Source organism: Podarcis liolepis, assembly GCF_965112155.1.
Source record: "Podarcis liolepis genome assembly, chromosome: 6".
Taxonomy (NCBI): Eukaryota; Metazoa; Chordata; class Lepidosauria; order Squamata; family Lacertidae; genus Podarcis; species Podarcis liolepis.
In genome coordinates, this window is record NC_139559.1 from 87,303,002 (window position 1) to 87,410,297 (window position 107,296).

A 107,296-nucleotide genomic window follows, 5' to 3' on the forward strand; every position below is an offset into this window, starting at 1 on the left:
GCCGGAGCCCGATTTCTGTTCTTATCCTGAAGCAAAGTTCTTAACCTGAAGCACTATTTCTGGGTTAGTGGAGTGTGTAACCTGAAGCGTATGTAACCTGAAGCGTATGTAACCCAAGGTACCACTGTATGTTTTCCCATAGCATGCAGTCCCATAGGCATCACACTCCCTGCCCATAGTAGTGACAACTGACCCTTCATTAATGTAACCTTACAATTATGAGCTCCCCAACTGAATTTCAGAGTGAGGGAATCTTGCTTCTCTCTAGCATCTTGCCTCTAACAGTAGAGTCTAACACTTTGAAACCTTCAAGCCTCCCGGTCCATTCACCTGCAGCTCCCTTTCCCATCCACAAAAGCCTAAGCCCATCTTGTCGCCAGGTATATTTTTTCTTGTTACCCCCAAGACAGAACTAATGCAGACGAATATGTCATTTAACAGCTGTGGAGTGTAGTGAACTGAAACCTCCGGTTCATGGCTTCTTGAACTGCTCTCACGCTTCTGGGAATTTTTCCTGGAATTCAACCTGCAAGTTTGCTTGTGCCGAAGGGTTTGCTCTGAGAGGGTCCAGTGAGCTCCAGTGCGGTGCCTATGGAGAATGGGATGGACAAAAACCAGAGTGTGAAGGTACTATCTCATTTGGGCCATTGCCTTTGTCTGCATTACAGGATTATTTTTTTTCTTATTTCCGGTGTCCCAGTGACATGCAAACTAACCCTAAGTTTCAACTGTCTCTTACAGCAGTGAAATGCGAGGTGGTACATCAGCCTGAAAGGGGCTTTGTGAACTGCTCCCACCTGGACACACATCCAAGCTACAATTCAGTCTGCGAATTTAGTTGTGAGGAGGGCTACACCTTGAGAGGATCATCCAAAATTCAATGCACATCCAAGGGACACTGGTCAGACCCAATTCCTGTTTGTGAAGGTGAGACTTAAGCCCATCTCAGCACATTTCCAAATCAGTTTGCAGATACTTTGAAATAAAAAGCCCTCAGGAAAATTCGTCAGCATTGTAGTATGCATATCTCCTAACGTACACATTTTTGTGTACAATTTTGCACAATATATACAAGAACTAATACAGTGGTACCTCGGGTTACATACGCTTCAGGTTACAGACTCCGCTAACCCAGAAATATTACCTCGGGTTAAGAACTTTGCTTCAGGATGAGAACAGAAATCGTGCAGCAGCAGCAGGAGGAGGCCCCATTAGCTAAAGTGGTGCTTCAGGTTAAGAACAGTTTCAGGTTAAGAACAGACCTCCAGAACGAATTAAGTTCTTAACCCAAGGTACCACGGTATATGCAAGAGCCAATAAATGCACAGATATTTTCACTAATATATGTTTTTATCAATTTTTTTTGATAGGAGAATTGAATCACAAAATATAGAGGAGGGGAAATTTTGAAGGATAGCTTTGTTTCAGTTTGTGTCTTGTTTTGGGAAATGCAAATGATGTAGGATTGCATTTAAATCAGAACCAAATCAAATTTCTCCCCTGTCTGTAGTAGAGTTGTATCTCAGGCCTATTATTTATTTTGCTATATTGATAGTCTGCTCTTTAATTATATTCCAAGTAGGTAGTTCATACAAGTAGCAAGATGAGCAGGCGATTCTCTTTCTAGACTACACTACTTTAGTTTGCTGTTACATGAAAAATAGATCAATGTTCACAGAAACTTGCAGTTTACTAAACTTGAGTGGAATCTGCACACATACAAAAAATGCTGTGAAAATGTTTTTTTATAAAAAACATTTTGGAAAATGTATTGAATTTGCCATAGCTCACTGTCACCATCTAGTGACACATTTGTATATTGCACTTTAAAACCCACTTAAAACGTTTTATTCGCAGCTGTATAGCTGAGTCCTTAGGTTAATATCTGCATCATTGTATTTCAGCAATACAGTGTGAAATACTGACACCCCCTGAGAATGGCTTCTTGAATTGTTCGGACCCTGAGAGACATTTTGTCTACGGCACAATTTGCGAGGTCAGCTGTGCAGAGGGATGGGTGCTGAATGGTCCCCACAGACTCCATTGCCTGGCTGCAGGAAACTGGACGTCAAGTCTTCCCACATGTGGAGGTATCCACTCATCTCATTGCTATCCTTTCTTGTAGTGCCAGCGGTGTAGAAGAGACCTTTGAGTGATCTTGAAAATCAGGGTGGGAAAAGGAAGCATTTTTAGAAACACATAATGGAGGGTCTAGGGACGCTCCTTTACCCTTTACCTTTTAATGGAGGGTCTCTTATGATGCAGCTCTCTGAAGATGGTTGGATAGGGGAAACGCTTATATGAATTATGGGAGATAAGGAACCAGTCATAAACAGGAGTTTATCCATGAGGGGGAATCCTGGTAACATGGTCCCAGGCAAAGCGCTGCTATGGAGGAACCAAGGAGAGATTACAGAGGAACAGAAGTGCTGATTTGAAGCTTCCTGTGCTATAAGCTCTGACAGCTATAAAGTATTACAAGAATAGTGATTTACTACTGATTTCATTCTCCTTTTTCCAACTTCAGCTCCTTCAGCATCTTCAAGAAACATGACAATTGCAGCCACAGTCACTTCGGCCTCGTTGTTTTCAATAGGATCGTTCCTTATTTGGCTCATGAAGCGTTTTCGGAGGAAAGGTGAGATATTTCCCTCATCTGTTTGTTACCAAGCTACACCTAGGACTCAAGTGCACAGTTTTAAATGCGTAGCAAAGTGCAATGTGTGACACCAGATGGCGACAGTGAGCTATGGCAAATTCAATATCGTTTTCAAAACGATTTTTTTTAAAGCACTTTCACAGTGTTTTTTTTGTGTGTGTGTAGATTCCACCCTAGTTGCACTTAAAGGGTTGAGGCAGAAATACGGAGTATCATAGAATCACAAAACGGTAAAGTTGGAAAAGACCCTGAAGGTCATCTAGTTCAACCCCCCCCCCATGCAAGAATCTCAACTAAAGGCATTAACACTTACCTAAATCAGAGGTTGCGGGTCTCTCCTATGACACCCATGAAAGGTCTCAGTAAATATCCCCTCAATAATACACACTGCACAAGAGGCAGTTTGCTCTTTCTGCTCAGTACTTGTTTGCACTCACTTAGGCATCCTAGTATTAAACACTCTTCCTTAAATTTGCCCACATTTCATGGGATACCAGTAATAGTAATTTATTATTTGTACCCCGCCCACCTAGCTGGATTTCCCAGGAGTGGATACCCTCCATTCTTTTCTGCACAGAGGAGAGGTGCAAAAAGTGTGATGTAAGCAATGTGATGGCAGGTGTAGGGACCAGTTTTCCCCATTGATGGGGGTGGGGCAGGCCTGCATAATATTGTCGTCCTCTCTGTTTTTGTGACTGGTGCCTTACAGCACTTTTTCAGAATTCCACATGTGTTCACTGACCCAAAAAGTCTGGCTATTAAGTAGTGGACACAAAATTCCACATATAGAAATAGTGTGTAAAAGAGTGCAAGAGGCCAGGTCAAATGTGTCCATCTTAGTACAGCTAAGAAAGTGGAATATTAGCAAAATAACGTGGAGGCAGCTCCTGGGAATGTGGAAACGTTTCCTTAGGTACTTGTGCATAGAATTGCAGCCTTGGTGTCCAAATACTAATACTTCCTCTTCTTCTTTTGCAGCGAAGAAATTTTCTCCTGCCAGGTACGTTGCGTTTCAAAACTTATGTGGAAAATTCAAAGTAATATTTTGTTGACATAGCACTGTTTTATGGCAGACTGATTTATTAATACATGCATTTTTAATTTGTGTTTCGCAGCAGTTGCTACAGCGTGAATTCTGAAGCTACTTTTGGTCACCTGATTTAATTCACTCAGGTAAGCCATGAGAAAGTTCATTTGGAAAAGACATATAAAGCTGAGAGCAAGGGTCTTTTTATTTTTTATTTTAAATCTTTTTTTATTGATTTTTAAGTGTTTACAGATTGGTCACTAATTTAAGCAAATTAAATTAAGACAAATTTAACATTTTTCCAAATCTGACTTCTCGCACACCTTCCTAGATGTGTCAACGGTTATCCTGAGTGCTGCATCATATTCCCCAATTAATTCTAGTTTAACTTCAAACACTACAGATAACCTTACATTACAATATACTTGCTTTTTTGACTTAATTCCTTTTCAGACAACTATCCAATCAATTCCTGCACATGTATTAAATTAACATTTCCAGTTTCAACAAGTGAGGTCACTTATCAGATTGTCAATCCCTACTAAATCATTGATTAATATTAATGAACATAGAATAAAACTTCCTCTCCAGCCCTCTGTGTGTTTAGAAATATAGCAATCTTCTTATTGCTCAGCTCCTTTGCCCAACATCGGATGTAGTCTGTATTCTCTCTCTCTCTCTCTCTCTCTCTCTCTCTCTCTCTCTCTCTCTCTCTCAGATAGGAACCCCAAGGTAGATCATCTCACTCAGTATATTTTCCCACCAGTGACATCATAGCAACCAGCCCCCATGATATCCAGGGATGCTAACCACATTCTCCTAGATGATTCAAGTTCTTGTTTCAGCCTCTTCCCCTGATCCGAGCCCCTTGGCCACAGATGTATTTGTAATAAGAATTTGTGGTTGCGATCCTTATCCACACTTATTTGGGAGCAAGCGCCACTGAATTTCAGTGGGACGGAAAGGTGTAAATATGCATAGGATTGTATAGTGTACAAGGTTTTTCCTGAATGCACCTCTTTTAAATTGCAAACATTGTTATTTTTGTAGGATTTCAAGCTGTCTTCTCTGGAGTATGGGAGGAAGGAGAATGAAGAATGGCCTCAGGCGTCAGAAGTTCTTGTGTTTTATCAATCAGAACAGCCTGAGCTAAACATTTGCTTTCTGCAAGAGAATATGGCAGTGCCAGTGTCCATCAGGCTTCTCAGAGCATGGACAAAGATCAAACATGGTGCCTCTGGTGGAGAGATCTGTCATCCTGGAACTGAAGAGAAGGTACCACAGTAACCCGAGAAAAATCTTCCTGCTACACCAAAGCCATCCACCACCTACTGGACATCTCTATTGATGAAGCTGCGTCGGATGAGGAAAAGCACTGAATAGTCAGTGTGGAAGATATTTGAACAGCTAGTTCCCTTTCATTTCAATGAGTCTAGCAGGGAGAAATTTCTGGATAATTACTCACATTTCATGGGATAAAATAATTATTTGTATAATGCTTAGAGTTCAAATGCAGTAGTGGAAAAGTTCACATTCCCATTCTTAACTTTTAAATGCATATGTTGAAATCCTCACCCAGAATTTTGCATTTTATTGCCATACAAAATAGTTGATCTATGCCAAAGTCCAAATATATATATATGAAAAGACGACTGTTTTGATTTTAAATTCTGCTTGGAGATGGGTTTTAGATTTGCACCTTTGAAAAGGAAACATTTTGTTTCACATCCTAAAAGTGTTTTTTGAAACCCAGACTTCAAGTTCTTATAGTCACAGATATTTGCCGAAAAATAAATGTGGATGAGTTTCACCTCTTCCTCCTGGTGTGGAAGATATTATTTTGTTTTAAGTGTGCTCTATTTATTTATTTATATTTATTAAACTTATTAGTTGCTTGTAGCCTGAAGATCTCCAAGTGACTTACAGCAATATTTATATATATATAAAATCTAGCTAGCACTGAAATTAATTTTAGGATAGTAGCACCTGTTTAATTTCTTAAATGCTGACTTTGAAACATTTATCAAAGCTACCGTAAACTTAATTCAGTTATAACAATGTAGATTTTTTTCCTTTTTGGCTGCTATGTTTTACAGAGCGTTTTCACTATCTTTGTGAAAGCAAAAGTGTAATTAAATCCAAGGCGTTAGAAATTTTTCATCCCTATGGGATTTAGTACTGTAATTTCAATTATATTGATTATATTTATTGCTTGGGCATTTTATTTCAGGACAAAAAAAAAGATCATCTACAGAAAAAAGTAGTAGAATTAATTATATTTACTAAAAATCCTCCTAATAAATAGCAAAGCTAAAAACTGCTGAAACAAATGGAAGCATATTTTCCTTATTGTGGCTTATATCCACGATTTTACTTAATTTGTTCCCATTCAATATTGTTTACATAGTTTAGATTCTTGTATATCAGGCCAACAGCACAAAGGGTGCAGACGGTTACATCCATCCCCAGAAATTCTGTCATTTCTTAATTCTGAATTTTCCTTTGAAGAGTTAAGTTACATATTTTAAATTAGGGGGGGTTGGGGGGGGATGTTTCAATACTATCAAATACAGTTAAAAGGCACTGCTAATTTCTGAAAGTGATGCCCATGTCCTGTCCTGGGCTTGCCTGATCTTATTTTCCTCTATAAACATTCCATTATATTCAGTCGTTCAGAATGAATATATCAGTCGCATCTAAGGAATACTTTAAACTACCTTATAACAGCACCTGCATAAAGCTCTCTACTAGAAATGATACCCTGTTATATATGAAGTACAAAAATATGCAAAATCTGAGTACCTGAAATGTAGAGACTGAAAATTTAACAGTTATTTGGTATATGTTCAGACAATTGGGATATAATTTCAGTAGCCTGTTGATGGGTAGCTTCCAGTAAGATCCCTGGCAGTAACCCTAAGCATGTTTCCCTTAAAATCAATGACACAATGTACTGTATTTCCTAGTAAACATGGTTAAATCTAGCTTCCTGGGCATCCAAATCTTTTAAATCCTGATCTAAGTATAGACCATGAATGAATGAGTGAGATTAATGTTTACCCCTTCAAACAGTGGTGTGGGGTTTCCTTATATTTCAAATCCCCCCTAGAAGCACACAAATAGTTTAAATCTAAAACATGATAAAATATGGTATGTATTTAATTTAGTCAAAGTTATGTATTTAATTTGGCCGTTGCCAGAAGTTTATTGTGCTTTTTTGTTTACGTGCATTCCCAATAAAACAGTTCTGAATTCAAAGCCTGTTGAAACTTTGCATTATTGAGTCTGAACTCACAACTTTCGGCTGCCTGGATTATGATCTTGTTTTGCTCATCTGCCACAAGGGCGCAGTTCGCAGAGGGAGTGCTCTTCTGCCACCACAGAGCTTCCATGGAATGAAACTCTTGCAGAGATTGTTCCCTTGACATATTAAGAGTGAGAAAACACAGTGACCGGCAGATGGTGCCATTTGCACAGGACTCCGTGTCTGACGGATGGAGAGGGTGCTTCAGTCATGGTAGAGCTGAACACCCCAAATTCTCTCTTTTTTTAAAAAAAATAATTTTTATTGAATGATTTTATGCTACGAAACACATTACAACCATACTACCAAACATTCCATACAAAACACACATATGTACAGACACACACACACAAAATGAAAATAATGAAAGTAAATATTTCCCCCCTTTTATCTTACAAAATATTTTCTTCAATTTTGACTTCCTGTCAAGTCCCTTCGCATATGTTTTATCTTACAATCGAATGCACACAAAACAATAAACCTTTCTATATAACTTTTCCAATACATTCTGAAAACATAATAAATCCTTAATTGTTACCCACCTCCTTTTACTTCCTTTGTCACTCGAATGCTAGCACGGAGTCAAAACTATTATTGTATTTTTGAACATAATCTTCTATAAGCATCCCATTTTTCCGCAAATTTTTGCTTGAGTTTCCTCTGAGTTTGCTAGTCAACTGAGCCATTTCCACCAATTCCTGTAATTTGATTTGCCCATCTCTTAAAAGCACCTTACCATGCTCACAGTCCTAGGAGTGAATTACTTCCTTTTTTTTTTTTTTGGCTAAAGAGCTGCCTTCACTTTTTTTGGGGGGGGGGGGTAAATAATTTTTATTAATTTTCAGTTCCAAAAATCTAATATGTGCATATTATATTAACACCAAATAGCAATAACAGTTCAAATACAAATCAGTTACATAGCCAACTATAAATTTTCTGTGGCTTCCCACGTGCTGTACTTCAAGGTCTTATTCCCTTTCATTCTGCCTCTAGGTCTAGACCATTGCTCAAACCAAATAAAATCCATTCTTGATAAAAACCCTTATACCACAGCTACAATGATTAACTTCAATTCACATTAACACATATACAGTGGTACCTCAGGTTAAGTACTTAATTCGTTCTGGAGGTCTGTTCTTAACCTGAAACTGTTCTTAACCTGAAGCACCACTTTAGCTAATGGGGCCTCCCGCTGCTGCTGTGCCGCCGGAGCACAATTTCTGTTCTGAAGCAAAGTTCTTAACCTGAAGCATTATTTTTGGGTTAGTGGAGTCTGTAACCTGAAGCGTCTGTAACTTGAAGCGTATGTAACCTGAGGTACCACTGTAGTAATTTGCAAATTCGCAAGTGAAGTTCTTCCTGTGTGAGGTTTTAATTTCCATCAATTGTTCCTTTAACTCTTTATCAAATATTATGTCCATATTAGTTATTCCTGATCCCTTTGTGCCTTTTGGCTTTGTTGACTCAAAGTTACTCTGGAGAGATCTCTCTCTTTGTTCTCAACTCTTCTGATTGCAGCTGAAAAATTCCACCTTCGCTCTTGACTGTGCACCAGAGTCACACACAGGCCAGCAGCCCCTTCCTCAGTTGATCCACACACGTCAGGTATGAAAGGGTATCATTGTCGTCTCTGATCATCAAATGACTGACCTGATGGCCAGGGAGGGAAGTTCATATCAGAGCATTGCCAAAATTGGCAGGGTCTTAACAGGGAGTAAGGACGCAGGTGACGCTGTGGGTTAAACCACAGATCCTAGGACTTGCCAATCAGAAGGTTGGCGGTTTGAATCCCCGCGACGGGGTGAGCTCCCGTTGCTCAGTCCCAGCTCCTTCCTAGCAGTTCGAAGTGCAAGTAGATAAATAGGTACCACTCCAGCAGGAAGGTAAACGGCATTTCCGTGCACTGCTCTGGTTCGCCAGAAGCAGCTTAGTCATGCTGGCCACATGACCCGGAAGCTGTACGCTGGCTCCCTCTGCCAATAAAGCGAGATGAGTGCCGCAACCCCAGAGTCGGTCACGACTGGACCTAATGGTCAGGGGTCCCTTTACCTTTATAACAGGGAGTAGGACGAGGGGGGGATGCTTGGGTGGTTGGATCAGGCTCCCAAAGTAGGGATTCACCACTCCTGAGGCAGAAGCAAGTCCCCCCCCCAAAAAAAAATGGCTTAAGCATGGCAATATTGGTAAAGGTCTTGGAAAAAATGCACTTTGAACCATGGGGAGCCTTCTTTGAGAGGATACCACCCGCCGAACGGAAAACCCTGTATTGTTTAAATGGAAGCTAAGGTAAAGGTAGAGGGACGCGGGTGGCGCTGTGGGTTAAACCACAGAGCCTAGGATTTGTGGATCAGAAGGTCAGTGGTTCGAATCCCCGCGACGGGGTGAGCTCCCGTTGCTCAGTTTCTGCTCCTGCCAATCTCGCAGTTCGAAAGCATGTCCAAGTGCAAGTAGATAAATAGGTACCGCTCTGGTGAGAAGGTAAACGGCATTTCCGTGTGCTGCTCTCAGAAGCGGCTTAGTCATGCTGGCCACATGACCCGGAAGCTGTACGCCGGCTCCCTCGGCCAGTAAAGCGAGATGAGCGCCGCAACCCCAGTCTCAGCCACAACTGGACGTAATGGTCAGGGGTCCCTTTACCTTTAAGGTAAAGGTAAAGCTATAATGCCACAAATCAGAATGCCTGGTTGTTTTTAAAACAGTGGTGGCAGCAACACCAAAAGCAAGCTCCCCCCTCTTGAAGAATTAGTGCTTCAGATGGGGAGGAATACCCTCCCTTTGTGAAACATCTGCAGTTGAAACAGTGCAGGGGACTGTGGGCCTAGGGCAAGAGGTTCTGCGCTAGAAAGTTACTTAGCTGAAGGGCCGGCCCACCCATGAGGCAAGGTGAGGCGACTGCCTCAGGTGGCAGGATCCACAGAGCAGCAGACCACAATGCAGATCTGTATTGCCCGACCTGTTCCTGCTGTAGATCATCACTCACCCCTTCTTCCCCGGCAGGGAAGAGAGGTGGCCTTTTGTGGTTTGCCTCAGGTGCCCAAATGTCTTGGGCTGGACCTGCTTAGCTGATACTTAGCACTCCTTGAATTCCTGCCTATACAAAGCCAGAGGACTCAAAAAATCCTTTGTAAGAAGTTGCAGATTTTATTTATTTACCGTATTTTTCGCTCTATAAGACGCACCAGACCACAAGACGCACCTAGTTTTTGGAGAAGGAAAACAAGAAAAAAATATATTCTGAATCTCAGAAGCCAGAACAGCAAGAGGGATCGCTGCGCAGTGAAAGCAGCAATCCTTCTTGCTGTTCTGGCTTCTGGGATAGCTGTGCAGCCTGCATTCGCTCCATAAGATGCACACACATTTGCCCTTACTTTTTAGGAGGGAAAAAGTGAGTCTTATAGAGCAAAAAATAAGGGTAATTTTATATCAAAGTTTGTTGTTTGTATGGTTGTCTTTTAATGTTATATCTTGCCTTTCCTTCTAAAGGAGCCCAAAGTGACAAACAAGAAAAGATAGAAAAGGCATGGGCAAACTCGACCCTCCAGATGTTTTGGGACTACAATTCCCATCATCCCTGACCACTGGTCCTGTTAGCTAGGGATGATGGGAGTTGTAGTCCTAAAACATCTGACGGGCCGAGTTTGCCTATGCCTGAGATAGAACAATAAAAACATTAGAAACAGCTTTAAAAAACAGAAATTCCTTGAAATAATTCTAATACAGATGGGGACAGGGGGAGATCTCATCTTAATCAGCTTGTCCCAAGAACATGATTAAACGCAGGCATGGAAAATAACACCTGGCTCCACACAAAACGATTGTCTGCCTCTACGCCTCCTTAAAGGTCCACGAAATAAACCGCTTTGTAAACACTGTGAAACCTCAAGGTATTACTGGTGTGCTATTCCATCCTGATGGGGCTTTCTGCTTAAAATAGGGAGGCAGACAGGGAGCCAAGGCAGGGGGCAAAGGTGGTCACAGCATGTCTAATGGGAGCACCATAACAAGGACTGACCTCTGGGTCAGAGATCTAAGTAGGTAATGCTTATGACTTAGTGATTATCGACTAAAGAGTAAGCAATAAATGGCCATTCCCCACCACCCCACCCTCAGGCAGGATGGAGCCCCCAGAGGATGATCAGATGGAACATGTTAATCCCCCCTGGTTCCCTGAGGTGCCCTGTAGATTAGCCCTACATGCCCGATGAAAAATCCCCACTGAATCTGTTCTCAAGACTAAAGTCCCTCCAGAGCTTACAGTTCCTTGTCTCTTCATCAATTTTACGAATTATTCGAATACCGAAAGCTCCGTGGACAATACGGAGGAGATAACAGGATGGATGGGAGTCCGTCCATTTTTGCGTTTGAAGGCAGAATCCGAACTTTTGGTGCATCAAAAGGATGCGAAGAGAGACTTCTGGAGACGGCAAAGAGCGATACCAAACATCATTCGAAGCAAAAGGTAAATTGTTTTGCAGCAGCACAAATCATGGTTGCAATTTCATTTGCCCCACACACTCTGAAAACTGAGGTTTTGCTGTATATTATAAAATGTTTGGCTAGGCGAGGAGAATCTTGCCGTTATATGCTTTACTAGTCCATTTTCCAACTCTGTATTTAATAGTTAAGATAATTAAAACAGCGTGACTCAATCCCCAAGATTGTATAGTGGCGTAATAATCCACTGAAGCAATGAATGTCTAGACTGTCTATAGCTTGCCAGATTAAAAGGTGGCAACCCTACATGAGCTACCCATCAGCTTTGTTGCCAGTGCTGCTACTTTTATGTCTCCACAGCTGTAGAAACATCTGGCGGAGAAGAGGAAAAGAGCAAGGCAGAAGCTTTATGCTGCACTGCTGAGAAAAACGACCTCACTGACATGTCTCTGTATATGAGATCGGCGGTGCCATTTTAACAAACCTTGCATGCGCAGGTGCCAAGTTTTCTGATCATTATAATAATTTCACAAACGTCTGAGTATAAGAGTGGTTATTTCCTGTAAATAGTTACAGCCGACCTTTCCTCTGTGTAGATACCAGGGCAGTGTACAATGCAAAAGAGGGGCTGGGCTCAGGCAACTTTTTAACAGTTGTCTAGAAGAGGGACTTTCCGTTGGCAAAGCTTTCTGCAAGTTATACCTGCTGAAATTCCCTCTTCATTCCCTCTTCTGCAAGGTATGGAAATCAGTCCAACTAGAAAAACCAACATATAAACTGAGAGCCTCTAGAGGTCAAAAAAGTAAGGACAAATTTCTTTCTGTTTGGCATGATTTTATTGTTTAGATCAATAATGGAGAACAGAACCATTCTCTCCCTCTCTCTCTCTCTCTCTCTCCCTGCCCAATAAATGGCTGGGGATGATACAACAAATAGGAATATATATTTTTAATATATATTTTGTATTTTTATTTTTTTTGCAGAAGGCCTTCTCGGTAGTGGCACCCGCCCTGTGGAATGCCCTCCCATCAGATGTTAAGGAAATAAACAACTACCTGACTTTTAGAAGACATCTGAAGGCAACCCTGTATTCGGAAACTTTTAATGTCTAATGTTTGACAATTTTTTATGTGCTGTAAGCTGCCCAGAGTGACTGGGGAAACCCAGGCAGATGGGTGGGGTATAAATAATAAAATTATTATTATTATTATTATTATTATTATTATTATTATTATTATTATTATTACTATTATTATTTCACAAACTAAGGTTTACTAGAAATGCAGCTCACCCCACTGGAAAATAAGCTCATTTTTTTTATATAGACTTGTTATCAGGAGCACCAACTGCTGGGGACCCAACTCTTTTGCCCCCCTCCCCAATTTTTTTTTTTGGGGGGGCACTCCCCAATGTTCTAAAAAATCAGGGCCAAGCATGGAGCGCTTCAGTGGCTGGCTCCTCCTCCTCCTGGGAATGAGGGGAATGCGCGCGCGCACACACACACACACACACCATGAACCATGTTCTCTTTGTGGTTCTGTCATCACATGGAAGCCCGGCTTACGTGATTTCCCCATTCCTTATTTGGAGGGAGAGAGATCATTCCAACCAGGCCTTGATGTGGTCAGCTTCCAGAGTCATTCCAGGTTTAATGACCAACATGCCTTCTGGTGAGACCCTTCCTCTACCAGTGGGCTTACTTGGTTGCAGTGGTAGTGCTGTAAGTGGAGATGCGGGTGGTGCTGTGGTCGAAACCACTGAGCCCCTTGGGCTTGCTGATCGGAAGGTTGGCGGTTCGAATCCCGGCGATGGAATGAGCTCCTGTTGCTCTTTCCCAGCTCCTGCCAACCTGGCAGTACAAAAGCACACCAGTGCAAGTAGATAAATAGCTACCGCTGCAGCGGGAAGGTAAATGGCGTTTCTGTGCACTCTGGTTTCCGTCACGGTGTCCCGTTGCACCAGAAGCGGTTTAGTCATGCTGACCACATGACCCGGAAAGCTGTCTGTAGACAAACACTGGCTCCCTCGACCTGAAAGTGAGAAGAGCGCCGCAACCCCATAGTTGTCTTTGACTGGACTTAATCGTCCAGGGGTCCTTTACCTTGACCCTTTTTGTGCTTTAAGTGGGGGCTGTGTGTAGCCTTCTTTTGGATAGTCCACAATATCCCAGAGTGATGCTAGTTGAGGGGACTGTGGGAATTTTAAAGGGTGTCCCTATCCAGTTGCCTTGTGTTGCTTGGAATGGTGCGCCAGGAAAACGTGGGGTGGGCCTTGCTGCCCCCCAAAGGGTACCTGGTACTGGAGCCAGCTCATGCTAGGAATTCTGTTCATACCTGACATGAGCTGGATGGCGAAGAGCGGAGGTTTGCCCTATTCCACCATGCTATCCTCCCCTTTTTCTGCCCCAGCTGAACGTGTGAGCCAGGCTTAATTTTCCACCCTCCCCATATTCTTTCGGCATGGCGTAGAGAAGAGCCAGTGCTCTTTGACAGGTGTCGCACGGCGTGCTTGAGAGGTGAGCATGCACTGCTTGATGCTCTGACCTCTGCAAGCCGTGAGTGACATTAACTGGGAGGCATGTTTGCCCTTTCACACAGCCAGTCACCTGCAAGCAGAAGATGAGATTTCTGCAATGCTTTCTCACATAGCCCAGAATGTATTTTGGTTATCGTGACCTAGTAAGCAATTTGCCTTTCTCCTTCCTGATGCCCCTGCAGTGGGAATTCCCATTGCATCTACAGTGGTACCTCGGGTTAAGAACTTAATTCGTTCTGGAGGTCCGTTCTTAACCTGAAACCGTTCTTAACCTGAGGTACCACTTTAGCTAATGGGGCCTCCCGCTACCACCGCGCCACTGCCACGCGATTTCTGTTCTCATCCTGAAGCAAAGTTCTTAACCCGAGGTACTATTTCTGGGTTAGCTGCGTCTGTAACCTGAAGCGTCTGTAAGCTGAAGTGTCTGTAACCCGAGGTACCACTGTATATCTATGCTACTAACTGTCAGTGCCTTTCTTGCTGGGTAAATCGGGTCCTCCCTTAAAGAGGGCACGTATTGCGGTGAGACCTGGAAAACCGACACCCTGTGTTGTGGGTGGGTACGATTGGTCAGCCACAACACCCGATTGGTAGGTCCCTCGTAGCTGGGATCAATCTGGCCAATGGGATGCAGTCCAAATGGGTCAAGGGACCTATTTATGCCCATGCACGTGACCCAGAGCTTCCTCTTTCAGCGCGTGCATTCACAACACCCGCCCACCTCTCCCTACTTTTTAGGCTTTGTGCTTGACCTTGCTATGCCGTCGTGTGTTGTCTGTCGTTGGGACAGGGGCACGGCAGGAATTTTCCCCACTTGGCTGATTGGCTGTTGCCATTTGGGTTTTGTCTGCTGCGTAGCACGTCGTCACAACTTGTAAGGTTGCAGATAGGCTCTGGCTCAGGTGATAGGGATGGGAGAACGCTCTCGCCATCCCTATGTGAAGGGTATTACGTTAAAGGAATCCAGGGACTCGATGGTTTGGTCAACCCCTGTGAGGGGGTTGTACCCGTGCCTGAGTCCAGGCGGACATTTGGGTGGTGGAGTTGGCCCATTCCCGGCTTTCCGCTTATCCAGGTGTTCCCCCTTGGCTGACCTATGCTGGTGCCCTGGGTCAGCGCTACCTGTATGGCAGGGAGCTAGTCAAACCAGAGCCTATGCAACAAGTCACTTTCTGTAATCAATAAAGTTGTGGCCTAAATTCTGCCAAAAACCAAAACCAAAATTTGAGTCAAGTGTGAATTTATTTAGGGGGGAGGTTTCTGGGTCTGAACACGCAAATGGGGAGCTGCCTGTTCTTTTTCCTCGTGGGACACGAGCTGGGATTAGGAAATCTGGGTACTAGAAACTGGTGCGCTGCCTCCACCTGAGGGCCCCTGCACTGGGAGTTAACAGTATATTAAAAGGGAACCCCAGAACCTTTGGCTACCAATTCTTGCTTTTTCCTAGTGTGCCCCTTTACAATGTGCCTTCAATACACATTGGCTGAGATGGCCAAGTTCGTAAATTATGCAAAATTCATCAGGAAGGTGAACAAGAAAGCTGGGGTCCCTTTCCAATCTGGATGAATAAGTGTACACACACACAAGAATCTGAACTGATGGTGATGCAACGCAAAGGATCTTGAGATCATTGTGGGTCTAGAAAAATAGGGGTGTGAAATATACTCAGAGTTGCAAAGTGATTTCATGCTCTTTATTCAGCTCATAGTGGTGAGGAGGAATGAATGAAAGTCCCCTCACAGTATCTGCTTTATATACATTATTTACACAATGGGCTGCACATGATTGGCTAATTCCAGAATTCTACTGTAAGCCAATCAGGTTGTGGATTCACTTCTATCTGGAGCAGGATTGGGTGGTTCCTGCCAACCAATCATACTGCTGCATTGTTCTAGGACCAATCAGACTGCTGCATTCTGAATCCTATTGTTCTAGGACCAATCGGACTGCTGCATTCTGAATCCTATTGTTCTAGGACCAATCAGACTGCTGCATTCTGAATCCTATTGTTCTAGGACCAATCAGACTGCTGCATTCTGAATCCTATTCAACTCAGTTCATAACACCGTGGTTGTCTTTTGCTGCCCAACTTCCCAAGGGTCTAAGTCCATGATTGGTCAGAGATGAATGGATGGAGGCAGGATGCAGTGAAAGCAAGGCAGATCTTTATTTTTCTGTTGCAACAGAGTTCCCTCCCCTCCTTGCAAGGAGGCAAAAGAGACCCAGAACCAAGAAGAAACATCTCTTTGTAGGGTTGTCATTTTGGCATAGAGAAGAAGAACACCCCCTCTACAAACTGTCAGAAATTGCCTCACACGTAAGGTGGGATTACTGTGGCTCAGGCAGGCCAAGGTGTGATATTCCTGAGGATTTAATAATAATAATAATAATAATAATAATAATAATAATAATAATATCTTTATTGTCATTGCCCCCCTTCGGGGACAACGAAATTACTTGACTGCTCCATAAAAACACTAATTAAACAATACAGTATAATACAGCAAGGGAGGTTAGATGACTTTCAAAGTCCGGGCTTCCCATTCAGGGCCGAGATCGCTCTGGAGAAGAAGCTGTTCTTAAGACGGCTCATTCTTGTCTTCATCGTCCTGTATCTCCGTCCCGACGGCAGGAGCTCGAAGAGACAGTGACCAGGATGCGATGGATCTTTTACTATGTCCAGTGCCTTCCTATGGCACCTTGTGGCATAAATCTACTCTAAGGTGGAGAGTGGGCAGCCAACAATGCTCTCTGCTGCCTTAACAACCCTGCACAACCCCATCCTGTCCTGGGTAGTACAGCTTCCGTACCACACACATAAGCCATAAGTGAGCACGCTCTCAATGGCACAGTGATAGAAGGCAAGCAGCAGTTTCTGCGGAAGATGTTTTTTCCTTAGTATTCTCAAAAAGTACAGTCTCTGCTGCGCCTTCTTCACAAGCCCCCTTTAGCAAGTTTCACTTAGTTCCAGACACAGTTTACACAGAACATTAGCATTTGATAAGACAATTGGGATGCCACCAGACATCCCTCAATGCAGAGCATCTGAGCAAACAATGACAATACCAAGATATTGTCAAAGATATAGGAGAGGAATCCCTTCAGGAACTCCCCCTGACTACTAACTGCCTACGTGTTGTCAGGCAAGGGAGATTAAGGAGACAGAGGAAATATTGAGAGTCTTTAGGAGAGCCAAGAGGGCTTTTGGGTTGCTCTCCTGTACTACAGTGGACGCTCGGGTTGAGAACGTGATCTGTGCGGGAGGCACGTTCGCAACCTGCAGCGTTTGCAACTCGCAGCGCTGCGTCTGCGCATGCATGGGTTGCGATTTGGCGCTTCTGCGCATGCGTGACTGCTGAAACCTAGAAGTAACCCGTTCCGGTACTTCTGGGTTTTGGCGTGTCTGTAACCCAAAAAAACGCAATGAAGCGTCTGTAACCCGAGGTATGGCTGTATTTCAGACATGTGGTTTACATACTTACGTATGTGTGCAATTATCTTGTGTACAATTATCTCACCTTGTGCAATTATCAAGATTGATTCTATATTTGAGACCTTAGAATTCCTATAACGGTAGCTTCATGGAAACGTTAACCCTGCGTGCCACAGCAGTGAAACAGCAAATCCATTGCCAGGGAATAAAAAAGGAAGAGGAATAAAAAAGAAAACTGGTTTGCCACAGTCGCAGGGAACAGGTTCCTGGGCCAGATGGATCTTTAGTCTTTTCCAGCAAGATCCTTCTTCTCTTCTTACAACAAGGAAATAGAGAAGCCTGAAGAATCGGTCAGCTGGAGATATAGGTATATAGAAAACAAATTGCCCAAGAGTAGCCATGCTACAGATTCCACTTGTTAAAAGATTCACACATCTTGCTGGCCACATTACCTGCGGGAAGAGTGTCTTGTTCCTGCAGCCTTGGTTGGTTCCCACTTGGAGCATTTAAATGCACAGCCACCATTTCCAGGAGGACCTAGTCATCCTATAGTATTTCCAAACAATGGGTGGAATAGCAGTGGTCTCTTCTGAGAAACAAAACCACTGCCCCCGTTTTCACCAGCTCTTTGCTGCGTTTTCCCAGAGCGGGATTCGCGTTTTGATGAGAAGTTACTGGATGTTCAAGTCCTTTGGTTCCCATAGCAACCCATTTCCTCCCTGCTCCTCCACCCTCCGTCCTGCAGAATTGACCTTTTGGAATGTGCTGCTTTCAAACTCTCCCATCTCAGATGAAAACATCGGGGGTTTTTTCCTCTGAAACCAGAGCTACTTGACATATGAATGCTTTTAACAGTGCAGCTCCAATTGCCGCTCCGTAGAAGAGAAACTATTAGAGAGAGACGGCAAGGACGAAGCAAAACCACCGCAGGCTTGGCTAGGAAATGATGATTACTAAGAACGGAGGGAGCTTGTTATTATGGCTGGGGGTCTCTCTGGTTTCATAATAAAGTTCTGAACCAGGCAGGTTTCTGCTCTCCAAAGGATACTCCGTGTATATAGCTCATTCATTCACAGACTAATATATAAGCTCCAACCAGCGTTGCCATCTCCTCCAGAACAAGGTTGTGTCAGGTTTGTTTTGGTTTTGTTACATAAGGAAATGAAGCAAATAGTGGAGTTTGGACACCAGCAGCCAAAGCTTCTCCAACAGCATTTGCACAAGATATTAGACTTGGTTTTTCCAGAGATCGGTTTATTGGCTCTCTGAAGAATCTAGTGGCTCTCTGAAAAATCCAGTGGCTATTTATTTCAGAGGTAGAAGCAGAGGCGGCTTGCCCCGTCTTACCACTTGGGGTGAAAGGGAATTGCCATCTCCTGCCCCCCCCTACGCTACTGATCTCAGTCTCCGCTCTGCTCAGTCGCCTCTTGTTTAGTGTGGAACTCACTGCCGATTGAGATTAAACACTGTACTCTTTCGGTGCCTGCTAAAAACATAATACAGTGGTGCCTCGCAAGACGAAATTAATCCGTTCCGCGAGTCTCTTCGTCTTGCGGTTTTTTCGTCTTGCGAAGCACGGCTATTAGCGGCTTAGCGGCTACAGGTATAAACTCGTTCCCGCAACTGCAAGCCTCGACCCATAGGGAGCATCTGGCCATTGCATAAGCCTCGTCCGGCCTCTTAAGCAGTCCCTCCTGACGCGCTTACATAACACAAGCCCCGACCGCCGCCATCCCAGTGACCCCAGAAGTTAAGATCTGCAGCAAGCACCCCGCACCTCCGATCCCAGCCAAAGCGTCCCCGGACACCTGTCCCGCCGCGCCTTTGCGCAGTGCTCTGCAGAGCGGAGCGATGAGCCCGGCCAATCCCAGGCAGGGCAAGCGGCGACGAAGGCGGAGAGAGCGAGGCCCAGAGGGAGGAGTCTCCAGCAATGCCATCGACGGCCCCGCCGCAGCTCCGGGTCCTGGAGCCCTCCAGCTGCCGACTGCCTTTATTTTGCTGCAGGAGCCTCGTCTGCACCGGGATCCTCGCGCGCTCTCTCCGTCTCTCCATGCCTTTTAGGTGAATGGCGTGCTTGGGCTGACTTTGGACGACCCACAGCGGGGCTTCCCTCGGCCGCGCGACCAGAGCTCGCCTTTGCGGTCACTTTGAGAAAAAGGAAAAAAAACTCGCAAGCAGTTTCGTCTTGCGAAGCAAGCCCATAGGGAAAATCATCTTGCGAAGCAACGCAAAAACTGAAAAACCCTTTCGTCTTGCGTGTTTTTCATTTTGCGAGGCATTCGTCTTGCGGGGCACCACTGTAATAATAATAATAATAATAATTTATTTATACCCCGCCCATCTGGCTGAGTTTCCCCAGCCACTCTGGGCGGCTTCCAATCAAGTGTTAAAAACAATACAGCATTAAAATTTAAAAAAATTCCCTAAACAGGGCTGCCTTCAAATATCTACTAAAAGTCAGATAGCTGTTTATTTCCTTGACATCTGATGGGAGGGTGTTCCACAGGGCGGGCGCCACTACCAAGAAGGCCCTCTGCCTTGTTCCCTGTAACCTCACTTCTTGCAGCGAATGAACTGCCAGAAGGCCCTCAGCGCTGGATCTCAGTGTCCGGGCTGAACGTTGGGGGTTGAGATGCTCCTTCAGGTATACAGGACTGAGGCCTGTATTTAGACAAGCCTACTTGGGTGCTTGGAAACTTGAAATAATTTTAATCTGCTTTAGTATTTTAACTTAAAATAGTAATAAATAAATAAATAGTCACTGTAACAATAATTTTATTTATTTTTTAAACCCAACCCAGGAAATGAAACATAGTTTTAGGGAATATCATAGAGGCTGAATCTTCACATGTATAAAAAAGGTATAAAAATATATGTTTTTTGTTGTTTTTTAATAAACCGTTTAAAAATACATATGGAATTTACCAGTAGCTCACCAGCGCCATCTAGTGTCACATTTGTATGATGCACTTAAAACGTGACATTTGCAGCTGTATAGGTGAGTCATGGGACGTGGGTGGCGCTGTGGGTTAAACCACAGAGCCTAGGACTTGCTGATCAGAAGGTTGGCAGTTCGAATCCCTGCAATGGGGTGAGCTCCCATTGCTCAGTCCCTGCTCCTGCCAACCTAGCAGTTCGAAAGCACGTCAAAGTGCAAGTAGATAAATAGGTACCGCTCTGGCGGGAAGGTAAATGGCATTTCCGTGCACTGCTCTGGTTCGCCAGAAGCAGCTTAGTTATGCTGGCCACATGACCTGGAAGCTGTACGTCGGCTCCCTTGGCCAGTAAAGCAAGATGAGCGCCGCAACCCCAGAGTCGTCCACAACTGGACCTAATGGTCAGGGGTCCCTTTACCTTTACCTAGGTGAGTCCAGAGATTCTAATTAATTCTTTGCCAAAATAATAATATATGTTACATAGGAGATACTGTGTTTGTCAGACGCTGTCTTTCTTGTGCTAGTGTCGAGAGAGGGAGAGAGAAAGAAAGACCCCAAAGCAGGTATATCCACAAACTATTCCAGGCAGGTCAAGGTCTGAAAGATAAATTTGTAACTTGGATGAGACTGCTGGGATGTGTAAACATGCCATCATACTCTTTGCCCTTCCGCCAGCGTTGTCTGTCAGAGTTGTTTTGGTCCAACACAACTTTAAAGAAGGAGTAGATTGAAGATGGAGACACAGCAGCAATACACCTGGATGAGCCACTCCACGAGGGTAGATCGGTTTCCTTGTTTCTGTAAGTTCTTCTCGCAGTCTTTAAGTTTATGAAAGGTTATGATTACTTCCCCTTTGTGCTGAAGCTTTTGGCAGAGAGATATGCGTTTGCAAGGTGACTCAGGGAAAAGGTAGCTGCTTATGAAAGCAGTCAGAATTAATTCATGGGGGAATTTCTTTCTCTTTCTTTTTATTGAATTTTGCTTCTTACATACATCCATGAGAAAAAAACAGCCCAATATTCGAACCACAAATAACGATAAGCAAAAACATAAAACACGTATTAACTAAATGTTTTTTCCTCTGCCAATTACCAATAATTGATATTCTAACTTATCAATCATTATTGTTCCATCCTTTTGAGATGACTTCCACCCACCTCAATGTGTGTCATACTTTTCCGTAATTAACTGCCTTCTTTAGATGTTTCTCATTTCTTGGTACTATATGATTTAATTATAGTAACTGTTTTGTATTTTGCAAAAATCAGTCAAAGCATAATAAAGGTTTTACTTGCGAACAATGTTTTTTAAAGTAGATTTTATAACACTCCCATTCCTTACTGAACTTTTGGTTTGTTTGATTCCTAATTAATTATGTCATTTTAGCAAGCTCAATGTATTCAAATAATTTTATCTGCCACTCTTCCTTTGTTGGAATCTCCTCTCCCTTCCATTTTCTGCCAAGAAGTATTCTTTTTATTTTATTTTATTTTATTTTACTGTATTTTATTTTATTTATTTATTTACGTTCTTATGTTACATCGGTAAAGATTATAATATTGCATTGCAATGCTTATTATCATATAATTTTCAACATGTATACAAAATTTATGTATAAAGTTTATATACCTAAAGATAACAAGGAAAAAAAACCAAGGACAAAAAAATCTATTCCAAAGTCATGTCTGTACCAACACGTTGGACTTCCTGTCTGTCCTGTTGTATATTCATTTTTTACAATTGAATGTACTCTTATTATTGTATATTTCTTTACATTTTGTCTAATACATTCCTCTAAGTATTCTTGCCACTGTTGTGGCATATAAAAATATCCTTCTTTTATTGCTTGGGATATCTGGTGCTAGTAAACCCAAGAGAAATGCATCTGGCTTTTTAACAAATGTTTGTTTAAACTTTTTTTTAAAAAAAATCTTCATAGATACTATCCCAAAAGTTTCTGATTTTCTTACATTCCCACCACTTATGCAATATTGTCATGGGGGGGGGATTTCAATCAAATGTTCCCAGTTTGAATTTGTTTGCAAAAAAAATCTAATCCTCCTAATTTGATTTTGTACCAACTGTTTGTTGGATTTAGTAATAGCAGGTGGGAAATAGGATATGAAAGTTCCAAGTTTGGCCATCTGATCTGTACAAGTTTTGCTTTAGGGTAAGTCATCAACAAGAATGGAAAATTAGGTTTTCAAAAAAGTACCTCTCAAAACGTAAACGGAAAAGTGTCAACTTTCCCCAAAACTGAAATACCGCATTTTCCCGTCTATAAGATGCCCCCATGTACAAGACTCAGTTTAGGAGGACTCAGATTTAAGAAAATGGGGGAAAGACACTATCTGTGTATAAGACGCACCCTAATTTTTGACATTATTTTTAGGGGGGGAACCCCCTAAAACGACTAAACAACAACAAACAGGTCTGCCTTCAGATGTCTTCTAAAAGTTAGATAGTTGTTTATTTCTTTGACACCTGGTGGGAGGGTGTTCCACAGGGAGGGCGCCACAACCGAGAAGGCCCTCTGCCTGGTTCCCTGTAACTTCGCTTCTCGCGGTGAGGGAACCACCAGAAGGCCCTTGGAGCTGGACCTCAGTGCCCGGGCAGAACGATGGGGTGGAGATGCTTTTTTAGGTATACTGGGCTGAGGCCGTTTAGGGCTTTAAAGGTCAGCACCAACACTTTGAATTGTGCTCAGAAATGTACTGGGAGCCAATGTAGGTCTTCCAGGACCGGTGTTATGTGGTCTCGGCGACCGCTCCCAGTCACCAGTCTAGCTGCCGCATTCTGGATTAGTTGCAGTTTCCGGGTCACCTTCAAAGGTAGCCCCACGTAGAGCACATTGCAGTAGTCTAAGACCCATACTGATGGCAAAGGTGGCAAAGTGAGCTTCAACCCAAATTTATGGGGGAAAGCATGAAGACTGGTGCTGTTTTAGGGTAATGGCATGTGTTGTTGTTGTTATTGTTTAGTTGTTTAGTCGTGTCCGACTCTTTGTGACCCCATGGACCAGAGCACGCCAGGCACTTCTGTCTTCCACTGCCTCCCGCAGTTTGGTCAAACTCATGCTGGTAGCTTCGCGAACACTATCCAACCATCTCGTCCTCGGTTGGCCCCTTCTCCTTGTGCCCTCCATCTTTCCCAACATCAGGGTCTTTTCCAGGGAGTCTTCTCTTCTCATGAGGTGGCCAAAGTATTGGAGCCTCAGCTTCAGGATCTGTCCTTCCAGTGAGCACTCAGGGCTGATTTTCGTCAGAATGGAGAGGTTTGATCTTCTTGCAGTCCATGGGACTCTCAAGAGTCTCCTCCAGCACCATAATTCAAAAGCATCAATTCTTCGGCGATCAGCTTTCTTTATAGTCCAGCTTTCACTTCCATACATAATGGCATGTAGACAAATGCAATTTAAATGGGAACGCCAACAGCTGCAGAAACACAGTATGCTCCAGTGTGGCTAAGCTCCATAGCACTGGGGATCTGTGTAGATGAAAAGTCATAGAGTGCTCAGCTTGACCATTTTTATATGCTGGTCCACACAGTTGCTAAGTGTGAGACCATCCCAGCCCGTAATGTTGTCCTGCCACGACCAGATTCTCACCCTGTGTTTATGGAGCATGTTGCTGTTCTTTAAGCTGCTGTTTGGGCAAAGCCTAAAAAACACTACATAGCCCAAACGAACAACAGAGAGTTAACCTGACATTTAGGTCTAGAGCACAAATCCCCCTTTGTCAATAAAACCGTGTCTTTTCAAGACTGACTTTTATCAGATAACCTTTCCCCATAATTTTAAGTTGTGCTCACTTCACCATCTGCAGGTCTAAAGATTGGTTTAACTCATGGGTAGGCAAACTAAGGCCCGGGGGCCGGATCCAGCCCAATTGCCTTCTAAATCCGGCCCGTGAATCAGCATGTTTTTACATGAGTGGAATGTGTCCTTTTATTCAAAATGCATCTCTGGGTTATTTATGGGGCATAGGAATTCATTCATTTTTTTTCTTTTCAAAATATAGTCTGGCCCCCCATAATTTCTGAGGGACAGTGGATTGGCCCCCTGCTGAAAAAGTTTGCTGACCCCTGGTTTAACTGGTATATATTTATTTGTGTTTCTGTGAGGTGTGGGGGTTTTTTGTTTTGTTTTTAACTGCTGAAGATGGAGTGGAATTGGATATACCCTGTTGAGACTGACAGAGATGCCTTGTTTATTGTCCGAGTGCCCAGTCATGTTTAAAAACACTGCAGGGACAAAACCAAACTAAGTGGCTTAACCAAGAGATGAGAAGGAACATAGATCAGATGTGCTCCTGAGGAAATGGAGCATCCAAGGTTCTTTAAAGTAAAGGGATCCCTGGACATTAGGTCCAGTCATGGCTGACTCTGGGGTTGTGGCGCTCATTTCGCTCTATGGGCCGAGGGAGCCGGTATTTGTCCGCAGACAGCTTCCGGGTCATGTGGCCAGCATGACCAAGCCGCTTCTGGGAACCAGAACAGTGCACGGAAACACCGTTTACCTTCCCGCCGGAGCAGTACCTATTTATCTACTTGCACTTTGACGTGCTTTCGAACTGCTAGGTTGGCAGGAGTGAGGTTCTTTACAGGTGTGCTAAAGGAGGAAAGGAGACTGCAGAGATGCTGAATGAAGTCTTTGTAACTGGATCACTGGAAGCAGGCTCTGTGTGATCCATCTGCTCAGGCCAGGCATGTTCTGGAGGAGGTTGTCATAGAGGACCAGGTTCGTAGTTTGGTGGCGCTCATTGATCTTTGCCGCTCAAGGCTTATACAATCTCTGTGGCGTAGAATATCTTCTATCAGTTTTTCATCTGTTTGTTATCTTAGCTGGCTCCCAGTCCATTTCTGTGCCCAGTTCAAAGTGCTGGTTCTGACCTTTAATGCCCTTTACAACTTGGGCCCTCTGATGTATCTGATCAAACACATTTTCTCTCCTGTACCTCCCTGACCCTTGAGGCTGTCATCTGACAATCTTCTCTGAGTGCCCCTGCCAAGTGGGGTACAAATCATGAGAGAAGGGGCCTTTTCAGTAGTGGCCCCTCCATTGTTGAATGTTCGCCTATGAAAGACCCATCTGACACCATGGGGAAAGATGATGGCAAGTTCAACTTGGAAGGAAGGAAGGAAGGAAGGAAGGAAGGAAGGAAGGAAGGAAGGAAGGGGCTAAGATGGCAGACATTTCAATCCATCAATCCCTGGAAATGTTGGCTTCAAACCATTCCAGAGATAATTATTAATGATCTCATGGATCCCCCAATTAAAAAGGTAAAGGGACCTCTGACCATTAGGTCCAGTTGTGGCCGACTCTGGGGTTGCGGCGCTCATCTCGCTTTATTGGCCGAGGGAGCCGGAGTACTATGACTCTAATAGCAGCCACACAGGGATCGTGAAAAGGTAAATGATAAAAAGAAAATATTATCTCCCCAATTATACAACTATATTTTAATCAAAAAATTTCAAGAAGGCCATTTTGCCTGCAGCTTGATGTTCTCTCTGTAAACGGTGCATCTCCAGCAGCAGCTAAAGAGTTAAATCCAGATTCAAATGGCCAGATAAATCAATATGACTGCCATGCAAAAATTAATTAACACAGAGACAATTGTGTAAATTCCTTCCAGTAACAAACTGTTAAATAAATGAAGCTATTTCTGAATCTAGATTAACTCTCCTACCACCATCCATGATTTTATCATCCAGGAAAACTGTCCACAAAGGAAACTGTAGTTAATAAATCTTTGCTTAGGAAGCAACTAAGGGGATGAGTGGGTGCAAAGGTCCAAATGCTGATTTTAAATAGCTCTTAAATCCAGCTCTTTCTTAGTACTTGTTCTCTGCTGTGCTTGGCATTTAGCTTTCTTTCTGAACGACAACCGGGTGCATGGCTGATTTAGCTCTGTTCTGCCACTTCTCTTCTTCCCGATTATCCATTCATCTCTTCCTTCACTTCTAATTACAGTATACTGCTGCATTTGTTCCCCCTCCTTTTGTTGCTCTTGTTAGTTTAGCTGGGCAATGTAGTTCAGCAAATTGTTAAACCCATCCATGAGGCCACAGCGCAGGGCATATGCGCAGAAGCTGGTGAGCTGTGGACACACTGGCTGAAATCAGACCATAGTGTTCGAAGCTGTGCGGCACAGTACAGCCATTGTGGCTTCGGTGGGTACAACTCTGTTGTCGTTGTTGTCCCACTGTCATCTCTGGTCAGGCAGGTTTATGCAATCCTCCCAAAGCCTGTGGATTGTTGCTTGGTCCAATTCAGTGCTATAGAGGGGGTTTCTGCAAGAAAAGTGCCAAGGCACTTTTGTATAACAGTGGTTTCACTGTTATACAGTGGTTTCGCTCCTTTCTCCTGGGCCGTGTTCAGAAAGTGGTGGTGGGGGATGAGTGTTCAGACCCTTGGGCCCTCACTTGTGGGGTGCCTCAGGGTTCCGTCCTCTCCCCCATGCTTTTTAACATCTATATGAAGCCGCTGGGAGAGATCATCAGGGGGTTTGGGCTGGGTGTCCATCAATATGCAGATGATACCCAGCTCTACCTCTCTTTCAAATCAGAACCAGTGAAGGTGGTGAAGGTCCTGTGTGAGTGCCTGGAGGCGGTTGGAGGATGGATGGCGGCTAATGGATTGAAGTTGAATCCTGACAAGACAGAAGTACTGTTTTTGGGGGATAGGGGGCGGGCAGGTGTGGGGGGTTACCTGGTCCTGAATAGGGTAACTGTGCCCCTGAAGGACCAGGTGCACAGCCCGGGAGTCATTTTGGACTCACAGCTGTCCATGGAGGCGCAGGTCAATTCTGTATCCAGGGCAGCTGTCTACCAACTCCACCTGGTACGCAGGCTGAGACCCTACCTGCCCGCAGACTGTCTCACCAGAGTGGTGCATGCTCTGGTTATCTCCCGCTTGGACTACTGCAATGCGCTCTACGTGGGGCTACATTTGAAGGTGACTCGGAAACTACAGCTAATCCAGAATGCGGCAGCTAGACTGGTGACTGGGGGCAGCCGCCGAGACCACATAACACCGGTCTTGAAAGACCTACATTGGCTCCCAGTACGTTTCCGAGCACAATTCAAAGTGCTAGTGTTGACCTTGAAAGCCTTAAACGGCCTCGGCCCAGTATACCTGAAGGAGCGTCTCCACACCCATCGTTCTGCCCGGACGCTGAGGTCCAGCGCCGAGGGCCTTCTGGCGGTTCCCTCATTGCGAGAAGCAAAGCTACAGGGAACCAGGCAGAGGGCCTTTTCGGTAGTGGCGCCCGCCCTGTGGAACGCCCTCCCATCAGATGTCAAAACGATAAACAACTACCTGACATTCAGAAGACATCTTAAGGCAGCCCTGTTCAGGGAAGTTTTTAATGTATGATATTTTAGTGTTTTTTTGGTTTCTATGGAAGCCGCCCAGAGTGGCTGGGGAAACCCAGCCAGATGGGCGGGGTACAAATAATAAATTATTATTATTATTATTATAAGGCAAAAGAAAGAGAGAAAGAAAGAAAGAAAGAAAGAAAGAAAGAAAGAAAGGAAGGAAGGAAGGAAGGAAGGAAGGAAGGAAGGAAGGAAGGAAGGAAGGAAGGTTCTCGATTGGACATGAACCTGCCTAGAAATGCAGAGGGAAGGCAAATGTGGATGAGCGCTCCAAGTTGGTTCAAAGTCTTTGCTCTGCCTTGTTTCCTGCTGTGGAAGGTCATCCTACTTCAGCTAGCATTTTGTGAACGTTGGCTAAGTTTGTATAAAACAGGAGTCTCTTAGATTTGTGCCTTGCTGAAAGCACCTGTAGCAAATCCAACCAGAGCCTGCATAAGAGACACGAGAGTTCACATGAGGTTTCGCTGTCTTTCTTTGGTGACCTTTCTCGGTGACATTCTGAGTTGTTCTTGAAGCCCAGGCAGGATGGCTGAGTGCTGCTTCTGCAGCAAAAGAGGCCAGCTCCCTTTTCTTTGCGTAACAGAGGGTGATATGATGGCAGTGTCATTTCTGCCAATAACCATCTCCACAGATGTCTCTAATGCTGGCCACTTCCTTACCTGTGTGTCTTCATTCAGTCACGGTCCAACTCACAGCCACTTGCATATTGATTGCAGCAATTGACCTTTCCTTACTTATTGCTCCCTGCAGAAACTGGAAGAATGGGCACTCAACAGAAATATCTCTCCGTTATTTTCTATTAGGAGAAGAGTATAAAAATGATCTGGAATCACCGGCCCCGTTCAGATATAACAGCAAACAATGGTGAATGAGCTGCAGGCATCGGACTTCCCTTACCCCAACCCAAATAATAAGAGACCAATGAGACTGGTTTTGGGTCAAAAAAGGCCACAACTTTATTGAATACAGATGAAAGAGGTTTAGCTTGGGTATGGGACAATCGAAATACTTCCAGCCCGCCCACTGGAAGTGATGCGTGGTCAATGCAGATGGGGGTTCCTAATGTTGGGATACTGGCGGGAAGATGGGGGCATCAGGCAGGCCCCCAGCTGGCTCCAGCCCCCAGCCGGCAGCCAGTCTCCCTTGCAACAGCATAAAACAGCGACGCGAGCCTCAGATACGTTTAGAGACCCTTGCACGCTCTGTCAGCAGAGTGTGTAAATCTTCTCACAGCAGAAGAGGTGGACAGAGAAATGTGTAAGCATAATGTACAACATTTACTCAGAATAGTTCAGGAACAGAGGAAAACATGTCTGCTTCCCTTTGTCTCCAGCAAAACAGCAACAGCACAAAAGCTATATACAAACGGAAGTTCCCAGCAAGTGCTGGAAGTAAACAGGCATGTGACGCACAACAGTCATGCCTGCTCCTTTTTTAAGGTGGACCGGAACTATATCCTAACACCTAAGACTTACATCAAATAATAGGGTGACCCCTGCAGGGACCACCGTCTGGGGGAGTGCCTTTGGCCCTGGCCCCCCAGGGCACACGGACATGGCCACTGGGACATGGGATACCCCAGAGTTTGGAGGGGCAGGCGGAGACTACAATCTCCCCTCCATCCAAAACAAAGGATTGCCCCAATGCCCAATCAGTTGTGAGGGTTGCTATGAGGTAGGCAAAACCAGGGGCTCACAGTGCCACTTAGCCCAGTGGGCAAATTCCTACCTGGCTCCCTTAAAGAATGGCGACCACCGTAGCCACAGCAAAGTCATTGCTTAAGTCAAAGCTTAAACACAGCAAAGTCACTGCTTAAGTCAAAGCTTAAACCAAGGGTGGGTGGGCAGGGGAAAAAACCTGGCGAAGGAACAAACAGGTAGTGCCCCAGGTGTGGGCTGCTTAAATGGGCAAGGGGTGAATCCAAGGGAAGCCAAGTTCCCAGCTTGCATCCCCATTAGCCAAAGCTGGGTGCAGGCCAGGATCCAGCTCCTCATAGATGGAGGGGGCTTAAGCCCCCACCGCCTATCAGGAAGGGCACCGCTGTTCCAGTTCCCTCAGCGGGGCCCCAGTGAAGCCTTTGCCATCCTACAATGCCATGGCACCAAAAGGGGTGAGCGGACTTGGGCTTAAATCCTTCCCAGTTCCTCTCCTCTTGGGTATACTAGAGCAGGGTATCAGAAGCACCCACTTCCAGTTTTTAAGCTAACCACAGTTGTCAAGCCATAGTTTGCAAAGCTATTTCAAAGAGAGTTTCTGATTCTAGTTTGCCCGTAAATTGGAAACCATGGTTTGTCAGTCCAAATACCACGCTGAACCATAGCTGACCTTGGTGTGACATCTGAACTGAGCCACTAGTGCACATATTATGATCAAATCTGCAAACAATCTAGAAAATAACTCCCCCAAATCCTATTAAATGGAAGAGCACCAAAGTTCCAATACGATGTTGGCCAACTTCAGGTTTATGCATTTGCCTTCTAGGATGCGGGTGGCGCTGTGGTCTAAACCAGTGTTTCCCAACCACTGTTCCGCGGCACACTAGTGTGCCGCGAGATGTTGCCTGGTGTGCCGCGGGAAAAATTAAAAAATTTGAAAGATTTTTTTTTAAGTCAAATTTTCGATTGGGGCGCCGTCACTAGATGACCCCTGGGGTTCCCTCCCTCCCTCCCGCTCTGCGCCTCCCTCCTCCTCCTCCCCCTCCGGGGAGGCCCTTCCTGGCTCTCGGCCAAGGCTTGGCGGCTGCCACTCACTCACTCGCTCACCCACCCGTCCCTCCATCCCTGCACCCAGCCTCTCCCCCTCCGTCCCCGGCGCGGGGGCTGCCGGGATCCATAGTCCCCTCACCCTTGGGCTCCGCGCCCGCGCGGGGTGCGCAAACTACGTTTCCCAGCGTGGCCTGGCGGGCCGGGCGTTTTGTTTGAAGCGCTCTTCTCCCGGCCATGGAATGAGCGCAGCGGCAGTGGCCGGGCGGGCAGGGGCTCTTCCGCGCAGACCCCGCGCAGCCTGCCTGTGCCCCCGCAGAGATCGGGCGGCAGGATGGAGCCCGGGGATCCCCGCGGAGGCGGAGGCTGCCCCCCAGGTAGGGCTGCGTCGGGGGTTTTTTATTTTTGCAATGCTGCATCCGCGCCGGAGGGGACGCATCGGACCGCGGGGAGACCCCTTGGCGGGCGTGCAAGGCAATGCATGCGTGCAGGCATTGCATGGAGTGCAGTGCAATGCAATGGCAACGCGGCGCCCTGCATGCATGCATGCAACTTCCACCGGCGCTCCGGACTTGGCAGATGAGGGGGGTCCCCAGTGGGTGGCAGAGAGAGCCGGGAGGGCGAAGGGGAGCCGGGGGGAGCAGCGCTGCTCCCCGAGCCGAGCCCGGGGGGAAACTTTGGCGTCGTTGCGCCGGGTGTTGGAAGCGGAGGCTGGTGGGGGCCCCTCACCTGCAAAACCTGGTCGCCTCTCATATATTTCGTGCATTGCATTCATCGCCCGCTTTCTCCTCCAAGGAGCTCCCGGGGGCGCGCGTGGTTCTCCCCGTGTTATCCTCGCAACAACAGCCCTGCGAGGTGGGTCAGGCGAGTTGCCCAAGGGAGCACCCAGGGATTGTCCTGGCCAGGTGGGGTGATTTGAACCCTGCTCTCTGCCCGGTCTTCGTCCTCATTTAGCCCGCACATGTGCATGACTGTGCATGACTGAGGTTTCCCCCCCTCGTCTTGGCTATGGTGTGAGTCTGTGCTGTTAATTAATGGGGTTCTGCCTTCGGAGAAGATGAGCCAGCTCTCAAGGAGGTGATTATGTAATTTGCTAGCAATTCATGTCCCTCCCGGCGTGACGCTGCGCGCTGACGTCACGGGGCTGTAATGGTGGTGTGCTTCGAGATTTTTTTCATGAAACAAGTGTGCCTTTGCCCAAAAAAGGTTGGGAAACACTGGTCTAAACCACAGAGCCTAGGGCTTGCCGATCAGAAGGTCGGCGGTTCGAATCCCCGCGACGGGGTGAGCTCCCATTGTTCGGTCCCAACTCCTGCCCACCTAGCAGTTTGAAAGCACGTCAAGTGCAAGTAGATAAATAGGTACTTCTCCGGCGGGAAGGTAAATTGTGTTTCCGTGCGCTGCTCTGGTTTGCTAGAAGCAGCTTAGTCATGCTGGCCACATGACCCGGAAGTCGTCTGCGGACAAACGCTGGCTCCCTCGGCCTATAGAGCGAGATGAGTGCTGCAACCCCAGAGTCGTCCGCGACTGGACCTAATGGTCAGGGGTCCCTTTACCTTTACTTGAGTGGGTGGTCATGGACCAGTTCCAGGTGTTCTAGGAAGAAACTGATTTTTGATCTATTTCAGTTGTGGTTTAGGCCTGGTTTTGGTAAGGAAACTGCTTCGGTTACCCTGTATGATGACCCCTGTCGGGAGAAATGGGTCCCAGCTAATTCTCCTCAACTTCTCAGTGGCTTTTGAGACCATTGAACATGGTATCCTTTTGGAGCAGCTGTCCAAGTTGGGTGTGGGTGGCACTGCTTTGCAGTGATTTTGGTCCTAACTGGATGGTTGTTCCCAGAGGGAGTGTTTTTCAGGCCTGTGGAGCTTTCATTGTGGGTTCAATTCTATCCCCTGTGCTGTTTGACATCTACATGAAATCACCGAGTGGGGTCCTACCTGGAGGGGTGTTTCCAGAGGGTGATGCTTGGAGAGTACTATTCAACCCCGTGGAGCCTTCACTGTCTAATTTTATCTCCTATGACACACTTTTTTAGATATGCATCATTTCATGACGCAGTAATTCAGTTTTACTAGCAAACCGGAGGTTAAACTGACTGCTTTCCAGGAAGTGCAGGGAGCGTTTGCACAACACAGTTACGCACTGCAGCCAACACACTAACATGTCGCAACACACAGTTTCAGAAAGCTCTGCCCTAGGTTTGTTTAGCATCTACATGAAACCACTGAGTGTGGTTTTCTGGAGGTTTGGAGCAGTTTGTCAGGAATATGCTGATGACACGCAGCTCTGCTTCTCCTTTACACCTTCAGGTGAGGTAATGAATGAGCTGCCCTGTTGTCATGCTTGCGTAATGGACTGGATGAGAGCCAACAAACTGAAGCTCAATCCGGTTAAGACTGAGGCGCTGTTAGTGGTTGAATGGATGAGAGGTTGTCTGCTCTCCCCAAGCCTCACTCTCTTGACACTTCCCTGCAAGTAGGACTGGAACCAGTGCAAAGTGGTGCCACCCACACCCAACTTGGACTGCATTTTCTGAAGGATACTGTTATGAGAATCTTAAGGTCTCAGATATAGAATAAATATTCATAAATGCACATCTATCTAAATACATAAACAGTGTGTCTGAGTATGGAAGAGCAAACCTGAAGCCATTTTGACTCTCTCAGTGACCTCAAATATTCCTCTGCAGTAAGTGAGGCAAATGGGGAAAGCCTTCCCATTGTCCTTTTGCTTACAAATCCTGTCATAAGGGCATCTTTGTGTAGGAATAGGGTGAGCCTGTGATCTGGATTCAGGAACTAAAATATTAACCATCACCAAAGAATGGCCAGGCTGCCCAGGTAATGCAACCAGTAGCCATTATCAGGTATCCTGGCAGACAGGGTTTCTGCTGTAGACCTGCCTCCTATGCTGTATGTATGATGACTTTGGGGTGGTCTTTGGCTAAGGGGGTTGGGCAATGTCCAAAGTCTTTAAAGGTCCCTGCACACTTTTGTTCAGGGTCTCTCCCTCCTTCAAGGAGGGGAGGGAACTCTCTTGCAACCGGAAATGGAAGATCTGCCTTGCTTTCCACCGGATCCTGCCTCTATCCATTCTTCTCTGACCCATCATGGACTTAGGGGACTCAGAGCCCCATGGAGAGTTGGGCAGCCAAAGCCAAACCCCAATTTTTACATCAGTACCATGGTTGATGGCATCAAAAGCCACTGAGAGGTCAAGGAGAATGAATAGGGACACATTTCCCCTGTCTCTCTGTACAGCCGTTTAGAACAGTTTATGGCAGCTCCATGGTTGAACATTGTCCAAAACCTTGCTCTGGCCTTGATACGTATCTGGCCAAAGGACCTTGCCTTTTACGCCTGGGTTGTGATATTTCCCATGCCCATGCCTGGAAGAGGTTCACCCAACCCTTGACCCCCTCTGAAAGCCAGGAAGTGGAGGCCTTTCCCCCCCCCCAGTTGGCTATTTTCTCCTCTTCTTCCACCCACCCCCCTCTTCCCAGGGAAAGTTTGCCACACGCTTTTCCATTACATGCCTGTTCATGACCTTTCCGCTCCAACAAGAAAGAGTTAGCGAAGCACATAGGCTCCGATTCTTCTGCTAGCACAAAAGATGGGATTGTTGGCAGCCCTGTGGCACAGAAAACATCTAATTGACTCAACTTTCCCTGCTTGGGCTCTGAATGTGTTTTCTGCTCGAGGGTATATCTCAGCATTATAGTGGCCCTCTATGAGGATGGGAAAATGCCTTGTTCTGTCACAGGCTAGGGCTATGTCCATGTGCAGGGCAATCTCTGGAATAGCTCGGATCATTTTCGGAACAAGCGCCCCTCACACGGGGCTGGAGAGCAAAACAGTGGGTGGGTGAAGGGAACGACAAGCCTGGCACGAAGGACTGTGTGATGAGTCAGAGAAAACCAAGACGGCCACTACCTTTCCTCAGTGCATGAGTCAAAAGAATGGAAAGGGAGGCACACCAGTCTCCCGAAAGAGCTTTCAGATGTCAAGGAGATAAAGAATTACACAAGTTTTAGAAGACATCTGAAGGCAGCCCTGTATCGGGAAGTTTTTATTGCTTGATACATATTTTTTATGTTTTTAGATGCAATGTGGGTGGCTGGGGAGACCTGGCCAGATGGACAGGGTATAAATGGTACTATTATTATTATTATTATTTCAGATAAATTTGGGGTGAATGGTGAAAAGGGGGACCCAGACTACCTATCCTTTCACCTCACATTGCTACCTGCATTTTGTGACAATGACAGCAATGTCCCTCTAGACCAGGGGTCGGCAAATTGTTTTAGCCACAGGCTGGTCCACTGTCCCTCAGACCTTGTGGCGGGCCGGAGAAGGGGCACCGGGGGGGGGGGGGAGCTGGAAGAAGAGGCAAGGGGGGGCAAGTAGCCCTAAACTACTGAAGGTAATGGGGCCCTTTATATGTCCAGATGTCCTTTGTCAACAACAAATTGCCGCTGTTTTTTGTGTTAAATATATGCTGCAGGGCTATATGGTAATTTATGGACCTAATAGGTACCGTATATAGGGGGACGCAGGTGGCGCTGTGGTCCAAACCACTGATCCTAGGGCTTGCCGATCAGAAGGTCGGCGGTTCAAATCCCCGCAACAGGGTGAGCTCCCATTGTTCGGTCCCTGCTCCTGCCCACTAGCAGTTCAAAAGCACGTCAAAGTGCAAGTAGATAAATACTTCCTGCTCCAGCGGGAAGGTAAACGGCGTTTCCATGCGCTGCTCTGGTTCGCCAGAAGCGGCTTAGTCATGCTGGCCACATGACTCGGAAGCTGTATGTCAGCTCCCTCAGCCAATAGAGTGAGATGAGCGCCGAAACCCCAGAGTTGGTCACGACTGGACCCAATGGTCAGGGGTCCCTTTACCTTTAATAGGTATATGAAGCCATTTGCACCCTATATATACAGTGGTGCCCCGCAAGACGAATGCCTCGCAAGACGAAAAACTCGCTAGACGAAAGAGTTTTCCGTTTTTTGAGGCGTTCCGCAAGACGAATTTCCCCATGGGCTTGCTTTGCAAGACGAAACGTCTTGCGAGTTCTTGCGAGTTTGTTTCCTTTTTCTTAAAGCCGCTAAGCCGCTAATAGCTGTGCTTCGCCAAACGAAAAAACCGCAAGACGAAGAGACTCGCGGAATGGATTAATTTCGTCTTGTGAGGCACCACTGTATATAGAAATGAGCAAACCAGTGATATTTTAGGGAGCAGTCTAGCAGGCGGGGCCCATTACTTACATCACAGGAGCCTACATAACACAAAACACTGTTGCTGTATGTAGCTTTTGTTTTATTTGTTTTTTATCTTATATTTTGGAAATGTACACCCAGTTGTTTTTTCCCTTTACATTTTTTCGGGGCCCCCAAGAGAGTGGGGCCCTAGGCTATAGTTTGTTTAGCTTATGCGTAAATCTGGCACTGGATATACTGGTCCCGAACCATTTAAGGCTTTACAGGTAGCAAGCAACAAATTTCCAAGCAAACTGGTAACCAATGCCTATTGAACAATATTAAAATCTAGATTTTAAATTTAGCATTTAAAGGCAGTGTCTTACCATCTTCTGCTTGAAGTTTGTGTGTCTCTGTGTGTATAATTTTCAGTAAAGATTTTCTTTGGTTACAAAAGTATGTGCATTGTCTCTTTTTCATTCTCTCTTTTTGATATGCTCAGCCAGGCTGCCAGCAGAACAGGACCATTGGATAGCTCTGCCTGTTGACTTGTGCGGTCCGTGTATAATAGAAAGAAGAAAAATCATATACAGTGGAACCTCGGTTGTCGAACGCTTTGGAAGCCAAACAATTTGGAACCCAAACGGCAACAACCTGGAAGACAATGCCTCTGTTTTCGAACACGCCTCAGAAGTCAAATGGCTTCCGAGACGTGTTTCTCCATTTCTAAAAAGGAATATGCCAACCAACAATTGCACCTCGGTTGTCAAAAGTTTCGGAAGTCGAACTGTCTTCCGGAACGGATTACATTCGACAGCCGAAGTCCCACTGTATGTATCATCTGGATTCTGTGTTATTAGGTTTTGTAATAAATATATAGGGACTTGGGTGGTGCTGTGGATTAAACCACAAAGGCTAGGACTTGCCGATCCGAAGGTCAGCGGTTCGAATCCCCGCGACGGGGTGAGCTCCCGTTGCTCGGTCCCTGCTCTTGCCAACCTAGCAGTTCGAAAGCACGTCAAAGTGCAAGTAGATAAATAGGTACCGCTCCGGCGGGAAGGTAAACGGCGTTTCCGTGCACTGCTCTGGTTCGTCAGAAGCGGCTTAGTCATGCTGGCCACATGACCCGGAAGCTGTACTTGGCAAATAAAGCGAGATGAGCACCGCAACCCCAGAGTCAGCCATGACTTGACCTAATGGTCAGGGGTCCCTTTACTTTAATGAATATACAGTGGCACCTTGGGTTACATACGCTTCAGGTTACATACGCTTCAGGTTACAGACTCCACTAACCCAGAAATAGTACCTCGGGTTAAGAACTTTGCTTCAGGATGAGAACAGAAATCACGCAGCGGCAACGGGAGGCCCCATTAGCTAAAGTGGTGCTTCAGGTTAAGAACAGTTTCAGGTTAAGAATGGACCTCCGGAACGAATTAAGTACTTAACCTGAGGTACCTCTGTAATAGTAAGATAACTATAAGGACAGCAGGGAGACTGTAGACTACAATTTTTTAAAAAATTATGAAGGAAAAAGGTATCTTTTCCAGTTGTTTCAAATACCTGTGGAGCTTCTAGTAAAAAGTTGGCTAGCACAGATAAACCTTGCAGTTGTGGCTTCTGAGTCGGTGTCCGAAATAGCCTTATAGCACCACCTGTGTCATTTATCATGGAGATAATTTGCCGGGAATAATAGGCAGCTGCACACACACAATGGGGCAAATCTGCTGGAGGTTCTTAGGCAGGTATAAGACGACTCAGTGACACAACTCATTAGCGCCCTGAGGATTCATTAGGGAGTTAGTATTCTAACCAAAGGTCCCCTAAGGTTTAAAGAACCTCTGAATTATCCGGCTGTCTTCCTTGCTGGAATGGTGCATTTTGCAAGGTAGGAATTTCCCTACATCTTCGTGGAATCTTGCTTTGTTGATGTGCTTGTAGAAAGGAAGGGACTTTGCTCTGAACGGTGACGGGGAGTCAAGCAGATATTATTTTCTGAAAGCAGGATGTGCTTCAGCAGATGGGGACTCTGGGGGAAGTGGACTCCTCCGTTTACAGGTAGTCTCAGGATGCCCTTGGTTTAACATGCAGCACTTGGTAATTGAATTAGCTCCTGGGGTTTCTGGTGCTAATTTCATTAATGGGTTTCAGGCAGGTATCTCTTTAACACCCATGTCCTAAACACATTCAATAGAAGGAAGTAGGCTTCCTGGAAATCAAACTCGGAAGCACAAATAAACGCCAGACCCTGCTTGCTACTGCAGCAGGTCCTGTGGCATACAGGCATCTAGAATATCTCTGCTCTTTTCTGTAGGTTCCAGGATATATTTATTTAACGCATTCCCCCCCCCCTTCCACAAACCTAGGACTTGGAATGAGTGATATAGGGCGTCTACTGTATTATCGGCTTAAAACGCAGCTAGGTCGTTCTTTTCCTCAATTCTGATGGAAGCTGTTTTTGAGAGAGATGTATCAGAATACAGTACAGGCAGCAAGCGATTTGCATGGGGGTTACCTTCCGGACCCCTGCACAAATTGGCGGGGTGCATGTAAGGCCCCTTTCCACTCCCACTCTTGCCCGATTCCACCACTTTTGTGACATTTTTTGGTGACGTTTTCAGGTCACGTCTGGGTTCCACGTGATGGTTGTGTGTGTGGTTCTGCATATATCAGATGTGCCTTATGCGGTTGCTGCTTGTATTTCATAAGAAATGACAGGATAGAAACAGGATAGCTATGGATTGTGGCTAACCTGAAAGACCTTCATTGGTTCCCAGTACATTTCTGAGCACAAGTCAAAGTGTTGGTGCTGACCTTTAAAGCCCTAAATGGCCTTGGCCCAGTACAGTGGTACCTCAGGTTACAGACGCTTCAGGTTACTCCGCTAACCCAGAAATAGTACCTTGGGTTAAGAACTTTGCTTCAGGATGAGAACTAAAATCATGCGGTGGTGGCACGGTGGCAGCAGGAGGCCCCATTAGCTAAAGTGGTACCTCAGGTTAAGAACAGTTTCAGGTTAAGAACGGACCTCCAGAACGAATTAAGTTCTTAACCCGAGGTACCACTGTATAGCTGAAGGAGTGTCTCCACCCCACTGAGGTTCAGCTCCGAGGGTCTTCTGGCAGTTCCCTCACTGTGAGAAGTGAGGTTACAGGGAACCAGGCACAGGGCCTTCTCAGTAGTGGTGCCCGTCCTGTGGAACGCCCTCCCATCCGATTTCAAGGAAATAAACAACTTTCTGGCTTTTAGAGGACATCTGAAGGCAGCCCTGTTTAGGGAAGCTTTTAATTTTTGATGTTTTACTGAGCTTTTAATATTCTGTTGGGAGCCGCCCAGAGTGGGCAGGGTATAAACAACAACAACAACAACAACAACAACAACACATCCCAAACAGTGGTGGGCATTCACTAGATATGAAGTAAATGGGAGTGTTAGAGGCATTCTCTACAACCGCAAATAACATCTACTTGACCCATTTTCCTCATTGGACTCTTACTCTGCATACTAGATTTGAAATCTGTGTTCCAGATTTCCTCTAGATCTCTTACTCCTCACTGGGAGACCTCTGGGGCTTCATGATGTCCACCAAGCCGCCTCTATTACTTTGAGTTATTGCCGGTTCCTAGCTGCCATGCATTTATGCTCAGACACTGAAAAGCAGTGTGAAGGCAGGACAGTGGTCCATGGTGGCAGATCAGATGGGGGCGATGGAAGAAGTGGGCTCTCAAAGCTGTAGTTTTGACAACTCTGTAGAAGTTATTTATGATTTGCTAATCATTTTAGAATATGGTCAAGGAACGCATCTGAAATGCAAAGAGCCTGGTGCCCTGGACTGGCTGGTGGAAGGCACCAGCTGGGGAACGCCCAAAGGAGGAAGGGAAGATTGACCAAACCCAAAAAGGGCTCATTCATGGTTTCTCATCATCCTGGAAAAAAGTGACAAGTGGGGTGCTGCAGGGTTCTGTCCTGGGCCCATTGTTGGATGAAGGAATTGGATGAAGGAATTGAGGGGATGCTCATCAAATTTGCAGATGACGCCAAACTGGGAGCTGTAGCTAATGTTGCAGAAGACAGAATCAGGATTCAAGATGACCTTAATGGATTGAAGAACTGGGCCAAAACTAACAAAATGAATTTCAGTAGGGACTGTTGTAAGGTTTTGCACTTGGGCAGGAAGAACCAGATGCACAAATATAAGATGGGGGACACCTGGCTTACTAGCAGTACACGTGAAAAGGATATTTGGGTCTTAGTGAACCAGAAGCTTAACAGCAAAAAAGGTAATATTATCCTAGGCTGCCTCAATAGAACCTGAGTCATACCTCAGGTTCCAGACGCTTCAGGTCGCGTTTTTTAAGGGTTATGGACCGCCGAAACCCGGGTTACTTCCGGGTTTCGGTGGTTGCTCATGCACAGAAGTGCCAAATTGCGCTTTGTGCATGCGCAGAAGCGCCAACTCACAACCCGTGCATACACGCCACTGTGGGTTGCGGATGCTGTGGGTTGCGAACGTGCATCCCGTACGGATCACGTTCGCAACCCGAGCATCCGCTGTATAGTTCCCAACCAATGTTAGTAACAGAACTTGGTCAGACCATATCTGGATCATGGGTTCAGTTCTGGGTGCCACAATTTAAGGAGGATATTGACAAGCTGGAACATGTGCAGAGAAGGGCGACCAAGATGATCAAAGGTCTGGAAACCAAGCCTTATGGGGAACAGTTGAGGGAGTTGGGCATATTTAGCCTGGAAAAGAAGAGACTGAGAGGAGATCTGATAGCCATCTTCAGATATCTTAAGGGCTGCCACATGGAAGATGGAGCAAGCTTGTTTTCTCCTGCTATGGAGGGTAGGACCTGAACGGTTTCAAGTTACAAGAAAGGAGATTTCAAGTAAACATCAGGAAGAACTTTCAGCCAGTAAGAGCTGTTGGATAGTGGAATGGTCTCGCTTGGAAGGTGGTAGACTCTCCTTCCTTGAGGTTTTTAAGCAGAGGTTGGACGGCCATCTGTCATGGATGCTTTAGTTGAGATTCCTGCGTTGCAGGGGGTTGGACTAGATGGCCCTCAGGGTCCCTTCCAACCCTACAGCTCTATGATTCTGTTCTATGAGATAATGTACAAAAGGCGTCATATTTGTTAAAATGTGAATATTGGACAATATTGCATACAGAGATGTGTAAGCACTAAAATGCTGGTTAACTTTTCAGGCTGACAACAAAGAGCAAACTGAGGCAGAAATGGGGCAAACTGAATGGAAAAGTGAGAAATGGAGAGAAACCGAAAGCGACAGATTTATCCATCCCAGTGGAGAGATAGGGAGAGGGAGAGGGCATATCTGTCAAGCGTCCCTTATTTAGCGGGACAGTCCCTTGTCCCAGTGCCATGTCCCACTGCTGTCCCTTATTGATGATGTCCCTTAAATAAGCTACTGAAGGTAATGGGGCCCTTTCTATGTCCAGCTGTCCTTTGTCAACAACAAATTGTTGCTGTTTTTTGTGTGTTGAATATATGATATATGGTACTTTATGGCCCTAATAGGTATCTAAAGCTATTTGCACGCAACAAAATATGTATTTTATCAAAGTAATTGTTGATCCCTTATTTTGGCTGCTGATCCTTTATTTTCGAGTCTGCTGGTCCCTATTTTCAAATCTGTAAGCTATGGGGGGGGGGAGAGAGAGAGAGAGAGAGAGAATTAATAGAAATAGATTCTTCATTGGACATAGAAGCCCGCAAATTGTGGACCTAGTTCATTTTAGGTGACCAGTTTTTAGTCAGGTGAATAAAACTGAATGGCTTTGACTTCAAATGTAATAAGTGCCTGATTTCTGCAGCGTTTGTGATGTCGTGGAGTTGGAGTAACTTAATGGAGAGGAGTGTGTTGAATAATTATCAATCATATTTGATCTGGTGCAGCCAGCCTTTCTGGATGGAGAGCAAATCCGAACGCCTTAAAGAGGCTGATGTGTCAAGGAAGTAAGTGGATTACACTGGGCTTCCTTTTTGTTTTTTTTTTAATGAATCTAGGTTAGCATCTGCTTAGTGCCCTGCACACTCACACACAGAGCGAACAGGACATTGTTGATCTAGGTTGGACTGCCCAATTTATATAAGCTCTATGCAGCTGACCCCTCCCCTCCCCCCCAATAAATTCAGCAAACAAGTGATGAGGAAGTAGGAAGATGCAGCCGTGCATTTGGTACTCGGGCATAGGCAAACTCGGTCCTTCGGGTGTTTTGGGACTACAGTTCCCATCATCCCTGACCACTGGTCCTGTTAGCTAGGGATGATGGGAGTTGTAGTCCCAAAAAACATCTGGAGGGCCGAGTTTGCCTATAATAAATAATAATAATAAATTTTTATTTATACCCCGCCCTCCCCGGTTCAGAAACCGGGCTCGGGGCGGTTAACAACAAATTTAAAACACTGAATTGTAATACAACATAAAAGCAGCATAAAATACAGTATAAAAACACGAATAACAATAAAATTCAAAGTTCAAAAATCAGTTTGGGGGAAATCCATCCAATAAATATTAGATGATCACCAGGGCTAGCTGGCTGAATTAGTCCTACTTGGGCCAATGAGGAGGCCAGGGGAGAATTAGATGTGAGGTCTCAGAGTGGGCAATCTTCCTAAAAAGGGAGGGGGAGGGAAGAGAAGGGAAATAAAAGATCAGGCAGAATTCAAATTAAAGGCCAGGCGGAATAGCTCTGTCTTACAGGCCCGACGGAAAGAGGTTAAATCCTGAAGGGCCCTAGTCTCATGGGACAGATCATTCCACCAAATTGGAGCCATCACTGAAAAGGCCCTGGCCCTGGTGGAGGGTAGTCTGACTTCCTTAGGGCCTGGGACCTCTAAACTAGAAGAAGAAGAAGAAGAGTTTGGATTTGATATCCCGCTTTATCACTACCCTAAGGAGTCTCAAAGCGGCTAACATTCTCCTTTCCCTTCCTCCCCCACAACAAACACTCTGTAAGGTGAGTGGGGCTGAGAGACTTCAAAGAAGTGTGACTGGCCCAAGGTCACCCAGCAGCTGCATGTGGAGGAGCGGAGACGCGAACCCGGTTCCCTAGATTACGAGACTACCGCTCTTAACCACTACACCACACTGGCTCTCAACTATGGTTATTCATGGACCTTAAGGTCCTCTGCAGGGTATACCAGGAGAGGCGGTCCCGTAAATACGAGGGCCTTAAGCCACAAAGGGCTTTAAAGGTCAAAACCAGCACCTTGAACCTGACCCTATACCCCACCGGGAGTCAGTGCAAGTGGTAAAGCACTGGGTGAATATGTTCCCATGGCAGGGACCCCGTGAGGAGCCTCGCTGCAGCATTCTGCACCTGCTGGAGTTTGTGGGACAGTTTCAAGGGCAGTCCCGCGTAGAGTGAATTACAGTAGTCAAGCCTGGAGGTGAGCGTCACATGGCTCACTGTGGCCAGATTGGGGCGGAAAAGGTAAGGGACCAACTGCTTAATGTGGTGAAGATGGGAAAACGTTGCCTTAGTTGTTGCTGCAACCTGCGCCTCCACGGAAAGGGAGGCGTCAAGGATTACACCCAAACTCTTAACGGAAGGCAATGGCACTAATTGGGCCCCCGCAAGAGAAGTGAGTTGGTCCCTCATCCCCATGCCATCCCAAACCAGCCAGAAGACCTGTCTTTGAAGGATTAAGTTTCAATTGGCTCCCACGAAACCATCCAGCCACAGCTTCCAAGCATCTGGTCAGTGTGTTCGGGGGCAAGTTGGCGTGGCCATCCATCAGCAGACAGAGCTGAGTGTCATCAGCATATTGGTGACAACCCAGCCCAAAGCTCCGGATAATCTGGGCAAGGGGGCGCATAAAGATGTTAAAAAGCATCAGGGAGAGAATTGTGCCCTGCGGCACTCCACACACCAAGGAGTGGCGCGATGACATCTCCCTCCCTAGCGCCACCCTCTGTCCCCGACCAGAGATAAAAGAGCACAGCCATTTACGGGCTGTGCCCTGTATCCCCACATCGGTGAGGCTATACGTACAGTGGTACCTCAGGTTAAGTACTTAATTTGTTCCAGAGGTCCGTACTTAACCTGAAACTGTACTTAACCTGAAGCACCACTTTAGCTAATGGGGCCTCCTGCTGCTGCCGTGCCACCGGAGCACAATTTCTGTTCTCATCCTGAAGCAAAGTTCTTAATCTGAAGCACTATTTCTGGGTTAGCGGAGTCTGTAACCTGAAGCGTATGTAACCTGAGGTACCACTGTATATGCATGCAGAGTTCTTGTGAGCACAGACCTTGGTTAGACACTCTACATATTTAGAGTCTGCAGGTCAAGGAATAAAATCTCTTGTCAGCAAGAGGCAAGCTGTTTTTCTTGACAGCCCATCCCCTTTGCAGCACCACACTCCCAAAGAGGTGAACCGAAAGAGCATTCGAATCATGCAATACTGTTGGGCTTCGGCTTGTGCTCTTGGTTCCACCTCCTCCAGGCTCTGTGCCTGTCTAAATTGCACCCACTCACTGCCCGCCCAAACACTGTCCCTCAGGTCCTGTACTAAAGTCCTTGTCTAATGGTCTTAACACCTGGAAACCCAATTGGATGAATACGGGTCACATGCTGCAGAGCACTCGCACAGTTAAATTAAGGGTGAAATGTAAAAAGTCCAAATTCTCACCAGGTGTCCTTTAAAAAAATAGTCATAAGAAACGCATGAAGCAATGCCTTATTGATGCCGAAATGATTTTGGGGAGTCTATATGCTTATAGGTCAAAAGAGCGGTTTCATCCATTTTCTCTCTCCTTTTCCTGTTCTCTCTCTCTCTCTCTCTCTCTCTCTCTCTCTCTCTCCTTCTCTCTCACGGACTACTGTAAGATATAGCATAGGTAAAGGGACCCCTGACCATTAGGTCCAGTTGTGGCCGACTCTGGGGTTCCGGCGCTCATCTCGCCGAGGGAATGTGGCCAGCATGACTAAGCTGCTTCTGGCGAACCAGAGCAGCACACGCAAACACTGTTTACCTTCCCGCCAGAGTGGTACCTATTTATCTACTTGCACTTTGACATGCTTTCGAACTGCTAGGTTGGCAGGAGCTGGGACCGAGCAATGGGAGCTCATCCCATTGTGGGCATTCGAACTGCCAACCTTCTGATCGGCAAGTCCTAGGCTCTGTGGTTTAACCCACAGCGCCACCCGCGTCCCAAGATATAGCATAGTTTATGCCAATTTACAACTGACAGTCAAGCAAGATGGGATGGCTGTGCCAGGTTTATGAGATTATAATGAATAATTTGTTTTGACACAAATAAGTAAATGGGAAGACGATGACCATAGGAAACTGATGTTCACTGGTCCATCTAGTTCAGCACTGGCTATGCTCACTGGGTGAGCATAAAACCACTGAGCCTCTTGGGCTTGCCGATCAGAAGGTTGGCGGTTCGAATCCCCACAATGGGGTTAGCTCCCGTTCAGTGCCAGATTTACACATAAGCTAAACAAGCTATATCTTAGGGCCCCACTCTCTTGGAGGCCCCCTAAAAAATTTAAAGGAAAAAAACACCTGGATGTACATTTCCAAAATATAAGCTAAAAAACAAATAAAACAAAACCTACATATAGCAACAGTGTTTTGTGTTGTGTAGGCTCCTATGATGTAAGTAATGGGCCCTGCCTGGTAGCCTGCTCCCTAAAATATCACTGGTTTGCTCAACAAACAGTGACAATTTGTTGTTGACAAAGGACCCCATTACCTTCAGTAGCTTAGGGCCTCATCAAACCTAAATCCGGCCCTGCTCCTGTTGCTCTGTCCCAGCTCCTGACAACCTAGCAGTTCAAAAGCACGCCAGTGCAAGTAGATAAATAGGTACCACTGTGGCGGGAAGGTAAACAGCGTTTCCATGCTCTCTGGTTTCCGTCATGGTGTTTTTGTTGTGCCGGAAGCGGTTTAGTCCTGCTGGCCACATGACCCGGAAAGCTGTCTGTGGACAAACGCCACTCCCTTGACCTGAAAGTGAGATGCGTGTCGCTGCCCCATAGTCACCTTTGACTGGACTTAACCGTCCAGGAGTCCTTTACCTTTTACCTTAAATGAGAGACTTTAACAGGGATTGAACCTGCAACCTTTCACTTGCAAAGCCTGTGCACTACCTGCCCCTACCATCGTTTTAAAGAAAAAGGGCCCTTAGCTCCAACGATTGATGCTGGAAGGGACATATGAAAGCAGGTAGCAACGGGATATAGGTATTTCCCTAATTTTGATCCTATATGAAAATTGTGAGACGCACCCTATTTTTAAAGCACAATCTGCTCCCATAAAGAATCTTGGCAACTGTAGTTTATCCACCGAGCTACAATTCCCAGCACCCTTTCCAGGTTCTTGGGTATGGGTGGGTGTGCTTTAAATGTAAGGCGTATATGCAGACTTTAGTTGGAAATATATATCTTTGATTTGGGATACAATGTTTGGAGGATATGAATGATAATGGCACTATCTTGGCAACTTTTAAGTTTTGGCAGATGGGGTTCTTTCTTATATCAGGAAATATTACATTACTTGCAAGTTTTTCTTATATTGTTTGCTTATTTCAACAATTTATTCAACACTTAACTTAGTTTCTAAGTGGCTTACAATGAGGTTACAAAAGAGATAGGAAAGATAAAATCAGTCAAAGATGTAAGTTTGATATGCATAAAGTGCCGTGCTTGAATGCACTGTACAGTGGTGCCCCGCAAGACAAATGCCTCGCAATACGAAAAACTCGCTAGACGAAAGGGTTATTCGTTTTTTGAGCTGCTTCGCAAGACGATTTTCCCGGAAACGTCTTGCAAGTTTGTTTCCTTTTTCTTAACACCGTTAATACAGTTGCGACTTGACTTCGAGGAGCAACTCATAGAACGCGGTGTGGTAGCCTTTTTTGAGGTTTTTTAAGACTTTGGTGATTTTTGAAGCTTTTCCAAAACTTTCCCGACACCGTGCTTCGTAAGACGAAAAAAATCGCAAGACGACAAAACTCGCGGAACGAAGTAATTTCGTCTTGCGTGGCACCACTGTATTTTAAAAACGCTTTGCAGAGAGGTTTGCATTGTCACTGGGATCCTGAGGGATCTCTCACATCAGGAAGGTGAAACCTGAGAACTCAGCGCCTTTGTCAGTCAATTGAGCTCAGCTCAGTGCTTTATCAAGCAAGTTGCTTAGGATCTCTGTCTGGTACCAGAGAGAGAAAACAATACTGAACTGTATTAAGGACTAAAAAGAAGCCTGGACTGCATTGGTTGATTGTTTAAGAGCAATGTGCTACTTTGTATTCTGGAACATTTATTTGCAACCTGTATACCTGAAGGAGCGTCTCCACCCCCATCGTTCAGCCCGGACACTGAGGTCCAGCGCCGAGGGCCTTCTGGCGGTTCCCTCATTGCGAGAAGCGAAGCTACAGGGAACCAGGCAGAGGGCCTTTTCGGTGGTGGCGCCCGCCCTGTGGAATGCCCTCCCATCAGATGTCAAGGTGATGGACAACTACCTGACATTCAGAAGACATCTTAAGGCGGCCCTTTTCAGGGAAGCTTTTAATGTATGATATTTTAGTGTTTTTTGGTTTCTGTGGAAGCCGCCCAGAGTGGCTGGGGAAACCCAGCCAGATGGGCGGGGTACAAATAATAAATTATTATTATTATTATTATTATTTTAAGACTGTTTCCAGCAAGGCTTTGAAACTCATTCTTGTGGTGGGGAGGAAATCACATCTACTTTGCACAAGGTCTAGATAAGCAACTGTAACAATCTGCAATCCTATCCTACACCAAAATTGTTAAGGGACCAGTACATCAATCCAAGAACTTTGAACTTGGCCTGGTGGCAGTAGGGACCTACTGATATCAAAATGTGGACTGCACAGTTTTGGAGACTCCATCAGCGTCTGTTGTTGCAGGACATTTCGAAGCTACTTCTCCCACTTTCAATTATTATAAATTTCTGATTGGTGGTAGCATGAAACCTCTAGGGAAGAATATAGAGGTTTGGAATAAGGACTTTAATAAGGTCATTCATCCTAATCAATGGGGGTAAATATTACTGCTGTTGATGAAAGTCTTGATATAAGACTGCAATGAATTTAGTTTGAAATTATTCACAGAGTTTATTGGAGGACTCAGAAATGCATACAGTTGAAATTACTACAGCTGAAATTGGAAGTATGTTTTTGGATTATTAGACAATTTCTTGCTTATTTTGGCAAAAAAGTGCCTTTCCCCCCCTTTTTTTAGACGTTTCTAAATGTCATTATTTATTTTATCTTTGTTATAGTGTATCATTAATAATAATTTGTCTTTGTGACATGTTTAGGTTTTTTTTTTTTAAAAAAAGGTTTTATCTCAATAGGGTTTATTGTGGGAGGGCTTGAGATGAAGTAAAGGTAAAGGTAAAGGTAAAGGGACCCCTGACCATTAGGTCCAGTCATGGCTGACTTTGAGGTTGCAGCGCTCATCTCACTTTACTGGCCAAGGGAGCCGGCGTACAGCTTCCGGGTCATGTGGCCAGCATGACTAAGCCACTTCTGGCGAACCAGAGCAGCGCACAGAAACACCATTTAACTTCCTGCCGGAGTGGTACCTATTTATCTACTTGCACTTTGACATGCTTTTGAACTGCTAGGTTGGCAGGAGCAGGGACTGAGCAACGGGAGCTCACCCAGTCGTGGGGATTTGAACCGCAGACCTTCTGATCGGCAAGCCCTAGGCTCAGTGGTCTAACCCACAGCGCCACCTGTGTCCCTAAATTGCCTAGATGTTAGCCAGAATATATTGCTTGATATATAACCATTTGAACGTTATTTCTGTAAACTTGTTATTAACTTGTTCTGTACACTTGTAACTCTCCAACTATTTGACTTCACCCCTGAAGGCGTTACTCTTCCGTGGTCTCCCAAAACAGATGGATGTCAACCAACCAGACAATAGCATTGTTAATAGAAAAAAAAAAGTTAGGAGGAAGATAAGGGAAGGAGCCAATGGGTGAGCTAGCCAGGAGTCAGAGAGGTTATGTTCTGTCCTTTCACCTGGGACATTTGCAAGGAATAAGCATGTGATCGCCCTGGTCTTCAGTAGCAGTCAGGTCAACTGACTCAGAAGAGGAGGGATCAGAGTGCTGGTGGTTTCTCTTGTCCTACAGGATAACTGGGCAAGTCCTTTTTTTCACAGCATGAGAGATGACATCATTTGTTGAAGCAATATTTGTTTGCTGTTGTAACCTTTAGATGATGGAGGACAAGTTTGGCGTGACAAATGATCCTTGTGTTATGCTTTTGAAGCAACAGGTTAGGGTATGGCACCTACATTTCTTGACCCATGATTTCATCAGTTCCTTATCCCCCCAGTCCTCTCCTGCCTCCCATGGGGCAAAACCGTAGCCCTAGAGCAGGGGTCAGCAAACTTTTTCAGCAGGGGGCCAGTCCACTGTCTGTCAGACCATGTTGTGGGCCAGACTATATTTTGAAAAAATAAAATGAACAAATTCCTATGCCCCACAAATAACCCAGAGATGCATTTTAAATAGAAGCACACTTTCTACTCATGTCAAAATACCAGGCAGGCCCCACAAATAACCCAGAGATGCATTTTAAATAAAAGGACACATTCTACTCATGTAGAAACACGCTGGTTCCTGGACCGTCGATGGGCCTAATTTAGAAGGTGATTGGGCCGGATCCGCCCCCAGAGCCTTAGTTTGCCTACCCATGGTGTTCAAACTTTTTTTCAAAGAGGGCCAGATTTGATGAAGTGAAGGGCTGTGAGGGCTGACCAAAGTTGTTGAGCTTTTTTAAGGGTTGAAGTTGTTGAAGGTTTTTTTTAGGATTTTACCCCAAGAAATAAACTGCCACAGGGGTCAGATTAAACCGACCAGCTGGCCAGATTAGGCCCCCAGAATGGGCTTTGCCTGCCCTTGAGGAGGAGCCAGATAATCAAAGAACAACCATCACATTCTGCCCTGGTGCCTGAGAAGCATAGGTAGAGAACTCCTGGCTGAGAACTTCGATGTTACTGACATCTCTGCCACATGGCGGAAGGTAACTTTCTAAATGCAAAAGTTTTTAAATCGCTTCAAGCATAGCTCATTAATACTACAAATATTTACAATACATCAGCCAGCAGGCTTACTGATTTCTAAACATTAGCAGCTAATATTGTACTCTTTGCAGGGACGCGGGTGGCGCTGTGGGTTAAACCTCAGGGCTTAGGGCTTACTGATCAGAAGGTTGGCTATTTGAATCCCCGCGACGGGGTGAGCTCCCGTTGCTCGGTCCCTGCTCCTGCCAGCCTAGCAGTTCGAAAGCATGTCAAAGGGCAAGTAGATAAATAGGTACCGCTCCGGCAGGAAGGTAAACGGTGTTTCCGTGCGCATCTTAGTGATGCTGGCCACATGACCCCGAAGCTGTCTGTGGACAAACGCCAGCTCCCTTGGCCAGTAAAGCGAGATAAGCGCCGCAACCCCAGAGTCGGTCACAACTGGACCTAATGGTCAGGGGTCCCTTTACCTTTATCGTACTCTTTCTTTAGCTGAAAATGAGCTGCATTTCCATTTTACCCAATTCAAAATAGTAACATAAATACATGAACAACTGGCTAATAAAATCCATTTTCCTTGTTTGCATTCTACAAAATTTTAGATTTCCGTGTAACACTTTTTAATGTAAATGCACAGAAGCACTTTAATCCCCACTTTTTTATATATATGGACAGGATTCCTGCACTTTTAACACCTGAACAGTATATTAACACCTCCAACAGGTATGCCTTTTCCCAAAAATGGAGATGGCACAGGAGAGAATTCTCTTGTTCAATTTGTGCCTTTCAGGCATGTGTTAAGGACATAGGAAAACATGCCAAAATAAAGGCAGCAGCCATAGGTGGAACTCACACAATGCATTACATCAAGAAAAGTTTGGTTTAATCATAACTGGTAAATATTGCCAATTTTGTATGACAGTTGTTCTCTGACATCAACACAGAAACAGCTGCCTGTAAGTGTAGCCATATGTCGCCCCCTCAATTAATTACTCCACACAGCATTGATTTTTTTTATTAGTACATACTTCAAATAATACCCTCACCCTCCCCTTCCCCATTTAATTCCCCCAGCTTTTGATTTGTGACCTATACCAGTGCTGTGATGCATTGATTGGTCTTGTCGCTGATGGATTAAGCTACCAATATAACACACTGCAAGTTTGCAGAGAACACACACACACACACACACACACACACACACACAGAAGCCCTGCCCATAACAGAATGGAAAAGGAACAGCAGCTGAAAACTGCCTGATTCTTCCAGCCACTGTCTTCAGGGTAAGCAGAGCTTCTCTACACGATTTCTTCTCCTCTTGAGGAGGCAGCAAGCCTGGAATCGCCGGAGAGAGTTTCAGGTTTGCTAAGCAAAACGGAACACTTTAAGGATCTTGGAGGCACCCTTTGCCATTGCAATGAAGAGATGAACTGAAGATTAAAGATGTACGGGAATTATCCACACTTCATTAAGTTTCCCACAGGCTTTGGGAGTAAGTATTTCACGAATGGTTTCAGATTTCTGGTTTTGGATGCAAATAGCAATTGATCAACCTAGGCACAGGGGGGGAAATGCAGAAGTGGCGGGAGGAGGAGCAGAAGAGAAGAGAATTAAATTTATGCATTGTTAAATCAGAAGCTGCTTTCTCACTGGGAAGGCAATGCCTTCCTAGAGGGTGGGGTGTTTCTGTGGGGTTTCTTTAAAGTTTGACGAGAGCTTTTGGCTTGTATATGGTGAGTTTGTTATGCAAATAGTCAGTGTGATAGAGTGATGTTGCAGCATCTTACAGTGATTTTACCAAATACTTGCTTGTCAGAAACAGGTGAATGAAAGCCATCTCTTAGCTTCTTTCGTGCTAAACAAATTCAGACCTGGGGGGTGGGCACCCGCAAGAACCACATGGAAATAGTGAACCAGTGTACTGCCTCAGATTGTATACGGGAGCCCTCAAAAACTTATCTTCGCAAAGAAAACTAGCATGTGGCCAGAGAAGGGCAAAAAGCCTAGTTTTCTATGTACAGAGTTGCTGTTGTTGTTAAATGGAGCAGCCCGTAATCTTGCGAACGCCAAACCTGCAGCCTGGCTGGCCGAAGGACACATTTATCCCCTTATTGAGGACTAGACCCGAGACTTTGGGCAAAGTAAGAGAGCATACCATGGATTTGTTGCCTTTAGATTTAGTGAGGTAAGTAAAGGTGCTATATTTGTATGTGACCTACTTGCCACAGGAAGTACATAGTGGAGCACTAAATATAATATGGAGAGAGAGAGACAGAAAAGCTCCAAAGTATTTTTGGACTGAGAGCATCCAAGTCCTGTGTTTGGATGCTGCCCAGTCTTCTTTCTATGGGCTTACTCAGACAATAGGAGAGATGTGGGCTTGCATAATAATAATAATAATAATAATAATAATAATAATAATAATAATAATAATTTATTATTTATACCCCGCCCATCTGGCTGGGCTTCCCCAGCCATTCTGGGCAGCTTCCAAAAAAATATTAAAATACTGAGATACATCAAACATTAAAAGCTTCTCTAAACAGGGCTGCCTTCAGATGTCTTCTAAAAGTCTGGTAGTTGTTCTTCTCTTTGACATCTGGTGGGAGGGTGTTCCATAGGGAGGGTGCCACTACCGAGAAGGCCCTCTGCCTGGTTCCCTGTAACTTGGCTTCTCGCAGTGAGGGAACCGCCAGAAGGCCCTCGGAGCTGGACCTCAGTGTCCGGGTAGAACGATGGGGGTGGAGACACTCCTTCAGGTATACTGGACCGAGGCCGTTTAGGGCTTTAAAGGTCAGCACCAACACTTTGAATTGTGCTCGGAAACATACTGGGAGCCAATGTAGGTCTTTCAAGACTGGTGTTATATGGTCTTGGCGGCCACTCCCAGTCACCAGTCTAGCTGCCGCGTTCTGGATTAGTTGTAGTTTCCGGGTCACCTTCAAAGGTAGCCCGACGTAGAGCGCATTGCAGTAGTCCAAGCCATCTCCACCATGTGTCTCTGCCTCTCTTTCCTCTTAAAATGCGATCAAACTTACTAGGCAATATCCAGCTAACATGTTCTGTCGTGCATAGGTTTGTATCCGATTCGTTCTGTCCGTGCGAGGATTCCTGCATGAGCAACAGAACTTTCCCACCTCTCACATCCCCTTGCACTCCCAAAATATGCTCCGAAGGGTTGTGGGAAACCCCAGAACAGATTTAGGTGGTGTGCAGGGAGAGGGAAAAGGGTTTGACTACACAAATTGAAATCCTTGCACTGACAGTGTTACTTAGCACTGCCTTGGATACAGCCCAATGCATGGCAAGAAGTCATTGTGCCGTGTGTTTCCCCCAGTCAACAAATGAGGCGACAAAGCACAGAGATGTCACATACTGCTCATTGCATTTACATTTGGGTTTTATGGGGACCAGGGGGCAGAGAGGCCTGGAGCAGTGGCAGGAGTGCCTTTCAAGGGATCCTTAAGCAGCTTAGTAAGGTGACTTTTGGCTCATCTCCATCCTGTCCTGGGGCCGTGATGATGTCCCCATTGAGAATGCTAATGACCTGCCTCAGATGGCTGTTTGGGGGAGCATGTGCTTCATAAAATGTTAGATACTCAGTGCTTTTCTTCCAGAAAAAAACTGTTCTGGCACTGCATACCAAGCAGAGGGCCTTCTCGGTAGTGGCACCCGCCCTGTGGAACATCCTCCCACCAGATGTCAAGGAAATAAACAAGTACAGTCATACCTCGGGTTACAGACGCTTCAGGTTGTGCATTTTTGGGTTGCGAACCGTGCCGAACCCGGAAGTACTGGAACAGGTTACAGTGGTACCTCGGGTTAAGTACTTAATTCGTTCCGGAGGTCCGTACGTAACCTGAAACTGTTCTTAACCTGAAGCACCACTTTAGCTAATGGGACCTCCTGCTTGCCGCTGCACGATTTCTGTTCTCATCCTGAAGCAAAGTTCTTAACCTGAAGCACTATTTCTGGGTTAGCGGAGTCTGTAACCTGAAGTGTATGTAACCTGAAGCATATGAAACCTGAGGTACCACTGTACTTCCGGGTTTCGACACTCACGCATGCGCAGAAGCGCTAAATCGCACTTTGCACATGCACAGAAGCACTGGATCGTGATCCGCGCATGCGCAGACGAGGCGCTGCGGGTTGTGAACGTGCCTCCCGCACGGATCACGTTCACAACCTGAGCGTCCACTGTATCTGACTTTTAGAAGACATCTGAAGGCAGCCCTGTTTAGGGAAGTTTTGAATGTTTGATGTTTTATTGTGTTTTTAATATCCTGTTGGAAACCACCCAGAGTGGCTGGGGAGGCCCGGCCAGATGGGTGGGGTATACTGTAAGTAATAAATTACTATTACTATTACTATTACTATTACTATTACTACCATTGAGTACCTCCAGGGAAAAAACCACTGTAAGATACTCATTAAATGGCTGTTCTCAGTTAACAGGAGTTGGGGATATTGTGCGAGGCACAGAGAAGGCAGAGTTATTGGAATCAGTACTGCAGGTGATGGCAGAGTCAGGCAAGAGATTTCAGCAGAAATATTCTATCCTGAAGTTCACCCATATTATTGGCTGTGGGGTGATAATGGGGGGGGGGGTTAATCTGATCATGGGATGGCTAAAAGTTAAAAGAGGTAGAATAACCTAAAAGTTAAAAGAGGGCCAGCAACTGTTCAGTAGTAATTCCGTGCCCCCACACCACTAAAAAAATACATTTGTGTATCCCGTGATATTGGTCTAATAGAGCTGCCAACTTTTTCTCCTTGTCCGGGTTTCCTGTAATGTTAGCAGTTGCAGGAAATTCTGCATGTAAAACTCCTCTTGGCATGTAAATACAGTGAGAGGGGAAAGCTTCCTTTGCTAAATTCCTGCTTCTCGTTCAGTTTTGAAATGCATGGGTGCCCTGCTTGAAAGAGAGCGGATAAGTTGCATGCAATGTTTGGTTCTGGCTGGGTGAAACCCACCTGCCACTATGTCTTTGGAAATGAAATTAAAATATGGGTCATTTGACACTCAAATAGTCTGGTGATTGGGAGTTTTGGAAATAAATGTCTGGTAGTTTCAGATAGCTGCTGGCTGTTTGGCCGTAACAACAACAACAACAACAACAACAACAACAACAATTTATACCCTGCCCTCCCCAGCCAAGACCAGGCTCAGGGCGGCTAACAACCAATAAAAAACAAGTTGATTGAAATACAACTTAAAAAACAAGATTAAAATACAACATTAAAACATTAAAAAACATTAATTCATTCATTCAGTTATATTGGCATGGAGGCAGGTAGTATGCCAAGCTATAACTCCTGCCCTGTCCCTCCTCTTTTCATCACCTTCCTCCACGTTTGACTACAGCCATTGTGCCCTGTCCTTCTGGGTACAATAGATGCACATTCCCTAATTCTTTTTACACATGTGGGCATGTTTGTTAGAGGCACAGAAGTGCTGGACGGAGCATTCATCTATCTGCTTAAATGCAAATAAAACATTTTGCAAGGCTGCTTGCTCCCAATGTTACTCTGGGACATGCATTGCGATTGACAAAGGGCCATGCTCCCTGTTGCTCGTGCAATGCTTCAGGATTTCATCAAGGTCTTCCCTCGGCTGCAAAAAGTTGCTGCCGTTGACCCTGGGAAATAAGTCCCATCGACTCCGCCGTGTCTTTGTACTGTTCCTGTACTCTTATCAGCAGAACGGCACACGCAGAGATTCAACAGGTAAAGCTTTTCTGTGCCTAAAACGGCAGGAAAAGCTACGCTTGCTGAATTTCTGTGTGTCAGGTTTCTGTTCAAGGCACAAGAACAGGACCAGTACATAGAACTTGCTGGTTCTAAAACTGGTTAGCTTGCATCCAGTTAGGTCCCATTAGGTCCAGTCATGACCAACTCTGGGGTTGCGATGCTCATCTCGCTTTATTTGCCGAGGGAGCCGGCGTACAGCTTCCGGGTCATGTGGCCAGCATGACTAAGCCGCTTCTGGCGAACCAGAGCAGCGCACAGAAACACCGTTTACCTTCCCGCCGGAGTGATACCTATTTATCTACTTGCACTTTGACATGCTTTCGAACTGCTAGGTTGGCAGGAGCAGGGACCGAGCAACAGGAGATCACCCCGTTGTGGGGATTCAAACCGCCAACCTTCAGATCGGCAAGCCCTAGCCTCTGTGGCTTAACCCACAGCGCCACCCACATCCTACCAAGGTTGCGGTTAGGCATTGGTTAATTTTTGGTTGGTGGAGGGGATGTGGTTGGCTGTGCCTGCCCCTCCAATGCTGCTGCTGCAAGGATATTCCATTAAAAGAATCCAGGGGCTCACCATGCTTTTGTCTAAACCCCTGGCAAGGGGCTAGGGCCACGCAAGAGCCCATGGGAGCATTTGGGGAGAGGGGAGAGCCTGACACCCAGCTTTATTCTCTCCCCAAAATTGTTTACCCTTACTGACTTCCACACAGGTGTGGTTGTCAGTTCTGTTCCTACCTCCAAGTGGGAACAGATAGTCGCTAACCAATGCCTAAGCAACCACTCACACACTGTAATTCAATAAAGTTGTGGCCCAAATTATGCCAAAAACAAAAACAAAAATGATGTGTGAACCGTGTTTTTATTCAGGGGTGTCTTGGGGGTCCTTGACACACAAGTGGAGGTTTTGCCAAGTGATGTCCTTATTTTTATCTGCTAAATGTCAGAATCGGAGCTATAAACCCATCTATAAAAGTGTGAAGACTGACAAAAAGAGTTGGGAGGGAGGGAGACACAGTAAGGAATATTTGCACATAAGAAGAGGAAGAGCAGGTTATGAAGGCTATCACAGCCTCTCCAGGCATATGTAAGGCTGATAAATTACTCCGGTTTGTCATAGTCCACAATTGCCTCAATTTTTATCCAAGCTTCGATGTTTCAACTACACATCACATGCAAGAGTGTGTAAGGAAAGCCCAGTGACCCATTTATTTGCTGCAAAGCAGCGTTGGGAAGGGACAATTTGGAGAGGGAAAGCAAGGGGCAGGGCGATCGCTTAACTCTTCCAGCCCACCACTTCTTTCTTCATAACTAGCAAACTACTTGAATCATAACATGCAAATTATACTGACCCGATTTGGGGAACAGAAAAAGCCAGCTCATTCACAGGCTGCCACTGCTTATGCTCTGAAAGCATCCTCCGAGTCCCACATTTCTTTCGGTTTCATTGGGAACGGCGGTGGGTCTTTCTACCATCACACAGATGGAGTTTGGGCTTCATTTCAGACCTACCCATTGGCTTCAGTTTAGACTATGGGCAAGCAACCTAAGGGGATGCGGGTGGCGCTGTGGGTTAAACCACAGAGCCTAAGACTTGCTGATCAGAAGGTCGGTGGTTCGAATCCCCGCCACGTTGCTCGGTCCCTGCTCCTGCCACCTAGCAGTTCGAAAGCACGTCAAAGTGCAAGTAGATAAATAGGTACCGCTCCGCCGGGAAGGTAAACAGTGTTTCCGTGCACTGCTCTGGTTCTCCAGAAGCAGCTTAGTCATGCTGGCCACATGACCTGGAAGCTATACGCCTGGAGCGGCCAATAAAGCGAGGTGAGTGCCGCAACCCGACTGGACCTAATGGTCAGGGGTCCCTTTACCCTTAACCTTTAACCGCAACCTTACAAGTTGTGACGATTTCCTATACAGTAGGCAAAAACCAAATGGCACCAGCCAATCCGCCAAATGGACAAAATTCCTACCAGGCCCCTGCCCCAAAAGCAGACAATCCCACGACAGGAATAGCAAGGTCAGTGCGAACAAACCCTAAATAAAGGGAGGGTGGGCAGGTAATCTGATGTGCGCAGCGAAAAGAGGAAGCTCAACGCTGCACACAGGGAACATATATAGCACTCCCATCAATCAAATAAAATTGCAACAATAAATTTTCCCCAGCAACAATTGAAGGTGTCCAATCAAATTCGTGGCCATCCATACTAACCCGCCCGGCAACAGGGGATGTCATGGTTGCTCCCACCGCAACACGTGCTTTCCATGAAGGAGAACCCGCTTTGTTTACGTGTTGCTGAAGGCTCTCTACTGCTTGGTAGTACGCTGTGTTCATCATTTAACCTGCTCTCCACTTTTGTTTGGGGCAGGACTTGGTTGAGGGGGCAGGACTTTTGTTGGGGGGGGGCAGAACCGATGTGATTGGCCAGTTATTTAAGTACAGTGGTACCTCGGTTCTCGGACATCTCCGTTGACGAACGTTTTGGAACCCAAACGCCAAAATGCTTCCATTTTCGAACGCTCCTCGGAAGTCAGACGGCTTCCGCTGCGTGTTTTTCAATTTTCTCAGTTGATTTTGTAGACTGCCCTTTGCTCCTTGGTTTTCGAACGTTTTGGAAGTTGTTTCAAATGAAAGTAGCCCAGCCTATCTCACACTGCCACAGGTATAACCAAGCTGCCATCCTGACTTGGGTGCTGTTTATTTAACCAACCCTTTTTTATTCTATAACAACCTGTGTGTAAAAACAAATAAACAGCAACCTGTATGTTCTTTTATTCCAAGCTCTGGTCTATTGCCTTTACTTGGGTGCTAATTACCCAGTTACTCCCACATATATGCAGGATTTAGGTTTGATAAGGCCGTAAGTCATGACTGGACCTAATGGTCAGGGGTCCCTTTACCTTTCCCTTTAAGCTACTGAAGGTAATGTTTATATGTCCAGCTGTCCTTTGTCAGCAACAAATTGTCACTGTTTACTGTGTTGAATATGGTAATTTATGGACCTAACAGGTATCTAAAGCCATTTGCACATAACAAATAGGAGCCTACACAACACAAAACACTATTGCTGTATGTATGTTTTATTTTATTTGTTTTTTTATCTTATATTTTGGAAATGTACAACCAGTTTTTTTTCCTTTAATTTTTTTGGGGGCGCCCAAGAGAGTGGGGCCCTAAGCTATAGCTTGTTTAGCTTATATGTAAATCCAGCACTGTATGTGTGGAATCTCCGTGTGATACCCTTTAGGTAAAGGTAAAGGGACCCCTGACCATTAGGTCCAGTCATGGCCGACTCTGGGGTTGCGGTGCTCATCTCGCTTTATTGGCCGAGGGAGCCAGTGTACAGCTTCCGGGTCATGTGGCCAGCATGACTAAGCCACTGCTAGCGAACCAGAGCAGCGCACAGAAACGCTGTTTACCTTCCCGCCGGAATAAACCTATTTATCTACTTGCACTTTGACGTGCTTTCGAACTGCTAGGTTGGCAGGAGCAGGGACCGAGCAACCGGAGCTCACCCCGTCGCGGGGATTGGAACTGCCGACCTTCTGATCGGCAAGTCCTAGGCTCTGTGGTTTAACCCACAGCACCACCCGCGTCCCTGTGATACCCTTTGACTCTGAGCTAAATATATTATTACATGCATCTGTACAGTGGAATGCATGTGCGTGTTTGCGTGCAACTTGTGATTAAGGGTGTGCAACAGCACACTGCTGAGATCAAGGCTCTCTAGAGCCCATTAGAAAGCATTGTTAGGCACAAATGAGAATTTAAAAGTTTGTCCCCAAGACAGGAAGTGCAACAAATCTGGATTTAGTGGGAGAAACTCTCCCTCTTTTTGCGCTGATGCAGTGCACCAGGAACCGGATTCATCTGTCACGTTGCATTACTTGACAGGTACTGAGAATGTGATAGCCCATTTTTAAATGTCATGTGTGCTGGAGCCTTCTGCAAAGACTGGATTTCAGTTCCTCTGGGCCGCTGCTGTGGATTCTGAAGTCGGCTTCTGTTCACTCTCAGGATAACAACATCATTATCTGCCAAGGAAACATTCCAAAAGAATTGTTATTTAATAGAAAGGTCTTTCTCTACACATTGCAGTAACTGCAAGGAGCACGTTGACATTGCAAGACATGCAGTTAAATGGGTCATATAGTCACATTACAGTCTCTTTTCTTTTGAGAACTATAGGTCTTTGAAGTGGGGTTGGTGAGCTCCAACATAATTTTCACTGATGATTACTATCCCACTCCTGGAACAATGGTTCCCAAGAGAAGTGTAATAGTTAAATATTCTGACCAGGCAATTGGTCAGCACCTGAACCTTCCACTGCCTTGACTGCTACAACTATTTTCATTGGGTTGATTGATCGCCATTAAACTTGGTGCACTTCCTCCGCAGATTACTTTGCTGTTGGGTGCAGGCTCAATCTGCCTTCCCACCACTACACTTGTACTAGCATGATAAGGGATGCCAGTGGTGCTGTGGTCTAAATCACTGAGCATCTTGGGCTTGCTGATTGGAAGGTCAGCGGTTCGAATCCCCGCAATGGAGTGAGCTCTCGTTGCTCTGTCCCAGCTCCTGCCAACCTAGCAGTTCGAAAGCACGCCAGTGCAAGTAGATGAATAGGTACCACTGTGGCAGGAAGGTAAATGATGTTTCTGTGTGCTCTGGTTTCCATCATGGTGTCCCATTCCACTAGAAGTGGTTTAGTCATGCTGGCCACATGACCCAGAAAGCTGTCTGTTTACAAACATCAGCTCCCTTGGTGAAAGCGAGATGAGCGCTGCAACCCCATAGTCGCCTTTGACTGGACTTAACCATCCAGGGGTCCTGACAGTTAAGTCCAGTCGCGAACAACTCTGGGGTTGCAGTGTTTATCTCGCTTTACTGGCCAATGGAGCCGGCATTTGTCCGCAGGCAGTTTTTCTGGGTCATGTGGCCAGCATGACTAAGCCCCTTCTGGCGAAACCAGAGCAGTGCACAGAAATGCCGTTTACCTTCCCGCCGGAGTGGTACCTATTTATCTACCTGTACTTGACGTGCTTTTGAACTGCTAGGTGGGCAGGAGCTGGGAGCGAGCAACGGGATTCCTGGGTCTGATAGGTGTTAGAATTTAATCAATTTTTAGAGTGTTAATAAGGCTGCCAGACACTGGATTTAGCAAATCATTAAAATACCGGCCAAACTGGCTTCACGTGTTCAGGAACTCGCCTGGGAGGGCAGCCATTAATCAAAGGCAAAGGAAAGCTAATGGGCCATCAGGCAAGACTCTGTGCTCCCCACTCCACTTTAGGTCGATTAGCAGAGAAAAAGCTGATTGGAGAGTTTAGGGTTTGCTATTGGGGATGCTGTGAGCTGGAGGAAAACAGCTGCAGTCTGTGAAACTCGGCAAGCTGGAGGGAGTCCAAGCCATGACTGGTGCCTTTGTGGCTCCAAGACTGCTGTGGCTAGGGGGAAAAGAAGAACACATTGGGATGTCAATGCTGTAAGCTCCTCCATCACAGGCTCAGGCTTCATAGTGTTTGTTGTTGTTTAGTCGTTCAGTCGTGTCCGACTCTTCATGACCCCATGGACCAGAGCACGCCAGGCACTCCTGTCTTCCACTGCCTCCTGCAGTTTGGTCAAACTCATGCTGGTAGCTTCGAGAACACTGTCCAACCATCTTGTCCTCTGTCGTCCCCTTCTCCTTGTGCCCTCCATGTCTCCCAACATCAGGGTCTTTTCCAGGGAGTCTTCTCTTCTCATGAGGTGGCCAAAGTATTGGAGCCTCAGCTTCACAATCTGTCCTTCCAGTATCCTCATAGCTGTTCTTAAAAGGAGGGGAGGGGAGCTAGGCATATTAAATACAATTACCCATCTAGCATATTGTCTAGTTTGGTCTGCAGAGGAGAAGTTGCTCAGCAGAAAGGTCAGGACTTGCTCTCTGTAGCTGCCGCGAAGTTGCCGCGACGGCACGCCAGCCCGATTTGCCTCTCCCCCTCCCTCTCCCCCACAACTTCAATATTTATTTATTGCAAAGACGGTTCCTGTGACAGTGTTTGTTATTTTACCTGAAGTCACAGTCAAATCTGATTCAAAGGGAAGATGCACAATAAAAGATAACAAAAGGTCAGCTTCTTGAATAACGTTGAAGACATTTGTCAGAGTCAATGGAGTCCGGATTCTCCTGCGATCAACCCATTTCAGGTTTAATTCTGTGCACGGAATGGAAAAGGTCCTCGTCTGTCTGTCTTTCTCCCTTGGAATCAGCTCTCCCACTAGGCATGGAATGGCAAAGGAATCGAACCACAATGGCCTTTCAGAGAGCCCTGTTATTTTCACCATTTGGGCTGTTATATGAAGCATGCGCATCGGAAATATGCTTCTTTGAGGGCCCTGCAAACTTCACTCGGTGCCCTTTAACTTGGTGACTCCAATTAAGATGCCTGTTTCAAACCTTTGAAGCCATAGGCATCATTGAGATTGAGATTGAATTGGGGGGCAGAGGTGGACAGAACCCATTCCTCTCTTATTGTTTTCTAGCTGACAATCATCCCCTCTAGTTTGCAGATATCTGGCAACAGTGAACGATAGAAAACTGATCAAATCCTCCTTATCTGAAAATTCTGAAAAAGATTCTGAAAAAGAATCTAGATTTCAACAAGAAATCTTAAATAATGAAGTGAAAATTTTATCTAAAATGTATAAAATATTGTTGGAATGGAATACTGTGGACGAAGAGGTTAAGTCTGTAATGATTAGTTGGGCTAGAGATTTCGGATATAATATTGAATTTGAGAAATGGACTAAATTATGGAAGGATGGGTTAAAGTTTACAGCTTGTACAACGATTAAGGAAAATGTTATGAAGATGTTATATAGATGGTATATAACACCAGTAAAACTGGGTACAGTGGTGCCCCGCAAGACGAATGCCTCGCAAGACGAAAAACTCGCTACACGAAAGGGTTTTGCGGTTTTTGAGCTGCTTCGCAAGACGAATTTCCCTATGGGCTTCGCAAGACAAATTTCCCTATGGGCTTGCTTCGCAAGATGAAAACGTCTTGTGTTTTTTGCAAGTTTGTTTCCTTTTTCTTAACACCGTTAATACAGTTGCGACTTGACTTCGAGGAGCAACTCATAGAACACGGTGTGGTAGCCTTTTTTGAGGTTTTTGGTGATTTTTGAAGCTTTTCCAAAACTTTCCCTACACCGTGCTTCGCAAGACGAAAAATTCGCTAGACGAAGAAACTCGCGGAATGAATTAATTTCGTCTTGCGAGGCACCACTGTAAAATGTATAAAGTGTGTAATAAATGTTGGAAGTGTAAGGAGACAGAAGGAACATTTTACCATATGTGGTGGGAATGTAAGAAGGTAAAAAGCTTCTGGGAGATGATCTATAATGAGTTAAAGAAAATGTTGAAATATACTTTTGTTAAAAAACCAGAAGCTCTCTTGTTGGGAATACTGGATAATGAAATTAGTAAAAAAGATGTGAAATTAGTTTTGTATGCAGTAACAGCAGCTAGAATTTTGCTGGCACAGAAATGGAAACAGGAAGAGATGCCCACGAAAGAAGAATGGAGGATGAAACTGATGGAATACGCAGAAATGGACAGATTGATGGGGAGAATTAGGAACCAACGTGACCAGAGATTCTCCGAGGACTGGAAGAAATTTACAGAGTATATAAAAAATTTCTGTGATGAGCAAATAACTTTCGTTGGCTTTCAAGAAGCTCTGTGAAATTACCGTTAGAAATATTGTTTAAAAAATATGATGTGATTAAGAGTATTTGAGTGCAATATAATATTGGGAAATGTGAGAAGAGGATAAAAAAATAAATGGAAAATTATCAGACAAGCTGAGGGAAGTTCTGGAAAAAAGGGTTTAAGTTAAAAATGGATGTTTAATTTGGTAAAAATGTGGTGTTTTTTTTGATGGAAAATCTAATTAAAAAAATTTATAAGCAAAATCCTCCTTATCTGATAAACCTGTTTAACGGTGGCTGGTTTTTAGGGGTAGAAAATAACATTATCTTCACGATGAGCCATTGTGCACAAATCACTCGTGAGGGTACACGCACCACAAGAAGCTCATCTTAAAAACAAAAACTAAAGTGACTTCTGCATGGCAACTATTTTGTACAGTCCTTGCAAAGTTTCTTTTTGGGGGGGCGGAGAGAAGGAAGGGCTTGTCCAGACTTACCTTTCCTTTGCACTTTCTAGCCATAAAGGTAAAGGCTACGGGACCCCTGACGGTTAGATCCAGTTGTGGCCGACTCTGGGTTTGCGGTGCTCATCTCGCATTATTGGCCAAGGGAGCCGGCGTACAGCTTCCGGGTCATGTGGCCAGCATGACTAAGCCGCTTCTGGTGAACCAGAGCAGCACACGGAAATGCTGTTTACCTTCCCTCTGGAGCGGTACCTATTTAACACTTTGACATGCTTTTGAACTGCTAGGTTGGCAGGAGCTGGGACCGAGCAAAGGGAGCTCACCCCGTCACGGGGATTCGAACCGCTGACCTTCTGATCGGCAAGTCCTAGGCTCTGTGGTTTAACCCACAGCGCCACCCGCATCCCCTTTCCAGGCATAGTCCGCACTTAAAGCTCAGTGTCCGAGCACTTTTTTTTTTGCTCCAGAGCTTTCCCTGTGAAAACTCGCTCTTTAAAGCTGAATCGGAGCAAATGGGAACTCCCTAGAAAACCTGAATTGCTGTTTGCTGTGCTTCCGATTTAAAGAGCAGGTTTACGTGGGGAAAGCTCTGCGGTGAGAAAGAGAGATAGAGCACTTGGACATGGAGCTTTAAAGAGCAGGTGTGTGCCTGGAAAGAGCGGGGGGGGGGGGAAGAAAAAGGACAGAGAGACAACTGGAAGAGTTTGTAGTTTTGAATTCAGACACACAGAAAGAATGGTAAAAGTTATGCGTTTAAGCTGTAGTTGGGTGAAAGCTGGCATGTAGTTGCTGCTGTTTGGGAATCTGTTGCAAAATTAGTAGTTTCGCTGCCTGCTGTAGGATTACGTTTGCGTGGACAGGCAAAGACCCCCCAAGTGGAATAATGACTCAAAAAAAAAACGTGTTATGGTATTAAAACTTGGCCACAACTTTATTAAAGCTTCAGATGTAGGAAGACCTTGGCTCAGGCATTGGGCGTTTATCCCTCCCAGTCCCCGGCCAGGGATCTGGGGAACATCAGGCTTATCCAGAATGTGTAGGGATTGGGCTGGCTCTGGAGAATGTCTGTTCAAGCAGAGAGCCTGCCCCCCATTTCGCCGCCATCGCAGGGGAGAGCAATGACAACCTCCAGGCGTATGGCCAATGCCTCCCCTCAAAACAACCCCTTTAGCGGGGAACCCTGGGATCGCTGTTGCAGGGAGGGCGTGGGTCACTGCTTCACGCCCCCTCCAATTTAGAGAAGATAGACTAAAGGGTTCCAACCAAGGCCTGAAACCCCCAAAGTTGTGACGTTTTGCTATGGGGAAGGCAAAACCTGCCAATGCAGGAAAATTCCTTTCCGGCCCTTCAAACAGCAACCACAACATAGCAGCACCTGCGTACCTGTGGAGAAGAGGTTAACCTGCAAAAGAAGGCTTAACTGAGGGAGGGCAGGGTGGGAAAAGCTCTGAAGCCGACTGAGAAGAACCCCCAGGTAAGTTCCACCCACTATTGTGTGGGCAGGGCGGTCCCTCCCCTTACCTGGCCAACTCTCTCCTGGCAACGCCTCCCCAGCTGGGATTGGTTAACTGGCAGAGGTAGGTGGCTACCTCCAGGTGTCTGGCGGGGGGGGGGGTGAATCCAGGCTGTACTGCCGGGAGCTGCATGGGATGGGGGGGGGCTGCACGTGACCACGCAAAAGGCACCCCCCATTTGATGTGGGGAGTGGTCATTACCTCCAAGTGCTCTGCATTTACCTTTTTGTCGCCCGCCTTCATGGAGTCTCTCTTTTCATTTCAGATTCTCCAGTTCACAGCAATTCTGCCCCTGCAAATCTGGGATCGGGCCTTCCCACAGGGAATTCCTTAGATGGCACGTCCAACTACCTTGAGTCTCCCCTCAGTGCTTCAAGGACTCTCTCGTCGCCTATGAGCTCAGCAGCATCTGTGAATACAATGAGCTCTCCGTACAGAGTGCTCACGTCCTCTATGGGATCGCATTCCGTTCCTTTGTCTTCACCAGCGGGTGTGAATTTTGCTGCACACGCTAGCCCCCAGGTCGGTATCATCCGATATTCTTCTTTTATGCAGTTTGGTATGCCGTATGTTAGGCCCAGTTCTCAATTATTTCTGGAATTCTTTGCATGTAGCAGGAGGTTTTTCTGAAATAGATGAATAAAGCAGTTGACGTCCCTGTTGTGTTTCAGACAGACAGGTATTCTGCCCCAGATATTCCAGAACCTTTCTGCTATGTTCTAGCATGACTAGAGACTTGGAAATAAAAGCTAAAGAAGTTCAGCTAGCGCAAGGAGTGCACCATGTAAATCTCTTCTAGAGACTCAGGGGAAAAGCTGGAACAAATTTAGAGGTTGTTTGGTGAAAGGAGAGGAAAGAGAAGTTCCAACGGACAACTAAAACTCCTTGCATAATAATAATTTATACCCCGCCCATCTGGCTGGGTTTCCCCAGCCACTCTGGATGGATCCCAACAGAATATTACAAACATGATAAAACATCAAACATTAAAAACTTCCCTAAACAGGGTTGTCTTCAGATGTCTTCTAAAAGTCAGGTAGTTGTTTATTTCCTTGACATCTGATGGGAGGGCTTTCCAAGAGAGCGGGTGCTACCACCGAGAAGGCCCTCTGCCAGGTTTCCTGTAACCTCGCTTCTTGCAGTGAGGGAACCGTCAGAAGGCCCTCGGCGCTGGACCTCAGTGCTGAATGATGGGGGTGGAGACGCTCCTTCAGGTATACAGTACCGAGGCTGTTTAGGGCTTTAAAGGTCAGCACCAACACTTTGAATTGTGCTCGGAAACGTACTGGGAGCCTATGTAGGTCTTTCAGGACCAGTGTTATATGGTCTTGGCGGCCACTCCCATTCCTGCAAGGAACTGTTTGGTTGGATGCCTTCCTAAGAGATTTGATTCCCCCTCTCAACATCGTTTTGCAGCCCCTACTCAACTTAATCTCTGTGTATGGTGCACCCTTTGCAAACCTGGTGCAAACCCTTCAGCCCTAGCCAGCACACTTGGAGGCAGAGGAGCTGCACGCCACAAATGTACATGGGCAGTGAGGGTTCGGCGCACAGCAAAACAATTCATTGCAGGTCTCCTGAAGCATTTATTTATAAGGCCGTGACAGATTATGCTGCCTTCTTGCTAACCACAGATGTAGCAAATCCAAACCCAGCCTTGGAAATTTTGTTCTCTCCTATTGCAACCGTTCTCTGTCCTCCGCGAAGCAAATTCCACCCCCCTTAAGCCAAGATTAAGCAGTTTGCTGTTGGCTGTGAGTCCTGTAAGAACAACTTCCCCATCTCTCAATCTGGCAACTGGCCTTTTCTACCTGGCCTGGAAGGACTGGGACCCAACTGGTTCCTGTTATAAAAGGTGTTGTTGCTGCTGCTTAATATGGGCTTTGCACAAGGGTGGTCTGAAGGAGTATTAAAATCTTTGCCTCCCCAGGTGAGAAAGGGAAAAAGTGCCTACCTGCCTTTCAACAGGCCTCCATGATATATCCCAAGTGTTGACTGAATTATTAGAGCTCATCCACACTTCCACTTGTCCCAGGGCCAGAGAGCTTTCCCTGGGAAAACCTGCCCTTTCTCACTGAATCAGAGCAAACAACGATATGCAGAAAACCAGATGGATGTTTGCTGCAATTCAGCAGTGAAGAGTGATTTTTCCCTTGGAAAAAGCCGCTGGAACAAGCAGAAGTGTGAACAAGCCCTCGTTCTCACGTTCTTTCGTGGTTTGCGACGTGAGATTTAGAAGAGGTGTTCAAATGTTGCTTTTGCTGCCCCGGTATCACCTGGCTGGGGCAGATCATCTGGTAAAATGTGAACAACCCCCCCCCCTCCAAACCCTTTTGCAAAACATGGACTCTGAACAGGGGCTGCGGTTCCAAGCTGTCGTGCTGAGTAGCTCGAAGGAGTGCGGTTCACTTGCTTTCCTGCTAATGGGATGAGGCAGCTGGTCTTTGGGGATTAGCAAGCAGTCAGCTAATGGATTTGGGTTCAAGCAGCTGTCCCAAGTATCATACATCACTGAGCTTAATGTGCAGGAACCAAACTCCAAAGACTTTTAAGGAGACGCCGGTTCCCCCTACCCTGTACTTTGGCTGGGGAATATGGGAGGGGAAGGTGCTAGACCTGCTTACCAAATTCTGCTTTTGTTTTTGAAGGAAGCCCTGCCCGAATTATGTGGCCCTTATCCCCCCAACTTGCAAGTGGGTGGCAAGATTGCAGGCCTACTCTCATAGCGTGGAGATGCTGTTCCAGAAGTCCCTGGAGCTAAGAGGGTGGTCGGCTGGGTTTTCGCATTTGCTTTTACAACTCAGAGCGCTTGGAGACAATATTTGCTCTTCTTCTTCCTCCTCCTCCTCCCCCCGAAACAATGAACTGCTTCCCAGAAATTGTGCAGCAAGAGGGCAGCAACCCAAACTCCACAAAAATTGACCGGGTTTCAGCGCTAGCCAAGTGAGCATTTCCTTAAGGCAATGCTCAGAAGCATAGCTGCCAACTGTCCCTTATTTGGTGGGAAAATCCCTTATCCCAGCGCCGTGTCACGCTGCTGTCCCTTATTGATGACGTCCCTTAAATTTCCTAGGTTTCAAAGGAAGCAGCTGCTCTCCCTCCCTCCCTGCCAACCAGGGAGGAGGGAGGCTCTAACTGTGTTGCTTGGCTGCGTTGCTCACCCAATAAGGAGTCTAAGAACGACTGGGGGTTGGAGCTTGCATGCCTTGTGCCAATCAAATCGGCTGCATTGCCTGGGGACTCGCCTTTGCTCAGCGCTTCCCAGAAGAGAGGCGACAGTGGTTTTCCTTGCTGCATCCCCTTTGCTGGGTTGCTGTGCTGTGGGAACCACCGCTTGAGGCTTTGTTTGGCTGCTGGCTGGGCTTTCTGCCTTTGGCTCGGAGGGGCTCAGAAGTTGAACCTACCAGTGCTCTGAAAATCCCTTATTTTGGCTGCTGATCCCTTATTTTTGAGGCTGCTGGTCCCTTGTTTTCATATCTGTAAGTTGACAGCTATGCTCAGAAGGTTAAAGTGCCCCACGGCACTGAGCTGCCTCAAGTAGAAGGGTGATCCTTCACTGGCTGCCGATTCTGTATCCTGCTCTGGAAGCTGGAATGGGTGGTGGACTCGTGAAGCAACTGCTGGTCACTAGAGTGCTCCTGGTAAGAAGCTGTGGTGCAAAAAACCCCCACAACTTCTGACTGTTGTTGCTCTTCAGCGTGATCTGTCTCTGATTCCCCCCCCCTCCAAACAACAGCACTTAATGAGTGCAATTGCATTGTCCAAAGACAATGGCAACACGCTCTATGTGGGACTACCTTTGAAGGTGACCTGGAAACTACAACTAACCCAGAATGCGGCAGCTAGACTGGTGACTGGGAGCGGCCGCCGAGACCACATCACACCGGTCTTGAAAGACCTACATTGGCTCCCAGGGCATTTCTGAGCACAATTCAAAGTGTTGGTGCTGACCTTGAAAGCCCTAAATGGCCTCGGCCAAGTATACCTGAAGGAACGTCTCCACCCCCATCATTCAGCCCAGACACTGAGGTCCAGCGCCGAGGGACTTCTGGAGATTCAGTACCTTGGATTTGTGCCTGAAAGCAAACTCTGGTAACTAGTGTGGTGGGGTACATTCATTGAGGTCCAGCGCCGAGGGCCTTCTGGCAGTTCCTTCACTGTGAGAAGTGAGGTTACAGGGAACCAGGCAGAGGGCCTTCTTGGTAGTGGCACCCGCCCTGTGGAACATCTTCCCATCACACGTCAAGGAAATAAACAACTATCTGACTTTGAAAAGACATCTGAAGGCAGCCTTGTTTAGGGAAGTTTATAATGTTTGATGTTTTATTGTGTTTTTAATATTCTGTTGGGGGCCGCCCAGAGTGGTTGGGGAAACCCAGCCAGATGGGCGGGGTATAAATAATAAATTATTATTATTATATTATTATATTCATTGTACTGAGTTTGGCTGCAGCACAGCATAGTGGTGTCAGTCTCCCAAAGCTCATTGCCATCACTGGGGCTTCTGAGCAAGCTCTCTCTGGCCTTTTAATGTGCCACCTTGAAAACACATTTAAATATTCCATACCAAATATGCCACAATAATTATTTTTCAAATAATAATTAACTACATTGCAAAATTGTTGTCATTTTATTTTGCTGCCCAGGCTGTGTCCAGACTTCCTATTTTGTGGGGTGTTTTTTTTTAAAAAAAATTATTCAGCTGCCCATTACCTAGAGAACTTTAGCTATTTAGTAACTACCTAATAAACACAGCCAATAAGTACATCCTGATTATGCTACTGTTCTCACCCGCCTTTCTCCCCAAAGAAGAGCTTATGTCTTATATGCACCAATGATTTCTGCTTCCCTAAATAATAAACAAGAAGGCCACCCCTGGAATGTGATCTCCTTTGGTTTCCAGAAATTAAACAGTACAGTAAACTGCATGAATTCATGTAATAACCCGCCCCGCCCCCACTTTATAGAAGAAGAAGAAGAAGAGCTTGGATTTGATATCCTGCTTTATCACTACCCTAGGGAGTCTCAAAGCAGCTAACATTCTCCTTTCCCTTCCTCCCCCACAACAAACACTCTGTGAGGTGAGTGAGGCTGAGAGACTTCAAAGAAGTGTGACTGGCCCAAGGTCACCCAGCAGCTGCATGTGGAGGAGCGGGGAATCGAACCCGGTTCACCAGATTACGAGACTACCGCTCTTAACCACTACACCACACTGGCTCTTCTGTAGAAGAGGTGAAGCTGTTTTTCTTGGGATTGTGGCTGTGTGCTGAAGTCCAGATAAAAATAAGGGCCACACAACTGCCAAGGAATGAAATGTTAAAACCTCTATCTGGCTGCTAGCCAAGCTATCAACATAACAAGTCGTTTGCCCCCCGCAGCTCTCCCACCATCCCTTCCAGCAATAGGAAATGGAAAATGGAAGAGTGGAAAGAACTCTTAAGAAAATGAAACTCACTGCTGCTTGGGAGACAATGGGAGAATATGCCTTGCGGGGGTGGGGTGAAATCAAATGTACAGGAAATGATTTTATTTTATTTTAGAATTGGTGTTGAGATGCTAGATCTTTTCCAAAGGGTCAATAAAAGTTTCTTGATGAGCTGCTGCATGCTTGGATGTAGGTTTTGATATTTTAAAAAATACATAAAAACACCAAAATGTACCTTATTGCTGTCCTTTGTTCTTGAGAGGTATGTGTGTAAGTCTACAAGAGTAGATTATAGAGCTGAAATAATATTAGGAAACCAGTTGATGGCGCTTGCCCCAAACCAGCAAAGTGCAACAGTTTTGGCTAGACTTCTTGACTTCCCTTCTACTGGTGCTTTTCAGTTAAAAACCCCACATCCCCCTTTTCTGAGCCCAAAGGAATACACTAGTAAAAATGGGATATGCGCCATTTAGAGACATTCATGGTCATTCATTTGAGTGCTGAAAACTTTCAGATTGAGCATTCTGGAGCTGACCAAAGTGTCTAGAAGCCTTGGGAACTTCCTTTGGCTTATTTGCTCTGAACTAATGGTTTTCATACCTTGATCATTGTTGTTCTCTTTCGTGCTTCACGGCCTATGGATTGATTAATGGGTTAATTGGTGCGTGAAGGATCTTGCAGTAAAGCAGTAGATTGATCTTAATACCACTTCCAGCAGTATAATTGGATATCAGTCAGGAGCTTTTCTAAAGTTGCATCTGGCCCCAGTATGGAAACTTGTTAGGTTGGAGCAGTTCCAGGGAATGACGGGGTTCCTTGTAAGCATGTCAAAAGTTCTCTCAATTCTTGTCCGAAGTGAAACCTCTGAGGTTCAGCAAAACTACCAAGGAATTCCAGTGGATGTGTTCGGACATTTCACATTAAAGATATTTTGCAGGAGGCTTCAGCAGACCCCTATAGGAAGCAGGTGTATGAGTTTTTGAACATCACATGGTTATTATACATTACTAAGTATTTGAATGACCAAATTCTGTACTGGCGTATACATACAAAATCAAACATAGAAGGCTGGTGCTTTTATTACCATATTTAAAGGATGCACAAATCAAGAACACAGCGACTAGCACACATAGCAAATGAAGAAGTATAATTGGAAAGTGTGCAGAAATGTCAGAAGTACCGGTAAAGCAAATACAATCAGCAGAAGAAACACAACCTTACAAAGAGATAATTGCAAAGGTGCATAGGGGGTGTGTAGAGGGATGCGGGTGGGATGCGGGTGGATTAAACCACAGAGCCTAGGACTTGCTGATCTGAAGGTGTGCAGTTTGGTCCGTGCTCCTGCCAACCTAGCTGTTCGAAAGCACGTCAAGTGCAAGTAGATAAGTAGGTACCACTCCGGCGGGAAGGTAAACGGCGTTTCCGTGTACTGCTGTGGTTCGCCAGAAGCGGCTTAGTCATGCTGGGTACATGACCCAGAAGCTGTACACCGGCTCCCTTGGCCAATAAAGCGAGATGAGTGCCGCAACCCCAGAGTCGGCCACGACTGGACCTAATGGTCAGGGGTTCCTTTACCTTTACCTTATGGGGGGTGTATAGGCAGAATCTGAAGAAATTTCACTTCCCGGAGTCCCCAGATATCAAGGTTTGTAAATGAAAGATTTGTAAATGGTGGGTACCACAAGAGGGAAGGATGCCTATCGTTTTCTTTTTTTTTGGGGGGGGGGGATGATTCTAAGACACAGCTTAGCTGGTTGCAGCTCAGAAGGCCAGAATCTCAGGAGGCACTCAACCTTCTCCCAAGAAGCACTTTCACCAAGAGTCTTATGGAGAAGTGAGTCGTGCTATGTCCCCTCTTCCCACTTGTTGTTATGCATTGGATCTGTGGCAGCGGCTTGGCAACTTAGCTTAGAAATGCCTGGTTGCGCTGCCTCAAATAGTCACTTGGGCGCCTTCAGCATGTGCTTGCAGGCTCACAGCCAGACTCTGCTTCTACCATCTTGCTGGTGAACGGCAGGCACTTACACATGGACATAAGTGGCTGCAACAGCTTCAGAACTTGCCACCCGATCATGGAAATCGGGGTGGTCCTGCCTACAGCTCCCATGGGGAAGAGGTGCTGGCTGAATACTTTCCATGAGAACTGTTAACATGAATGTTGGGTCACGGTCATGGCATCAGCATCTCTCTTTCTTTCTCTCTGTGTGTCCACCTTCTCTTTTCAGCTTAATGTCATGAATAGTGTCAGCAGCTCTGAAGACGTCAAGCCTCTGCCGGGACTGCAAGGGATGGGAGCCATGAATTACGCATCCACAAGCCCAGGATCGCTGACCAAGCACATCTGTGCGATTTGTGGGGACAGGTCATCGGGTACCAAACCTATTTTAAGCTCTTGACTGCAGCTTGTATATGAAGATACTTGGCATCTTTAAGGACATTGTGTCCATCCCCGCAAAAAAAGATTGTATTGATTGGTTTTGGTGTGGGTGGTGCTGTGGTCTAAACTACTGAGCCTCTTGGGCTTGCCGATCGGAAGTTCGGCAGTTTGAATCCCCGTGACGGGGTGAGCTCCCGTTTCTCTGTCCCAGCTCCTGCCAACCTAGTACTCTGAAAGCACACCTGTGCAAGTAGATAAATAGGTACCACTGTGGCGGGAAGGTACCGGTAAATGGCGTTTCCGTGCGCTCTGGGTTCCGTCACAGTGTTCCATCGCTCCAGAAGCGGTTTAGTCCTGCTGGCCACATGGCCCAGAAAGCTGCCTGTGGACAAACGCCGGCTCCCTCGGCCTGAAGCGAGATGAGCGCCGCAACCCCATAGTCACCTTTGACTGGACTTAACCATCCAGGGGTCCTTTACCTTTTTTACCTTTATTCCTAATCTGTAGTCAGATATTCCAGGGTATTATAGTTCTGAGCACTGTCATTCTTTATGGAACTGGGTGTTAACATGGGAACTTGAGAATCTCATACTTAAATTTTTGTCAAGGCAAATTTCAGGCTCCCTTGAGGTGTATAAGACATGGAAGCAGCCAGAAGACTTGGCTATTCCATGCTATGTGACCCTGCCTCATTGATTTTCTAGTTGAGGTCAGTAATTCCTGCTTCTGGCCTTTTAAAAGATCTTCTCCCCAAAGACCAAACTCTTTGAAAGCACAGTATTCAGCAATGCATATTCGGCACGTTACACACAAACTTTCTGATTGATGGATTGAAGATAGACAAATAAGTGCCCCCCCAACAACAATTTATCGAATTCATTGCCACAAGGCAAGGTGATAGGCATGGGTGTAGCCCGGATTTATGTAGGGGGGGGGCAAAACTGAGCTATCTGTGATGTGATCGGTCAGTTAAATATTTTTATTTATTTACTTGATTTAGGGTGGCAGCTGTCCCCCTGCCCCCTGGCTACACCCATGGTGACAGGCACCATCTTAGATGACTTTATAGCAGGGTCCTACACGTTTCTTCTGAGAAGCAAGTCCCATTGAGTTCCATGGGGCCTTCTCCTTAAAAGGTGATTAAACAAACCCATTGCCAATGGAGCCAACATGTTCAGGGGCTATGGCCTCCAGGCCTTGCTTTTAGCGGGCTAGTTAGATGGATCTTTTTGTTTAATCCAGCAAGGGGAGGGAGGGTGGTCACTAATGTTCTTAAGTCTCTTAAAAACTACTTTCTGTCTCCAACCTTAGTCTGGCTCGTCAGACAGGTTGAACGTTGCCAGGTTTGGGGTTTCTCAAGATGAGAAATTTACTATGAGGCATCCTGTTTCTGCCGGTTAAAGGATTGGATACTTTTGGACAATACAGATGTATTGGATTTAGAAGGATATGATAACAGATTCGAATGGCACGCGTATTTGTGGTATGATAAGGTTAAAATTCATAGAGGCTTCTTAAACCACACTATAAGGAAATCAATTTATGAGGTATGGAATAGATAGAAAACGTTGCTAGAACGCAAAACTCCATGGTGGCTTTCACATTGTTTAGTCGTTTAGTCGTGTCCGACTCTTCGTTACTCCATGGGCAGGGGTTGCTAAATTAACACCATAGAACGGAGCGAGAGAGGCGAATTTTAGTGTTGCCCAGGGTGCTGCTGAAATTTGAGAGCCCAAAGTCCACCACTGCCTCTCTGTACCTCCCTCGAATCGCTTGCTCTCGTCTCCTGACATGTGCTTCTGCCTTCTTGCCAGGGAAGCACTATGGGGTATACAGCTGCGAAGGCTGCAAAGGCTTCTTCAAGCGGACCATCAGGAAGGACCTCATCTACACATGCCGTGATAACAAGGACTGCCTGATTGACAAGCGTCAACGGAATCGCTGCCAGTACTGCCGCTACCAGAAATGTCTAGCGATGGGGATGAAGAGGGAAGGTATGTCCGTTTGGGGAGACACAACACACACACTCCATCCTTGGTTGCGCTGGCCGGAATAATCTGGACAGTTGGTAGCCCAGATTCTCTGCTCTATCACTGCACCGGATGAACCAGTCCCACAGTAGTTGGGAGTGAATACACTGCAGGGCAAACATTTATATTTATATTTATATTTATATTTATATTTATATTTATATTTATATTTATATTTATATTTATATTTATATTTATATTTATATTTATATTTATATTTATATTTATATTTATATTTATATTTATATTTTTTAGTGCCTTTTCCTTTAGAAATGCTTAGGGGTACTCTCATTTTGACTCAAGAAAATCACAATTTTTTAGTTCAAATCGGGCAAAATAAAAACAGTAAATGGACAAAAGTACAAAGATTCACAAAATGTTTCGGGGTATGCATACCCCTGCATCCCCCCAGAAAAAAGCACAGATATATTTTATATTTTATATATTTAATAAATTTATTTATTTGGTTTTTCAGATTAAAATTTTACAGTCACATATCAAACATACAACATAGATACAAGATTCCAAAGAATCTCCTGGACTTCCCTTCTCCCCTTTGTGGGTCCTACTGTTAATCATTTCCTCCTGCATCTTTTATAATAATCCAGATATTTTACCTCTCCATTGTGTCCAAAATTCACCATTAAATGACAAATGTTATTCCAATACTACTAACAATTTTAACTTTATAAATTACAAATTTTACAAAATAAGGAATTGAAAGTGACGTTCAGTGATTGGATAGTTACAGAAAGTTGTTACTGTTGCGTTGTAGTTGAGCTCTATATAAGCAGGTTGGCTGAACCCTTCAGTTCAGTTCTGTTCTGGCCTGTGAATAAACAAGAGCTGTCTGAAGAATGGCTGTGTCGTCGGATATGTTCACCCACAACTTAGCCTGCCTGAAATGTTTGGACTGGGGCAAAACCTGGGTTTTTAAAATATATATATATATATATATATTTTCCTACTCAGCGGTTCAAGAGGAGAGGCAGAGAAGCAGAGAGCGGAGTGAGAATGAAGCTGAGTCTACAAGCAGCTGTGGCAGCAGCAATGAAGACATGCCTGTGGAGAGGATTTTAGAGGCTGAAATGGCGGTTGAGCCCAAAACCGAATCTTACAGTGATGTGAACGCTGACAATTCAGTAGGTGGCTTCTTGGGACTGGGCTGTTACTTGGACAACTTATTATTGCTATTAGTAGTAGTAGTATTAATTAAATTTCTGTTTATTAAATTAGAGAGTGATGAATAATGAGAGTGATTCATACATGCATGCCCAGAGGGCCAAACTACACATTTTGCTAAACAGGCTTTTTTAAAAAAAGTGCTTAAGCTGGCCTTTTTTTAAACGCAAAGAAAAGCCGCTGATCCAAACTGGGATCCTGCTGAAATTCACACACCCCTGATGAAATGTACTCGGAGTTGAGAGTGGATTTCATGCTCTTTATTCAGCTCTTCGTGGTGAGGAGGAATGGAAGTTCCCCCAGAATGTCTGCTTTATATACATTATTTACACAATGGGCCCCACGTGATTGGCTAATTCCGGGATTCTCCTGTAGGCCAATCAGGTTGCGGATTCCCTTCCACCTGGAGCTGGATTGGGTGGCTCCTGTGGACCAATCAGACTGCTGCATTCTGGATCCTATTGTTCTAGGACCAATCAGACTGCTGCATTCTGGATCCTATTGTTCTAGGACCAATCAGACTGCTGCATTCTGAATCCTATTGTTCTAGGACCAATAGACTGCTGCATTCTGAATCCTATTGTTCTAGGACCAATCAGACTGCTGCATTTTGGATCCTATTCAACTCAGTACATAACACCTGACTTCTGTTTGTCTCGAAGGTACTGCTTGCACTAAATTGCACCCTTGTGGTGGGGAACTATTATTAATATCAGTATTATTTATTAAATTTGTATACCACCGTTTATCCACAGGTCTCAGGGTGGTTCACAAAATAAATAGCAGACAGGGGGAATTTGGGGGCTGGGCGCCCACGTGGCTTCTTTTGCACCAGCATAAAAGCGGTCCGCTTAAGCACACACTTTTTAAAAAGCAGGTTTAACATATTATGCCACTGGCCTGATCCTGCCAGCTCAAGGCACAGCCCACCTAATGCTGGGGAGCTTTAACCTGCAGAGCCATCCTCTGTCAATGGCAGAAGTTGCCTCAGTCCAGATCTATGCTTTCAGAACCGCCTTCCTTCAGAGAACTCAAATAGTGGCACCCAGCTATGTTCATCTTAGAGCTAGGCACTGACAAGCGCCTTCAGTAGAGTCTAAATTAATATAATAATAATAATATTGATAATAATAATAATTTATACCCCGCCCATCTGGCTGGGCTTCCCCAGCCACTCTGGACGGCTTCCAACAAAATATTAAAATACAGTAATGCATCAAACATTAAAAGCTTCCCTAATCAGGGCTGCCTTCAGATGTCTTCTAAAAGTCTGGTAGTTGTTGTTCTCTTTGACATCTGGTGGGAGGGCGTTCCACAGGGCGGGTCTGTATTCAGTCCATATTGCAAATGCAATATGCACATTCATCTATCCAGGCAAGAATTACTTGATTGAGTTGCAGGATTATTTAGCTTTGCTGGGGTTACAAACCAGAAATGGTGTGTACTATGAAAACAAAGACCCCAGCAGGTGTGCATTACAAACAACCACTAGATTTTGGATTAAAGGCAAAGGTAAGGGAGCCCCTGACCGTTAGGTCCAGTCACGGATGACTCTGGGGTTGCGGCGCTCATCTCGCTTTACTGGCTGAGGGAGCCAGCGTACAGCTTCCACGTCATGTGGCCATCATGACTAAGCCGCTTCTGGTGAACCAGAGCAGCACATGGAAATGCCGTTTACCTTCCCGCCGGAATGGTACCTATTTATCTACTTGCACTTTGATGTGCTTTCGAATTGCTAGGTTTGCAGGATTAACACCAATAATTTCTGGTTTGCACAGTCTCCATGTATAGAGTCTTTTGCCTGCAAATTATTAAATGGCCATTGCCAAACCCTGGTTGTGAGTGACACCTACCAATATCCCAAGGGGTTGCAGCCTATGTCACTGCTAAAAACAGATAACAGAGAGGAAAACTTCCTCTGCTGGTCATTGCCTGTAAAGTGCCTGAGAAAAAGCGCTCTGCTATTCTCCAATAAACGGAGGATGAGAAAAGTGCCGGTAACTTGAACCAAAGGTGGCAACAGTTAAGAGTTTGAAATGAGGGCAAAAAGTGATAAAATGAAAGCATTCCTCCCTGTGTTGTGTATAGTGGTACCTCGGGTTACATACGCTTCAGTTTACATACGCTTCAGGTTACAGACTCCGCTAACCCAGAAATATTACCTCGGGTTAAGAACTTTGCTTCAGGATGAGAACAGAAATCATGCTCCAGCAGCACAGTGGCAGCAAGAGGCCCCATTAGCTAAAGCGGTGCTTCAGGTTAAGAACAGTTTCAGGTTAAGAACGGACCTCCACAACGAATTAAGTACTTAACCCGAGGTACCACTGTACACAAATCACTTTTGTTCTATGACCGCTTTTAGTCAAAGAGATTTTGTGGGCTTGTGAATCACTGCAGAAACTTGCAGATGCTGTTTATTGGAATAATAATAATAATAATAATAATAATAATAATAATAATAATAATTTATTTATACCCCAGCCACTCTGGGCGGCTCCCAACAGAATATTAAAAACATGATAAAACATCAAACATTAAAAACTTCCCTAAACAGGGCTGCCTTCAGATGTCTTCTAAAAGTCAGGTAGTTTATTTCCTTGACATCTGATGGGAGGGCGTTCTACAGGGCGGGCGCCACTACCGAGAAGTCCCTCTGCCTGGTTCCCTGTAACCTCACTTCTCGCTGTGAGGGAACCACCAGAAGGCCCTCGGCGCTGGATTCCAGTGTCTGGGTTGAATGATGGGGATGGAGACGCTCCTTCAGGTATACTGGAGTCATTCTAGGCTCACTGTGTCCATCCTATGGGCACCAATGCCTGATTCAAAAACCTTTTTGCCTTCAAGCATTTTTTATGGGTTCAGTATTTGGGGTGCTTTCAGTAACAGGGAGCAGGATGGCTATGACGACGAGGTGGCGGCGGTTGAATTTACTCACCCACATGCCTGCTTCTCACTTAGACCAATGATCCTGTCACCAACATATGCCACGCGGCTGACAAACAACTCTTCACGCTGGTGGAATGGGCCAAGCGAATCCCACACTTCTCAGACTTAACACTGGAAGACCAAGTTATCCTCCTCCGAGCAGGTATGGATTTTGTTTTTTTTTGTTTTTTTTAAATTTTTTATTAGTTTTTCACAATTTTTATAAACACAAACATAACACAATACAAAACAAACAAACACATAAACAAACATGTATAATTTCATATCCTTTTTTCTTAAACCTTACTTCACCGACTTCCCCATACCTCCCCTTTCTGCATCCCAATTCCCAAATTTATTTCCACAAATCCTACCCCTTGTTTTTATCGAATTTTCCCTTATTTTTTTTTCTTTTACTTAACCTTTTACAGCTGTAATCCCCTTTTGTCTAAAACTTCAACATTTTAACATTCATTTATTTTACAATATTTCTTAAGATAAATTCTAAATTTCTTCCAATCTTCATCCGCCGTCTCTTTCCCCTGGTCACGGATTCTGCCAGTCATTTCAGCCAGTCCCATGTAGTCTATCACCTTCATCTGCCATTCTTCCAGAGTGGGTAGATCTTGTGTCTTCCAATACTTTGCGATGAGTATTCTTGCTGCTGTTGTAGCATACATAAAAAAAATTCTGTCTTTCTTTAACACCAATTGGCCGACGATGCCCAAGAGAAAGGCCTCTGGTTTCTTAGGGAAAGTACATTTAAGTACCTTTTTCATTTCATTATACAGTATATCATTTCCCAGAAAGCCTTAATCTTCGGGCACGTCCACCAAAGGTGGTAGAAAGTACCTTCAGTTTCTTTGCATTTCCAACACTTATTATCAGGCAAATGGTAGATTTTTGCTAGCTTGACTGGGGTCATGTACCCGAGCAGGTATGGATTTTGCCCCCCTCACCTTGCCACTGCTGTACTGCTGTACTTCCTTCAATCACTTGAGGCAAGTTTTTATTAAACATTTTCAAGTTGCGTCCCGTGGTGACCCGGAAGTAACAGAACGGGTTACTTCCGGGTTTCTCCGCCCGCGCATGCGCAGACGCTCAAAATGACATCACGCACATGTGCAGAAGCGGGGAATCGCAACGCGCGCATGCGCAGACGCTGGTTGCGTCCTGCTCAGGATGCGAATGGGGCTCTGGAACGGATCCGGTTCGCATCCAGAGGTACCACTGTATTTATTTTTTTATTTTAAAAAAATTAACAATTTCAGCATAACAAAATATCAAAACATATCATATTCATTAATTTTTCCCTTTTCTCCCCCACCTCCCCCACCTCCCCATCGAACCCTCCCTCCCCCCCGAGACTTCCCTCAGCTCCTCTCTGTGATTTCTCAACACATGTTATTCTCTGCATACTGTAAAATTATATAAATCCTTATATTGTCTTTTAAATATCTTTCTGGGAAGTGAGTTATTGGTTTGCTTTTGTTTTTTAAGTATTTTGTGCTGCTATTTTGTGTTTTTATGTTGTGAACCACCCTGTGATTTTCAGAGGAAGGGCCTGTGGCGATCACACAGGGTCCCCGGACGTTTCACCGTCTATTGATTCCTGTGCCACCACTTTATTTCTCGCTGCCACCACCCAGGCCCTACCTGGTACAATACTAAGTCCAGTCAGGGTTAAATTGGAACATAAACTTCTGTTTATTTATTGCAGTTTAACAAGCGTGTGGTTTCATAAACGGTATTGGTCAATTACAATCATAGGGTGCCTATCCAGACCTAGAACTTCCGCTACCTGCTCTCACTCACTAAACCACTTCTGAGATATTTACTTGTCTTCCTAGCTCCTAACTGTTCCTGACTCAACTTATTTTGCTACACTAACTCAACCTACCCACAGACTCTATCCCAATTCACTCCCACTCCAACCAACCTCCCAACGAACTCTCCTTTCGCCCCTCCCAGAGCTGGTTTTATAGTCCCTCTGACTCCACCCCCTGGGTTCTGATTGGGTAACCTGTTTAACTAATTCACCTCCAGCACTCTCATATGTTTTTCCCCCCAAAATTTTTATTGGTTTTCACAATATTATAATCAAACAAACAAACAAACACACAAGACAAACACACAAGACAAACATAAATCATAGCCTTATTGAAAATTACAGTTATTAACTTTGTTAAGTGACTTCCTCGCTTCCCCTTGGTTGAATTTCATTGCATGTCCTTTTAACGGTTTTCCAAATCCCAATTTTTTATGAAATTTAACTTAAACATTAACACCCTTAAATCTTCACCTTATAGAATTAAACATATTAATTCATCACTTAACATAAATAAAATCCTAAGCCCATTAAGTATCTGCAAGCTATTTCCAGTTAGTTTAACTGATTTGTTAAGTTAAACTAACAGCACTCTCATATGTTAACGTCACAGGGCAGTATACAAATTTAAGAACTGAATAATAAGCAAGCAAGCAAGCAAGTAGGTGATAGCTTTCCTATACCCAGCACAAATCAATCCAGTTCACATTAAGGGCTTGTAAGAGGCAAGTCCCATAAGATGCATCTGTTTCACTCCTGTCTTCTCTTCCAGGTTGGAATGAGCTGCTGATTGCCTCTTTTTCCCACCGCTCTGTCTCCGTGCAGGACGGCATCCTGCTGGCCACAGGCTTACATGTGCAACGGAGCAGTGCGCACAGCGCCGGAGTGGGCTCCATTTTCGACAGGCATGTTTCTGAACTCTTGTTTTGACATTTGCGCTTTTCTACGTTCACGGCTTCTTTGAGTTGATTTGGTGGAATAAAAAGCTCGGTTAGGAGATAGCAGAAATCACGGGGTTAAAGCTGACCAAAAGTCCAGAGGTAGCATTTTTATCCATTTATGATGGGGTGGAAGGTTCACAGGCGACGAAGGACTTGCTCACAAATTTATTGACAGCTGCACGAATTATGATAGCCAGGAAATGGAAGGGGCAAGCAGAATATAAAATGGAAGAATCGTACAAAGAGGTTTGGGATATAGCTATTAATGATAAATTAACATGTGCCATTAAGGTAAGACGGGGAATATGTAGGAGAAATGATTTTAAAGAGATATGATGGGTGTTTGTAGAATGTGTATTGCTAAAATGGAGGCACGAGAAGTGTTGAAATTTTGGGAGGTTGCAGAGTTATAATGGAATGGTCTCAGTGGTGGGGTGCACATTTTTCTGCTTATTTATGTATGATTAATCATTAATTTAATTTAATAACGAGCAAAAAAAAAAAAGGAAAACAACGTTTAAGCTACCGGGGGGCTTAGGGAAAATCCACTTCTTGAGCCTTTCAGGAAGGGAAAAAAGCTCTCTGGGTAGTGGTGTACCCCCAGCATTAACCACAACCCATATCTATTCTGCCTTTTCTACTGAAATACTGTGTTTCACTGCATTTTCTCCCAGACCACCTTCAACCCGAGTCAATAAAAAGAGCAACCTAGATGCGTTTTAAGCTGGTAATGTGTGCACAGCCCGCATAGCTGCTTCCAGGCAGGCGTCTCTTAGCACTATAAATGAACACCCATTTACTATAAACCATAAGCAGAATTGCAGTTGACTTTCCACACTATTGGGGTATTCCATATCTTCTGTCCATTCATGCTGGTATGGGCTGCTCAAACATATTTACTGGTGGCGAAGGGGAACAGAAGGTCCTGTTCACCTGAGTCGGCATTTGAAACAAAATACACCTTCACTATAAACTTCGTGGTAGTGGATGCTATTTTAATACCCAGTTTATTTTTTTTAATCATTCTTTTAATTGATGCTAAAATGGTTTTCTGGTTATATCATTCAATTTAAAAAAAAAAAAGTGAGAAAAGAAATTTTAACAATATGATGGGCAAGTATTTCTTCCATCATTTTTTTGTAAAGGAATGTTATAACTTTATTTCATTTAAGCAATTATAGCAAAAAAAAAAAAAAATGCTATATGCAGTTCACTGCAGATGGTGACAGCAGTCATAAAATTAAAAGATGCCTGCTTCTTGGGAGAAAAGCAATGACAAACCTAGACAGCATCTTAAAAAGCAGAGACATTACCTTGCCAACAAAGGTCCGTATAGTTAAAGCTATGGTTTTCCCAGTAGTGATGTATGGAAGTGAGAGCTGGACCATAAAGAAGGCTGATCGCCAAATAATTGATGCTTTTGAATTATGGTGCTGGAGGAGACTCTTGAGAGTCCCATGGACTGCGAGAAGATCAGACCTATCCATTCTGAAGGAAATCAGCCCTGAGTGCTCACTGGAAGGACAGATCCTGAAGCTGAGGCTCCAATACTTTGGCCACCTCATGAGAAGAGAAGACTCCCTGGAAAAGACCCTGATGTTGGGAAAGATGGAGGGCACAAGGAGAAGGGGACGACAGAGGACGAGATGGTTGGACAGTGTTCTCGAATCTACCAGCATGAGTTTGACCAAACTGCGGGAGGCAGTGGAAGACAGGAGTGCCTGGCGTGCTCTGGTCCATGGGGTCATGAAGAGTCGCACACGACTAAACAACGACAACAAAGCAAAAAAAATAAATTATTATTTTAGTGTTAATCAGAAGACTAATTTAAAAAGGAGCAGAGTGTAAAATGACGCCTGCAGAAATGGACCTGATTAATGTGTGCTGAGCTGTGATAATTCACTGCTAGGCCACTGCCTTTTGAAAGGAAGAAGGGTGGTGCTTAGGAAAAGTCACTGAGTGCCTTTGTGCCTTCCAGGTGTTGTTCAACTCCATTGAACAACACCTCCCCATTTGCCCTGTTCAGCATGGCCAATGGTCAGGAATGATGGGATAAGCCACCTGTGCCTGGAGAGATGGTGCCACTTTTAATTCAGAAGAAAGTGAGCTTTCTGTGCTCTGAGAAAAGGTGGAAGAACAAGATGGAAAACACAGGATAATGGTGACTAGATGATGGCACTATATCTGTCAAGGCTAAGGGAATACTATCCCTCCCCAGTGGCAGCCAGCCCCCCACAAGCAGATAACATAAAGAGTCCTTACCAAGTAATTTATTCAGTATTCACAGCATGACAAAGGGATGTAGTCTCTATGCCAAGATGGGGTTGCTCCAAGTAAAGTCCCACCCCCCTTCGTCTCACCTATTCAGGGCTGGATTTAGGTTTGATGAGGCCCATAGCTACTGAAGGTAATAGGGCCCTTTATTTGTCCAGCTGTCCTTTGTTAACAACAAATTGCCGCTGTTTTTTATGTTGAATATATCCTCTATGGTAATTTATGGACCTAATAGGTATCTAAAGCCATTTCCACATAACAAATAAGAGCCTACACAACACAAAACGCTGTGGCTGTATGCAGGTTTTATTTTATTTGTTTTTTTATCTTATATTTTGGAATTGTACATCCATTTTTTCCCTTTATTTTTTGGGGGGTCCCCCAAGAGAGTGGGGCCCTAAGTTATAGCTTGTTTAGTTTATACCTAAATCTGGCACTGCCCCTATTCTACGTCAGACCTGCGCTGGCTAATCTGAGCTTTCTGCTTCTGAGCTCTCTGTTCTACTACTCTCAACGCCCGTCTGGTCCTGGGAGAAGGGTGGTGGTGGTCAGGAATGCTTTCCAAGGACACTGAGTCTCTCAGCTGTCTCTACCCTTCTCCTCCTCCTCCTCCTCCTCCTCCTCCCCCTCCTCCTCCTCCTCCTCCTCCTTCTTCTTCTTCCTGCTCCTCTTCCAATATTCCCCAGCTTCTCCCCTCTGCAGCCTCTGAATTATGCCCTTCTGCAAACCACTGATCTAAATCTATACTGTCCTCCTGTTCTCAGGAAGGGTCAGGAGAAGGGGGGGGGCTGTCCTCACCATTCCTCCTCAGTCCAGCCCCTGACAATACGGATGCCCCTTGAAAAGTGAATGAATGAAGCCTGGCAATTCTACACTGTGGTGTGAATGCACCTCGGACTGCTATTTGCACACCGAGTGCATCACTGCAGACTTTGACTCTTCAATTCCCTCTCTTGTCTCTAATACAGGGTCCTTACTGAGCTGGTATCCAAAATGAAAGACATGCAGATGGACAAATCTGAGCTGGGGTGCCTACGAGCCATTGTCCTGTTCAACCCAGGTATGTGTGGAAGCTGGTCCAGGGTCAAATCAACTCATGAATAAATCTAGCCCTGGGTTCTGAGCAGCGGCTCGTGGGCAGGCCTGTTCTTGATGGTTCTAGGGAAAGGCCTTCTTGGTGCCCTCTTCTCTTAGCAGCCCAGCTTTGCCATCACTCCCTCATTCATCCATGTGGCACTGAGGTAGCCAAGTTAGTCCAGTGGCAGGAAAATACAGAAGAAAATGGTGCTTAAAGAGAATGGAAATGGAGCAATGCATGGAGAGAAATGACTGAACAGCAATGGGGATAGCAGTAGAAAAGATGAATAAAATGTGTAGTCCTCATATTGTAAGGAAGGGGATACCACTTTAAGCCTGCCTAAGGCCATCCTAAGGGACGCGGGTGGCGCTGTGGGTTAAACCACGGAGCCTAGGACTTGCCGATCAGAAGGTTGGTGGTTCGAATCCCCACAATGGGGTGAGCTCCCGTTGCTCGGTTCCAGCTCCTGCCAACCTAGCAGTTCGAAAGCACGCAGTGCAAGTAGATAAATAGGTACCGCTCCGGTGGGAAGGTAAATGGCGTTTCCGTGCACTGCTCTGGTTCACCAGAAGCGGCTTAGTCATGCTGGCCACATGACCCAGAAGCTGTACGCCGGCTCCCTCGGCCAATAAAGCGAGATGAGCGCCGCAACCCCAGAGTCGGTCACGACTGGACCTAATGGTCAGGGGTCCCTTTACCTTTGTAAGGCCATCCTGTTGCCATGTAAGGGCCATGAGGCAGTCTTTTTTGGTTTCTGGCTGGTACCACATAGTAAAGTAAAAAAGGTAAAGGACCCCTGGACGGTTAAGGCCAGTCAAAGGTGACTATGGGGTGTGGCACTCATCTCACTTCAGGCCGAGGGAGCTGGTGTTTGTCCACAGCTTTCTGGGTCATGCAGCCAGCATGACTAAATCTCTTCTGGCTCAATGGAACAATGTGAAGGAAACAAGAGCACACGGAAATGCTGTTTACCTTCCCGCCACAGTGGTACCTATTGATCTACTTGCACTGGTGTGCTTTCGAACTGCTAGGTTGGCAGGAGCTGGGACAGAGCAACGAGTGCTCACCCCATTGCGGGGATTTGAACAGCCAACCTTCTGATCTGCAAGCCCAAGAGCAGGCTTCCTCAACCTTGGCCCTCCAGATGTTTTGAGACTACAATTCCCATCATCCCTGTCCACTGGTCCTGGTAGCTAGGGATCATGGGAGTTGAAGGCCAAAAACATCTGGAGGGCCGAGGTTGAGGAAGCCTGCCCAAGAGGCTCAGTGGTTTAGACCACAGCACCACCTGTGTCCACCTTTACCTTTACCACATTGTATATATTAGGGACAGCAGTGTGTCTTCTCAGAGGTCTCTTTCAGGTAGATGGGTAATATTATTGCACTGCCTGTTTTTCCAGTTAATTACAGTTTCACAGCTAACATACACCATGGAGTACGATGCTATTACAGTTCACTTGGCCATTCTGCAACCTACAGATAAGGAGTGGGCAATAGCTCTGCTGTTTTTAAATCATGATTCCCCTCCCTTCCTTGCTCTCTCACCCCATCAGATGCCAAGGGTCTGTCTAGTCCTGCAGAGGTGGAATCGCTACGTGAGAAAGTTTATGCAGCTCTGGAGGCGTACACCAAACAAAAGTATCCTGATCAACCGGGAAGGTAAATAGAAAGAGGCTCAGCACCACTCTTAACACAGAATGATGTTGGAAAATGCAGAATACCAATGATGGTGCTTCTGTGTGTTCGGTTGGTTCGGAAACATTCAGAGGACAAGAGAGCCAAAAGGGACAAATCAGTAGTAGGCAACAACCTTGCTAGATCTAGATCTGGGGATGAGATGTACTTGGATCAGTGACAACCTAAAACCCCTTGAATATCACGTTGAGTTCCCTAGAGGAAAAACGAGATCTAAATTTATTAAATAAATAAAAAGTCTATATTTCTTAGATCCAGAATCGACCGCCAGTCCCAAATAGGGATGTGAGAAGGCAGCTGTTTCTGTTCCAACCTGTATCCATCACAATCACCGCCGCTTACTTTCTGCTGCGGTTTGGTTTCCACCAAATATGACATTCACTGGGCTCATTTCTCGGCACAGGTCTGGACCAGTGGCGTAGCGTGGGTTGTCAGCACCCGGGGCAAGGCAAGTAATTTGTGCCCCCTAACCCGTGGATTTGCGCCCCCTAACCCTAACCCCCAGATGTTGCGCCCGGTGCGGCCGGCCCCCCCTGCACCCCCTACGCTACGCCACTGGTCTGGACTTTAAAGCTCCATGTCTGAGCACTCTACACACACACACACACACACACACACACACACACACACACACACACACAGTTTTCCCTAGGAAAACCTGTGTTTTACCACTGATCACAGCAAACAACCGTCGGGTTTTCCCAGGGAAAGTGTCAGGATAAAAAAGGAACTGTTTAAAGCCCAGATCTGTGCCTGGAAAGAACAGTGCGAAAGGAAGTCTGAGTGAGCCCTGAGTCTTGCACCCCTCTCTTTAAGGTAACTTACATTCATCTCAGTGGAAAGGAAGCTGCTGTCAAAACAACATAAAAACAGTCCCTAATTGTGCATCACTTTTGAACTGAAAAAACCAACAGCAATGTGAACAAACACCGATTGCTTTTCTGTTTTTGTTGGAATTATCCAACATCGCATTTGCTTATTTACTCCAGAGCAACAAGTTAGAAATGAACCAGGGACATGGGTTTCAGCAGGGAAACAAGAAGTTAGATCAGGGGTCAGCAAACTTTTTCAGCAGGGGGCTGGTCCCTCAGACCTTGTGGGGGGCCAGACTATATTTTGAAGGAAAATAATGAACGAATTCCTATGCCCCACAAATAACCCAGAGATGCATTTTAAATAAAAGCACACATTCTACTCATGTAAAAACACTCTGATTCCCTGACCATCTGTGGGCTGGATTTAGAAGGTGATTGGGCCAGATCCGGCCCCTGGGCCTTAGTTTGCCTACGCATGAGTTAGATGGAGCAACTTTCTGTTCTGGTGGCCGGAGATCAGATCCTTTGCCTCCTGATCTCATCCACTCCCAAGTTGGCAATCTCTCTTTAAGAAGACTGCAGTGCCCTCCTGTCTCTGTCAAACCTCTAGATAAGGAAATGACTGAGGGGGAGGAAGTACAGGCTGATAGTGGAGAGCCAACTTTGGATGTGACTTTTCTTCTGGATCTCACTTTCTCTTTCCTTCCAGTAGCCTTTGGAATAACTACGTTATCCAATTCTGCCATCTGCTGGTTAACATGCAAATGGGGAGTCATTAAAAGTTATCTTCTGTGTACAGTATTTCTCCTACAGATTCCTCTCTCCTCCTCTGCCACCCCTTTTTGGTTGATTTTGGTATTGAATAGATTTGATAGGAATTGGGGCAAATGTGGAACGGTGGTTATTTATATTGTGTATGCTGTTTAATGGCTTTAATGCTTTGTCAGCTGCCTCTAGGCTGGAAGGGATGAAGTAGAATATTTTAAATTAACGGTGTACAGCCCAACAGTACAGCAAAACCAACAGCACACAACAGAGGCCACAAGATGTCCCTAAATGGTCACCCAAATATTTTTGGGGAAAGGTGAATTTTATACCCTCCAAGAGGTCACGAGTGGGACAACTCTCCACCTCGTGGGTACCATTTTGCCATTCTATTAAAAAGCAACTGCAGTCAAGGTTCTGCAGCTGGCAGCAAATGTTGGCTAGGCCTGGTCCACAGGTTGTAAATGCCAATGGGATTCATGTGGAGAAAAGTGGAGTTTATAAATAATGTGTATCCAAGGTGTGAAAAACTTGCAGGAGGGGATTCAGTGCCTTGGATTTGTGCCTGAAAGCAAACTCTGGTAACTAGTGTGGTGGGATACATTCAGTGAGGCCCAGCGCTGAGGGCCTTCTGGTGGGTCCCTCACTGTGAGAAGTGAGGTTACCAGGCAGAGGGCCTTCTCGGTGGTGGCACCTGTCACGTGGAACAACCTCCCATCGGATGTCAAGGCAATAAACAACTCTTTGACTTTTAGAAGACATCTGAAGGCAGCCCTGTTTAGGGAAGTTTTTAATGTTTGAGGTTTTATTCTGTTTTTAGTGTTCTGCTGGGAACCACCCAGAGTGGCTGGGGAAACCCCGCCAGATGGGCAGGGTATTATTATTATTATTATTATTATTATTATTATTATTATTATTATTATTACCAATATCCAAAAGAAAGTCAGGAAGCAGCTGAGTTCTCTTTAAGTCCAACCCCATGTTAGGTACATTATGCAGTTGTCAGTCTAAGAAGGCTGACCCATTTTAAGCTCTAAAATACAGATAAATGTTTTGGTGAAAGCAGGGGGGGGGGTATCGTTTCTGAGTGAAATGAAGTTTAGTTTCTTTTCCTACGTCTTCCTGCGATCTGCAGTGGATTTAAAGCTAAAACGAAAAACCTAGACTAGAGACCATCACACAACCTGCTTCCTCCCTGTTTCATTGGCATTTTATCAATATGGTACCTTTCTATATATATCCTGCTCAGAGCTGTTTACACACACACACACACACACACACACACACACACACACAGCCCAACAACTCACACATCACAATATCAAGACATTTTTGAAAGTGCATAGTAAAAATAATCAGCATTAAACAATTCAAAAACCAAATTTAATTCCGCCAGAGTTTAGCTATATCCTGTTCTGTGGGTGCTTGAGGTGCACAGAAGAAGCAGGCAGTATCTGGTGAAGTTGGGTTGCCATAGTCAAGGTCACACCAAGCAGATAAAGCCTGGTCAAGCTCTCTTAGGCAGCGGGTGTGGAAGACCAGGACCTTGGATAGCTCAAAATGAGCCCTGCTAGCTAAAGCTCTCTCCTGCTGTAGTTGCAGGAAGCTGTGGTCTTAGCAGGGAAATGCAGCCAACTGTAGGCTGACAAGAGCCGTCCTGTGGTTGGTTCCACATCCCCAGAGGAGTTGGCTAGGTTGTTAAAAGGTTCCTGCCTGATTTTACAGTTGGTGTGCCCTGAAAGGCTGGGGAACTGGAGATATGGCAATTGGTGCATCCTATAAGTCCGAGGATGAGACACGGGTGGTCCTGTGGGTTAAACCACAGAGCCTAGGACTTGCCGATCAGAAGGTCGGCAGTTTGAATCCCCGCGACGGGGTGAGCTCCCGTTGCTCGGTCCCATCTCCTGGCAACCTAGCAGTTCGAAAGCACATCAAAGTGCAAGTAGATAAATAGGTACCGCTCTGGCGGGAAGGTAAACGGCGTTTCCGTGTGCTGCTCTGGTTCGCCAGAAGTGGCTTAGTCATGCTGGCCACATGACCCGGAAGCTGTATGCCAGCTCCTTTGGCCAATAAAGTGAGATGAGCTCCGCAACCCCCGAGTCGGTCACGACTGGACCCTTTACCTTTACTGTTAACTCGTGGGTTGACATAGCAGCCGGCACAGCGATTTCTTCAAGTAGCTCTTTATTATGGTAAGCTGAAAAAGAACTGACAGCAAACAGCTCAGCCGGCCTGTATTTATAGGCAGCCGGCTGACAACATTGTAACCACAACAGCCCAGAGTTCCCGCCTAAAATAACTGCCGCGGACCTGAGTGAAAACTATCTACAGACCTGAGTGAAAACTATATACAGTATCCCCCTGTTGGCCCAGGGTGAAACTACACTACATAACACCCCTCCCCACCGAGATAAGGCGTTAGTTACAATCGTAATGGTTTCCTTATATACAGCACTACGCGTAATGGTTCAATTAGGCACAAAAGCATATCGGTTACATTTCCCATACTTAGACCAACAGTGATACCTGTCCAACAACATAGTCCTTTAAATAAGTTGGGCGCTTGGAAACTCTGCCAGACTGCCGGGGACTGGTAGCCAAGTCCGGAGGGCCACACAGTTCTCGCGGAGGCTGTGGTGCGACCCTAGGTGGCGTTGGAACCAACTCCCCTGGATCCGCTGCTGTGGGTGGAGCCTCCGCAAGTGGAGTGGTCTGAGTCTGTTCTGAAACGGCTTGGTTCGGCTCCACACTGGCAGTTTGCGAGGGAGGTGTAAGTGGGGCCTCGCCATCTGTACGTGTCTCTTCTGGAGCCGCAAGCGCAGTTGGGGGCACCTCGGTAGTGTCCAAGTCCCCAACCCTGCGCCTAAGCTGGTCTATGTGCCGTCGCCACAAGCGTCCGTCTTCGAGTGCCACCTGGTACGAGCGAGGTCCAGTGACTCCCACTACTGTGGCTGGCACCCAAGGGATGTCCCCCACATAGTTCCGGGCAAAGACCTGGTTTCCTGGGACAAATGACCGTGGTGCGTTGGCACAGCCTGGGGGTTCAGCCACGGCAAAGTCTGGGTGTAGCCGGTCGAGCGGTGACCTGAGGCGGCGGCCCATAAGCAGTTCAGCAGGACTCCTCCCTGTGGCCGCATGAGGGGTGATGTGTTGCACGAACAAGTATTCGGCGACCCGCTCATGCCAGTCTCCCCGGTCCAGGCGCGCCAGTGCCTCTTTTGTCGAGCGCACCATTCTTTCCGCTTGCCCGTTGCTGGATGGATGAAAAGGTGCCGTTAGGGCATGGCGGATGCCCAGTCCCAAAAGATACCGCTCAAACGTGCCTGACGTGAACTGCGGTCCGTTGTCAGAGACAAGGACATCAGGACACCCATGCGTTGCAAACAGGCCTCGCAGCACCCGGATGACAGCTTCGGTGGTGGTGGAGGGCATCAGGGTGACCTCCAGCCATTTGGAATAGGCGTCCACCACTACCATAAAGGTCCGGCCGTGAAAGGGGCCAGCCAGATCGATGTGCACCCTCGACCAGGGTGTCTTTGGCGTCTCCCAGGTGTGTCCCTTAGCTGCCGGTGGTGCAGGCCTCGACTCTTGGCACGCTTGACAGGCGGACACCCAGGCAGTGATGGCATCGTCCATATTAGGCCACCAGACGTAACACCGAGCCAACGCCTTCATTTTGACAATTCCCGGGTGGCCAACGTGCAGAGCCTCCAGGACGCGCTGACGGAGCCCCTGGGGAATCACGACGCGGTCTCCGCACAGCAGACAGCCGCGATGAGCTGAGAGTTCATGTTGTCTGGTTGCGAAGGGCTGGAACTCTGATGCAAAAGGCCCTTGTGGCCACCCCCTCCACACCCAGTTGAGCACCCGGCTGATGGTGCGATCCTGGGCAGAGGCGGAGGCCACAGTGGCAGCCGATACAGGTGCTGCCGGAAGATCCTCAATCAGAAGGAGCGATGAAGCTGGAGCCGGGTCTTCCACAAATGCTGGAAGAGGGCAACGGCTGAGGGCGTCGGCATGGCCCATCGATTTCCCCGGGCGATGGATGAGCCGGTAGTGGTAGGCAGCCAGGAAAACAGTCCATCGCAGCATGCGTGGTGAGAGGACCGGTGGAGTTGGACGATCACCGGCGAGGAGGCCCAGGAGTGGCTTGTGGTCAGTGATGAGGTCAAAAGTCCTGCCATAGAGGTATTCATGGAACCTCTTCACTCCAGCCACAAGTGCCAATGCCTCCTTGTCGAGCTGGCTGTAATTCCGTTCCGTCGGAGATAGTGTCCTGGAAAAGTAGGCGAGCGGTGCTTCTCTTCCATCTGGAAAACGGTGACTAAGGACAGCACCGATGCCAAAAGGTGAGGCGTCGCAGGCAAGGACCAGCGGCCTGGATTCACTGTACTGTACCAGCACACTGTCTGAAGAAAGGAGGGCCTTGACCGCGTTGAAGGCCGCCGTCTCTCGATGACCCCAGGCCCAAGGCGTCTTAGTGCTAAGGAGTCGGTGAAGAGGCTCAGCCACTGTGGCTTTGTGGGGCAGGAACATGTTATAAAAGTTCAGCAGCCCCAGGAATGCCTGCAACTCCGTTTTGTTCTTTGGTGTGGGGGCCTGCTGGATAGCGCGGATCTTGGATGTGGTTGGATGAAGGCCGGAGGCATCGATAAGATAGCCCAGGAACTCTACCTGTGGAACGGCAATCTGGCACTTCTCCCTCTTTACCTTGAGCCCGGCCTCCTGGAACCTGGTCAGCACGGCACGGAGGCGCTCGAACAGCTGCTGGTGTGAGTCTGCAGACACCAAGACGTCATCAAAATATGGTACCACGCCAGGAAGCCCTTGCAGGAGACGCTCCATAAGGCTTTGGAAGATACCAGGAGCCACACTCACCCCGAACTGCAACCGGCGGCAACGGAATGCCCCCCGGTGGGTGACGATCGTCTGGGCTTCAGCAGTGGCATCATCGACTGGCAGTTGTTGATAGGCTTGGGCAAGGTCCAGCTTAGCGAAGACCTTACCCTCACCCAGGGAATGCAGCAGGTGTTGGACAACAGGAACCGGATAAGCGTGCTGCTGAAGCGCCTTGTTGATTGTGCACTTGTAGTCAGCGCAGATTCTCACCGACCCATCTGGCTTGACAGGCGTGACGATGGGGGTTTCCCACTTTGCGTGGTCAACCGGCTCCAAAACTCCTTGGGCGATCAGTTTGTCCAGTTGTTCATCCACCTTAGCCTTGAGAGCAAAGGGAACCCGGCGTGGCTTTAGCTTGATGGGGGCGACTTGTGGATCAAGGCTAAAGGAGATGGGCGTACCTGTATATTGGCCCAAGGTGCCGTCAAAAACCTCGGCAAAGTCTTTGACCAGACCCTCAGTCTCTGCGTTAGAGATGCAGTTGATGCCGGAGACTTCCAGGCCGAGGGCATCAAACCAGTCTAGCCCTAGGAGGCTTGGCCGCTGACCTTCGACCACCACCAACCGGAGCAGGCCCGAAAAATCCTTGAAGGCGATCCGGAACCGGCCAACGCCTACCACGGGAATGTCGTTTCCCTGGTAGTCTCTCAGGTGTACGCGGTGAGAGTCGAGTTGCCTTTTGGACACTCTGGGTACCAGTCTTTTGAGGGTGCTCCATGACACGATGGACAGGGCAGACCCGGTGTCGATCTCCATGTCACATGGAGCTCCTTCAATGAGCACCGTGACGTTCAGCTTGCGTCGCGTAGGCGAGTCGGTTTGGCCAATCGTGGTTCCAGACGGGCAGCGGCAGTTGGTGAGAGCGAAACAACTTTCCTTGGCAGACTGGAGTGAAGACTTGGACTTGCGAGTCGATGAAGGGGGGGTGTCAGACGGAGCCGATCGGCAGACCTTAGCGATGTGGCCCCTTCTGGAACACTTCCTACAGATGGCGTCTCTGAATCGACACTTGGCACGGGAATGGTTGCCTCCGCAGCCAGCACATTCCGGTTGGCCCTTGGACTTCTGTTGGAACTTCCTGCGCTCCCGCTTTGTCTGGTGCACGTCATCGTCTTCACTGGGGGATGCCTCATCACTGCTGGCCTCTTCATGATGCACCGGAACTGGCTCCCTAGCAAGACGCGGGCTGCTGGACTTGCGGATCTCCTGGGCGGAGCGTTCAGCAGCTTCTGAGGCCACAGCCTCCTCAATGGCTTTCTGTAGCGTGAGGTCTGGCTTGGCTAGGAGACGCCGTTGCAGATGGATGTCCCGGACCCCGCAGACGATTCGATCCATCAGGGCATCGTCTAAGTCTCGGAACTCACAGTGCATTGCAGCCTGTCGCAGGGCGGTGGTGTAGTTGTTGATTGACTCCCCCTCTGCCTGGTTCCGGTGGTAGAACGCATGGCGGGCAGCAATCTTGGACGGCTTCGGTGCGTAGTGGTTGCGGAGCTTCTCTTGGATCGTGTCCCATGGTGTTGCCTGGACTGCTTCAGGCGCAACCAATGCTCGGGCCGTCTCAAACACCTCAGGCCCACAGAGGCTGAGGAATAGGCCCCGCTTCCGATCCGTTGATACTGCTGTCAGCTCGTTGGCTTGGAGGTAGCAGTCGAACCGAGCGAGGTAGGAGTCCCATGATTCAGAAGCTGGCGCAAACGGCGGTAGAGGCACAAGTGAAGCCATGATCCCGATGCCGGCGTGAAGGGCGATGGATGGAACACAGTGCTCCAGCCAGAACAGTCAGCTCTGAATTGGTTCTGCCCAGTGATTTCGCTCAGTGATTTCGCTCTGTGATTCAGCTCAGTTCAGAGGCTGGCCGCATCTGGCTGTGCTCTGATGTCCATCTATCCCATCCTCGTCGCCAGTGTTAAGTCGTGGGTTGACATAGCAGCCGGCACAGCGATTTCTTCAAGTAGCTCTTTATTATGGTAAGCTGAAAAAGAACTGACAGCAAACAGCTCAGCCGGCCTGTATTTATAGGCAGCCGGCTGACAACATTGTAACCACAACAGCCCAGAGTTCCCGCCTAAAATAACTGCCGCGGACCTGAGTGAAAACTATCTACAGACCTGAGTGAAAACTATATACAGTATCCCCCTGTTGGCCCAGGGTGAAACTACACTACATAACATTTACCTTTATAAGTCCGAGGATAGTGCCAAAGCTGTGTCTGGAAGGCCCCAGATTAGCAGAAGATCCAGGATTGTGAATCTTGGCAAGCTAATGCAATAATTAATCCATAATCACAACATGTATATAAAACCAGGGGGAAGTATCCAGCTGGCATATTCTGTCAGTGCAAGGAGTTCTGCTTGTACAATGATACTTTCCCCCATCCTCTCCCCACCCTGTCCCCAAATCTGCTCCAGGAAACCCAGGCGGAACGTGTTGTTGTGCAAGCCAAACCCCTTGCACTGACAGAGCACATTGCTTAGCACAACAGTGGACACTACAGCACAGAACACAATTCGTAATAACAATGAAATGGCGACAATCCATACAAACAGTTCACAAAGCACAGCCAGACATTAGAGCAGGGGTCGGCAAGGCTTACTGAGCACGGGCCGGATCGCTCCCAGAGAGATTCTCCGTGGGCTGGGCCGGTGCAGCGTGATGCCGGAAATCGCATCTGCACATGTCCGCGGTGCCAGAAATCTCTTCTGCGCATGCACCGCGGACATCTGCAGACACGATTTCTGGCATCTGGGCATGTGTAGAAGCAATTTCCAGAGCCGCAGAAGAGAGTCCCCATGCCGTGCTGCGCCGGTTTAGTGCACCGTGCGGGGACTCGCCAAGCAGACAACTTGATTCAGGGGTGTCTGGTGGGCCGGTTAAGCGGCCTTCATGGGCTGCTGTTGGCCCATAGGCCTTAGGTTGCCGACCCCTGCATGAGACCAACTGATAGGCTTGCTGTTAATGCCAAAACATCTCCACTATAGCAATTTCGGGCTGGGAGGGTGTTGGTTTTAACCACCTGTCCCGGGTATGGATCACCTCTGCGCACAGAAGAGGGAAGAGGGAGGCAGCACTCCAAATCTTACCGAGCTTTCAAGAAGGGCTGCGATGTAGACGGGCCCTTTCCTGCATGTGTGGAGTCAATGTGTGGACTGGAACATTAGATTCCACTGGCTGCATTAACCTGCACTATGGGTGGCACTGAGAGTAATAGCCAGCAGAGTTCATGGAAGGAGCTTCCATTTCCATGAATTTGTGCCTACACGAAATACTCACTTGAAGAGTCTTGGTAAAGTGAGTCATAGATCTTGAAAGACCTACATTGGCTCCCAGTACGTTTCCGAGCACAATACAAAGTGGCTTTAAAGGGCTTTAAAGCCCTAAATGGCCTCGGCCCAGTATACCTGAAGGAGTGTCTCCACCCCCATCATTCAGCCCGGACGCTGAGGTCCAGCGCTGAGGGCCTTCTGGCGGTTCCCTCATTGTGAGAAGCCAAGTTACAGGGAACCAGGCAGAGGGCCTTCTTGGTGGTGATGCCCTCCCTGTGGAACGCCCTCCCATAAGATGTCAAAGAGATAAACAACTACCTGACATTCAGAAGACAACTTAAGGCAGTCCTGTTCAGAGAAGTTTTTAATGTGTGACATCTTAGTGTATTTTTGGTCTTTGTGGAAGCCGCCCAGAGTGGCTGGGGAAACCCAGCCAGATGGGCGGGGTGCAAATAAATTATTATTATTATTATTATTATTATTATTATTATTATTATTATTATTATTGATGAAACAGGGCAGCAAGCAGGAAAGCCCCTTTGGGCAAAAGAAATTCCTGCAGAGCAGGCGAGTTTGGGCTGGATAACCCCTGGGGTCCCTCCCAACTCTACAACTCCATTTTTCTCACCCACCCATGGCAGAAGACTAAGCCCTGGCCTTTGGGATTGAACCAAACAGCCCTGAAAGGGGCTTAATGTGAATTGCATTAGTGTGTCTTTGGTAGGACAAAACGAATCCTTGCTGACCCTTACGGTATGTTTCAATGATGACATATTTGCAGCCAGCAACAGGCCTGCAGATAGCGGCAGATATTTATTCCTAATGTGGGCTATAATTTAACGGATGTAACTTTTTGGCTTATACTTTCTAGCTTTGCTGTAATTAGCCGACATTATTATGTAGTTAAGGGACGCGGGTGGCGCTGTGGGTTAAACCACAGAGCCTAGGATTTGCTGATCAGAAGGTCGGCAGTTCAAATCCCCACAACGGGGTGAGCTCCTGTTGCTCGGTCCCTGCTCCTGCCAACCTAGCAGTTCAAAAGCATGCCAGTGCAAGTAGATAAATAGGTACCGCTCTGGCGCTCTGGTTCACCAGAAGCAGCTTAGCCATGCTGGCCACATGACCCGGAAGCTGTACGCCGGCTCCCTCAACCAGTAAAGCGAGATGAGCGCCGCAACCCCAGAGTCGGTCACGACTGGACCTAATGGTCAGGGTTCAAAGGGAAGCCTAAAATGCTGAAACAGCTGTTTCTGTCCACAATTTTAATCATGTATGCTGGCTCTGTGGGTAACAAAACTCGTGGCAACACATGTGTTCCAAGCAACACATTTGACTTCGGCTGATGTGGGCCCAGGTGCGGGAAGAGCCTTGCGCAAGGCCCTACTTCAGATCCAGCAAATGAGGTGGAGCTCTTTCTTTTGTCTCTCTCTCTTTTTTTTATAAGATATTTATTAAGATTTTTTAAAATATTAAAATAAAAATGGAAAAAAATAACAAAAATACAAAATAAAAATAGTTAAAAACACACAAATTTTCCATTACTTTTTTTCCTTTAGCTTGTTTCCCGGACCTCCTCATACCTCCCTTTTTTGTATTCCACTTCAATTTGTTGGTTCAGCAAATCCTTACCATTAGATTTTTACCTATTTATAACCCTTTTTTCATATTCTCTTTAAGCATTACAGCTGGAAACCACTTAATTTCTATCCAACATCATTCTAACATTCATTAATTTTACAATATTTCTGTAGGTAATCTTTGAATTTCTTCCAATCTTCTTCCACCGATTCTTCTCCCTGGTCTCGGATTCTGCCAGTCATTTCCGCCAATTCCATGTAGTCCATCACCTTCATCTGCCATTTTGTCTCTCAACATAGCACACCCCTTGGCTTTCCCCGATTGTCATTAACTTCAGGTTTTCTACATCTCTGGTTCCTTCAGGTTTGCCAAGCTCCTCTTGAGGCTGCCAGCCTTGCGATCTATCGGCCTGAAATGCCTGGAGCACCTCTTCTTCTTCAAGCTGATCGGTGACACCCCCATCGACACTTTCCTCATGGAAATGTTGGAGACCCCGCTGCAGATTACTTGACCCTGAAAACGGATTGAGGAGGTGTGGAAACGAAGGATGAGACAGAGAGGTTGAAGGCTAATGATGGTTTCCGCTTAGGATGGTGTGGTCCTGGTCTACTTGTGCCCATTCCCATTCAGGGTGGGGGGAGTAATAAGGGGGTGGTGGCATCTCTGCGAGCATTTAGTGTCCAAAAGACAGGGTCCTATGTGGCTATGGCTGCGTTGCTTTTACCCCCAGCTGGCAGCAAGGTGGGCCAGGACATCCTACGGCTTGCCAGTCACAAAATGGTGCCACCTGTACAAATAAATGAGTTTAAATTATTTTTTCACTTCCAATAAAAATGAGAAATAAAATAATATATGAGGAACTGGTGTGGAAATTGCTGTTGTTGCTTGGGGTTCCTTCTTACCCAAGGAAGGAAGGAAGAAGGTAAAAAGGTAAAGGTAAAGGACCCCTGGACGGTTAAGTCCAGTCAAAAGGAGACTATGGGGTTGCAGCACTCATCTCACTTTCAGGCTGAAGTGTCTGTACGCCTGAGTGGGAAACTAGGAAACACTGGCCTGTGAGTGCTCCAGTTGGAGAACAGCCTTTACCAAAGGTGTCATGGGCTTTGAAGACGCTCGAACTCAGGACGAAAGGGAGAAACATGCTAAGAGGAAGGCATGCTTGGCAAATCCACACCGTTATCAACTCCCACCCAGGAACCAATGTCCCCACTGTGCAAGGATGTGTGGGTCCAGAATTGGCCTCCACAGTCACTTACGGACTCATTGTTCAAACCGTGTTTATGGAAGACAATCTCACTTGGCGACGAGTGATCGCCAAAGAGAATTCACTCACCCCTTCTTTCCGTAGCAGCGGGGGGGGGGTGGCACCATTTTGTGGTTTGCCTCAGATGCCCAAATGTCTTGAGCCAGCTCTGGCTGGTGTGCAGCATGGGATCCTTAAAGTTGTGTCTGTGGACACTATGGCATCCACCCTCAGGCACCACACCCCCATTATTTATTTTCAAAATGGAGCTTCTTCTCTTTTTTTGCTGTGTGTGTGTGTTTGATTGGATTTGTTTTGTTCCTTGCACATCCAGTGCCGGATTAACATATAGGCTAAACAAGCTATAGCTTAGGCCCCCACTCTCTTGGAGGACCCCCAAAAAATTAAAGGGGAAAAAACTGGATGTACATTTCCAAAATATAAGATAAAAATCAAATAAAACTTACATACAGCAGCAGTGTTTTGTGTTGTGTAGGCTCCTATGATGTAAGTCATGGGCCCCGCCTGCTAGCCTGCTCCCTAAAATATCACTGGTTTGCTCATTTCTATATCAACTACAGTGGTACCTTGGTTTGCAACCGTTTTGGATTACAACCATTTTGGGTTACAACCACGTCAAACCCTGAAGTGTGTGTCCCTTTTTTTTGGATTACAACCCATTTTTTTTGGATTACAAACAAAAAATTTTTTGAGGCCCCATTGGCAAAAGTGCACCTTTGGTTACAACCTGTTTTGGTTTACAACTGGACCTCCAGAACGGATTATGGTTGTAAACCAAGGTATCACTGTACTTTGGTAAAATACATCTTTTGTTATGTGCAAATGGCTTTAGGTACCTATTAGGTCCATAAATTGCCACATAGCATATATTCAGCACAAAAAAACAGTGACAATTTGTTGTTGACAAAGAACAGCTGGACATATAAAGGGCCCCATTACCTTCAGTAGCTTAGAGCCTCATCAAACCTAAATCCGGCCCTGTTCACATCCCGCAAATACATAATGCAAACATGTAAGAGTGTCGTGTTGTGAACTCTCCAGCAGGCGGCAAGAGTGAATTTGGGTGTTTTATTTCTCAAGGAACTTCAGCAAAACTGAAGGCTGCTTGTAGCTCCTTCTGGTCTCCATAGCACCAGCCAATCAGAAGTGCAAGTAGGACCCTGATGATTCGTGTGGCAAAGAAATACTTCACCCCAGTAGTGATTTTAGCCAGGAACTCTGGGGCTGCACATGGACAATTTCAGTCAGTAGGGACTGACTCTGCTGCAAGTACCTTACTACATACAGTGGTACCTCGGGTTACATACACTTCAGGTTACATGCGCTTCAGGTTACAGACTCCGCTAACCCAGAAATAGTGCTTCAGGTTAAGAACTTTGCTTCAGGATGAGAACAGAAATCATGCTCCTGCAGCAGCAGGAGGCCCCATTAGCTAAAGTGGTGCTTCAGGTTAAGAACAGCTTCAGGTTAAGAACGGACCTCCGGAACAAATTAAGTACTTAACCTGAGGTACCACTGTAGTTGCAAATAAGTCTAGCAGCAACCATTCAGTGCTTCACTCCACAAGGGGGAGAAAGTTTCAGTCTTAATCTTAAAATATTAATCTCCATTTCTGACTGCACCTCTGAGCTCCCAGTATTGCTTTTGCTCAAGGTGAAACAGGCTCTTGTCTTACTTACTGGGGGTATCTGGGGAGGAGGCACAATTGTTGCAGCAGCCATTTGTTGGCCAACGTATTATAACAGTTACAGCTTGGACTACTGCAACGTGCTCTACGTGGGGCTACCTTTGAAGGTGATCCGGAAACTACAACTAATCCAGAATGCGGCAGCTAGACTGGTGACAGGGAATGGCTGCCAAGACCACATAACACCAGTCCTGAAAGACCTACATTGGTTCCCAGTACGTTTCCGAGTTCAATTCAAAGTGTTGGTGCTGACCTTTAAAGCCCTAAATGGCCTTGGCCTAGTATACCTGAAGGAGCGTCTCCACCCCCATCGTTCAACCTGAACACTGAGGTCCAGCTCCGAGGGCCTTCTGGCAGTTCCCTCACTGCGAGAAGTGATGTTACAGGGAACCAGGCAGATGGAACGCCTTCCCATCACATGTCAAGGGAATAAACAACTTTCTGACTTTTAGAAGACATCTGAAGGCAGCCCTGTTTAGGGAAGTTTGTAATGTTTTATCGTATTTTTAATGTTTTGTTGGAAGCTACCCAGAGTGGCTGGGGAAACGCAGCCATATGGGCAGGGTATAATAATAATAATAATAATAATAATAATAATAATAATAATATGCAAACATTTTGGCTCTGTCTTAGCGATGCTTCTGCTTCTTTGGTCACTTACAATGAGTGCACTACCAACCTTCACCACTTGGTGGCTTGTGTTTTTCTCCACAGCTTTACACTGGGAATCCAGTCTTTACGTGTTTTTTCAAATGTCCACAGGCCTTAATCTCTGCTAAGTTTGTTTAGGATTGCAGCCTAAGGTACGTCACAACAGTGGCATGAAAGCGGCCCTCCCATATGTTACCCCATGCAAGATTTAAAGGACAAGCACCGTACAGGTTGGGTCCTTAACATGACAGTTGTCATCTGTCTGGGGTTGCAGACGACCATCTGATGGGAAAGACTCACCTAGTTGGTCTTTCTAGCCTTTAGGTCTCACACCAGTGCTATGGGATGAAAGCACAGCAGGAAAATACAATTAATACAAAAGAAGTGATTGAAAAAGAGTGCTTGGGGGGAAAACCTTTGGAATTTACTTTCAAGCACTAATTTTAAGAATTTCTAAGAAGCACAATTTTAAATCGATGTCCCAGTTGGTATATTGCGATGGTGGGAATACAAAATAGAATCCCTGTGCTATATTCTCCTAATGTGGAAAACATTGTGGTCAAGTAGTTTCACACTGTCATGAATGCCCACGAGTGCAAGATTTTTGGATGACAGAGCTTGCAAGAGGTGAGGAAATATTGCAGACTGCAGTGTCCTTCCAAAACATCATACTTATGACAAAAAAATAAAAATGTGCAAACAAGTTTCCACAGCAGAGGGGACTGCAGATGTATAACAGGCTATTTTTCACTCCATGGACTTCCTGCAGGAAGAAGAAAATCCAGATTAATTTTTTTAAGGTACAGTATGGGATTTTGAGGGACGCGGGTGGCGCTGTGGGTTAAACCACAGAGACTAGAGCTTGCAGATCAGAAGGTCGGCAGTTTGAAGCCCTGCAACGGGGTGAGCTCCCATTGCTCGGTCTTCTCCTGCCCACCTAGCAGTTCGAAAGCACACCAAAGTGCAAGTAGGTAAATAGGTACTGCTCCGGCGGGAAGGTAAACGGCGTTTCCGTGCGCTGCTCTGGTTCGCCAGAAGTGACTTAGTCATGCTGGCCACATGACCCGGAAGCTGTACACTGGCTCCCTCGGCCAATAAAGCGAGATGAGCACTGCAACCCCAGAGTCAGCCATGACTGGACCTAATGGTCAGGGGTCCCTTTACCTTTACCTATGGCATTTTGACAGTGAGGGTTTTATGTGAAACAAAATAAGAAAATTCCTTCCAGTAGCACCTTAGAGATCAGTGCAAAAAAATTGGGCATGTGACCAGCATGAATTCCACAAAAATGCCCACATGGAAACACCCTAGAACTCCAAAATTTGGGGATCAGTGGCTTACACATCTTGAAACCACATCTTACACTGTAGGCTGTGTACACACTAACATGTAGTTTTTCTCAATAAAGAAATGTTTGTGTCCATCTAGATTGAGTCTAGACCTTCCCCTTGATTAGGTCATCCATGGACACACTGCAGTGAGCTTTTGTTTTTGGAATGAAACCAGTTTCCTGTTGTTCAGGAGCAAAAAAATATACAATAAATCTAAAATGTGTGAGAACCATGTAGGGGGAAAAAAGTGCACAGTCTCCATGGATTCTAGAACAAAATGTATTGCGTTCACAGCCATATTCTCAAAAGGTTTTGCAGTATTTCTCCCAGCCAAAACTGTATGGTCAAGCACACTGTAGACCTTGGTTACACCCTCTTACAGGGACTGAATTAGTAAAGTTTGAAAAATTATAACTATGGCCAAACTCCTCCATTCTGAAGGAAATCAGCCCTGAGTGCTCACTGGAAGGACAGATCCTGAAGCTGAGGCTCCAATACTTTGGCCACCTCATGAGAAGAGAAGACTCCCTGGAAAAGACTCTGATGTTGGGAAAGATGGAGGGCACAAGGAAAAGGGGACGACAGAGGACGAGATGGTGGGACAGTGTTCTCGAAGCTACGAACATGAGTTTGACCAAACTGTGGGAGGCAGTGGAAGACAGGAGTGCCTGGCGTGCTCTGGTCCATGGGGTCATGAAGAGTCGGACACGACTAAACGACTAAACAACAACAACATGGCCAAACTTTATTATTATTATTATTATTATTATTATTATTATTATTATTATTACTCATTTCAGTTCTATGCTGTTTTACATTTTTAAGAAAGAAATCTCAAATTGGTTTGCAACCTACGTGAAAACACCAAATAAAACAATCCAACATAAAACTTTACAAGAAGGAAGTCAGATATAAAGTATACATTCAAAGCAGTACAATTAGCAGGAAGCTAAAATATTATCTTAAAGACTTCAAAACAAAACATTACCAAGGCCAACTGCGGAATGCACATTTAATGCAGCAAAGTGAATTTTAAAGAATCTCAAACACTTCAAAATGAAACATTTCACCAAAGGAAGTCAAATATAAAATGTACATTTAAAACAGCATCATTAGCAAGAAAATGAAATGTTATCTTAGGCACAGAACATATCTGCTGCTCTTGCTGCCAATGCTGGTTCGTGCGTGGTGGGGGCTGTGGAAACTCAGGCTGATGATGACTTGGGTCTTCTCTAAGAGGCAGCCAAGCCGGTCCTTCTCAGGTTCAGGCAACTTTCTCAAAGTCTGGGTTCCTCTTCTTTTCCAGTCTAGAAACAGCCGAGGAGAGAAAAAGGAAACTGTTGCTTTGCAATATAGAAATGTGTCTTTTGATGACTACCCAATTATATGCATTCCACCCCATTGTTTGCTTTCTTTAAATATCTGTTTGTTAAATATCTGTTTGTTGTTGTTGAATGGGACGTGGGTGGTGCTGTGGGTTAAACCACAGAGCCTAGGGCTTGCCGATCAGAGGTTCGGCAGTTCGAATCCCCATGACGGGGTGAGCTCCCGTTGCTCGGTCCCTGCTCCTGCCAACCTAGCAGTTCAAAAGCACGTCAAAGTGCAAGTAGATAAATAGGTACCGCTCTGGCAGGAAGGTAAAGGGCGTTTCCGTGCGCTGCTCTGGTTCGCCAGAAGCGGCTTAGTCATGCTGGTCACATGACCCAGAAGCTGTACGCTGGCTCCCTCGGCCAATAAAGTGAGATGAGCGCCGCAACCCCAGAGTCGACCACGACTGGACCTAATGGTTGAAAAGTAGCTGCACCTGCTGCTGCTGCTGGTGGCGCCATTGCCCGGAGCCGGTTCTTCCTTTCCCAAGTTCCATCATTGCCCACATGGAGGCACCCAAAGACTCCTCTGATGAGTCAGCAAGCGAATTGCGGACATTCCTCAGGATGTTGAGGAGGGGCGGCCCAGCCCAAGCAGCGGCTCCAGCGCCTCTTCCTTCTCAAAAGCTCTAAAAGCTACCCCTGAAGCCACCTTGCGCCTTGGTCCATCTCGCCCGGTGTCGCCTGGCGTGGCAGAGGCTCCCTTGGAGCTACCCTAGACTTGCTGCCTGACATGCTTCAAGCTGGGGTTGCCAGAGCCCGAACTCTCTGCGCGTCAAGCGCTGCTCTGCTTCTCAGTTCCCACGTTCCCCCAGAATCTCCCCCCCCCCGCCGCCGCCCGCCTCCCCGTTGCAACAATGCTTTGTGGATGCTTGACGCCATGCATGGCAAAGGGGAGCTGCGCCGCTCTGCTGCGTAAACGGCGTGGCTTGGTTGTGGTCCACGCGCCACGCCACTAAGGAGGCGCGGGGACTGGCTGCATACCCACGGGCAGCCGATAACAGAACTCTGCTCTTTAAATTACTTTTGCCAGTTGGTATACCGCCTCGGGCGCTGGAGATGGCAGGATGTGGAAGCAGAGCAGGAAAGAGCGAGGATTGACTCCCTTGGAGGTTTTGCGCGCAATATCCAAGAGAAGGAGAGGAGCAAAGTTTCCTGAGGTCTCTCGCGCCATTCTTCCTGGAGAGCTCTTCTCAACTCCCCTGCCTTCCCCTTCCCCTTCCGTGGAATCAGCTATAACGCAAAAGGCGAGGCCAGAGGTAAACAGTACACATGTCCCCCTGCCCCAGGTTGCTGGACTCCAAGCGCCAGCCAGCGTGGCCATCCCTGCTCCAAGGCCACACGAGAGGAAACAAGGCTCCTCCAGTCGCGACCCCGCTCCGGCACACACCCCTCTTTCTTATATTGGGCCAAACCTGCTGTTAAAACGCCCTCATCAGAGCGCGTTGGAGTCTATTGCCCTGCACACTTCACAAGGGAATACATCCCATTGCAATCAGTGGGGACTTACTTCTGAGTAAGCGTCTATATTGTTCAGGGGCGCCAGCTTGAACAAAATATAGGGTGGGGGCAGGTAAGCCCCGCCTCGCGTTATGGATCACACGACTTGGCCCACGCGCACCACTGGAATGGCAATGCCGATCAACTGTGTGTGTGGGGGGGGTGGCTTTTATTGCGAGGGCCGAAGTGACCTCGTCCCCTAGGAATTGGCTCCTCTGAGATTGTTGGTCAAGAACAATCAAAGCGGGAAATGATGGAGCAGGAGAGAGGATGGGAGCTGGAAAAGCAATTTATTTCGAGTCTCAGTCCCTTATCGTGGCAAGCTGCGATGGCAGTGGGGGGTGCAGTGGTTAAAATGTGGGCTTAGGGCCTGGGAGGCCACGGATGGAATCCTCATTCGGCCTTGGGCCAGTCAATGCCGCAGCCTAACCTACCTCACTGCTGGCCACATGACCCGGAAAAACTGCGGACAAACGTCAGCTCCCTCGGCCAGTAAAGCGAGATGAGCATGGCAACCCCAGAGTCATTCCCGACTGGACTTAACTGTCAGGGGTCCTTTACCTTTACCTACCTCACAAGTTAGTTGTGGGGATTAAATGAAGAGGGGGAGAACCGTGTCTGCCACCTTGGTCATGGGCTTAGCCAGAGTTCTAGTTAAGGGGGCAGGCTTTTGTTGGGGTGGCAGAACCTCAGATTCGTATTGATTTGTACAGTATTTATTTTGATGGACTTTGGAGGGCAGCTGCCCCCTTGGCTACGCCCATGCTCCTGGTGCGGAGAAGACAGGATATAAATGCAAGAAATAAACAAAAACAACAACATAATAGTTTTATCACGCAATCATCATGCTCATGCACTATTCTTAGCATCTCATTGCTGAGGTGTTTGGCGTTTCCAATTGCGCACTTAGATTCCCTGCTCTTATTTGGAACGAAGGAAGCCCTGTGGGAATGAATGGGACTTCCTTCTGAGTCGACATGAAAGCGCCTGGCGCGCGCATCCACACGTGGCTGCATTTAAAGGTAGGACTTGATCGTATGCATGGGCCCTCATAAAGGCTTGTGTGAGTTCCTGGACTGACGCGAAACCCGGTGGCGTCGACGTTCCTGCAGCAACTGCCCAACAACTTTGATTTAAAAGAGATAAAAAAGGGGAAAAAGCTCAACCACTTTGGCTGCCCCTCACAACAAAATTCCTGACTACGCCCATGGTGGCGTCTACGGGCATCATACCAACTTCGGGTACCCTTGGTGCTTGCCAAAGCACCGTTTTATCTGTTAAAAAGATATAGGGGTGTTAAACTTTTTTCCACGGCTGGTTTGAGGCGGACTTTCTTGATTTTTCGGTGGGCTGCGGACGTTGCCTGCTTTCTTT

At 46.2% G+C, this 107,296-nt stretch overlaps 2 protein-coding genes across 4 annotated transcripts in view; both read left to right on the forward strand.

Annotated features, from left to right (window-relative positions):
* SELE (selectin E) overlaps positions 1-6,944 on the forward strand; it is a 14,950-nt gene extending 8,006 nt beyond the window's left edge. Inside the window, exons 8-14 of one of the 2 annotated variants that reach the window (XM_083506803.1) lie at positions 442-627; positions 742-927; positions 1,905-2,090; positions 2,528-2,638; positions 3,638-3,659; positions 3,775-3,832; positions 4,737-6,944. In XM_083506803.1, the coding sequence (XP_083362929.1) occupies positions 442-627; positions 742-927; positions 1,905-2,090; positions 2,528-2,638; positions 3,638-3,659; positions 3,775-3,823 (740 nt within the window). In that variant the 3' untranslated portion in view covers positions 3,824-3,832; positions 4,737-6,944. The remainder of the gene's footprint in view (positions 1-441; positions 628-741; positions 928-1,904; positions 2,091-2,527; positions 2,639-3,637; positions 3,660-3,774; positions 3,833-4,736) is intronic. The other variant, XM_083506804.1, reaches the window with a different exon arrangement.
* A 14,046-nt stretch (positions 6,945-20,990) lies between these two features.
* RXRG (retinoid X receptor gamma) lies at positions 20,991-98,982 on the forward strand. Of its 2 annotated transcripts, none has more exons than XM_083506820.1 (10): positions 20,991-21,128; positions 65,313-65,569; positions 72,698-72,842; positions 74,664-74,843; positions 75,852-76,021; positions 79,020-79,149; positions 81,587-81,719; positions 84,998-85,089; positions 86,661-86,766; positions 98,486-98,982. In XM_083506820.1, exons 1-10 carry the CDS (start codon positions 21,062-21,064, stop codon positions 98,631-98,633), a joined length of 1,428 nt encoding a protein of 475 aa, XP_083362946.1. In that variant the 5' UTR covers positions 20,991-21,061; the 3' UTR covers positions 98,634-98,982. The 2 variants fall into 2 exon arrangements, with proteins under 2 accessions (XP_083362946.1, XP_083362947.1); XM_083506821.1 differs by lacking the exon at positions 20,991-21,128 and adding an exon at positions 50,851-51,124.
* Positions 98,983-107,296: the final 8,314 nt, after the last annotated feature.

What these genes read in the sequence shown, in the direction of transcription:
- RXRG (XM_083506820.1), top strand. Translation starts at nt 21,062, where the DNA reads ATGGAGACACAGCAGCAATACACCTGGATGAGCCACTCCACGAGGGTA. An exon ending in TTGTGGGGACAGGTCATCGG is followed by an intron (nt 72,843 to 74,663) that starts GTACCAAACCTA and finishes CCTTCTTGCCAG; the next exon opens with GGAAGCACTATGGGGTATAC. An exon ending in GATGGGGATGAAGAGGGAAG is followed by an intron (nt 74,844 to 75,851) that starts GTATGTCCGTTT and finishes TTTCCTACTCAG; the next exon opens with CGGTTCAAGAGGAGAGGCAG.